Raw genomic sequence first — 136,921 nt, forward strand, 5'->3', positions numbered from 1 at the left:
AAAATCACCGCTCATCTTCCTGAGTCAACTTTCTTTTTTTTGAAGCTGCTGTTTGTCCCTTTCTGAGATTTGGGAAGGGAGGTTTCCCTGGTTTATCAGAACATATCAGAATGCATCTCTCACTTTGGGTGTTTCTTGGCCGATGGCTAATCTTTCTGCTTTGTGTTGATTTCTGTTGGCACCAGTCTTGCCAAATGACATCTTCCATCCTTGGAACCTCCATCCTGGCAAGTGGTACAAACCTGCCCCTCAGAGCTGGGTGTTTGCTGAGCCAGCAGCCAATCTCCAGGCAGAGTGAGGCTGTGAGGAAACTGCAGGCAGGGGTGTGGGGGTAGTGTCTCAGCTCCTGAGTCGGGAGCTACAGGCCTCTGTACACTGACTTTCTGCAAGGACTTGTGGATAGGGCAAACAAGTCCCCAAACCTGAGGTCCAGCAGTATGGGGGAATGGCCTGCCTCCTTCATGAGGACATAGATACTGGTGGGGGTGGCTGGAGGTTGAGGGCACAAGGTGTGGTTTGTTCCTGACCAGATTCCCTGAGGATTGATTCTCCTTAATGGTATGTTTTCCTCTCCTGCTGCCTCTGAAGCTGACCTTTCACACTTATGGAAAGCAGCTGCCCACCTGTAACCCTGTCCCTGGGGTGTGGGCCCATTGGGGAGGTGAGGAGGGTGCAGCCAGCTGGTTGAGAAAGAGAGCCAGAGTGTGGAGTCTTACCTCTTGCTTGTGGACAGAGAGAGGAATGAAAGGGCTCTGTCCCCTAGAAGCCCTCCTGGGGAGTGGGGTATTGAATTGCCTCCTCCCCAAAGCACTGGCATGGGCAAGCAAGCAGCATCTAGTGGATGCCATGGTAGCAAGTCAGCTTCTGGAAGGTTTGGGGTGGTCTGGAAACGTGGTTTATTTATTTATTTATTTATTTATTTATTTATTTATTTATTTATTTATTTATTTTATTTATGATAGTCGCACAGAGAGAGAGAGAGAGAGAGAGAGAGAGACACACACACAGGCAGAGGGAGAAGCAGGCTCCATGCACTGGGAGCCCGACGTGGGACTCGATCCCAGGTCTCCAGGATCGCGCCCTGGGCCAAAGGCAGGCGCTAAACTGCTGCACCACCCAGGGATCCCCTGGAAATGTGGTGTTGAAGGGAGTGGGGGGATGGTGGCGATAAGGGACAGCACTAGCCATTGGCCAAATACCTGCTCTGTGTCAGGTGCTGGGGACACTGAGAATGAGCCTAGTCTAGTGGGGGAGACACATAAAGAATAGTCTCATAAAAGTTGCTGTTATAGGGCAGGGGGCTCCGTAGGAGGAACACCTAACTATGTGCGCGTGTGTGTCTAGCAGGTATGGGGGCTGTGAAGTAAATTTGGGGTGTTTGCAGAGGAGTTGATCTTTGAGCTAAGTTTTTTTTTTTTAATTTTAAAAAGATTTTATTTGTTTATTTAAGAGAGAGAGAAAGCGAGAGACAGAGCATGAGCAGGGGGCAGGGGCAGCAGAGGGAGAGGGACAAGCAGAGCAGGGAGCCCAATGCAGAGCCCTATCCCAGGACCCTGAGATCATGACCTGAGCTGAAAGCAGACCCTTGACTGACTGAGCTGCCTAGGCGTCTCTTGAGCAGACTTTAAATTGTGATTAGGAGATGGACTGGACACACTGAGGATGGGCTCTTGGAGAGAATGAATGGGCTTTGAGGTGTGAGAGGCCAAGGCCTGTGCACCAGCGAGATTGGTGTCTGAGCAGGTGTGTTGTACTTGGTAGTTTTCTCCTCAAAGTTATGAGACATCACTGGGGTTTCACCTGAGGGGTGACATGCTGAGATTTGAATTTAAGATCACTCTGGTGGCAGAGCTGAGATGGAGTCGGAATGGCGGCAAGGTTAGTGTGGCAGGAGAGTCCAGCCATCCAGGAGCACAGGGATGGGGCCACAGCTCAGGCAGTGAGACAGAGATGTGCAGTATTGAGGATGCAGGTGGCCTAATTAGCACCTGGAGGGCAGTGAGGGGAAACAGGAGCCTAGGAGGACAGCCATGTTTCTGGTTTGGGTTAGGTCAATGATGGTGTTATTTGTGGCACAGAGGGATACTGAGGGAGGTGGGAGGTCCAGGTAAGGTTTCTTTTAAGTCTGCTTTAAATGCAGACTGGAGTGCACTGGGAGGCAAGAGGAAAGGGTGGTGGTTGAGGATGCCAGAGCAGTGCAGGTGGAGGAGATGCTCCCCTGGGCACCGGTGAGGTTGAGAGATGAGTCCAGGGATCCCTGGATGGCTCAGCGGTTTGGCACCTGCCTTTGGCCCAGGGTGCAATCCTGGAGTCCCAGGATCGAGTCCCGCGTCGGGCTCCTGGCGTGGAGCCTGCTTCTCCCTCTGCCTGTGTCTCTGCCTCTCTCTCTCTTTCTCTGTCTATCATAAATAAATAAATAAATAAAAATCTTTAAAAAAAAAAAAAGAGAGAGATGAGTCCAAGGGGCCTGGTGTAGATGTGAGGAGAGAATGGCAGAGTCACGGTCTGAGTGGGAATAGGAAGGTTAGAGCTCTCAGGGATTTGCAGGGATTGGGGTTTATCGAGATTTACCATTATGACTACCCATGTTTAAACCATACCTCGGTTACTATGTGAGCTCTGGCAAACTTGCCTGAGCCTCATTTTCCTCCTCTGTAAAGTGGGGTGAGATTGTATCAACTTTCTGGGATTGTTGTGTAAATTAAGTGGAATAACCTCCAGAGATCGCCCAGAGCACAGTGGGTGCCCTGTCGCTGGCCAGCACTGGGCCTGCACTAGCTCATCACCTGGTGAGATCAGCAGGATTTCTTGTGATCATGCTCTTAGGGGATAGTTAGATAAATTATTTAATGCAGTTTGTTCTGAGAAAACATTTCAAACTATATTTTGGGGCAGAGGAATAATAAAAGGGATCCTTATGGTGAAAAGGTCGAAGCTCAAAGTTGTGGTGCGACCAGCCAGAATCTCCAGGTGAGCTAGAGGGAACGCCAGGGCTTCTGCCGAACTGCCCTGGGGTGGGGTGTGTGGGCAGAACCTGGCAGTACTCAGCCCCCCTTCTGCTACCTCGGTCCCTCCGCCCCGTCCTTGGCTGTTAACAGCTTCTAGACCTGTGGCTTCCCTCTCACAGGTCCGCCTGTGCGGCCCGCCTGGGATCATCCAGGAAACGCCTTGTAAGTCGGGCAGGTGTGAGGCTGTGGGTGTGGGAAGGCCCCTTGGACGTGAGTCAGCGGCCTCCTCCCTGGTGAGTCAGGGGTGGGGGCCGGCGGGCAGGGCGGAGGCGGAGCAGGCAGGGGCCGGCCAGCACGGGTCCCCACCACCAGGGGGCAGGAACCAGGCAGGGAAAAGCAGCCCCAGTGCTGGAGGCCTCTGGCCCCAGGGCCGCTGGACGCGGAGGTGGGGCCGAGACAGCTCGGCGGGCTGGGCGTGGGCGGAGTCGCTGCCGGGGACGTGCCCATGGCCCAAGCGTGCCCCGGTTTCTCTGCCTTCGTGGGCAAGTGGAGACTGAACTGGGATTGGTCGCTGGGTCATTCTCCCCAGCCCTCCTGTCTGCTGCCTGGGAGGGAGCTGCTCCGCTCGCTGTGAGTCAGCGGCATGTGATTCTCGCCAGTGTCAGGCCTCTGGCCCCTTGATGGGCACCATGGGGCCTCAGTTCCCGAGCAACAGGCCTCCCGGTGCCGCCCTGGCAGTCGGTGGCTCTCTGGCATACCCCTCACTGTGCCCCCCACCCCCCACCCCGTTCCTGTGGCCTTCTGGACTGTTCTCCCTGGCTCCAGGGTCTCCAGCCCGCCACTGGGGCGATTGCGCAGCAGCTTCCCTCCCTGGGCCCCAGGGCTGGAGCTAGCAGTTCCTCAGGGGGGTTCCTCAGGGATTTATAGCTTCCGGAAGCTGTTTTCCAGTGTCTAAGTGTCACTCCTGGGATCTGAGAAATCATGATTTGGTAGCAGAGCCAATGGTGTGATTTAGGAGGTGAGAAAGTCCCCTGGCTCCTAAATACCATCCCTAGTGCCCCCACTGTGTTCAGTAACCACAGACACGGTTGGCACCGGGTGTGCGTGACCCTTTGCTCATGCAGAACTGAACGAGACCCAGTCCTCGCCCAGTGAGCTCACCATGTGGGAGTGAGGGCAAGAGAAGACAAGCCCTCGGCTGACTCAACCCAGAGCAGATGCTCTAGTCCTTGTATGGGACAGAGCAGGTAGAGATGGAATCTGGCTGGGCCTGGAGAAGTAGGTGGCCTTTAACTGACCTTTGGGGGGTAGCTGAGATTTCAGCAGGAAAGAGGGCTATGGGGTGCAGGGGCCAGCATCCGCGACAGGTCTCATGGTGAAGGCAGAGCTGTGCTCGAGGCAGGTAGGCTGTGTGCAGAAGAGGCCCCAAAGCAGGTGGGGCCAGAGTCCCAGCACCTCAGGGCCAGGCTGTGTATGGGGTCCACGGGCCGCAGTGCCCTCTGAGCTTGAGAGGCCTTCTCTCAAGAGCACTCCACTCACTGGGCTTTACCTGTGGGGTGCAGTAGGGTTTGATGGGGAGGGTCAGCCAGGGAGGGGTCCACCAGCATTGGGAAGGAGGGGACATGGGGGTTAGGGGGGCTCCAAGGCCTGAGTCCATCTGCATGGGTCAGTCTGCCACAGGTCCCATGGTGACCCTAGGCAGGAGCAGCCCAGCATCTATGTGACCCTGTCACATCTGTCCCAGCTCCTCTGCACTCACTCAAAGCCCCCAGGGGTGCCCCACGAAGGGCCCTGTGCCCCGGCTTTCCGGCCTTCTGAGAGGAGGCGGGTGCCGCTGAGTCACTGCCTGGGTATCTGGGGCTGGAGCCATGGCTGAGTCACCTGGGACCAGGGCCCGGGGGATGGGAAAGGAGCTGCTGGACATCTGGAAGGGGGAGGGGGGCTGGGCGGAGGCAGGAAGGGCAGTGCCAGCACTGGGGGGGGGGAACCAGGGGCAGTGGACAAAGAGCCGGGAGCCCGCTCATCCCTGGCAACCCCTCCCCTGGGCTGGGCCCTGAGTGGCTGCTGGGTTTGGGGAGGAGCCTGGCAGGATGGGGTGACCGAGGGCGGTGGCTGTGCCCTGCCCCAGGCCTGGCCTCCACTGGGGAAGCTGCCTGCCCTGCTCACTTGCCCACCCCCCACACTGCAGAGAGGATCCTGGCCTTCCCAGCTCCCTGCAAACCTCCGGGGTCTCCCTCACAGTCTCGCACAGAATGCTCACCCCACCAACCGTAGACCGCACCCTGACAGCGCCCAGACCAACAGGGCGAGCAGAGCGTCCGCCTCCTGTCTCCCATACGAGCCTCCTGCCCACAGGGCCTCTCAGCGTGTTCTCTGCACAGGCTTCCCTCATTACCTTACCAAGAGGAATTCCCAGGCCAACCATGAGGCTCCCCTAGCTCTTTTTTTTTTTTTTTTTTTAAGATTTTATTTATTCATGAGACACACAGGGAGAGGCAGAGACACAGGCAGGGGGAGAAGCAGGCTCCATGCAAGGAGCCTGATGTGGGACTTGATCCCAGGACCCCAGGATCATGCCCTGGGCCAAAGGCAGGTGCCAAACCGCTGAGCCACCCAGGGATCCCCACTCCCCTAGCTCCTTAAGTCAGCTTGCACACATACACACATACACACACTCACACACTCACGGGCACATACGCTCACATACATACACACTTACATGCCTGCCCGGGAAGTCCCTGGGAGCCTGTATCCTTTGACTCACAGATGAGCTGTGACTTGCAGGCATGTGTCAGAAGAGGCCTGGCATGAGACGCTCAGCCCACCAACGGGGGCCACTACCCCTCACCCTGGGCCTGGGCTGCCCCTTCCCCAGGCACCTCCCATTCCTCTCTGCGACCTGGGTGAGGCCTTCCTTTCCAGCTGGTGGTGGAGCTCAAGGTGTCTGGGAGGGAGGGGGCTAGCCAGGAGTGGGTGGGGGTGGCAGGAGGCCAGACTCTGGCGGGATCAGGTTAGGGCAGGTTTGGGGGCCAGGCATATAAACCCCACTGTGCACACCTGGCCCTCTGCTTTCCTTGCAGAGTGTGTCTGTCATCATCAGGTCTGGTGAGTACCTCCATCCTGCTGAGAGCTGGTTGGGGGGGCCCCCTGGGTCTCTGCCTTATTCCTGTGTCTTGACCCTTGTCTCCATACTTTCCTCATTCTGGATCTCTCCCTCTAGGGGACCTTGTTTGAAGTGTGGGAATGAGGGCTTTTCCCAGGCTTCTCTGTGAGGTCTCAGTGTGGGGGTAGCTCTGAGGCCTTCTCTTGGGTCTTATTCTGGGCATCTCAGTCTAGAGACCCTTCTTGCGGGTCTAGGCCCAGGAATATGAGGTGTGGAGGGTGGTGCTGTAATGAGAGTCTTGACTGTGGTTTTTGTTTTTGTAAAGTCCTGGGTTCTAGCAGGACTGAGGGAAAGAGCCAGGGATCTCAAGTACCTGGGTCCTGCCCTGAGTGGCTGCACGGTGCCCTGCCCTCCCCCTTCTCAACTCCTCCCCTTGGAGAAGGCAGTGCTAGCGGGGTGGGCCCAGGGCACTCCTTGGCCCCGGGGCCCTCACCCCAGGACCCCCAGGCTTCCCAAGGCTGCTCAGAGCATTCTCAGGGGCAGAGCCGTGGAAAAGATGGCCTCTGCGTTCTGCCTGCTGTTCCCAGGGCACAGGACATGCAGTTCCTTTAGTACCAATTGTAATAGGATCCTTCTTGGTGGGGAGGGTTGTTCAGTGGCCTCCACCAGTTCCCTGTCTGATTGAGACAATGCCCCCTCCCCTGGGGGCTCAGAGGTTTCCAGTGTGAGTGAAGATCCATCCCCGTCCTCTGAGAGTCCTTAGTCCAGTGGACAAAACACACTTGCCCAAGGGCACTGTCTCCGGCCTTACGGCCCCTCATATATGAGGGAGAGATGACTCCTCGGGGACTCTCATACCCTGGGCTGCAGCTGTGACTGACTAGCCTGTGGAGAGGCCACCTTCCCGGTGCTGGCACAGAGCCCACTGGTCTGTGGAAGAGGCTCCATAGAGAGGACAGTAGGTGGGACTCTGGCCACCTGCTCATTTCCCTTTCCACAGACACTCAAAGTGGGGAGCCCTGCCCTCAGGGCTGTGCCGCAGGTGCAATCGGAGGAGACAAGAAGCCCTGCCCTTGGTGATTTCCAAACACAGGGAAGAGTTTAGCATCTGCCTGCAGCAGGCAGTGGATGTATAGCTTCTACCCAGGGAGGCACAGTGTCCGGACAGACGCAGAGAGGAGCACAAGGGCTGAAGTGTCTTCATCACTTGCCACCCCTGTGCCCCAGATCCAAGATGTCCAGTCCCCTGGAGCAGGCGCTGGCTGTGATGGTCTCCACCTTCCACAAGTACTCTGGCCAAGAGGGTGACAAGTTCAAGCTGAGCAAGGCGGAGATGAAGACACTTTTGCAGAATGAGCTGCCCAGCTTTGTTGGGGTGAGTGGGGCTGGCTGGGATGAGAGGGTCCTGATGTATGTGTGGGGGGGTTGCTGCTGCAGGGGGCTGAGGCCCCAGTGGGAGTACCCTATCACTGCTGTTCCCACGGCTCTCCAGAGGATGGATGGCTGTCAGGGCCCTCAGCGGCCATCTGTCCAGTCCCCTCACTGAGTTGAGCAAGCCAGAGCCCCGAGAGGGGAAGTGACTGGCCCAGGAGCACACAGCTCTCTTGCTCTTAGTTTCCATGTTCTATGCCAGACTAAGAAGGGACACCGGGAGAGAAAAGTGCAGCTAGCACATGCAGCCTGGGGTTGTTTGCAGACAGATGCAGTCAACTTTCAGTTTGCCCCTTGCCTTCCCCATACTGACTACTGAATAATTTTAAGTCAGGCCTCAGGCTGTGGACTTATGCAGCATGTCCTTTATTCTTTTAAAATGTTTTTTGGTTAAGCCTTTCTAATTTGGTTTCCTTTTGGCTGGTATTAAAAACTTCGCCTTTTCTGAATTCAGGAATTTCTTCATCAGCAACGTGAGGTAGCGATGCCCACTTTGCTGGTCTGGGGAGGGTGGTGGTTACCTGGGGGCCCCTCACTCCCAGCACAGGCAGCTGGAGACCTTTCTCACGGAAGGCCGACCTGTCATGTGGTCTCCTCATAGCTCCCCGGAGCTCCCGGCCCACTTACCTACTGCCCAGTGCAGACAGAGGGCTGGGCTCTGGTCAGTGGGTGTGGGTTTGGTGTGGGGGTGGGTGGAGAGCAGCCTGCTGAACTATTCTCTCTCCCTTCAGGAGAAGGTGGATGAGGAGGGCCTGAAGAAGCTGATGGGAAATCTGGATGAGAACAGTGACCAACAGGTGGATTTCCAGGAGTACGCGGTTTTTCTGGCCCTGGTCACTATCATGTGCAATGACTTCTTCCAGGACTCCCCAGACCGGCCCTGAAGCAGAGCTCTTACTCTGCCAAGGGCCTCCTGGCCTACGAGGACTCTAGCTTTCCCTTTTGTATTCAATAAACTTTTCTGTTGATGGTATTCCAATTGCTCAGTGATGCCCCATACCCTGGTCAGCACAATTGGGGTGCTGGAAAACCAGAGCCTCCTTAGATCCTACCTCCCCTGGGCCCTGACTCTTTTCTGGAAATCTCCTCAAGGCCAGAGCTATGCCTTAGGTCCCAGACTTTGTGATTTCAAATACCATTAAAAAATTGAGATAGTTTGCTAATTTTTTTCTTTTTTTGCCAAATAAAGATATTAAAAAAGGCAAATCCCATTCACCATCACCATCATTTCATAAAAAGATAAAATTCCAACAAAGGAGGAAGGATATACTCAGAACAAAGGACAGGCCTTGACATTCAATGCTGTGAACAGTTGTACTCAGAACTGCTCAAGAGGTATACATTGGTCTGAATGACTCGGCACACCTCCTCATGAAGGACTTCTTGCCAGGTTGCAGGCCATCAGCAGTGGCCCTGTTTTAGCAAAGTTTTTTTTTTTTTTTTGATATCTGCTCTCAGATTGGCTTTCGTGTGAATTCATCCTTCTCTGGTCTCTGTTGGAGGCTACCAAGCTCATTCCTATCAGCATCCTGATTGTTTTCTACCATGTTCCCTAAGCTTGTATAGTGAGGTTGCCATCTGTTCTGCACCCTATGTCCAATCAGGTGACAGCCTAACCAAGTGCTTTGTCACTGCCTAACAGGGTCACCGACTTTCTAACTAGCAAAGTTGAGGTCTGCATATATTTTTTTAAGATTTTATTTATTTATTTATTCGAGAGAGAGAGAGAGAGAGAGAAAGAGAGAGAGAGAGAGAATGAGAGAGGCAGAGACACAGGCAGAGAGAGACACAGGCTCCATGCAGAGAGCCCAACGTGGGACTCCATCCAGGGTCTCCAGGATCAAGCCCTGGGCTGAAGGTGGCGCTAAACCGCTGAGCCACCTGGGCTGCCCGAGGTCTGCATATTTTATTCTGTCCTCTCTTCAATTAATTACATACATTAGGTTTTCTCTCTCTCTCTTTCTCTTTATTTTTAATGGGTCCCACTCCTCGTTACCAAATTCTCTACAGTTAGGAATGTATTCAGTTGTAAGGCACAGGAAACCTGACTAACAATGGGATAAATAAATTGGTATTTAAGTGCCTCATTAAATAAGTCTGAGATATGCAATTCAGGTTTGGTTCAGTGACTCAGAGATGCTGTTTGGTTACCTGTCACTGCATTAAAGTCACCCAACACTTGGTGAATTAAGACAGATTCATTTTCCCTCCAGGTTCTGTAAGGAGACCACAATCAGTCAGTAGGGTTCTCATTTGGAATTCCTCATGTGGTTTCAGATGGATGTTGGAGCTGGAGTCATCATAAAGTTCCAATCAATTCAACTTCTGAGGTAGCTCACTTAATACGTCTGGCAACTGGTACTGGTTGTAAGCTGGGAGCTCAGCTGAAACTGTCATCTGGACCTCTCTATGTAGCTTGGACTTCTCAGAGCATGGCAGCTAGGTTCTGATAAGGAGTGTCCCTTGAGTGAGTATCCCAAGAGGTCCCAATGGGGGCTATGAGACTTTCAAGATTTATCTCAGAAACCCAAGAATATCACTTCTGCTGCATTCTATTCATCAAGCAAGTCAGTAGTCTGGCCCAGATTTAAGGTTCCATCTTTTCATGTGAAGAGCAGTAGCACAAAATCGACACTGGCCACCTTTGGAGACTGTATACCATAGACTGACTTCTAGCAACCATGTGTAGAATGCACATGACCTACCATGTCTTACCCTATTAAGGCATCCTTCCTTAGACCTACCAAGTCTCACCCCATTAAGGCATCAATGTGAGGTCCAGGGTCTTGCCATTATGTCAGCCCCAAGTTTGGGTGTTGCTGAGTACAGCTCCTTGAGAACAATTCCCCTGGACCTGAAGACCTATGAACAACACATTCAACGCACAAGGGTGAGATAGACAGGTAATAAACACACCTAGTCTAAAAGGAGTGGTGGTGGACTGAGGGCACGAAGTGTCATTGGCCCATAGCAATTCTGAATTTGAGTTGGACGTGTGCCACCAGAATCTTGATTAGGGCCAGTTTTGCTTCCTATAACTGATTCTTCATGGGTCCACTTTCTAAGCTCTTGATTTCATTCTCTTTTAACTCTTTATTTTTCCATAAGAAATGTTTGTGTTGGGCCCCTGGGTGGTTCAGTCTGTGAAGTATCTGCCTTTGGCTCAGGTCATGATCCCAGGGTCCTGGGATCGAGCCCCATATCAGGCTCCCTGGTCAATGGGGAGTCTGCTTCTCCCTCTGCTTCTCCCCCTGCTTGTCTCTCTCTAAAACAAATAAATAAAATCTAAAAAAAAAAAAAAAAAAAAAAAAAAAGAAATGTCTGTTTGTAGCTTTCTTAGCTGTCTCCTGCCCAAAGGAAGTTGACAACCCAAAGCTTCTTTTGTTTGCACTGTCTCTATGATTTTCAGCCCAAGATTACGTAATTCCTTTAAAAATGTTGTGGGGGGCATCCCCAGTGGCTCAGTAGTTTAGTGCCACCTTCATCCCGGGGTGTGATCCTGGGGACCTGGGATCGAGTCCCACGTTGGGCTCCCTGTATGGAGCCTGCTTCTCTCTCTGCCTGTGTCTCTGCCTCTCTCTCTCTCTGTGTCTCTCATGAATAAATAAAATAAAATCTTAAAAAAAATGTTGTGGGCTTTCTGTGTATCAACTTATAATTCATTTGATTAGACAAAAGCCACACTAGCTAACCTCCCAGAGACCAGCCCCTCCCTCCCTTAGATGGACAGCCAGGGAGCTCTTATCTGAAAGGTACACTTGTGAATTATTAGAAGCCAACTTGTTTATCCAAGATCTGTGAGACTTGCCTTTAAATCTTTCCAAGTCTATACCTTTGACTTCGTTTTTACCTGGTGTCCTTCTCTATTGGTGAGGCCCTGCATTTGACTTTGCCCTGAGGCCATTTATCACTTTGAGAGCCATGCTGGCCATAAAGACTGTTCTGGGCCCTCTATACTTCTTCTGAAAAACCTGAGCTGTTCCTTCTTAGGTCATTTCTTTCTTCTCATATTTTATCATGGGTGTCAGAATAAGTAGGCCCTTTCAGCATTCTGTCTAAACATCTCCTTAGCTGGATCATGAGTTCATTAGGTACTCTTTCTATTTTCCTGTTACCATAGAATTCCCAGACATTCCACGACTACCTACTAGGGGTCACCCTTTCTTCAGCCTTCAGTAATAATTTCCTCGCTACCCTCTAAATTATTCCTGTGAACCTCTTTGAGGTGTTCCTAGCTTTCACTTATTGCCTGCTCCCAAAGCCAATGGCACCTGCTTCAGGTTTGTGTAACAGCATCATCCCTTCTTGCAAGGAACCAGCTCATATTAACTTACTAAGCTTTTCCTACCACTTCCTCTATCACTATGTGTAGTTTCCATTTGGCCTGCATCCCCAAGATACATCAATGAACAGTTCAATGAAATATTTTGTCATTTCATAGCAAGGGTCCCTGGCTTTCCAGCCTGGACTAATTGGGCTCTTGTATCTCTCTATCTTCCCTCCTCCACATAGCCAATTCTACATTTTATTCTTTTATTTGAGGACTGCACTTTCAGATGTAAAATTCTCTACCAGTTTGGAATGTATTCAGCTCTGAGTTGCAATAACCTGATGAATAAGTGACTTAAATTATCTTATATAACAAGTCTGGGGTGGGCAGTTCAGGGTTGGTTCAGGGGTGCAGAGATGCCACATGACACCAAGTGTCTTTTCAGTTTTTTTGCTCTGTAACCTATATATGCTTTCTGCCTCGTGCATGCTGTTTCATGATCACAAGATGGCTGCTGTACCTCCAGGTCTGTGTTCCAGTCTGGAAGATAGAGGAAGGGTAAGGTGCAAAACCTTTTCCTTAGACTTTGCCTTTTTATTATGCAAAAACTAGTCTCTCCAAGGATTTCCACTTGCATCTCTTTGATCTTAAGGATATATTATGGCTAGTCCTAGCTGCAACCAAGTATTTTCACCAGGGCATGTGAAAGAAAAAAATTGTTTTTTAAAGATTCTATCTATCTATCATCTATCTATCTATCTATCTATCTATCTATCTATCTATCTGTCTATCATCTATCATTTGATAAATAAAATGTGAGAGTGAGCACACATATGTGGGAGCAGAGGGTGGAACAGAGGTGGAGGGAGAGGGACAAGCTGACTCTGTGCTCAGCACAGAGCTCAATGCAGGGCTTTGCGATCTGGTCTCAGGACTTTGCGATCACAACCTGAGCCAAGACCAAGAGTTGGCCACTCAACCAACTAGCCATCCAGGTGCCCCCAAACTGGGTTTTAATAATAAGGAGAGACAAGAATGGACAGTGGACAAGAAATCGACAATATTTTCCTGAACTGTCTGGGAGCTGGGAGAGGCTGAATAAGGAACAGTGTTGGGACTTTACCCAGGTCTGTAAGAAAAGGCCTCACTTCTATGGGACATGGGATACGGAGCAGGGGTCTGGGCCTTCCTCCTTTTCCCCTGCCCCTGTCCTTTGGCTTTGTGATGCCTGGGTGACTCAGTGGTTGAGTGTCTGCCTTTGGCTCAGAGCATGATCCTAGAGTCCCAGGATCAAGTCCCACATTGGGCTCCCTGCATGGAGCCTGCTTCTTCTCCCTCTTCCTGTGTCTCTGCCTCTCTCTCTCTGTGTCTCTCATGAATAAATGAATAAAGATGGTATTTTAAAAAAATAAATGAAGCTTAGGCTTTGTGGGAAGGGAAGGGGACCTGGGTAAGCAGAGTCCAGACGTTCTTGGACTCTTTTTTTTTTTTTCATTCTTGGACTCTTGATGAATCAAGGGGAAATACGGCTTATTTGCTGGTGGTCTGGATGCTCACAGTGGACCCTGGCTTTTGCTGGGGCTCAGTTCCCCATTCTTGGGCTGTTTTGTCTTGTGGAGACTGGCCTCAGCTGGCTGGGCACTGAATGGGGCTAATTTCTTTTCCTTATGCACATCTGAGAGACTTACAAACACTAGACTTAGCTAGCTGGTTGCAACAGTCTTCCTAGAAAATCTGTGCTGAGGCAGAGGGCAGAAGAGTCCAGAAATGGCAGGTTCAAAGGGGTTGGCCAGCTCTCTCCCTCCCTCCTCCTAGAGCCGCAGCTGGGAGGAGGGCCTGTTGTTCCCTTGGCTTTCGGCTCTTTGGGATCTACCTTTGGCAGCCTATTAACCCTTGCAGAAAAGATAGTGACGTCAAGTGTGGCTCTTGAGATGAAATGACTGAACTAGAGCTCCCCGTGCTCCTGTCTTCAGGTCACATGAGCTCTCCGATGACTCACCGCTCCCACCCGGCTTGGCCATCAAAAGAAGTGGTGTCCTAAGCTGTACAGGATCTCCTTGGCCTCCGTTCTTCCTAGCAAAGGCTCCCTGGCTGGAGCCCAGTAATCAAATATTCCCTGCTCACCTCTTCTTCAGGGGCTTAGATGATGAGGAAGAAGGTGGATCAGTCTGACAACACTTCATTGGCCCCACGGGGCTATGGCATTGGGGGTGCTCACCCTGCCCCTAGGCCCATGTCCTTTTGGAACAAGCATGTGAATGTCCAGATGCTCTAGGACACTTCATCTTATTTCTCCCTGAGGTGTAGAACCAGACACTGAGCTTCAGAGGGCAATGCAGTTTCCCAGGAACCTTTCAAAGACCATGTGGATATGGTGGGGGCAGCAGAGAGAGAGGAGGGAGAGAGGCAGGGGAAGGGAGGGCCAGTGCTAGGGGAAGTCCTCCCCGATCAGATTGTGTCTATTCCTACCAGCACACCCACAGGCCAAGGAGGGACCCTCACCTTCCAAATGTGCTGGACACTTGCACAGGGCAGCTCTGGGGAGAGCCCAAGTATAGAGAATCGAGGGTAGGTCGCCACCGGCAGTGGACAAGGAGGAGGGTGGCCACTGACTGGCCTGGGGTGTGTGCGTGAGGTACCTTAGGGACCATTGCAACTCTGCAGAAGAGAGTCCAGGCCAGCTGGTTGGAAAGGCAGGTGGATTCTCAACACTGCAAGGACCCAGGAAAGCAAGGGTTTGCAGCTTACCCGTGCTCTGTGTGGAGGCAGAAGTCTGCACCAAGTGGCCAATGACAAGGGCCTTGCACTCTCCTTCCACCTCCCCACTCTTGACACCTCCGTGGAGGGGTTTCAGTGGGCTGGAAGGCTGGAACGGAGAATGACATCAAGCCCCTTCACATGGGAGTCTTAGGGTAGGAATCTTCCAAACCCACTTTGGAGGGCCAGACAAGGCCAGGGTTAAGTTCCAGGTGGCAGGAGGGTGCTGGAGTCTGTGGCCGAATCCAGTGAAGGGATCTTTTCATGCCTGCCCTTGACCCCAAAGTCCCAGGTGAGCTCCTGCCTCTCCCTGTAGCAGGCAAACAAAGGTGGAGCATCCTTCCAGAAAGTGTGACTGACTGAGGATTGCAAAGGACCTCTGAGTACCAGGCTGCGGCTCTCCAGACCACCCTGTAGGGGATTAGCCTGCCACCACTGTCTTCCCCCTCGGCCCTGCTCTGTGGGTCTTGCTAGCATGGACTCCACCAGCCCACCATACGTTTATTTGTCCCATCTGTGTCATTTCCACAGAGCCCAGGACTGACCTGTCTTCCTTATGACTATGCTCACCAAGCCTTGGACAGGTGTCTTTAAATATCTACATGAGTAATGAGTGGCTCCTAGGCTTGCCACTTAGCTGTGTGACCTCACTTAACATTTATGCCCTTCCTATGCACTTCCTATGCACAGACACTATTTATCTGTGAACTTGTGTATCTGAACTCGTAAATGGCCCACAGCAATCCTATGAAGTGTCACCATTATGATCCTTGGTAATGGACAGAAGACGGAAGTGAGGCCCAGAAGGCGGGCTGCCCTGTGGCAGGGAGGCGTCTGGCGGCAGAGCCCAGAAATCACAGGCCCCCACTTCTGTGCCCTCCTTCTTGTAACCTTGCCTATAAAACAGGGCTAATCACAGTTCTCCTTTCCCTACCTGCCCCTGCTGGCTCCCCTCACCCACAGGGGCAAAGTTTGGGTGCTGGGAAAGGCTGGGGTCCAGGCACTGTGGGCTCTCTGACTGCCTCCACCAGCAGGGCCTTCCACGGAGGCCTGGGTGTGACCTTGTCTCCCCTTCCTGCACACTCTGGCAGGTCTTGGGTTCTCTTGCTATGAAATGGGGAGGGTCTCTCAGGCTGGGGGTGGGAGAGAGGGAATAGAGTCAATGATACGGAGGGGTTTCCACTTTAGGTAATACAGTGGTCTGTGCCCACTGCATCTAAAAAACAATAAAAAATGCTGGACAGGATTTAAAAAAATGTGTTTCTAGCAATGAGGAGCTCACGGGGCAGTAAGGAATGAGGAGACCAAAATCTAAGAGAAAGCCAACTCTGAGAGGTGAGCCGGCACCGGGAGCCCTCATGTCCCGAGAGCATTGGCCAAGCTGAGCCAAAACCACCTTTGGCTTTCATAGTGTGTGGAACGAGGAAGACAGATGCTGAAGCCAGGGCTCATTGAGGAGGGCAGACAAAGGGCAGCCCCCATCATGTCGGGACCCCAAAGGGCTACCTACGTACCCCTGCTAGCAGCCTGAAGGATCCCAGCCCCATCACATCAAGTCTCAAGAAAGGGAGGACAGGACATACCTCGGGACCCTGTGCATAGGGTCTGTAGCCCCTCACAGCTCTTAGGGCAGTTGTGGATGGGGAGCAGTCAGCCTGAATATGGAAGGGCCTCAGAGCAGCCACCTCCTCCTGTTCCTCCAACACCCTGCAGGTGGTCCTCAGGAGACAGAGCAGCCCCTGCCTGAAGCCACTGAGGACCATCGATCTCGTCAGGCAGGGAGGTTATGTCAGGCCTCAGTTTCTCACCCGCAGATGAGGAGCAAAGCAGATGCTCCCCAAGATCCCCTCTGGCACAGGGGTCTTCTGAGGAGGCTATGTGTGCCTGTACTTGGCACCCCTCTAGAGTTAGGAGGTAGTGGTGGATGTGACAGATTGGCTTGTCTCCTCCAAGTGCTCTGCCAGGGGATGGGGGCATGAGGGTGTGGTGGTGTCCGTGGCCCAGACTGGGCCTTTGATGTACTCACAGGTAGGTGGGCTGGCGGGGCCTGTAATAAGGGCCGCCAGGGCAAGAGGCAGGGGAGCCCCTAGGGGCATCCGCAGCTTGACCTGCTTGGGTCCCCATAATTGCTTCCTCCCCTCCTTGGGAGGGTACAAATAGAGATGCCCCGTCTCTAGCCTCCTACAGCTGAAACCAGCAGCAGTGGTGAGTGCCAGCTGCTGGGGTCCTACCCTGCAGTGGGTGTCAGGTAGTTCAGGGTCTGCGGATGGGAGCGGGGCTGGGAAGGGATATCAGGTATAGGGGGCTCAGGGGGCCTCTGTACGGTGAAGGGTTGCCCGGAGTTTGGGTTAGGGGTGTGCAGAGCTGAGGGCTGGTGGGGGCGGGGGCCTCGGTGGGGAGAGAGGATTCCTTCAGGTCTCCAGACACCCAGCTTCTGAAAAAGCAACTTGGTGCCAGCCAGGCCAGAGGAGCCCAGAAGGGCCACGGAGCACCTCTTAGGTTCTACATTCCTTGGGCTGTGGCCCTTTTCTATGCTAGAAACCCAGACACCCTGTTCCAATGCTGGCTGTCACAAGGACCCTACAGGCAGTTCTTAGCCCCTCACTCCTGCCCCTTGCCTGGCCAGCCTTCTACCCCACAGGTTCGCAAAGGGGAGGCAGGGACAGAGCCTTGGCCTTGGCTGCAGTGCTGCTGATTCCTGTCCCCTGGGTCATGGGGAGCAGCCTGCCTCCCCGGCTGCCTCGGTAGTTTCCGAGCAGGTGATGGGATTGGGGGAAGCAGGCATTTCCAGGAAAGGCTGCCCCTCCAACAGAACAGGGTATTCCTCTGCAGAGCTTGTAGCTCAAGACCCCCAGGGAAGTGGGAGACTGCTTCAGGTGGGGCAAATCCCCAAACTGGCTCTCTGCACACCACCTGGCTCAGGTCCCTGAGTCTGCCTGAGAGGTGAAACAAACCCCAGTTTACAGATAAGGCCCCTGACACCCAGTGTCAATGACTCATCTGAGGAGGCATGGCTACTTGGATGCAGAGTTCAGGGGAGGAGGGGTGGGTGAGGGTGGTGGTGATAAGCTGGTGGGGGTGCCTCTCAGTCCTCACCCCTCCCCGAGAATGTCCAGCTCCTCTGAGAGCTCGTGCTGTTTCCTACAGAAGGAGCTTGGGTCCTAAAGTTTGGATGACTGCATTTTATGGTGCTACAGAGTGGGACTGGGTGTCAGGGATGATCAGGGAATCCTCACGGGTCCCCAGTGTGGGGGTGTTGTTGGTGGGTGGGGCACACTCCCTGAGGAGTTCACAATGATGGTGGAGAAAGAAGACCTCTGTCCAGGAGAGTAACAATGGGGTAGTTGGGAAATGTCTTAGAAGAGGCTGGAGTGGTCAGGGAAGGCCACTCAGAGGAGGTAGAGCGTGTGGGCCAGAAGCCTTGGGGAGACAAAGGTCTGGGAGTGGTCCCTGGGAGACACCTGGGCAAAGGCTCTCTGAGTCTCTGGCATGAGGCTCACATCCTTGTTCTCTGACAGTGAGGATGGCCAGGCCTCTGGAGCAGGCGGTGGCTGCCATCGTGTGCACCTTCCAGGAATATTCAGGCCGTTGCGGGGACAAGCACAAGCTCTGTCAGGCAGAGCTCAAGGAGCTGCTGCAGAAGGAGCTGCCTACCTGGACCCCGGTGAGCACCCAGGGATGCACTCTGAGCCGGTGGGGTGCAGGCGGAGCTGCGAGGAAGGGACACCAGGACGGGATCCCTGTGGGCGCCACTGCTGCTGCTTTGCAGGGCTGCTGGGAGGCTGGAGCGAGAGCACCGTGCAGAATTCCCAACACACAGTGGGCCCTGAGCAGCATACAGTGGGACCTGGGGAGGGCGCTCAGGGGGCACGGCCAGGGGCTGGCTGAGGTTGGCCTTGGAAGGGGTACGCGTGGGGTGGGGTGTGTGTGTGGGGGGGAGGGGTGGCCCACGAGGGGAGGGTGGGACGTGGCATGCTCACTCCTCACCCTGCCCCCCCACCTCCCCTGCACAGACGGAGCTTCGAGAGTGTGACTACAATAAATTCATGAGTGTGCTGGACGCCAACCAGGACTGCGAGGTGGACTTTGTGGAGTACATGCGCTCCCTCGCCTGCCTCTGCACCTACTGCCACGAGTATTTCAAGGGCTGCGCCCCCGACCCTCCCTGCTCCCAGTAGGCCCTGCTTCCCCCAGCCCCGTCCTGTACCCTCCGCATGGTTACCCTGGGTTGTTGGCCCTGTGCCCGTGAGGCCTGAGTCATGAGGGGACCTCCTCAGCATCATGGCTGTCATGGCTAGAGACAGAGCAGGCTGCTGCTGCCTCCCGACTGAGGCCGCGGTGGTGGGAGGCGGCCAGCGCTCAGAGCCTGTGTGCACACGGGAGACCACGACAGGGAAAGGCCCACTTAACTCCTAATAAAGAACTGGCGTCACTTGGTTTGGCTTCCTTCTTTTGAGAGGGTAGCCTGGGGTTTGGGGCAGTCTTCACTCCTCCCTGGGGAGCAGGAGGCTGAGGCCAAAGTCAGCCCAGCAACAACACACGGTCTCAACCTCCTGCAGGAGGGCTGGGCTCAGTACCAGGAGAGTCTAGGGGCTTCGGGGTGTCTGTTTCTCTTTCTCTCTCTGGGGTCTCTGAAGAAGCGGTGGCCCTGGGCTGTGAAGGAAGTTGCGGGGGCAGCCAGAGGCTCCCTGGGGTGGGAGCTCAGTTCTCACGAGCTGTTCCTGTTCTGAGGAGGAGGGTGGGGTGTAGGGGTGGGGCGGGCTTGTTTGCCTGGCTGTGGGAGCCCAGAGAGCAGAACTAATAGGATTAGGGTGTCTGAGGTCTGACGAGGGGATTGCTCCTGGCCAGAGAGGGGTGCCCTGCATCGGAGGGGAAGGGGACACCTTGGCCAGTGCCCATCGCTGGAGCCAGGGCCAGCCGAGTGCCTTAGGCTCTACTCCTGGTTCTCAGTCACCCTGAGTTCATACCCCACTCTGGGAAGGTGACCCCGATCCCTGCCTTCCCCCTTTTGCGCCATTTCTCCTCTAACTATCCACCCCAACCTGCATTCTTCATCCTAATACCACTCCAACTCTAGATACCCCCTCTTGAGATCCTCCCACTGCCCAGCCCTCTGGGTACCTGCCGTCCATCCCTGAGCCCCATGTCTGATTCCTGCTCCCTACTTCATTACCACCTCACCTGGACCTCTGTCCACTGACATGCCTGGGCTGGTCCTAGCATCACCTCTGGGTGTTGTTCTGTTCTTCCGACAGACCCCCAGCCCCTGCCCTGGGCCTCATCAGTGTGGCGGAGTGCTCTCTATGGAGGGGAAGGACAGTGAGATCAGTGCCACTGAGCCTGGGGTCTGTTCCTTAGTTCCTGGGCAGCTACATTTCCAGGGTAATTTCTTTCTTTTATTTCCCCAATATTCAATTTTTTTCATCTTATTTATTTATTTATTTATTTATTTATTTATTTATTTATTTATTTTAAAACAACAGAAGTTTTTATTTTATTTTTTATGATAGTCACACACAGAGAGAGAGAGAGAGAGGCAGAGACACAGGCAGAGGGAGAAGCAGGCTCCATGCACCGGGAGCCCGACGTGGGATTCGATCCCGGGTCTCCAGGATCGCGCCCTGGGCCAAAGGCAGGCGCCAAACCGCTGCGCCACCCAGGGATCCCCATCTTATTTATTTTTTTAAGTAGGCTTCACACCCCACACGGGGCTTAAACTTACTAACTCCTCCAAGATCAAGAGTCACACACTCTACCCACTGAGTCAGCCAGGTGGTTTCCCGGGCCTCACTCAGCATGCCTGTGTCCTCTTTCCTTGCTGCCTGTGGGATGCTGTGCCCTGACCCCCATGGCCCTGAAGTCAGGTTGAGCTGTGCCCACCACATTGACACCCCTGCCCGTGCGGGCTCTCCCACTGTCCTGTGTGCCTGCCCTGGGCAGGAAGCTGCAGGCCCACGGGAGGACTGGCTCTCCCTCATCCCCAACCCCTGCTATGGGCAGGGCCTGGCCAGGGTATAAATAGGACAGAGCGCTGGGCTTCCCCCACTCTTCCTCTCTTCGCACCCTCTCTCCTCATCTCTTCTCCTTCTTGGTCTGGTGAGTCGAGTCTCCTGATTAGCACACACGGGGTGTTGGGCCCAGGCTGGGGTCAGGCTCTGGGCAGAGGAAGGAGTGGCTGGTGAGAGCCAGATGCACTAACTGGGTCCAGTGTGAGATCATGATGTGGAGGCCTTGGTGTGGGGTGGTGCATGTGTGTGTGCGTGCTCCTACATGCATGCATGTGAAAGAGATAAAACAACAACACAAGCAGTGTGCCTGTGGCTGGATCTGACTAGCTGGGTGGTCCTGAGATGCTGGGCTTTGCACGTGTATTGCTGTAGTGTGTGTTGGTGTGTGTGTGAGCCATGCGTGTGTGCATACTCGGGTATGGGATGCTAACTCAAGGCCACTGTAGCCTTTTGTCTGGTTGTGTCTTTGGAGCCTCTGCTCTGCACCAGCCGCCTGGAGCCTGCCTCCCCCCCAACCCCTGCTTCTGCCACCGCACCCTGCCCCTCCCTACTCTAGGGCTAGGCCACTGTTTTTTTCCGATGCAGGCCCCTGGGCAGGCCTCCAGCAGCCCTGGGAGGGGGAGGATGGGGCAGGGTGGGGCTGCTGTGGTCGCCGGGAGTACTGGGGGGGCAGTCGGTGAGGCCCAGCCTGAGGGATGCTGCCTGACCCACACAGCCTGTGCAACGGTCCTGGTCAGTGTTGGAGGCCTGAAGCACACGCTTCTCAGCAGGGCTGAGCCCACCTTTCTGGGGTCCCCCTCTGGTGGGAGCAGAGTCTCACCCGGTGCTCCCTAAGGGATGGAAATGGGGTGGGGCATGCTGCATGCAGACCTGAAGTTGGGGCTGGGGGAGTTAAGGGTGTCTCTGGGCTTGTCCTCAGGTCCTGACAGCCACCATGACGTTCCCCCTGGAGAAGGCTCTGGATGTGATGGTGTCTACTTTCCACAAGTACTCTGGCAAGGAGGGTGACAAGTTCAAGCTCAACAGATCAGAGTTAAAGGAGCTGCTGATGCGGGAGCTGCCCAGCTTCTTGGGGGTGAGTGGCTCCTGCCTGAGAGTATGCCTCTGAGTGCCCCCTTCCCCACAGAGGAGGGGCTGGGGCCAGGGTGTGTGGGGGGGCAGGGTTTGCAGCCGGCATCTCACTGAGATGGGGAAGTCGGGCACAGAGCTTGCTGTGGAAACGCAGTTGGAAACACGGTGAGCACTCGCCACTCATTTCTTGGAGCCTGGCAAGAAGAGGGCCGGGACCCAATGGGTAAGGTGCAGGCCAGACGTGCCAGGCATTGCACAAGTTAACCGAAGAGGAAGAAAAGTTCAGACCTAAGTTACTCCCTCAGGTAGTGGAAGGGCAAAGCTGAGACCCACACACTGGGACGGTCTTCCGGTTGCCACCAGCCCAGCAATGAGCAAGGTTTGAGTCTCCGTGGACAAGAAGACACAGTTACGGAGACACCTGCCCACACCCCTGAGCACTCACGGCTCTCGTCTATATCAAACTTTATGCAGTTTATGTTATTCTCGGGACAACCCTGGGGGAAGGCACTGTGGTCCCTGGTCTAGCCGAGAGCAGAGTGCAGGTGCTCAGCCGAGAGCAGGGTTCCCAGGCAGGGCCCCCAGGGCAGGCCCAGGGAGACGCTGTGCCTCCCTGAGCTCCCACCTGCAGGTGGAAACCTGCTTTAGTCTTGGCTCCATCCCCAGAGCTTGCGGTCCTACCTGTAGCCTCTTCCCTGCAGAAAAGGACGGATGAAGCCGCCTTCCAAAAGCTGATGAGCAACTTGGACAGCAACAGAGACAACGAGGTTGACTTCCAGGAGTACTGTGTCTTCCTGTCCTGCGTCGCCATGATGTGCAATGAATTCTTCGAAGGCTTCCCTGATAAGCAGCCCCGGAAGAAGTAAAGGCCTCTGTGCGGGAGGGGTTGGGTCCACCAGCTGAGGTCTTACCTGTTGGCAGCAGGCACAGGACCTCACCCTGGCTCCCCAGATGTGTGCAAGTTGTAGACCATGTTTAATAAAGATTCTTGGAAGCTTTGAGGCTGATGGTCTGGGAGACTCTGGGTCTGGGTGGGGGCTCAGGCTGGTGGGGGCAGTTCTGTGGGGAGCAGACTGGTGAAGGTCAGGGAGTGGTGAGCAGAAGACTGTCCGCAGTGCGCCTGCTGGGGTCTGGAATGGGGTTTGGGTGCCTTGGGACAGGGGGCTGAATCAGTGCCTGGCTTCCAACCCAGGGATGGGTGAGTCCAGCCTGTCTATGGTGAGGTTCTGGAGGCCACACCGTTGCAGCAGCCCCAGGATATCACCCCTTTGACCTTTGTTCCTGCCCCAGAGATCCTGGGATGAGGGTTGTTAGCAGTTAGGGTCATGGTCCTCCAGAGAAGGACAAAGGACCTCAAAGGGATGAGTGGAGGATCGTGGCTGTGGTGAGAGCGAGGGAGGTGGTGGGAGGTGGCCATAACTTTGGAGCTGAAAATGGCCATAAATTTGGAGATGAAATTCCAGACACCGGATCTGATAAATGAAATTGACATTGTTCTTCCCCCAGAAAATATCAGGCATGATGTTGTGTCCCTTCTGGTCCCAGGCAGGTGATTGAGGTCAGCCCACCAGGCCAGGCTGGGGTGGGGTGGGGGCCTCCGAAGGTCATGTCTTCAGCAGGGGGCTTGGTCCCCTTGACCTTTCAAGCTCTCCTCCTTCCTTCTCATTCCATCCTGTTTTTCTCTCAAGTGTCAGAGCAGAGGGCAGGTGACTCAGATATTCCTGCAGATGTGACTTGCAGAGGCCTGGGGAGGATTTGGGTCCAGGAAGCAGCCGCCTCCTCCCCTTCTGTGGTCGGAGGGAGCCCTCCCCTGGGCCTGCAGCACTCTGCCTTGGAAAGTCCTGTTGCTGGGCAACCAGTCCCTGCTGCCTCTGCAGCCCTGCAGGGGCGGGGGTGTGGGGGGTGTGTGGGGGTGAGACACAGAGCACAGCGGGGCAGGGAGAGCCCAGACAGGCCAGGTGGGGCCATGGCACCACAGCAAACCCCAAGTTGGCTCTGTTCTCAGACCTGAACTGGTTGGTGGTAGAGCTATGTGTTTCCTGGGATTCAGGGGACTCGTCCTGACCCTGTCCCCTTCCTTCACACACCCTGAACCTGCTTCCAACCCACCCCCACCGCATCGCTTGGCCTCCCCATTCTGTGTGCCTTCCCCGGACCCTGATCCTAGGCTTTCATTCCAATTCTGACAAATCTTTCCCATGAAGACCACTGAGGCTGAGAGAAATCATTTATTTAAAAACTCTGCAAACACCATAGGCTCTATCCTCACTAATGACCTTGACAGTGCCCTTGGCAGGATACATCTTCCCTCATGGATTTCCATCTCCAGGTGAGCTTGCTTTGCTCTTGGTGTGGACAGTGGCCTCGGGCATGAGCACAGTCCCTATATTTGGCCCACACTCCTGGGTCGTGTTTCCAGAGCAGCTGGTTTCTTTTCCATCCCCTTGTCCCAACAGATTGAGTGCTGGTTTTTGGTTGGCCCCGAAGCTGTGTGTGGCACAATGAACTCTAGGTGTCCCTTCCCCTTGGGAAAGGAGGGAGGCAAGACTGGCAGAGGGGTTTTTCCTCAGCCCCATCCCAGGAGGCTCTGGCGGGGGGGGGGGGGGGGGGGGGGGGGGGGGGGCCTCCTCGGGTCCCCACCCGTTCTCATTGGCTCTTTCCCTGCCCTGGTTTCCTGGGGATTAGAGCAAGGAAACAAAGGCAGGGAGTGTGGAAGGGACTGTGTTTCTGCTGTGTGCTCTGTCTTCCCAGGTGAGTCCTTCCCAGGTGAGTCCTTCCTTCTCACCTCCTGGCTCCTCTCTGTGGTGGGACAAGTGGGTGATGACAAGGCTTGGGGACCTCCACCAAGGAAGGCCAGGCATGATGAGTGGGCACTTGCTCAGAAAGGACGGCCAAGTGTGAAGCTGTGCTTCTCAGAATTTCTTGAGAAGGGGCTCTGTTGCAGATGTCCGGAAGCCCTTCCTTCCCTGTGATCCTGGCTGAGTCTCCTGGGGGAGGCTAAGCTGAGGTTTTGGGGTGCTGAGAGGTCACTGATGGATCCAGTTCAAGAATCACTAGGTGGGCTTCAGGCTGAGGGAGGGAACCAGCTGCTCTTTCCTCCTTGCTCTGACTCCACACAGATTAACCTGGAACCCCCATGTGTCGGAGGTATAGTCCCTTCCAAAGAGGGAGTGGTTTTTGAGTCTGAGTCTGCCTTCCATGGTGGATGGATATGGATTGGGTGGATGTGGCTGTGTTGATGGACGAGGAGGACCACATCCAACCCAATCTTTGGGTCCAATCTCAGATTCCGGAGATTTCCATGCGCCCAACCCACTTGGTGCCAGTCGTGTGTGCACTTCTCTGGGCCAGAGATGGAGACCAGCTGGACAAGTCCAGTAACCTCTCCCCTGTTTCCTGCTGAGACCATATCTCCCAGTTCCAACCCCAGCCCCCTCCAAGCCCTGGACTCTCTCTTTGCCTGGTCCTCCCCTTGTACAAGAGGACACACTCTGTCATCCAGTGATTCAGGCACCGGGGCAAAGGAGGGTGCTTAGGAAATGAGTGCCCATGCTCGGGGGGCCAGGGGCCCTTACCACCAGTTCATCTTTTGGGGAGGTCCTCTTGTCATCTGCACCTAGAGCCCTTTCCAGCATTTTTGGAGCATGCAGCTCCTTTGGGGCTGGCTGGTCTCATGACTCTAGCTGCTCCACATTTGCTTCAGGTCTTACTATACAACCTGTTCTGGGACATTTGAGTCCACTTGTTGGTAAGTTCTGTTTCAACCTGGGTTCTAGTTTCTGGTCCTTGAGAGAGAGCCTCAGGGCTGGGCTAGTGATGGGGAAAGCAGAAGGTCTGGCTTCCCGGGGAGGTAATCCTTCCCTCTCCCTTCACCCTCCAGAGGCACCCACTGATGGAGACTCCTCTTGAGAAGGCCCTGACCACTATGGTCAGCACTTTCCATAAATATTCTGGGAGAGAAGGCAGCAAACTGACCCTGAGCAGGAAGGAACTAAAGGAGCTGATCAAGAAGGAGTTGTGTCTTGGAGAGGTAGGTGACTGTCACCTGCAGCTGAAGACCTGAGTTCTCCCTGTGCACAGCATGGGGGAGGAGGAAAAAAGTGGAATTACATTCCACTGTCAGGGGCTCCCCTCCTGCGAGGGAGGAAGCCTCAGTTCTGCATCTGTAGAGACCCAGCCGAAAGGACCCACACCCATTCTCTGAGTGCTCTAGTCTCAGCCAGGAGAAGGGTGGCCAAAGGGAACCCCTGTGGTGAAGAAGGTGCCAATCTTGGGCCAACAGATGCAAGACCTCTGTGTGTGTGGGAGGAACTGGGTTTCACTGAGAAGGAGGGAGGTCAGTGTCAGAGGCTGAATTATAGCCTGTGTGAGGGGTTAGCGGTCAAGGAGCCCATCAGCCATGGGAGAGCCTGTGTGAGGAGCCATGGGGCGTGAGGCACCAGGGCACCCAGCTCGAGCAAGGGCTGGCACTGACATGGGAACAAAAAGGATCATTCTGCTGGAGTGGAACACAAGGTTGGAAGGAAACAGATTGCTTCTTGCCAGATGGAGAAGCTGGGAGGTGGCCGACGGAGGGGAGGGCCTATGAGGAAGTTATATTATTTTTATGGGTAAAAAAAAAAAAAAAAATAGAGGCTCAGAAACATTATCTAGCTTGTCTAAGGACACTCACCAAGTAAGAGGCTGAGTCCTTCCTTTTCCCCTGAAAATCCAGTCTTGAGGCCTCTCCAGTCACATGGTCAACCTTGGTGGCCTCCTCAGAGAGAGAGCCTTCCTTTGGGGACTGGAGCAGGTGTGGGTCTCACCAGGCCTGCCCTCTGGCTTGCCTGCCAGGCTCCCTGCATTCTGGAGTTAATGAGGGCGAGGGGAGGGGCCGCGGGTCCCCTAGGGGTTAATTACGGGGGACAGAGGCCCTGGGGTAGGCCTGAGTTTAACAGGAGCCCAGTCTGGGGGCAAGGACCACGGCACAGAGATGTTGTTTCCATCTCCATCTGTCCTGACGCCCGTCTCCTGTGGAAAAGTGGGAGCTGAGGGCAGTAAAGAGAGGAGGGCAGAACGTGTCTGTCTGTCTTCCTGTCCCACCCAAGGGCCCTGTCTCCATCCTCCTAGTGGAGCAGGACTGGGAGAGCAGGGGACAGACGGAGTGTGGCTGAGCCAGGGATTCATCTCCATATGGCTGTGCCCCCCAGAAAGGGAGGTGGCAGTGGCTGCTAGGCCCCAACATTGCTCTCCTGGAGTGTTGTCGGGGTCAGTTCTCAGCTACCCACTGTGGGGACAGAAGTCTGGATCATGCTCAGTGCCACATAGTCACCAAAGCATTTCTGTTAGACATTGTATAAAATCCAGATGATTCTTTCTTTGGATGATGGGAAGTGCTGAGGAAAGGGGAGGGTGGACCAGCTTTCCTCTGGATATTTGCTCAGACTAAGAGTCAGGTCACCACATGGTGCCAGGCCTTGTGCTGGGTGTGGGCTGGGGACACTGTGGGGGTTGAGACGTTCAGTGTTGCTGACCTAGCCGAGGGTCACCCTGAGGCTATCCTCCCAGGGGTGGGTGGCACCGTGCACTGGGGGGCAGGGCTGAATGGGGTGGCTGACCTGTCCCTCTCCCTGTGCTCTTGAAGAAGATGAAAGAGAGCGGCATCGATGATCTGATGAGGACCTTGGACAAGAACAGTGACCAGGAGATCGACTTCAAGGAGTACACGGTGTTCCTGACCACACTGTGCATGGCCTACAACGACTTCTTCCTGGAGGAAGATAAATGACCAGGGCTCAGCCCCTTGCCCCTGGCCTCTTCAGCTGTCTCCCAGACACTCCCTGGCCCCTGGCCCTGCTCTCCCTTCTGGACGGACCCTGCTTCTGCCTTCCCTTCCAGCAGAAGAAATAAAGATTTTTCCATTCCTGGCTGGTTTTGCAGATGTCTTGGACACCTTGGCTGGGGGTGGGTCGGGCGAGGCAGGACTTCTCCCTGAGCTGAGTCTCCGGGCATTAGGGTCACCTACCTCCTGCCCTTCCCAGTGTGGATGCCAGCCGGCTTCCTGGGCTTAGTTCTGCCCTTCAGGGAGATGGGGAAGTTTGGGGCAGGCTTTCACTTGCCTTTCAGAGAAAGCTAAGAGGAAGTGCTTTGAGGAGTACAGGTACTGGGGAGGGTCCTGAGGGTAGTGGTGGACAAGCCAGCCTGAGGCTACCCCATGCCAGCTTCCCCCAGCAAGCCCACCCCACCCCACCCCACCCCACCCCATCATCTGTGCTTTCTGTTGTCTCCACTCCCCGCTGTGAAAATCCTTTCACTGGAGAGCAGCTAAGTAAGGCCAGGGCTGGTCAGCAAGTGCTGCCCCGCAAGAGGCTTGCAGGTGGGATTCCAGGCTGGGCTGTGGGGGTGCGGGCGGCGCGGAGGAAGGGCTATGGGGGTGAGGGTGGGGGTGCAGGCGGGGACGGAGGGCTGTGGGGTGTGGGCAGGAACTTGCTTCTGTTGAGGGGTGGGTGCTGTAGATGCCCTTTGAATCATATCCTATAGACCTGGCTGCTCCCTCTCCTTCAGCTAGGGTTGACCCCGACACCCTCTGGGGACCCCCGCCCCCCTCCCCCCCCCGTGGGCTGTGGTGTTGGCCGGGACCTCGGTGTCACGGACCTGCAGCGGTCTCGCCTGCGATCCCCGCTCCACCCTGGGAACGCGGAACCCGGAACAGCCCCGAGCGGGAGGCGCGGAGGGCTGACCCCCCTCCCCCCCCCCCCCCCCCCCCCCGCCCCGGCCCGCCCCGGGGTGTGTCCTGTAGACGCGGGCGCCCTGCGGGCTTGGGTGGGGGCGCGGGAGGGGCCGGGGGCGGGGCTGGGGGGGACATCGGCGAGGGGGGGCAGGGCGGGGTTGGGGGCCTGGGGGCGGGAGGAGTGGGCTCCGGCCGCCTGCCCTCGCTCCCGGCCGCTAAAAGGCGCGCAGGCCACCGCCCGTCGGTCCCTGGACGCTCTCCCGGCCGAGCGGTGAGTCCCTGCGCGCCCAGCAGGCGCCCACCCCGGCCCCAGGGGCCCCGGGCTGCCGGGGCGTGTGCGGCTCCCCTCAGGCTCCCCAGCTTCTCCCGGGCCGCTCTCGCTGCCGTCCGGTTGGTTCCTTGGCCACCTCCCTCCTGCGGGCCTCCAGGAGCGCCTCTCCCTCCCCTCAAGCCCTGGGCTGACTCCTGATGGGGACCCCGGCGACACAGCTGTTGGGGAATGTGGGTGGGCGGGGGGGGGGGGGCTCTGGCACTGAGCAGCCTCTGCACCCCCAGCTCCCAGCCCAGTGCCCAGCCATGGCGTGCCCCCTGGATCAGGCCATTGGCCTCCTCGTGGCCATCTTCCATAAGTACTCGGGCAAGGAAGGCGACAAGAACACTCTGAGCAAGAAGGAGCTGAAGGAGCTGATCCAGAAGGAGCTGACCATTGGCCCGGTGAGTTAAGTCTCCCCTAGGCCCTAGAAGCAGGGTGAGGAGAGGGAGAGGTGCCAGGTGCATCTGACTCACAGTTACTACGTTCTGGGGACCCAGCCCACATCGTTTACTGAGACCGTTGGTCACTTCCCGATACTCGATACTCTCAGCCTGGTACCTGCCCCCAGTGAGGAGCAGGTGTGGAGAACCAGCCCAAGGTGGACTCGCATCTTTGGTGACAGGGAGAGTGCAGAGCTACTTGCATGAGTGAGGGCTGCCTGGAGGAGGAGAGGAAGAGAACCTCAGGCTCTCCTCACATTGAGTCTGGATTTCCCATTCTGTCCCGTTAGAAGCTGCAGGATGCTGACATTGCAAAGCTGATGGACGACCTGGACCGAAACAAGGACCAGGTGGTGAACTTCCAGGAGTACGTCACCTTCCTGGGGGCCTTGGCTCTGATCTATAATGATGCCCTCAAGGGCTGAGCATACAGCAGGAAGGTGGAGACACCACCCTCCATCGGGCCTGCCTAATTCAGATCCAGTGCTGGGTAACTGTTCAATAAATACCTTTCTTTGGTCAAGTCTTCCTCTGTGTCCTGGTAGCCTAGTGATTTATGTCCTGCTCTGCTTGGTTGCTGCACCAGCCATCAGAGTTTGCTCACAGTCACCTCTGGGGGTGACTTGCAAGGCCCCACACTTGGGGCCACCCTGATGAGGCCACTGCTAGGTCATAAGATGCCTTTACATGGATTCGAAAAGAGTCCCACTCTGGGCGAAGGCTCACGTGGTTCCCAGGAAAGAGGTTTCTGGGATGGGAGTGGAGAAGGAAATGGTGCCTGAACCTGGCTCTGATGGGTCTAGATTGGGGCAGAGAAAGTCCGGGTGCTGTACTTTTGGGATGTTGGTGAGGTTGGCGAGGTCTGGAGCCAAGAAAGAATTCTTGAGATTTCTTTGGTGCAAAAAGGTGGTTTTGTTAATGCACAGTGACGGGACAGTGCAATTGATTATTGAGGTTGGGGGAAGTAAAGAGAAGTTCCAGAAGGATCTTTATCAGCTAAAGTAGATTCACAGGATCCTGGGGGCATTGTTTTTGTCCAGCTAAGGCTGTTTTTCCCTCTAGCAGGGCATTGAGACAGCCGGGAGCTTCCTAGAGGAAGGTTCTGCTCTGCTGGCCTCAAGGCACTGCAGATAACAAGGGTTTTTTACATTTCCTTCTGCCTGTTCCCCTGCGTGGCTAGCCGGGGCCCTGAACCCCTGAAGACGATCGAGTTGCCTGTTTGGCCCTGGCTGTGCCGCAGTGAAGCGCAGGCAGAGAGGCCGCATCTGGCAGGCCCAGAGCCTGGCTGGAGAGGCCACCCGGGACACTGGATGGCTGCGTCCATGGCAGCTGCCCACCACCCAGTTGAAGGGGGGGCCTACTGTCTCCGTATTCAGTGTGTAAGTGTTCTTTGCATTGGGGGTGGAGGTCTGACTAGCTGGCAGCTGCAGGGGGTGCTTGGGATGGGGGGGGCAGGCTAGCCACGGCTTCTGGCCTCTGGATCAGTATTCAGTGAGCCCATCCCTGTAGCCTCAGAATGAATCACCCCAGTCATTTCATGGGAACCAAGCCTGGCTCTCAGCCCCTATCAGGGAGGATGACTAATTGAATTATTGTGTGAATCCATTGTTTGCATTTGTGGTTTCAGGGCATGGGGTGTGGGGGTAAACTGTATCTCAGGGCAATGGGGCATTTGTCACTGTTCTCTGCCCTCCAGGCCTAGTCGGAGCCAGACAAGTTCCTCTGTAAGTTCTGGGCACCTCGGAGGGAGACCACATCCTCCTTCCCCTCTTCCTCCCCCACTTCCTGGGGGCCCAACTTGGTGGAATTGTTGTCCTTCTGTACGGGCTACAATGAGTGAACAGGGGAGAAAGGGCAACGGGCTACGATGGGGAGAAAGGGCAACAAGTCCTCTAGTAACCCCTCCTGCCCCTCAGGGAGTCAGAATCACCAGCCAGGGACTCAGCCCCCACAGGCTGAAAAGCCTCATCTCAGCCTTGGCGGGGTCCTTCCAACTCCATCTGGAAAAGTACCCTCCCTGCCTGTGGGGGTGGCCCCTGGAGCATGGGGCGTTCACCCTCACCATCCTGTGGGCAGACAGCAGGGTGCTGGGGATACCGGTATGGGTTCTCTTGAACCCCAGGGGAGGAGCCTGGGGGATGGAAGCTGCCACAGCTCTGGTGCTCAGGGAGTTCCTCTCATGAAGAGGGAGACAGTATCTGGCCACCCAGGGGATGTCAGCGGCTCCAGCATCGATTCCTACATAAACAACTCAACTTTGTCTACGAGGCACCTGTGTGAGTGAGTCAGTGAAAGGAAGGCCGTTTGCAAAGTCAGAATTTGAACCTCTTCCCCTCTTTTAGGGGTGAAAAGACCTTGGTGCAAAGTGAGAGGGGGAGCTGTCTCAGCAGGTAAAGACCCCTCCCCAGGGAGGAGCTGCTCTGGCCAGGCTCAGCCCTGTGTTTCTGGGGCGCTCTGCTGGCTGGAGGACCAAGAGGCTGAAGTGAGACTACAAACATGCACAGTCCGCCTGCTGAATAAACAGGATTATTCTTTGGCTTCTGCTTCTCCACAGTAGTGGAGGGAATGGGAAAGAGGATTTAAAAATGAAAACAAACCCTGAATAAATAGCAAATCTTTTTGTTTGCTTTGGGAGTATGACAATTTTTAAAAGATTTTATTTTTCAATTATCCATAAATACAATGTGGGTCTCAAACTCACGATCCCAAGACCGAGAGTCCTATGCTCTACTGACTGGGCCAGCTAGGCAGCCCAGGGTATGATTTTAAAGGTTTTGTTTTGGAGGTGATGGTGGTGGGAGGAAGCAACATTTCCAATGCTATCTGGTGGGTGCAGTCATGTTCTTAGGGGTAGTGGATGCATGAACTATTCATTTTTATTGTATTTGACTCTGATGTAAAGTTGAAGTGAACGCTTGGAGCTCACTCTGTGAAGCGGTCTGGGCTAACAGGAGGGGAGAGGTTCCTTTTTTTTTTTTTTAAATATTTTATTTATTTATTCATGAGAGGCACAGAGAGAGAGAGAGGCAGAGACACAGGTAGAGGGAGAAACAGGCTTCATGCAGGGACCCCGATGTGGGACTCGAACCGGGTCACCAGGATCACACCCTGGGCTGAAGGTGGCGCTAAACTGCTGAGCCACCGGAGCTGCCCAAGGGGAGAGGTTCTGATGGGAGTCTAGGTCACCCATGGGTGGGACAGTGGAAGTGGCAGTGTGACCTCATTCACCTAGCTCAGGGTCCTTTCCCGTTTGCTGTGTATAATTGATGTTAATTCTTCTACCTCATGGCCCTGCATGAAGCTGCTGTGTTTGTGAGCTGGGGTGGGCCCAGGAAGGGGAGAGGACTGAGTCACAGAATGGAGCTCTCTGTTCCTTGCCCAGCAAATCTGGAATTAGTAAGAATAAGGCCACCTTACTTTGGTGTAGCACTTTTGTTTTTACCAGACACTTTAACATCCATTGTCTTTTGTAATCCTCAGAAGACCTGCATGTGCTATGGGTTATCAGCCCCATTTGAGTGAAAAGGGAGGTAAGAGCCTCTACTTGGGCATGGGATCAGAGCTGGGCCTTCCCCAGCCCCTCGTCAGTGCACAAGTGTGCCTTTAAAAAAATTTTTTTTTCTTTATTTAAGCCATCTCTATCCCCCACAGGGGGCTCAAATGCACGACCCAGAGGACAAGAGTTGCGTACTGTTCCAACTGAGCCAGCCAGGTGCCCCTAGTGTGCATCTTATCATGACATAGTTTGGCCATTCTTTCTTCATCTTTTTTTCTACATGTCTTAATTACATATTGAGAGTATACGAAATGATTTGTAGAACACATCTAAGATGTAAGAATCATGGCACAAAACCCTTGACTGTTACCTTTACCTTTCAACCTCTTGGATGGCCTTCCCCATCCTATCTCCTTCCCTCCAAGTGGAATCACTGTCTGGTCTCTGTGTTCATCCTTTCTTTCTTTTTCTTTCTTTCTTTCTTTCTTTCTTTCTTTCTTTCTTCTTTCTTTCTTTCTTTTCTTTCTTTCTTTTCCTTCCTTTCCCTTTTTTTTTCTTAAGGTTTTACCCATTTATTTGACGAGAGAGGGAGAGAGAGAGAGAGAAAGAGAGAGAGCACAAGCAGGGGGAGCAGCAGAGGGAGAGGGAGAAACAGGTTTCCCACTGAGCAAGGAGGCCAACATGGGGGCTCGATCTCAGGATCCTGAGATCATGACCTGAGGCAAGGCAGATGCTCAACCACTGAACCATTACTATTCTGATCCAAATAAGTATATAAAATTAGTCCCAGGGTGGCTCAGTCTGTGAAGCATCTGCCTTCAGCTCAGGTCATGATCCTGGGGTCCTGGGACCAAGCCCCAGGTTGGGCTCCCTGGTCAATGAGGAGTCTGCTTCTCCCTCTGCCCCTCCCCCTGCTTGTGCTCTCTCTCTTTCTTTCTCTCAGATAAATAAATGAAATCTTAAAAAAATAAATTGATCAAATTAATAAAAATCATACAAAAAGTAAATGCTTTACAAAAATAAAGAAAATTAACTTTGAAAGTGAAGGTGAAATGATATCTTAAAGAAAGCACCATCTTCATCACTGGAGCTGTTTTTGGGCTGTGGTGTGTCCTCTGCTGCTGGAAACACTGATTCTACACTCAGGTCAACAGGTGGGGGTGGCTGACACCATCTTCACATAATCCCATTTCTTTTCTTTTCTTTTTTTTTTTTTTAAGATTTTATTTATTTATTCATGAGAGACACAGAGAGAGGCAGAGACACAGGCAGCGGGAGAAGCAGGCTTCATGCGGGAAGCCTGATGTGGGACTCGATCCCAGATCCCAGGATCAAGACCTGAGTCGAAGGCAGATGCTCAACCGCTGAACTGCCGAGGTGTCCCACATAATCCCATTTCTTGTTTGATCAATGAGATGCTTTTGAATTTTTTTCGAGGCATGTAGTCTGTTGTTAATCATAAGCTATATAGTTTCTGTATTGAAAAATATCTATTTGCTTTGTCTCCCTTAATTACTTCATTTATGGATAGAGATTCCAATTCAGAGTAACTAGTATTAGTTTCAGCGCTGAAATGTCCATCCATCATCACCTGCTCAGAGATAAGAATAATTCTTGAGGTGGGGACTTTGCTTGTTGATTGGCATTTTCTTTCTCCTCTTATAGATTATGAAGGTGTAGAAGAATGCTTTCTAATAGAGTGATCTTTGATTTGAAGTTTTATTTTTTTTAATTTTTATTTTATTTATTTATTTATTTTTAAAGATCTCATTTATTTATTCATGAAAGACACAGAGAGAGAGGCAGAGACACAGGCAGAGGGAGAAGCAGGCTCCATGCTGGGAGCCCGACGCGGGACTCAATCCCGGGTCTCCAGGATCGTGCCCTGGGCCAAAGGCAGGCGCCAAATGGCGGAGCCACCCAGGGATCCCCTGATTTGAAGTTTTAATATCATCTATAATTCTTAGGAACATCTCAATATATAAAGGATTAAAATTTCAGACTTTAAAAAATACTGAAGTAGCATTGCTATACCAACAAAGATGCTAATGTTTGATCCCTAAAAATTGTACAATATAGCAGAATTCTGAAATACAGAAAACAGTCATTGTAATCATTTATTCCCTAAAACAAGCAACAGTCACATTCCCAACTAAGCAAGATGCCTGCATCCACTCTCAGTCTCTTGGGGGAGGGAAGATGTTTACAGTCTGCCCTGAGCAAACTGCCTCCAGAAATGGGTCAAATTCCTTAATGCATCCCCCGCAAAGATAAACAAATATTTCTGTTTTCTTACCAAATCTTCCTAAGTGTATAATTACCTTTTCAGTGACAGCACACAGCTCCTTCCTGTTGACGTCCCTTTATTTCAGACATCTAGATCATTTCTGGGTGTCCATTTCTCCAACCAGTCACAGATTACGTGGGCGTAAATAAATATTCTCATAAACACAGTGTTTACTTGGGAGTTAGTCTCAAGAGTATGAGTCATTACCAGAAAAAGTCAGTTCTGTGGCATAAGTCCAGCTCCAGTTTATTATTGTATGTTCTGAGAAGTGTCCTTATGCACAGCTCAGAGCCACAGCTTTAGTTTAGGAACACACAAATGTGTGATCCAGAGCTCGATCAGGAAATTACTGACTTTGGTAAGTAAAACTTCTCCAAGAAACTGGGAAAAGCCTCTAAAACAAACTGTGTGTGTGCATGTGCATATGTTTGTGTGTGTGTGTTTCCCCATCCTTTGTCCCCAGTTTGGGGAAAAATTGTACGCACTCCTCCTTCTGTGCTCCCATTCAAGGGTTAGAGCACAGGGTTGGGAATGAGTGACCTGGGGGATCAGGCTGCACTGGGGCCTGGAACCCAGGCGCTTCCACGGGAGAGAGGCTCTGAGCAACCTGGTGATGGTCTCGTTGCCAGTCCTTTGGCTGCTCCGCTCAGTGCCATCTGTCCCCTGGGAGTGCCCTGAGAGGCCTGAGGTAGCATGATTGCCATGGACAGCCTGGCAGATGGCCAGATCTTTGGACACTGGCTGGCTGGAGCAGAAACCAGAGCATTCTGCTCCTCTTTAGGGATGTGCCACACAATGCTAGTGACTGCAGCCCCACAGGGTAAGGAAAAAGTTGAATTAGACATCTTGGCCTTAGTTCTCCTACATTGCTGTCAAATTTGTCTTTGTTTAAAATCATACCAGCTTCTACTATGGATTGAATGCAGTTCCCTCCTCCCCCATTCCTATACTGAAGTCCTAATCTCCAATGTGATGGTACCTAGAGAGGTGGAGCCTGTGGGATGTGATCAGGTTTGGGAGAGGTCATCAGAGTGGAGCCCTTGGAGCCCCTGTGGGACGCCTGGGTGGCTCAGTGGTTGAGTGTCTGCCTTTGGCTCAGGGCATGATCCTGGAGTTCCGGGATCGAGTCTTGCATCGGGCTCCCCGCAGGGAAACTGCTTCTTTCTCTGCCTATATCTCTGCCTCTCTTTCTATGTCTCTCATGAATAAATAAATAAAATCTTATAAAAAGAGAGAGAGGGAGAGAGAATGGAGCCCTTGTGATAGACTTGCTGCTCTCTGCAAGTAGAAAGGAGGGGAGGGCTGCTCACATACCAGACACTTGTGTGGTCTGATCTTGCCAAGTTCATGCAATCCCCTGTGTTTCCTGGTAGCCCACTCAGGTTATCCTTTATGATATATCGGATCCCAGGCACAGGTAAGAGCTCCCACAGTCCTCTATGCCCGTCCTTATCACATGAGAGTGTGACAATCCTTCTGCAAGCCTGACCACTTCCAGCTCCAGCCCCTCTCCTGATACCCACTGTGAGCTATTCAGGGCCACGGACCATGTCATCCTCATGTTTGTTGAGCACAGGGCCTACTACACAATAGGTGTTTGATGAATCTTTGTTGAAGGGATGAACTCCTTTCCACCCTGGAGAGTGTGGTGGGTTGGAGGCAGGACCTAGGGGTGGGGTTTTCACGTGGGACTGCAGTCCCACAAAGCCCCACAAACCCATCAGTCATCATTTCAGGAACACAGTGAGGGTTCATTCTTGCTGCTGAGGGGTTGGTGGGCAGGCCCAGCTCTGGTGGGCACACAGGGTGCTCTGTGCCTTTACCCGACATGGTGCTTGCCTTAATGCAGGCACTTACTATTATAATCAGCTCAATGAGTGCATGGGACTTGTGAGGTGCAGTGGACCAGCCTGTCCCCTCCAAGTGTTCTCCAATAACCCCTTCTTGGCCACCGTTTTTCTCTACCCCTGAATGAAATCCTTCTGGTCTCATAGCCTTTCCGTCTTCAGATGGGAAAAGCCCCAGTCAGAGGTTCCCCCACCCCTGGTCTTGGGGAAGCTGCCATGGGAGAGGGTGAGGGCAGCATCTTCACGGGTGCCTCCTTCCTGCTCCCTGGGAGCTTTGGCCCTCCAGGCAGGTGAGAGGAGAAAGTGAGACCACAAAGTTCTCTCTTCCCAATGTATTTATAATCTGGCCTTGGCATCCTCATTGGGTGGTGGGAGTAATTCTTGTGGGTTTCTCAGAGCTGCCCCTGGTTTCCAACAAAAGTCTCCACAGACTCTTCACTGGGGCCACCCTGTCTGGTAGGCCATCCCCCTTCTGTGGGGGTGCACATGTGGCTGCATGTCCTGAGCAGCCACCCGGCTACTGGGGTTGCAGCCACACCTGGAGACACTTCTCCCCATCTGCTGCTGCGCAGGACACTTCTTCCCTGTAGGTCTTGGCTGTGAGTCAGGAATCACTGCTGGTGGGTGCCAGTTCCGTAGGACACAGCCCGAGCTCTCTGAGTGGCTCTCGCCTGGGTTAGGGAGAGGGGAAGCACCCTGCCCTCACCCTCCATGGGGTGTGCGGTGGGGAACGAGGACACACCCTGCCAGCATCCCAGTTTACTCGTCTCTCTGAGCACCTCAGCCTTCCCTACCCTTGAGGTGAGGGATGGATCAAGTCACCTCCTGCCTTGAAGGTGGTTGTGTAGACATATAACAGCCTTGTTCTCAGCTTTGAGGTCACAGTGAGGGAGACAGCACCCTGTTAGTTTAGGTTTGTGGAATGAACACATGCACAGCTGAACTTAGTGTCCAGAGTGACAGGCCTGTCACCAGCAGAACTGTGGCTGTGCAGGTGGAGACGTGAGCCCTAGCTCTCGCCTTGCCTGGCATGTGTTTTTGGGAACACCACTTCCTCTCTTTCACAGTTGTCTCCTCTCTAAAATCAGGATAATTGCGGAGCCCACCATACGGTGGTGAGGTAGACCAGGGCTGCCCACAGGGATGTCCCAACTCTGGCAGAGCTTTTGGTGCTGGTGTCACTTGTCCTCGGTGGGAGGGGGGTAGGTAGCAGATGAGAGTGAGGCGGGCGGCTCAGGTTTCTTGGTTTGGCTGGAATCCTCAGGAGGAGGATGTCTGGGAGGTGGGTTCATGGTGAGGGATTCAGAGGAGGGTGAGGCTGGTTTCTGGCCCCTGGGCAGGAGGCTGTTGGAGAAGACAGGTCCCTGCCGAGGTTGCTCCTACCTACCTGTCCTTGAGGATGCTCGCTCAGTCTGCTTGGGGACAACTTGCCCTGTGGGCTTTCACCAGTGTATGTGTGTGTGTGTGTGTGTGTGTGTGTGTGCAGGGAGGGGAGTCCTGCATCCCTGAGAACTAGTCCAGTTCTTTTCTCCCCATGGGGTCACCTCTCCTCTCTGGCTGGGCGGTGCAGTGACCCGGGCTTTGGCCTGGGCAGCTGACGCATGTGCTCTTGTGGTTTTCTTGCAAACATTTCTGCAACCCCCTTCCTTGTCTTGGAAGTGGACACTTTATTTCATGATAGCTGCACAGAGCTAGTGAGTCAACGGGGACCAGGTTATTGGTATGGAAGGGCTCGGGAAGTTCAGAGTTCCCCGCGAAGGCCCATGGAGGCCAGTCGGTCCTTGGTGTTACTGCCGCCTTCACGTCCAGCCACACCGTCTGACCACTGCCCCTTCCCCACCGCCACCTCAACCCAGTGGTGCTCCAAGACATACTGCCTTACTCTTGCCTGCCCCACCGTGGGCATGGCTGCTCCCTCAGCACTGCTCCTGGTGCCGATGGCCTTGGCCAGCCTGCTGTGCCCAGTCCTTCCTGGCACGGTCACAGAGGAGGCACTTGATGGACAGTGGCCGACTGGCCATCCTGACCCAGCTACAGTGTGGCTCCACCTGGGTGAGTGATGCAGCAAGACAGGGCTCATCGTCAGGAAGAAATTATATCTGGATGCTGGAGTTAGATCCAGGTGATGTGGTTTCCTAAAGGCAGTTTCTGAAACTGTGCTGGAGTTTCAGTACGACAAGTTTGAGAACATGAGGGAGAAGTGAGGAAACTATTTGGAGGACATCCTCAGCCTGACATTCTCTGGAATGTTCTGTGGAAGTGGAGTTCTCTGGGTCTTTTTTTTTTTTTTTTTTTTTTTAATTTATTTATGATAGGCACACAGTGAGAGAGAGAGGCAGAGACACAGGCAGAGGGAGAAGCAGGCTCCATGCACCGGGAGCCTGACGTGGGATTCGATCCCGGGTCTCCAGGATAGCGCCCTGGGCCAAAGGCAGGCGCTAAACCGCTGCGCCACCCAGGGATCCCTTCTCTGGGTCTTTTGCTATAAATATAAACTTTACATCAGTGAGGTGTCAGAATGCTCTTTTTTTCTAAGCTTCAAACCCAGCTTTTTTTTTTTTTTTTTTAAGATTTTATTTATTCGGGATCCCTGGGTGGCTCAGTGGTTGAGCGTCTGCCTTTGGCTCAGGGCAAATCCCAGTTTGGGGATCGAGTCCCACATCGGGCTCCCTGCATGGAGCCTGCTTCTCCCTCTGCCTGTGTTTCTGCCTCTCTCTGTGTATCTCATGAATAAATAAATAAAATCTTAAAAAAAGAGATTTTGTTTATTCATTTGGGAGAGAGAGAGAGAGAAAGAGGAGAGAGAGAGAGAAAGAGGAGAGAGAGAGAGAAAGAGAGAGAGAGAGAAAGAGAGTGCACAAGCAGGGGAAGCCAGAGGAAAAGATGGAGAAGCAGATTCCCTGCTGAGCAGGGAGACAGACCTATGTGGGACTCAATCCCAGGACCCTGAGACCATGACCCAAGCCGAAGGCAGATGCTTCACTGACTGAGCCACCCAGGTACCACAAATATTTTTTAAATAAATGAAATAGTATCAAGAATATGCTTGCAGCTTGTATGTATAGTGACTTGATTTTTTTTGTTAAATTGCTTCTCATATGAAAATATATAGAAAATAACTCTGCAAGGAGATACCTCTGGATGCTGAAACTATGTTAGGCCACCATGTTTTATGATCTCATTTTCAATGAATAGGCATTACTTTTTAAACCAGTGATATAAAACTAGTTTTATTTTGAAAAGCAAAAGTTAGAGAGATAGGGCACAGAAATCATGGAAGCAGTGGGGTTGATGGAGGCAAGCAGGATTTCATGTGTTTCTGGGGAAGATCAGGAGTTTCCTGGTAAGGCTGGAGTAAGGTCCCAGGATGGAAGAAGATGCCAGATAGTCCCAGGGACAATGACTGGGACAGAACCCAAATCTGAGGAAGTTTGGGGGTGGAACTGAGGCAGATATAAGAGTGGGCTTATGACCTGGCAGTCCTGTGGCCACTCTCCCAGGGCAGTGAGTGAACTAGGTGAGGCTGAGGGTGAACACCCTCCCCTCAACCGTTGTCTGATTCAAGGCTCATTTTTCTTTAGTATTGCTCATATTTATTCCTGCAAGTTTTAGTGCTGATCTTCAGTTCTTCAGAGACCCATTGGTAATTAATTCATGAATGAAGGCCTCTCCAGGACAATTTAATCCATTGTCATTGCTAACACAAGTTTTCCTTATCTCCAATTCAGAGAGAAATGGAAGGTATATCAACTAAAATAATATTAAAAAGTATAAAACTGGGCCAGAAGATAGATGAGGTAAGCTTGGACATGTTGGTGAACCATAAATCAAGAATTCTGTCAAGGGCTCATGAGGTTATATAATAAGGTAAAAGAGTCAGCTATTTATAAAGACAAATGAATATGTGAAAATCCATGTATTCCTAAGGATGAGAAAAAAGGAAGGAGGAAGGGATAGACAGATGATGGGGGGTGGGGGTGGGGACACAGCCTTAATGAATGCCAGGATGTCATTGGTGGTCGTCAGCGTCCTCAACTCACTTCTCTGGAAATTGTGATTAAAGAGAAGGAATTAAGCATTTCTTCTGCTTCTCTGCTATGAGCTGCTGTGTTTCAGAATAACCAAATAGCCCACTTGTGGAGGGAAAGTTCTTCCATTCAAAGAATTAAAGATAGGGGATCCCTGGGTGGCGCAGCGGTTTAGCGCCTGCCTTTGGCCCAGGGCGTGATCCTGGAGACCCGGGATCGAATCCCACGTTGGGCTTCCGGTGCATGGAGCCTGCTTCTCCCTCTGCCTATGTCTCTGCCTCTCTCTCTGTGACTATCATAAATAAATAAAAATTAAAAACAACAACAACAACAACAAAAAAAAACAAAGAATTCAAGATAGTAAATAGAACGGTTGCCCAGAGCTGTTTTCAGTACATCTGTTGCCTCCTTGGTGGGCTTCTATAGTCTACTCCCTCAGCAACAAATCAACCTGCAATTCTGTTATCACCTCATACTTGTATTGAATACAATGTGTTCATCTCCATCATTTCTGGCTGTTCCTGGACCTGAGACTATGAGTGGCTCTCCAGGGCCACATGGAGATCTGATAATGGATCTTGACGCGGAGGCCCTAGTACCTCCAACTCATGGGTCAGTTCTTTCACGTGGGTCTTTCTCTCTGTGATTCATTACTCCTCATCTGTGCCAGGTACTGTGTCTGGTTGTGAGGGTTTAAGGAGGGAGCTGCCTGCGGTGGAACCAGTGAGAATAAGATAGAGACCCTTGCATTCAGTACAATGTGGGAATTGAGAAATACGGATGTGGGTCCTGGGGAGTCTGGACAGAAGGGGAACTCTGTTGGGTGAAGCAGGAGGGTTTGTAAAGCAGTCAGAGAATGGGGGGAAGAGAATCACAGGCAAGGCTGAGAGAGTGGACGGAGGTTGGGAGGGGTCCCCGCAGGACTTGGTATGGTCAGGGGTCCAGAGGGGCTCGTGTGGTGGGGGGTGGGGTGCATGCAGGTGAACCTGGAGTCCTGTTCCTAGTGGAGAGTAGCCCCCTTGAAGTAGCCCCATGGCCTTTGTCTCTGGTTCTTTTGCATGTCCCTGAGGTGACAGAGTCATGGACATATCTGTATTTTTTTAAATGAATTTTTAAAGTTTTTTTTAAAATCTAAAAGTATTTATTTATTCATGAGAGACACAGAGAAAGAGAGAGAGAGAGAGAGAGAGGCAGAGGCACAGGGAGAAGCAGGCTCTACGCAGGGAGCCCAATGCGGGACTCGATCCCGGGTCCCCAGGATCAGGCCCTGGGCTGAAGGCGGCGCTAAACTGCTGAGCCACCTGAGCTGCCCACATATCTGTATTGATGATGCCTCCGGAAACCCAGTCCCTGCCCCCAGGGAACTTAGACTACAATCAGCGGTTCTCAGATTTTCTCTAGGACACAGTAAGAAAAATTCCAGCCCAACTCAAAGCAAAGCAAGAGAGAGTAAACCAAACAACCTTGGGACACTCCTTTATTTTTATTTTTATTTTTATTTTTATTTTTATTTTTATTTTTATTTTTATTTTTATTTTTAGGACACTCCTTTAAATGCAGCTTCTGGGGGACCTGGGTGGCTCAGCTGGTGAAGCACCTGCCTTGGGCGCAGGTCATGATCTCAGGGTCCTGGGATTGAGCCTCCTCCTTCAACTTCTGGCTCTGTCTCTCTCCTTTATCAGAGCAGTTCTGTTGTTGGCTATAAGTATCTGCTTTCTTCACACGATTGTTTGAAGAAAGTATTTTTGAGGGATGCCTGGGTGGCTCAGGTTGAGTATCTGCCTCCAGCTCAGGACATAATCCTTGGGTCCTGGGATTGAGTCCTGTATCAGGTCCCCCAAAGGGAGCCTGCTTCTCCCTCTGTCTGTATCTGCCTCTCTCTCCGTGTCTCTCATGAATAAATACATAAGGTCTTAAAAAAAAAAAGAAAAGATTTTTGGGATAAGAAGTTTTGGGCTTTCAGAGCCTTAATTTCAATTAAGGTTTGTTTTTTTTTTTTTTTTTAAAGATGTATTTATTTCAGAGAAAGAGCCCTCGAATGCAGGGAGGGGCAGAGGGAGAAGCAGACTTCTTGCTGAGCATGGAGCTCACCCCAGGATCTTGAGATCTTGAAATCAAGAGTGGGCTACTTAACCTACTGAGCCTCCCAGGTACCCCAATTACAGGCTTTGAACAAGAGAGTGAGCAGTGGAGACAGTTAAAATAGAGAAATACAGTATGTGGAGAAGAGGGCCTAGGACGGGCACCCCTATTTCTGACCTGTCTGGGGGCCGCAGGCAGGTCGCTGTGTGGAAGGACAGACAGAGAAAAGGAGGTGCCGTTGGAACCTGGGGTCCTGGCAAAGACTCTACTTGAAATAGTGGAATATTCCATGGCAGAGGTGAGTGTGGATGTCTGAGGTATGAACCAGAGTTTTCTAAGTGAACGGGAGGTAGAGGGCATGGTGTGGGCAAGGGCATGGAGAGTTCAGGAAACCCTGCAGGGTGCAGTGGGCCTCCTCCTTCGAGGCCTGGTCTCTCCGGTATGGAGATGGTACTCTGCTTCCAGGTTGTTCTGGATATTTGATGAGGGAATCTGAGCCCTGCTCTCAGGGACCTTGAAGTCAAGACCAGAGGTCAAACTCAAAATATTTTCAGAAACAAGTAGCAAAATTTGTGGCAGTGAAGGACAATGCAATCTAAAGTGTAATTTACTCTATTCTCAGTGGAGGGCCCCATGCCCCGGAGAAGGAAAGCCGAGTGTCCGAGGGCAGGACCGCTGTGGTGTGGAGCTAGCGGAGTGCTGACCAGGGAGCAGCAGAGTCTCGCTGTGAGTGGGATGACCTGTGGAGTCCTCAGGCCCAGGGGGCAGTCTGTAGGGGGGTGTTGAGGGTGGTGACAGAAAGGCAATGCCTGGGTCCAGGCATTCCCTAAGCACCTGTGGAAGCTGTCAGGCTCTCTTGGCAGTGGCCCGAGACTGTCCTGAAGTGACAAAGTGAGTGGGGTTCATTCTGCTTCCCTCAAGGGAGCCTACTTTATCTATCGGCATGTAGAGAAAAGGTTTGAGGCCTCTGCTGCTGGTCCCAGAAGGCTTCAGACACCTCTGAGCCAAGGAGTGACCATGAGGAAGCAGCAACTGAAGAGATGGGAGCCTATGGAGAGGCTGGGGCATCGGTGAGAAAGAGGAGCGACCAGGAACCAGGCCCTGCCTTGGGGAGGTGGGGAGGAGCATGAAGAGATCCTTTCAAGGAAGCACGTGTCAGATTTGTTGTTTCTCGGAAAAGTGGCTGCAGGAGAAACCCAGATGACTTTGGGTCATCCCAGTAAACACATGGAAGGCTAAAGATATCATTTCCTTCAGAACAAACTGTGAGGAGCAGATAATGCTCTAAGGGACACAGGTGCCTGTATGGAGGTGGCTGCCTGAGGATCCTGCATCCATATGGGAAAGCCCATCTGGGGAATGTGGCAGATGGAATTAGGAAACCCAAAGAGTGTCAGCTGGACCGTTCTTCATGAGTCCAAGGGATCCCCCTCCTAGGCCCCTGCCGTCTGAAATCCTATCTGCTCTTTGGTGGGGGAGGCTCTGTGGAGAAGCTCAGCTCTAGAGCTTTTCACCCTTTCCTGGCTTCTTTAAGTCAAGTCTCATAACCCTGGAGTCATTGGCCTTGTCCCTAGTGTCTGAATTCTGGGGTCACCATCTCATTGGGTCTAGATAGTGGTTCTCTCTCTCTGTATGGCCTAGGCTTCCCTTGGCGTTTTATGGGGAAGTGGCAGAGTCAGGGGTCCTGGGTTCTAGTTCTATGTCTGTCATTCCACTGCCTCTGTGCAATAATCTGTCTTTCCCCCAGGGTTTCTTTGAGAGTCTAGTAAGATGATGTCACTGAAAGTGCCTTGACTGGCCCAGGGAGCCTCATTGTTGGAAAAAGTCCCTTGTTCAAAGTGTCAGTGTTCTCTACACAGCTATCCCTGTCAGAGCGGCAGGAGGGTAAAACCAGGGCTCTGGAAACCCCTCAGTGCTGCTGGGACCTGGAGCCTACATGGCTCCCTGGACGGAGGTCCCCATGCCCCCATTACAGTCCTGGTGACTTTGCTGTGCAGATGTTCGTGTTCATGGCTATCTGCATTCCAGATCATCGATGGTGTTGCACAGGCCCTGGGGTTCACGGCTATCTGCATTCCAGATCATCGATGGTGTTGCACAGGCCCTTACCTGCCCCAGAGGCTGACACAAGTGTCCCATAGAGCGTGGAACACAGGTGCCTGGGAGCTGGGCTGACTTGGGTTCGAGTCCTGGATTTGCATGTAGTAGATGCACATCCTGCCTGTGTTACTGAGCTGCTCAAATCCTCAATTTCCTATCTGTGTAATGGGGACAGCAATACTCAGCTTAGAGGTTGGAAAGGTGTATGTAAATCATCAGCACAGAACTTCTGGTTCCCAGTCCAGTGTGCAAACAGTGTGGACCTTGTCGTTCCCATTCTTGCAACAAGAAAAGAGCTGAAAAAACTGAAAGCCAACAACTCTCCTTGGGTTCCTCAGAGAATCGAGGTCACAGGGCAAACCATTGTCCTGAAGATGAGAGAGAAAGACAGGAAATCCCAGCTGATGGGAGCAGAGGCCACTGCTGGAGCCTGGTGGGAGCACTTGGAGGGTCAGTGTGAAGAAGGCGAGTGACTAAAGCTCCTGGGGCCCGGCCTTCCGGGAGCCTTCGCACCTCCCTGAGTTTTACCTCTGGGAGTCGCGTTGGCTTCTCAAGGTGAAGATCACAGAAGAACCTCCTTGGGCTTCTAGCAAGGAGGAAAATCATAACCATTTGGAATAAGCTAGAGCTCTGTGCTCTCCTTTCCCGTTTGAAGGTAAATATTTTACCAGAGCCTATCTGACTGGGGTTTTATCAGGGCCTAGACAGCCCAGGAGATGAGAGATGCCCAATTCAGCCCCGAGGCTTTCCTGTGCCTTGTATGAGGAGGAGCTGCAAAGCTTGTGAAGGTCCCAGCCCTGGGCCAGGCCCCACTAAAAGACTGAGACCTAACCATGGGATTTCTGAAGGCTTTCTCTGTCCCCACAGCTCACCAGCACAGCAGTAGGGTCTCCTGCATGGCAATGACATTTACTGCTAAGTGTTTCCCCACTTATTCATGGGGGACATGGCCCAAGACCCACGGTGGATGCCTGAAACCCAGACTCACTGTAGCACCCTGTAGGCACAACATTTCCCAACACCTACCTATGGTAAAGCTTAATTTTTAAATTAGGCACTAATTTTTACTAATGTATAAATTAGTAAGATGTTAAAAGAATTACCGACAGCGATAGATAGAACAAGCATGACAATATGCTGTAATGAAAGTGATGTGAATGGTTGACAGTAACAAACTAGGGAAAGCAGAACTGTAGACCCAGGGGTTTGTATATTATTCCAAATAGGCTCACATCGCCTATCCCCCTTTTATTTTTTTAAAGATTTTATTTATTTATTCATGAGAGACACACAGAGAGAGGCAGAGACACAGGCAGAGGGAGAAGCAGGCTCCATGCAGGGAGCCTGATGTGGGACTCCATGCCCGGATCCTTGGATCCCTGGGGATCACGCCCTGAGCTGAAGGCAGGTGCTCAACCACTGAGCCATTCAGGTGTCCCACATCACTTACCCCTTGAGCCTGTTACCTTTGATGTAAAATAGGTGAGCCTCCTTAAGGGAGGCGACGTATGTGAGCATGCTTTGGAAAGTGGAAGGAGGGGTAGAGATGTTAAGAATCATTATTAGACAGTAATCCATGCTGGTTTGTGGGTCAGGGAAAGGTCTGTTGGTCAAACATGTGTCTTTTGTCTGCAATAAAAATCTCCCCCCATTAGACTCACCTCTTTGGATTCAACTGCTGCTTCTGGTAGTTTCTCCTCATGTACCCCTAAGAGTGGAAGTAACACAGTAGAGATCATAATACCAAGTGAAATGCATCCCTAAAACTCTAGAGAGTTTTTTTTATTTTCCTGGCATTTCTTCTCAGGTGTGCTAAATTGGTAAAACCCACAATCCTTCCTCCTGAGCCAGAAATCCCAGTTCTTTTTTTACCGTGGTCTTCTTTCCTGCTCATCTTCTTTACTCTCTCATGACTACCACACTCACACAGAACACTGCACTTCTTCTTTTTTTTTTTTTTAAAGATTTTATTTATTTATTCATGAGAGACCCAGAGAGAGGCAGAGACACAGGCAGAGGGAGAAGCAGGCTCCATGCAGGGAGCCCGATGTAGGACTCCATCCCAGGGCTCCAGGACCACGCCCTGAACTGAAGGCAGATGCTCAACCGCTGAGCCACCCAGGTGTCCCAGAATATTGCACTTCTGACACTTCTGGTCACCAGTGTGTGGGGTTTTACCCTACACCAAGCAATTCTCTGTGATACTGGTTGGGTGTCTTACAATTTAATTCAGTTCTGACACCGCACCATCCACCTGGAGACAGTGTCAGATCCCACAGGTTAAGGGCTCAGTCCCACCGGACTATGCCCATACCTCCATTTGAGATGCCAATCACAAGTAGTAGGCCCCTGGGTCACTCACAATTTCTGTTCAACTCGGCTACAAATTGGAGTTTCTTCTGAACTCCTACACCTTTGGATTTGATTAATTTGCTAGAGCAGGTCACAAAATTCAGGGAAACACTTAGCAGTTTATTAAAGGGAATGATAAAGATACAGGCGAACATCAAGGTGGAAGAGAGGTATAGGGAGAGGTATGTGGGAAAGGTCATGGAGTTTCCATGCTCTGTCTGGGTGCGCCCCTCTCCAATACCTCCAACTGTTCACCAACCTGGAAGCTCCTGCACCCCACATTTTTGGATTTTATGAAACCTTCTTCACATAGGCATGATGGATCATTAACTCCATTTCTAGCCCCTCTCCCGCCTCTGGAGGGTGGGGAGGGGGGAGTGAAAGTTTCAATTCCTAATCAGGGCTTGCTCTTACCAGTGACCAGCCCCAACCTGGGAGCCATCCAAGTGCCCACCCAGATTCACCTCATTAGAACAAAAGATACTCCTAGTGTTCTTATCACATAGGAGGTTACAAGGGTTTCAGGAGCCCTGTGTTAGGAACTGGAGTAAATGACCAATTATTAGAACCCAAGATGTTCTCAGTGCTTTCATCACCCAGGAAATCCCAAGGGTTTCAGGAGCTTGTGCCAAACATTCGGAGCAGAAACCAATGATCTATTTTCTCCTAGCTCCAAAGAACACAGACCTCTGAATCATTCACCCTGGCAGTTGGGAATGGGGTGACATGGGAGAGAGTAAAAGCTAATTGGTTCTGGGCCTTTTGTGTGTGTGTGTGTGTGTTTTATTCTGTCTTTTGAAAAAAAATTCTTTTTAAAGGTTTTATTGATTTATTCATGAGAGACACAGAGAGGGAGGCAGAGACACAGGCGGAGGGAGAAGCAAGCTCCACACAGGGAGCCTGACGTGTGACTCGATCCTGGGTCTCCAGGATCACGCCCTGGGCCGAAGGCAGGCACTAAACCACTGAGCCACCCGGGCTGCCCTCAACCTATGAGCCACCTAGGTGTTCCCTGTTTTTTGAAATTTTAATTTAATTTAAATTCCAGTATAGTTAACCTACAGTGTTCTATTAGTCTCAGGTGTATAACGTAGTGATTCAGCACTTCCACACATCACCCATCATAACCCATCATCATGCTGCATCATGCCATAGTCCCCGTCACCTGTTTCCCTCTCCTTCCACCCTTCTCACTGTGTTCTCTGTAGTTAAGAGTCGATTTCTTGGTCGTCTCTCTCTCTCTTTTACCCTACAAATATGATATTTGTCTTTCTCAGACGGACTTATTTCGTTTAGCATGATACTCTTTAAATCCATCCACGTCAATGTAAATGGTAGGTATTCATTCTTTCTGATGGCCGAGTAATATTTCATTGTATATATACCACACCTTCTTTACCTGTTCATCAGTTGACGGACTCTTGGGCTGCTTCCGTAACTTGGCTATTGTAGATAATGCTGCCATAAACACCAGGGTGTATGCATCCCTCTGAATTAGTGTCTTTGTATTCTTTGGGTAAATACCCAATGGTGTGACTATTAGATCCTAGGGTAGTTCTATTTTTAACTTTTTGAGGACCCTCTGTGCTGTTTTCCTCCGTGGCTGCGCTAGTTTGCATTCCCACCAACAGTGCAAGAGGGTTCCTTTTTCCTCCACATCCTTGCCAACACTAGCTGTTTCTTCTGTTTTTGAATTTAGCTGTTCTGAAAGGTGTGAGATGATATCTCATTGTGGTTTTGATTTGCATTTCCCCGATGATGAGTGATGCTGAGTGTGTTTGCATGTCTGTTGGCCATCTGGATACCATCTTTGGAGAAATGTCTGTACATGTCTTCTGCCAGTTTTTAAATTTATTATTATTTTTTTTGGTGTTGAGTTATAGTTCTTTATATATTTTGGATACTAACCCTTTATTGGATATGTTATTTGCAAATATCTTCTCCCATTCTGTAAGTTGCCTTTTTTATTCTGTGTTTTGATTTAAGTCCCCAAACTGAAGGCCAGCTGTCCTGTCCAAGTACTTTTGCTCAGGCTGATTATAATAACATCCTGTGCCAAAGCCCCTTTGCTTTCACCTCATTTACTGAGAGAGTCCAGAAGCAAACTCCATCTGCTGCCAGAGCCTTTGTTCTCCAACCAACGATTCTCTCTCTCTCTTCCATCTTAAAATGTTGTATCCAGGGATTGAAACAAGGGGAGGGTGCTGCTGCCTGTTTGCTTTCGTTAAAAGCAGTGCAGTCCAGTGACTTCTTCATATGGAGGTCTGGGCAGAGAAGGTCCCTGACATTACATCCATTTTGTAATGGAGCCTTGGTTGCCGCCTCAGCCTTGATATCAGCCCCTGAGTGGGGAGGTGAGGTCTCCCAGGGTTCTGGTTCTGTTCTGGCCAGAACTTGGGCCATCCACTGCAGACCAGAGACTTGAGCACTTCGTTTAGTGGGTGGCGGGATGCCAAGTTGTGTAAAGATTGGCAGGTTCTGGCTCCGGAGTGTCACTCTTGCCTCTGTGGCTTCTCCTCAGTCCCTGGGGTAGCTGTTGTAATAAACCCTAACATCTAGTACTGTGACTCATCCGATTTTTCTTCATAATCGCCTGTGCTATTCTTAGCCTTTAGCATTCCATATACTTTTTAGAATTAGCAGGTCAATTTCTGCAAAAATCCTGGATGGATTTTGATAGGGATTGTACTGAATCTTCGGGTAACTTTTGGGAGAATTGACAGCTTTGCAATAGCAGAATCTTTTGGTCCATGAACATGGTGTATCTTTTAATAGCTTTCCATCCCATTTAGGGATGGAATAAACTCCAAATTTGCAAAGTCTTCCTTGGTCTGGCCTCTGCATCCCTCACAGATGTAACCTCACCTCCTTTCTCTCTCTGTCTCTCTGCTCTTCGTTTACATTATTTTACATGGCTGTTTTCCTTCTGTCTCTCCCACCTGCATGTGTGCTTGGATCAGCCATTTTCTCAAACTACAGGATTCTTCTCTCAGCAGGATCGTCTGTTATTCAGAGGCACGATAACATGGTTAATGTACAATATGGTGATGATAGTTAGCAAAACTGTATTGCATACTTGTCATCTGAAAGGATAAATCTTAAATCTTCCCAACACACATACACACAATGGTAATAGTGGAGAGTTATGAATATGTTTGTTAGCTCGATTATGGTAATCATTTCACAATGTACACATGTATCAAAACTTCGAGTTGTACATCTTAAATATATATAATTTTTATATGTCAGTGATATCTCAATAAAGCTGTTAAAAAAAGAGAAAAGAAAAATAGGTGCCATGGAGCCAGTCTAGGTTTGAATTGTGCCTTTGCATTTAGTAACTATGTTGCTTTGAGCATGTTCCTTGACTGATTCCTTGGGTTCTTTATCAGCAATCCTTGGGTTCTTTATCAGCAATCCTTTTTTTTTTTTTTTTTTAAATTTTATTTACTCATGAGAGATACAGAGTGAGAGAGAGAGGCAGAGACACAGGCAGAGGGAGAAGCAGGCTCCATGCAGGGAGCCTGACGTGGGACTCGATCCCAGATCTCCAGCGGCGCTAAACCTCTGCGCCACTGGGGCTGCCCTTTATCACCAATCCTTATGCAGGTGAGACGAATGGGTAGGTGTGGAGTCTGTGCTCAGGCCAGAGGAAGTGCTCATTTAGTTATTTCTATATATTTAGTAATATTCTCTGTTTCCAGAAGCCTCCTGATTCTACAGAAGCAGCCCCGTCACTCTTCATACCCTGATACCATTCTAATTTTCTACATGGCAAAGAAACGAAGTTACCCAGAAAATGCAATAATGTCACACTTTGTCTTTCATCTCAAAGATTCTCCCTAATGATTCTAAAGCATCTAATAACCCCTCTCAGGCATAGACCATCACTGGGTAGTTCCAGATACGACCAGGGAGGCCATTGAGTATGATATTAGTTGGTTCTAACTATAAAGATAAAAATAGGTCTGTAAAATAGAAAGTAGATAAACACTGATGAGAACTGGTAAAAATCCCAAATGGAGCTTCATTTAACCATTATAACCTGGTTCATTATCTTTGGTGTCAAAGTGGCCGTATTTCTTTACTTTTTAAAGTATTGTTTGAAATCTACCCTCCCGCCTCCCGGAACCTAATATTCTCTAGAGGTGTTGGGCTTCAGGGCCAATTTTGAGCTAGCTTTCTCAAGCTAATTAGAGAGCTAGTCCTTTGCTGCAGCGGCTTGTGGCCTGTCTTTACAATCGGACGGAGGTGAGGTGAGGACTATGCCCTGGCTACCGCAGGGATGTCTGTCTGGCACAAAGCTTGTGGATGCCTTCTAAGCACACATGACCTTCAGCTGTTGTGTAGGTGTCTGCTTCCACCTCCAGACTATAATCTTCTAGAAGATAGGGTGTTGTTCTTTTTTTGAGTTGAGAAATATTTGACAGTTAATAACTGTATACATTTAAGGTGTACTATTTGATGATTTGATATACATGATACATTGTGAAATAATTACCATAATCAAGCTAATTAACATATTAGTCACCTTATATAATTACATTTTTTATGTGGTGAGAAAACTTATGATCTACTCTCTTAGCAAATGTCAAGTATACAATGAAGTATTAACTATGGTCACATTGTTTTACATTATCTTCAGAACTTACTCATTTTGCATAACTGAAGTTTTATATCCCTTGACCAATATTTCGCCATTTCCCCCTCCCTCCAGCCCCTGGGAACCACTTTTCTATTGTTTCTATGAGTTCAACTTCTTTGGACTCCACATATAGTGAGATCATGCAGTATTTGTCTTTCTGTGTCTGCCTTATTTCACTTAGCATAATGTCCTCCAGGTTCACCCATGTTGAAAATGGCAGGATTTCCTTCTGTTTATGACTAATAATATTCCATTGTATGTATATGCTGCATTTTCTTTATTCATTCATCGTTCAATGGGCATTTATGTTGTTCCCGTATCTTGGCTATTACTAAATAATGTTGAAATGAACATAGGAGTGCAGATTATTTCTTTGAGATCCTGATTTCATTTATTTTCTTCTATTATTTTTTAAAAGATTTCATTTAGTCATGCGAGACACAGAGAGAGAGGCAGAGACACAGGCAGAGGGAGAAGCAGGCTCCCTGCGGGGAGCCCGATGTGGGACTCAATCCCAGGACCTAGGATCACGACCTGAACCAAAGGCAGACACTCAACCACTGAGCCACCCAGGTGCCCCCGATTCCATTTCTTTTGGATGTATACCCAGAAGTAGGATTGCTGGATTCATAAGGTAGCTCTATTTTCAATTTTTTTTTTTTGAGGAAACTCCATACTATTTTCCACAATGCTTTACTAATTTACATTCCCACCAACTGTATACAAGTATTCTCTTTTCTCCACATCCTTGCCAACATTTGTTATTTATTGTCTTTCTGAATATAGCCATTCTAACAGGTATGAGATGATATATCCTTATGGTTTTGATTTATATTTCTCTGATGATTAGTGAAGTTGAACATGTTTTCACATACCTGTTGGCTAGTTGTATGTCTTCTTGTTTATTAAAAGATTTTATTTATTTATTTGAGAGAGAGAGCACGAGCAGGAAGGAGGAGCAGCAGAAGGCAGAGGGACAAGCAGACTCCCTATTGACCAGGGAGCCCAAGTGGGAGCTCTAACCCACGACTCTGGGATCATGGCCTGAGCAGAATAGCAGATGTTTAACTGACTGACCCACCCAGGTGCCTCTGTGTCTTCTTTTGAGAAATGTCTGTTCAGATTCTTTGCCCATTAAGAATATTTTCTGTTAAAAAAAGACAAGCAAAAAAATTTTTTTTGTTGGGGAGGCCTGGATGGCTCAGTGGTTGAGCATCTGCCTTGGGCTCAGGGTGTGATCCTGGGGTTCTGGGATCGAGTTCCACATTGGGTTCCTGTGTTGAGCCTGCTTCTCCTCTGCCTGTATCCCTGTCTCTCTTTGTGTCTCTCATGAATAAATAAATACAATCTTAAAAAAAATTTTTGTTGGATTGTAAAAAATAAAAAAAATTAATTTAAAAATATTTTTTGTTTTGTTATTAAGTTGTATGACTTCCTTATATATTTTGGATATCAAATATATGGTTTGCAAATATTTTCTCCCATTCTGTTGGTTGCCTTTTCACTTTGGTGATTGTTTCCTTTGCTGGGCAGAGCTTCTAATTTAATGTAATCCCATTTGTTTAATTTTGCTTTTATTGGCTATGATTTTGGTCTCTACATCCAAAAAAATTGTTGCCCAGACCAATGTCAAGAAGCTATTTCCTATGTTCTTCTCTAGTAGTTTTATGGTTTTAGGTCCTATATTTAAGCCTTTACTCCATTTTGAGTTGATTTTTGTATATGATGTGAGATCAGGATCCAACTTCATTCTTCAGCTTTCAGTTTTCCCAGCACCATTTACTGAAGAGACTACCCTTTCCCCATTTCAGTATTCTTGTCAAAGATCAGTTGACCAATGTGTGGACTTATTTCTGGGTTATCTGTTCTGTTGGTCTTCATTTCTGTTTTTATGCCAATACCATCCTGCTTTGGTGATGATAGTTTTGTAATGAATTGTGAAATCAGCAAGTGTGATTTTTGCCCAAGATTGCTTTGGTTACTCAGGATCTTTTGTGGTTCCATATGAATTTTAGGATTGTTTTCTATTTCCATAAAAAATGCCATTGGGATTTTAATATGGATTGCATTAAATCTGTAGATAACTTTGGGTAGAATGGATACTTTAACAATATTAATTCTTCCAGTCTATGAAGATAGGATGTCTTTCCATTTATTTGTGTCTTTTAAAAATCCATTCATCAATATTTTCATAATTTTCAGTGTGTAGGTCTTTCAACTCTTTAAGTAAGCTATTTCTTATGCATTTTGTTCTTTTTGTTGCAATTGTGAATGAGATTGTTTTTTAAATTTCTCTTTTGGATAGTTTGTGTAAATAATATATTGATTTTTTATGTTAATTTCATACCCTGCAACCTTGTTGAATTTATTATTTATAACAGGTTTATTGTTGTTTAGTCTTTAGAATTTTCTATGTATGATCATATCATCTGCAAATAGAGATAATTTTATTTCTCCTTCTCATATATGGATGCCCTTTATTTCTTTTTCTTGTCTAATTTCTCTACTAGGACTTCCAGTACGATGTTTAAAAGAAGTGGTAAGAGTAGATGTCTTTGCCTTCTGCTAGATCCTGGAAGAAAGCTTTTAGTTTGTTTCTCCCATTAATTATGAAGTTGCTTGTAAGTTTTTCATATATGGTGTTAAGATCCTTCTGTACCTATTTTATTAGGCTTTAATCATGAAGAGGTGTTAAACTCTGTCAATTGCTTTTTCTGCATCTATTCAGGTAATTATGTATTTTTTTTTTCATTTTGTTAACTTGTTATAATACCTTGGCTGATTTGCATGTGTCAAACCATCCTTGTATTCCTGAGATAAATCCCACTTGGTCATGGTGCATGATTCTTTTAATGTGCTGCTGAATTCACTTCGCTAGGATTTGATTAAGGATTTTTGCATGTGTGTTCAACAAGGATATTGGCCTGTGGTTTTTTCTTGCAGTGTCTTTGTTACTTTTGGTATCTGGTGATATTGGCCTCATTAAATGAGTTTGGAAGTGTTCCTTCTTCCATTTTTTGAAAGAGTTTAAGAAGCATTAGCCTTAATTCTTTGAATGTTTGGTAGAACTCACCCATAAATCCATGGGTCCTGGGTTTTACTCTTTTGTTTTCCAGACAAACAAAACAGGGAGCTCATCACTATACTTACAAGAAATCCTTAATACAATTCTTAAAATTGAAATGAAAACTCATTAAACAGCAACATGAAAGCATAGGAAAGCATAAATCTCACAGGTAAAGGTCAATATGTGGAGATATACAGATTAATGTAATCCTGTAAAGGTGTCTATTGACTTTTATATTAAAGCAGGGAAGTCTTTGGGGGGTACTCCTGTTCTTTTCCCCCACAGAAGGAAGTCATGGCCAATAGGATCTCTCATGGGTCTGCTTATGGGTGTACTTGCTGCAGCAGTGACACCTGTGTCTAGATGTGGGTGTGTGGGAAACAGCTATGGAGCTATGGAGCTCAGGCGCTTCCATCTGGGAGTTGGGTGGCAGCTCTGGTCTGGGAGGTGGGGTTCAGTGCACACTAGGGCAGATCTGGCTGGGGAAGGGGGTATAAAGCCATTTCTGTCCCCCTGCCCCCCAGCACCTAACACACATGGTAAAATTCTTAAGAAACATCAATATTAAGGAAGAGTTAGTTGAAATGTATAAATTTAAAGTAATTTAAATGTCTACCAATAATCGATTAATTAAAAAAATTTTGATACATGCAAAGAAATAATCATTAGGCATTCATTAAAATCAGGGAGCATTGATTAAGTGGGTAGGAAGATGTCCACAGTCTAGCATTAAGTGAAAAGAGTGGTTATAGTTGTGGAAGGAGGTCATCACTATGCACTGGGATGGTGTGGGGAGTCGTTGTGTCCAGGTTGAGCAAAAGGCAGGGTAAAGAGGGGTGCAGTATGATCTCCTCCTCACAAACCAGTTATGGGTTAGCAGCGGAGCTCCTTTTGAGTGACAGACTATTACCCAGTGATGGTCCAAGGACATATTGGCATACCAAATTTGTTAATTAGGTGGTTTCAAAGTTTTTATTTTTATTTTTGTTTCTTAGCTCCAGACAATGCAAAGGTGAACATTTTACTACCTATTGCTTTTTTTTTTTTTTAAAGATTTTATTTATTTATTCATGAGAGACTCAAAGAGAGAGGCAGAGACACAGCCAGAGGGAGAAGCAGGCTCCCTTTAGGGAGCCCGATGCGGGACACCATCCCAGGACCCCGGGATCATGCCCTGAGCTGAAGGCAGACACTCAACTGCTGAGCCACCCAGATGCCCCATCTATTGCTTTTTAATATCTGTTTAATTACTTTCTTGGGATAAATTCCCAGGACAGTGATGGCTAAATTAAAGGTATTCAATAAATATCTCTTGACAATAGGTTACCATTGCCAATTGTTTTACTAGAAATTTGAGCCCTGTTTTTACTTTGGAAACATAAATGTGTATTGGTGAGCCACTTACTTGCTGGAGAAATCACTGTTGGGTAGAAGAAAGCTCACTCTGCAAACTGAAAAAGTTTTGGCTTCGGTCTTTTCCTACTCTCTCAAAACCTTCAGGGACTCAATTACCTGTCCTTTGGCGCCGCCTTCTGGGAGAGGCACTCACCAGCCGGTGTGGCCCCTCCCAGGGAAATCGAGGGGCTGAGATGGGCTGAGAGAGGGGCACTTGTACCGAGCCCCCTTAGGGTAGGGTCACTCCCATATCACCGTTGGTAATTTTCTTACAACAAACCTGTTCCTACCACTTCTTTCTCATCTCCTCATCACCCAACCCATTAAAAATCCTTTCAGCTTCTTTCTGGGCATAGGATATAACGCAGCCCTGGCTTGGCACCAAGGCCGGCCCCCCCGCCCCCCGTGCTCGGTCTTCGCCCTGTCTCTCCTGCAGTTAAATGTTTTCCTCAAGGCCCAACTCAAATATTGTCTCTTTAAGGAATCTTCCTCAACTCTTCTCTAGGCAGCAAGTGTTCCTTCCTGGGCACCAAGGTACCTTGTTCATGCCATGAAACTGTACTCTTCAGTGGATCATACCAGTGTGTGACTCTGTGCTCTCCCCACACTGTGAGCTGGCCTCATGTTGTACGCACGTTCCCTAACCAGGTCCTGGAACACTGTGGGGACTCCAGAAATGTTTGTTGGATGAATTAATATGCTTTATGACTCTAGCGTCCGGGGGCTCAGTAATTGAGGGAGGACATCTGAGGAGGATGTATTTAATTTATGTGTCTGACCCTACCTAAGGCCTGGAGCTGGGAGGGTGAACTCTGAGGTAGAGAGACTGACATTATGACCTCCCGTGGTTCTGAGATGTTTCAGATCAGGCTCTGAGGGAAGGTGGGTCCCTGAAACTGGCTGAGTTAATTGTAGGAAGCAAGTGTCATGTGACATCATCTCACGAATGCAATTATGGCTTAGTGGTGTTGCTGAAGAACCTGTGAAAGGTCAGGACACTGGCTGCCATAACTAGAAGCACCAAAGATGGGTAGGATGTAGGACTCGGTGCTTGGGCCCCTGCTTGCACTGATGCCTCCTGCCTGAGCGCTGGGAAATCTCTAGGACAAACCACAGGCTGGCACGGTGGTTTTGGAGCAACCCCATCCTGACAGCACAGGTCAGCACTTCTTGTGAGAATGGTGGAGGTGGGTGGACGGGCCTGGGTCCGTGCAGGTCTGAGAAAGCAGAAGTGGGCAGCTCACCTGTTTTGGAGACTGTGTGCAGTGGATGGATGTCCTAACAAGGAAGTCATGGTTCTCCAATTGATTTTAATCTCCAGCTGGATCAGTTGTGTGATTTTTGGGAAATTTACTTAACCTCTCTGGATATCATTTCTTCATCAGGAAAATGGTGGGAATGATGTCTACCTCATAAGGTCACTATGAAGATTACATGTGATTCTCTGTATACAAGGCTTTATCCAGTGCTTGGCTGGCTCCCTAAGAGTTAGCCAAGGTGCTGCTCTCCTCTCAGTTTCTCCACCGTTCCCAGGTGCTCCGGGTTCTGGCCAGGGTCTCGCCGCCATGACACACAAGCCAATGGAGGAATCCCTCTTCCAAATCGTCCACTGCTACCACCAGTACGCGGCCCGGGAGGGGGACGTGGAGACTCTGTCCCTGGAGGAGTTGAAGGCTCTGCTTATGGACAATGTGCCCTGCTTCATGGAGAGCTTGGTGTGTGGGGTCTGGGGTCAGGTGGGGATGAAGTACAGGATTGGTTGTGGGGTTGGAAGTGAGTAGTGATGGTATAGGTGCAGGGAATTATCTCCCCTACTTGGGACAGGGTTGGGAGGGCAGGGTCTGACAGAGGGAGGGTGGATCGGCCCAGCTTTGTTTCTCCTCCTCTTTCCTAAAACTCCCTGCTGGTCCTTACTGCAGCTAATCCCTGAGACTTTGTCCTTATCCCAGCCTGTGTATCCCTCTGCTCACCCTGTTTCTTAAGAGAAGAGGTCCTGCAGCCCCATTCAGCCAGGGGCCCTGCCCCAAACCTGCCCTTTTAGCTTCCCTCCCAGGGACTAGCACAAGCTTCCTTGTCACCACACCAGGGTGAGGACAGTTTGGGCAGAAGCCAGGTGGGGAAAGAAAATGTAGTGTCCCATTCCAGCTGCTGTCTGAAGGGCTAATAGAGGCTCTTGGGCCAGCTTGGGGGCTCAGAAACCCTCTCAGGCCTGCACGGCTTCTCCATTCTCAGGCCCTATAATTACCAGGTGTTGTGGGGACTGGCAGGAACGTCTGGGGTGCTGTCTTCTGCCCTCAGGGCCTGCCTGGGGGGGGGGATCTCTGGACCACCATCTCTAGAGGATTTCAGATCTGTACACTGACCAGAGGCCACTGCCTTCCAGAAGGAGCGCCGCCTCATTCACTTGGCATGTCCCCTTACTTACCTTTGGGAAACATCAGAGAGAGTCTTGCCCTCAGTTTATTGGAGTATAACCGTGAGGGTCACAGAGGGGACTAGGGCGACTGTCATCCAGGGCCAAGTGCCTAGACTGTGTGGCTGGGTATGGGACTGCCAGACACTGCCACGTGGGGCTCACAGACCTGCCCAGGTACAGGGCCCTCAGGGACAGACAGTGGGCAGCCTGGGCCAGGGGGGTTGAGCTGAGGGGAGCCAGGGAGAGCCTGCTCATGCAGGAAGCCCCAGGGTCCAGAACCAACCAGTTTTGCAGAGGACATGAGATGAGGTGAATTATGCTGGTGGGCTATAGGGGGAAGCAGGAGGTGCAGACCTGCCCCCAGGGATGAGGGTCACCCTCCAGACCCCTGGCTGCTGACAGATGATGCCATTTCCTTCCTGGGAGTCTTTCCAAAGACTTCACTCTGGGTCCCCACATCTACCAGCCAAATCCTGCTGAAACCAGCTCAAGGCCTTGCCTGGGGCTCCTGCCCGCTGACCCTGGCCTTCCTTCTTGTTGTCTCTTTCCACCTCAAGTGCTTTTGCTCCTCCCCTATAGCATCCCCGATCCTCAGCCCTCCTGGCCACCTGCTCTGGGCCGTGCTGGACAGCCTCAAGGCCCACAACATTGTCTTTCTCCTCATTTTGCACTATCCAAAGGTGACGTAGGCTCAGTGTCATAAACAACTCCTGGGCAGATGCCACAGCATGCAGACATCTGATCCTGCTCTTCGGGGGCCCCGTAATAGCACTGGACATGCAGACATGAGGGGCAGGTGGGCTGTGCCTGAGGAGCTCTCTGTGTGAAGGAGGGGGCACAGCCTTCCACCCTGAAGCCCCTGGCCTGGCTGTCCCTGCAGGGCAGCTCCCAGGGCCACTGGGAAGATAAGCTTAGCAGCCACCGACGGTGGACAGATGTATCAGGACACCCCAGGCCACTCAGCACAGCTCAGCAGCTGGTGGGGGTGCCCAGGCCGTGCAGTCCACCACATAGCCCCAGGTCTAGTGGGCAGAGGGCCTGCCACATGTCCCCTTGGAGCCTGATTCTGCCCCACATGGTGACCTGGCCTCTGCCTGAGGGAGGGGCTGTGTCCTGTAAGGTGGTGGAGGCCCCAGTGGCTGTGAGGCGGGGGGCCTGGGCAGGTGGTTGACCCTCTGCCCCTCCTCAGGGCCGGAAGGAGCCCTACTACATCTCAGAGTTGTTCCGGGCTGCCGACAAGAACAAGGACAACCAGATCTGCTTCGACGAATTCCTGTTCATCCTGGGCCGGCTCCTGAAGGATTACCACCTGCTGTACCACCGGCAACTGTGCGCCTGCTACTGCGCCCGGCACAGCCTGCACTAGGCAGGGACGCCCCGGAGAGCCCGTACTGGACAGGGATGCTCCCGGACACCTCGCACAAGACAGGGGCGCCCCTGAGCAGCCCGCACTGGACACGGACACCCCAGAAAGCCCACACTGGATAGGGACGCTCCTAAACAGCCCGCACAGGACAGGGACGCCCCCGGACACCCCACACAAGACAGGGATGCCCCTGAACAGCCCGCACTGGACGGGGATACCCCAGAAAGCCCGCACTGGATAGGGACACCCCGGACAGCCCACACTGGACAGGGACACTCCAGACAGCCCGCACTGGACGGGGACAGCCCTGAGCAGCCCTCACTGGGTAGGGACACCCCAGACAGCCCACACTGAACAGGGACACCCCAGACAGCCTGCACTGGATGAGGACACCCTGGAAAGCTCACACTGGATAGGGATGCCCTTGGACAACCTGCACTGGACAGGGATGCCCCTGGACACCCTGCACAAGACAGGGATGCCCCTGAGCAGCCCACACGGGACAGGGACACCCCGGACAGCCCACACTGGATAGGGACGCCCCTAAACAGCTCGCACAGGACGGGGACGCCCCTGAACAGCCCGCACTGGACAGGGACGCCTTGCACAGCCTCTGCCCACAGGTGTCTATCTAGGAGCAGGAGCAGGAGCCTGAGCTGCTGCAGAGCTCTGCCCTGCTTGTCAGCGTGTGCCTGCATGTACCTGTACCTGTGCACAGGCATGTGCAATGCATACCTGTGAGAGAAGAGAATAGAGCAACACCACAAATGTGCTGGGAATTCTTTGTTTATGGTTCTGGGCATCTGCTATGAGTCCAGAGAGGAGGCTTGCTGCTCCCTTGGGGATCATCCATTCCAGCCCCAGTCTGAGGAGGGAGCCCTGGACTGAGAGGGGAGACATGGTCTCACATCCAGAAGGCCCAGTCTGAGGGGGGAGGGAGGAACGCCCCTGCTTCCAATTGCCCCTGTCTGAGGGAGGAGTCTCTTCTCTTGGGGAGCTGGCTGTCTGACACGGAAGATAGGCCTTACTGGTGATGTTTTGACCACTCATGCTCTATGCGTACACTATGGGACAGGAGCCAAGAAGGCACATGTACACTGGACCAGGACCCACTTGAGGGTCTCCTTGCTTTGGAGGAGAGCCAAGGAATCAGTGTACAAAGCAGGAGTAGCTTGGGCCTGAGTAGGGGCTGGAACAAGACCAGGAGGTGCTGTGGGTAATTGTCCTGGGCTGGCTGGATCAGGCAGGGCCAGTCTGAGAGCAGATTGTGAGCTGGATTTTGCACATGCTGAGTCAGAGACAGGGATTAGGGCAAAGGGAACACTCCAGCCTATTATGGTGAAGAGGGATGAGTGGAACCTGGGCTACGGTCAATCAGGGAAGTCTTCCTGGAGGAGGGAAGGGTGGGGTCTGGGTTTTACTAATTGAGGCTGATGTGGGCATTACTGTACTTGGGGCTCATGTGACTTACCATCTAAGTCCTCCTATGGTCTCTGACCCCTCCCAGGAGGGATCTGCCCCTGCCCATCTTTGTGTTTATTTTTCTCTCTCTCTCCCCGGGAGCCCAGGAATCTGACGCAGAATCTGTCTGGGTCAGTCTTCTCTGCCTAGGCCCTGCTGGGGCCCATCATGGTGGCTTAGTTCTCAGAGGATGGTCTGGGAATCCATGTCCTGAGTGTGTTGTGGTAAAAATGAGGAGTTTACCAAGAACGACGGGCAATCATCATGGCCACTATGCCAATGACTGAGGAATCATTTATGGGACTTGGTTAGGTTCCCTCTCCCAGTTGTGCCACAGGAGGGGCAGAGCCCTGTGGGCTGAGCAGGGGCCCTTGTTTCTGACCAGTCGAGCTCTAAAGCATGGTGTTGCCCCCACTGTTCCCTGGACCTGGCCTGCCACGGGACGTCCCTTGTACATTTGCCAATCCACCAGTGCTTGCTGTTCAGGACTAGGCTGGGTCCCAGCGCTCTTCCTCTGGACTTTCCTGCATGCTCCATGGGGTCTGTGGAGGTGCATGTGCTGCTGTACCTTGGGTGTGTTTTGCCATGTGTGCCCTCTACCGTTGTGAGCATGGCTGCAGTAAGGAATGCAGAAATAGGGCCTGTGGTTGGGAATCTCTAGTCATGACCAGAAGCATGGATGGCCAAGTGAGCCAGGCCTAGGGCCAGATACTTCCTGCCTGTCTGACCTAAGACTGCTGGTTTCCACAGACCTTCGAGGGCTAAGGGTCCGGCTCACACTAGACCTCCTGCCCTTTCCTGTAGTAGGGGTTGGGGGAGCGTGCAGTGGTTTCTACACTGGCCGCTGTGTCCTCATTTCCTCAGCCGTGGGCACAGGCTTGGTTGAGTTGGGACACATGCCCAGGACTGAACTCTTTCCTGTAAGTAGGAGCAGGTTCCGCTCCTGGGGTTTCCCCATGTCCGCTGGTTTGATTACAGACTGTGCCTTTTCCCTGATGTGCTTACCCAGTTCCTGACACATTCTTCTAGCAAGTCACTCAGCCTGCTGCCAGCCTGGCTCCTGCTCCCCCTCAGGCCCCGGGACTGTCGGTCCAGGTGGAGCATCTCTGCGGCAACTTTCAAGGCCTCACTACTCAGCAAGTTCCATGAATAAGCATGTGATGCTGGAAGGAGGTCATGGCTTATGTCTGCCTTGGTCTTCTCCCTGGACCTGGAGCCTGGTTTCCTTAATTTCTGGATGAAGAAAGCTGTCTCCACTGGGACTGTTCTCAGGGGACTGCCTCCAAAGGAAGCATCCCTTGAAGGGCCAGGGATATGGGATGACATCATCTGCATCAACCTCATCCTCACCCTCACTGAGACAGGTCACTGTGGGCTCCATCCCAAGCTTGTGAACAGATCCTAAGGAGAGTCTCAGAAAAGCCACTTTTTTGGGTTCTAATGTGTACTTTTTGGCACCTAAGCAGATACATGCCACGGGAAGAAAATTGAGTAACTCCCCGTGCTTCTGTTTCCTCATCGGTCACATAGGGATGATTGTACCTGTAATGTCCACTTCAAAGGGTTATCAGATGAGGCAGTGTTATAGAAATATTTCAGAAGTATATTGTACTATTTGGGATAAGTAAGGTGCTATTATGCCAGGTCCATGCAGGAGAGGCCTGGTGACAATAGGTGTGCACTAAGTGCTTATTCACTAGTTGAAACTTGTTATTGTATATGTCAGGAGCAGCCCCATTTTTCTATCAAAAGGTTGACTCACCTCTCATCAAGGAAATTAAATTGCATTTGGTTGATACATTTACATCCTGCCATGTTCCAAAAATGATTTACACAAGAGGGATGTGATAAAGGGAATTTCTGCATTGGATAAGGGATAGATCCAATGTTTAATTTTGTGTTCATTTATCCCCTCAATTACCATTAATCGAACACCTACTATATACCAGGCCCCAGGAATGTGAAGTGATTTCTACTCTAAAGGGGCTCCCTGTCCCAAAGAAAAGGCAGATAAGAAACAGATGAATCATAACAAAGCAGGAAAAATGCTGTGATGTATGAAGATTTGGTGGAGTGGGGAGAAGAATTAACTCAGTGTTGATAGGAGTGTGGGGAGGAGGATCAGGGATGGATGTGGAGCAGATGGTACCCGTGCTGGATGAGGAAGACAAGGAGGGCTTGACTGGCAAAGAGGCATTCCAGGCAAAGGCAGGAAGTGGATGATACCACATCATGTCACCTAAGTAATTTGATGACAAATTACTCGTCTGTAAAATGGGGATTATGATAGTACCTACTTCATAGGTTATCATGAGGATTCAATGGATTGATGTAGATAAAGCACTTACAACAGTTCCTGGAACATGGTGGAAACCCAATCAATGTTATTTTGCTGTTATTTGTTCTTATTATTGGTTGTTGTTGCTGTTACTGTGTCTGCTAGGCACTGTGTGGGGTCCTGTGTGGGGTTCTGGGGAGGCAGGGATGGGTGGGCCAGTCTGGGTCCTCGAGGGCTCATAGTCTAGCTGGGCAGTCAGTCAGGCACTTGCAGTGCAGTTGTCATGGTGCACGCTCACCCAGCACTCACTTGCTCACTTATTCTGCACACCCTAAGTACTTCACATGTTCTTTGTGTAAACTTTTTATTAAAGTGCAATACATATTAAGAAAAGCCTACAAATTGGGACACCTGAATGGGTCAGTGGTTGAGTATCTGCCTTTGGCTGAGGTCTTGATCCTGGGATCCTGTGATTGAGTCCTGCATCAGGCTCCCTACAGGGAGCCTGCTTTTCCCTCCACCTGTGTCTCTGCCTCCCTCTGTGTGTCTCTCATGAGTAAATAAATAAAATCTTTAAAAAAGACAGAGAAGTCTACAAATCATAAATATTTTTCATCTATTATTAATCCTTACCATAGCATATGAGGTATATTCTATTTATTTTTTAGGTGGAAGCATTTAAGAAATTTAAAATTTTAATTGTGGCAAAATACATATAACATAAAATTTCCCATCTAAGGGTTCAGTTGTATTAAGCACATTCACATTGTTGTGCATACAGTCCCCAGAACTCTTTTCATGTTGTCATTGAAACCCAGAAAATACTATCTGTTATCCCTCCCCAGGCCCTGTCCCACACTATTCTTTCTGTCTTTATGAATTTTACTATCTTAGAAACCTCATATAAGTGGGAACCAACAATATTTTTCTCTAGGACTGGTCTATTTCATAAGCGTGATGTCCTCAAGGTTCATCCGTGTTGTAGCAAGTGTTAGACTTTCCATCCTTTTTATTTTTTATTTTTTTATTTTTTTAAACATCTTGTTACTTTGTGCCTTTTATTTATTTATTTATTATTTTTTTTAAAATTTTTTTTATTTATTTATGATAGTCACAGAGAGAGAGAGAGAGAGGCAGAGACACAGGCAGAGGGAGAAACAGGCTCCATGCACCGGAAGCCCGACGTGGGATTCGATCCCGGGTCTCCAGGATCGCGCCCTGGGCCAAAGGCAGGCGCCAAACCGCTGCGCCACCCAGGGATCCCCTCCATCCTTTTTAAAAGTTGAAAATACTGCATTATGTGAATATACCACATTTTATATATTAATTCATCCTTGAATGGGCAGTTGGATAGTTTCTACATTTCAGCTACTGTGAATAATGCTGACGTGAATGAACATGGATGTACAAATATCTATTTGAGACCCTGCTTTCAATTACTTTGGATATAGATCTAGAAGTGGAATTACTAGATCATATAGGAATTCTGTTTCTAACTTTTTTGAGAAACCATCACACTGTTTTCCACAGCAAATGCACCATTTTGCATTCCCACCAACAGTGTACAAGGGTCCCAATTTCTGCACATTCCTACTAACACTTGTTATTCTGCTTTTGTGGAAGTAGCCAATCTCATGGGTGTGAGGTGATATCTCATTGTGGTTTTGATTTGATATCCTTAATGATTAGTGATGTGGAGCATCTTTTCATGGGCTTATTTGTATATCCTCTTTGGAGAAATGTCTATTGAAGTCCTTTGCCCATTTTTCAATCTGGGTAATTTTGTTGTTATTGAGTTGTAGGAGTTCTTTATGTATTCTGGATACTAACCCCTTATCAGATGTATGATTTGCAAATATCTTCTCCCATTGTGTGGGTTGCAGATAGACTCTATTTTTAATCCCTGTTTAATAATTGAGGTCACTGAGGCACAGAGACAGTAATTGGCCCAAAGTCACACAGCTATAAAGTTAATGATATAATGAAGCCCAAAGGACTATGGAGACATGAAGGAGAGGGAAGCTAATCCCATCTACTTCCCCCAGGAGGCGATCATGGCCTGTGTCCTGGAGAGGCATGGGGTAAATATCTGTTGAATGCCAGGAAGGAAACAGAGAGGAGAGTTTTCTCAGCAGAGTCATGTTCTTGTCTGGTCAGGTTCTGGCACATGAATCTCTGGGCCCTCCCATCTTTGCACTGTTCAAAACTCTGGGTGAACTGCTTTACCTTTCTGGATGTCAGTTGTCTGCAGACTGGGTGGGTTCTGTGTACGGCTTTCCTGGTAGACATGTTCTGAGGCTCTCTGTGCTTTGTAACAAGAGAGATGCCCCACAATCTTCAGCACTGGAAGCCAGTTAATCCAAGTGGCATCTCGTTGGAGGACAGGAGTACTTGTTCCTCCTGAAATCCTGGGGGATTGGCCACCTCCTCTTCTCCCCTTGGGCATAAAGCACTTCTGGCTTCCCCAAAGAACCCCTTCTCACCCTCACCCCACCCCCATGCAGTTGGGTTCCTCTTCAGCCTAGGCTCCTGGGGTCAGAGGCACACAATCTTCCCAGAGAGGGCTGAAGGGTCCCTCCTGTGTTTATACAGCAACTCAGTGCCTCCTGCATGCAGAGGGATCCCACTCCAGCCTCCTTGTTCAGGGGCACAGTGCACCCCTAGCTTCCAGAGCGAGAGAGCTGGGAAGAGGTGTGGGTGGCAGGAGAGAGCCTGATATAGCAGCGCATGTCCCACAGAGTCCAACCACGCACAAGCAACAGCTTTTGTAGAAATAGTCCAGCTTTCACAACGAAAATCGAACAGCTAGGACAAGACCCCTTTTAGGAGTCTTAGGACCCTTTCAAGAATCTGATGAAAGCCATGGAGAAATGTGCTTATTTGCGCAAATACTCAAAATGATACTTTGAACTCCAGCTCCATTTCAGAGATGCACAGTCTACAGTGCTCGGGATTAGCAGCAGCAAGAGAGGAGGACTTGAGAGTGGGCATCCAGGCTGGCTGAGCCAAATGATGCCAGTGGCCCAGCAAAGGAGTCCTCACCATGGCCTCTTCCTGATTTATCCTGCTGGGCACTACTGCCTAGCAAATACCTTCCTCTTTCCATTTTTCCTACTTCCCCACCTCCCATCAAAATTTTTCATTCTGTGCAGTGATTGCCCCATTCACCTGGTTGAGAAACCAGAGGCTGTGGCAACCTGGGGAGGGAGGGGCTATCTCTGCATGGCCTAGGGCCCTGGCAGCTGGCCACAGCCTGGCTGCTATAAAGGGGAGCTGCCACTGAGCCCTGCATATCCTCTGTCAACTCTGTTTCGGGAAACCTGGTAAGTAAGACTGCCTCAGTCTGCTCCATGCTTTGGGGCTGCCCCCCCACCCCGGGAGGGCCAGAGGTGGAGCAGAGAGGGGAGAGAAAGCTAAGGGAGGTCTGGAGCAAGATCCAGAGCTCTTGGAGGAAGTCAGTGAGACAGGGATGAAGACAGAGCTGGGTCCTCTGTGCTGTTGGTTGGCTGAGGGCACAGGGAGAGTCAGCAGGCACTGTATGTTTGTGTGGACCTTCCCCGTCCCCCCCTTCCCATCACAGCCACAGCCACCTGCTGGGTTTAGTTATTTGAATGGTGCAGGCCTGGATGAAGCCATTACTTGGAGTAAGGAGTATTCCCCTAGTTTTCACTCTGCTGGGGGCAGAGGAACCATCCCCATCCTGGGATTCCCCATGTGTTTCGTGTTGCAGGTGGGGCAGATCCTTGGGCACCATGCTGACGGAACTGGAGAGTGCCATAAACTCCCTCATTGAGGTTTACCACAAGTACTCCCTGGTGAAGGGGAATTACCACGCCCTCTACAGAGATGACTTGAAGAAATTGTTAGAGACAGAGTGTCCTCAGTACATGAAGGTGAGGAGGGGCTGGGTGTGGCAGGGGTCTCTGTCTGGCCAATGAAGCCCTGGGTCCCTGGTCCCCTACGCCACCCTATGCAGACAGCCATGGCTCAGCTCTTGCCAAGGTCTTTACGCACTGGCTTCTTTCTCCTCCATCTTGACAGAAAAAGGATGCAGACACCTGGTTCCAAGAGTTGGATGTCAATAGCGATGGTGCAATTAACTTCGAGGAGTTCCTCATATTGGTGATAAAGGTGGGCGTGGCCTCCCACAAAGACATCCACAAGGAGTAGCAGAGCCCTGGGCCCCGGGGCTGTCCCTGCCGAATAATAAAGTAGTTGATACCTCAGGCCTCTTTTGGTGTCTTGCCTTTCTCTTGTGTAATGAGGTTCCAAGGGGGTGGAAGGAGGGGTGGAAAACCCAAAAAAACTAAAACAAACCTCTGTTGCCCTGCTCTCCTCTCACATACCTTCAGTGCTTATTGCTCACCTGGTTTCCTCCCACTTTCTCCTCCAGCTAATCCTGTCTTTTCAGTCCCATTGTCTAGAGGTATTGGTTCTATTTAGTTAGGATTCCAAAAAGTCCATGATACTGGAGCTGGTGATTTTCCTATCTGTTCCCAAATGAGTGATATGGGAACAGAGTGATGTAGGGAAAACTTATATTTCTTTCTTTCTTTCAGATTTTATTTATTTATTTATTTATTTATTTATTTATTTATTTATGAGAGAGAGAGAGAATGCGGGGGGGGGGGGGGACCCTGAGATCATGACCTGAGCTGAAACCGAGTCAGACACTTAACTGACTGCACCATCCAAGTGCCCCTCATACTGGTTTCTAAGTTAAATTTTAGTGTCAAACCAAATGTTTTAGATGTGACTCTCGGGAAATTAGGGAGATAACTAAGTAGGCATGTGTGTATGTGAGAGAGAGGGAGAGAGATGGATTCTGTTAGTGTTATGGCTGTAGATGGTGTTCAGAGTCCTATATTAAGTAACCCTAACAACCCCCTCAGTCCTACATTTGTAATTTCTCCTTGGAGATTTTGGAAGATTTCCTTCTCGCTCTGTTTTCAGCCTCCCAACATGATGAAACAATAAAGGAATAGGTAAATAGGCTAATGTATTCCTAAAACTGAAGTCACAGAATACGGCACTCAAATGCTGCCCTTGCAGGGTGGGGTGTGATGCTCTGCTGCTCAGTGAATATCTACAACAACTTCCTGATCATCACCAGTAAAATGGGAAAGCCAGTGATGGATAGGTGCCTCTCACCAGAACCCAGCCCCAAGCTGTGTTTCCAGGCTGTGCATTGGGAAATTTTCTGTTGTGCCCACTTAGGTGATGGGGCAGTGGTGCTAGTGACGGAGACGGAGGTAGGGAGCTATCACTAGCATCTGTAAACCAGAGTTCTTAACTTGGTTTACTGTACATCACTGAAATGGAGCTGGAGTACAAAGTATCATTTTGAGTATTTGCGCAAATAAGCACATTTCTCCATGGCTTTCATCAGATTCTTGAAAGGGTCCTAAGACTCCTAAAAGGGGTCTTGTCCTAGCTGTTCGATTTTCGTTGTGAAAGCTGGACTATTTCTACAAAAGCTGTTGCTTGTGCGTGGTTGGACTCTGTGGGACATGCGCTGCTATATCAGGCTCTCTCCTGCCACCCACACCTCTTCCCAGCTCTCTCGCTCTGGAAGCTAGGGGTGCACTGTGCCCCTGAACAAGGAGGCTGGAGTGGGATCCCTCTGCATGCAGGAGGCACTGAGTTGCTGCATAAACACAGGAGGGACCCTTCAGCCCTCTCTGGGAAGATTGTGTGCCTCTGACCCCAGGAGCCTAGGCTGAAGAGGAACCCAACTGCATGGGGGTGGGGTGAGGGTGAGAAGGGGTTCTTTGGGGAAGCCAGAAGTGCTTTATGCCCAAGGGGAGAAGAGGAGGTGGCCAATCCCCCAGGATTTCAGGAGGAACAAGTACTCCTGTCCTCCAACGAGATGCCACTTGGATTAACTGGCTTCCAGTGCTGAAGATTACTTACTGCAGATTATTGGGTTTTTGTTTGCAGTAGACTTTATTCACACAACAATGAGAACAAGTGAGAAAGGGTAACAGCTTAAACCCTTATCCATCTACCAAAGCTTTAATTACTAGCCAATTTTATTATCAGCTAACATATTGGTGAAAATGGTTGGCAGCCAGCAGAGAATCAAGATTGGGGCCTATGGAGCCTTTGTGTACTTGTTGGTGGGAATGCAAACTGTGGAAACAGTATGGCAGTTCCTCTAAAATTAACAATAGAAATACCATATGATCCAGTAATTTCACTACTGAGTATTTATCCAAAGACAACTAAAACATTAATTCAAAAAGATGTATGCACCCCTATGTTTATTACAGCATTATTTACAATAGACAAGATATGGGAGCAACCCAAGTGTCCATCGATAGATCAGTGGGTAAGGAAGATGTGGTATATATAGACAATGGAATATTCCTCAGCCATAAAAAGCAGTGAGATCTTAACATTTGCAACAACATGAATGGACACAGACGGTATTATGCTGAGTGAAATAAATAAGACACAGACATATACCATCTGATTTCACTTACATGTGGAATCTAAAAAACAAAACAAATGAACAAACAAACAAAAAGCAGAAACAGATCCATAAATACAGATAGAGAACAAACTGATGGTTGCCAGAGGGGAGGGGGGCTGGGGGAGGGCTGGGCAAAATGCGTAAAGTGGAGTGGGGATACAGGCTTCTAGTCATGGAATGAGTAAGTCATTGGAATAGCAGGCACAGCATAGGGAATATAGTCAATGATGTTGTAATAGCATCGTATGGTGACAGATGGTAGCTACACTTGTTAGTACAGTATAATGTATAGAAGATATCCAATCTCTATGTTGTACGTGTGAACTGATGTAGCATTGTGTGTCAACTATACTTCAGAATACATTTAATTAATTAAAAAAATAAAAGATTGGGACCTAGAATGGGATAGGGAAATCTATTATCAAATATGGAGATGGGCTTCTGCTGAGCAAGTGGGAGGCTCAGGGCCAAGCTTGCTTCCTCCTCAGTTTTCCTGAAGGACAGCTTTATCCATCCTCCAAAGCAGTGCTTCCACCTTGTTGGGAGTATGAACACTCTCTGCATTGCAGAAATGGAGATAATGCAGTTCTGAGAGGTAATTTAAAGGTGAGCTATTGGCCCAAATGTGGCCCAAACAAAAGAAGATGGGAAAGTTTTACAGGGTTCACCAAGCCGTACCCCAGGCCTCACTCAGCATTTAAGAAATGTGATGGGAGAGTGCACAAAAGGGGAGAGCAGCTAGTTTGCCTCTCGGTAATCCACAGTGGTGGTGGTGGTGGTTGATGGTGGTGTGCATGCATGTATATGCCTGGGTCAGGTGGAGGCAATATATCCCAGTGCCTTTGATTCTCCTTGACAATGCACTCAATGCTGTTAATGGGTTCTTTAGGCAGAGATTTACCATTATTAACCATTTGCCTTCAGTTGAAAACCCAGTGAGTGCTTTCTCTGAGCCAGCTTGGAGATACCATGGAGAAGGTGACCCAGAGTACCCTTTGCAGTTTCACCATGAGTAACAGGCCCACTGGTTGTGAAGAATCACATTGGTACAAGGCTGTCAACAGTTGATACGTGAACTCATGGTTGGGCAGGGGAGGTGGCCCAGCTGGTACTGGCAGCCTGGAGAAAGAGGTGGAGATGAGGGAGGTAGTCCTTGGAAGCTTGTAACTTGTAAATAGACTGTGCCCGTTACAGGAACCATTGGGCAGAGCCAGACTGGGCTTGTAGCCCAGAGCAAGGTGATTTGGTTTCCTGTTTCCCCAGCTACAAAAGAAGAACAGGCAGTGGGAAGTTGAGAAACAAGTTGTTTAGCAGGAAATGTCACGCAATGTTTGAATCCACCAAGGAGACCTTGGCTCACCAGTTGAGGCAGATCCGGCCGCTGAGATTTCCGGGGCTGTAAGGATGACCTGTCTGAAATCTGCTTCTCCACCCAGGTTCTCCACCCAAGGCTCCTGACTTTAGCCAAGTTCCTCATGTTTTTGACAAAAGTCCTAAAGGGCATGGAGAGGATCTGGAATTGGGCAGCTCGTATCTAGCACCTGAACAAAAGAGCTTATTTCAATGGAAGAGACTTTCCCATGCTTCCCTCCACTTGAGAACCATGACACTTGGGTTGGATTCAGATACTAGTCTATTCTCTGGCTGCCTGGCCTGGGGAATGCAGCCTAAATTCAGATGGGCTGAAGAGGGCAGGGAAAGCTACCAACACTCACCAGGTTCCTGCTGAGTGTTAGTATGAAAGGAAGAAAATCATCTTGAGCCCAGAAAAAGATAAAATGGTGGTTGCCTAAATCTTTGATCTCATGCTAGAGTCTGTCTGAATAGAAACAGGTCCTGACTCATTAATCTTCCAACAACATACACTTTTGGGAAATGTAAAATGCTTGTATTTCATTAGCGAGTCAGAATGGTACAGCTTGATGTGGTGATAGGATTTCATAGCCTCGTAGAGATGTTAAACCTCTAACTGTCATGATATTTTCACCCTGTTGGAAGTTGAGTCTTGCATCTCACTTAAGAGACTTACTTAGGCATTCCTTTCCTGACCGTATATATCCTTGAATACTCTTCAAATCAGCTTTTAAAGTCTTTGCCGATTCTCTCATTAATGAATTAAAACAAGAAATTTGACACGTGCCCGCTATATTTGTTGATAATTTTGTTTTTTAGCACTAGACTTTATGATAGTTTATCTCATTCATTTCTCGTTACAACCTTATGAGAGAGGTAATTACTATTTCCTTTTTACATATGAGGAGATTCAGAGAAGTTAAGAACCTTGACAAAATTTGTTAATCTGGCAAGTGGCAGAGCTAGGGTTGGATCCCTGACTGTCTCCAGGAGAGAAACTCTGGCTAAGACCCCAAAGTGTAGTCTTTTAGTGGGCTTCCATCCTGAGTGTGCACAGAGCAGCCCTTCCTCTGTGTTTTCTGGCCTCTTTGTCCTCATCTGCTGCAGGGTCTCTGCCACCCAGGGCTGTGGAGCAAGGCACAGCAGGTGCCAGAATAAGCTTCTCACTTGGGCCCCTCCCCTCTGTCCAGGACATCATCAGGCGTGCCTCAGAACCTGAATTACTGTGGGTTTTTTTTTTTTTTTTCCTGGTGTGAGCAATCCTCCAGACATCACCAGTAGAATAAGAAGATTAGCATTTTGATTTCCCTAAGCTTTTAGGTGTTGTCCCAGTGACAGTTTTCCCTTCTTCCTGAGTTGGGGAGCTTCCTTCCAGTTTTCAGAGTTGTGTAAGTTCCCATGTGAAAAATTCCCTGATTTGCAAAATTGTGGTCTGAACAAACTACTGAGGTCTGGGTGTAGGCCTTTAGTAACTCTTTCCAATCATCTGTAGCCATCCTTCTTTCGGCAGACGGGAGCCTTCTCCTCTTCCTCCTGAACAGCCTAGTTCACAGCTGAAGCATGGAGCTATCCTGTGGCCAAAGCCCATGCAGAGGTTCCTCATCAACCTATCCCCAGCAAAGGCTCCATCCAGTCCAGCTTCCTCAGCATCGTGTTTTGCTTTGGCACATTTTAAAACCCTGTGCTTTCTAGAGTAAAATATCTAATTAAAATAGTAGGCTCTGGTTTTCTTTTCTTCTTTGGTCCTAAAACCCTTCATAATAGTGTATCTGTTAAGACCAAATAATTAATATGAGACTTAATGGAAAAACATTAGACATTTCTCTTTAAGGAGAGGAGGAAGATAGGATGCCCCCATTACCATTTGTATGGAGTAATTGTATTGGAGGCCCTAGCCAGAGTTATAAGACAAGAAAACATAAAGGAGAAGTAATGTGAACTCTGGAGGCACTGGCCACAAGAAGTAAATGCAACCCTTACAGAGCACTCCTGTTTCTGCATTTCATTGCCTCCATCATTTCTCCTTCTGAATAACCGCTGCTCTTGTAGAATTTTTAGGCATGTGCCCCTGCCAACTTAGTTCTTTCCTGATGCTGTCCATGTCACTACTGGAAAACACACTCACTTGCTGATATGTCTTGGTTTTCTCTGCAGGCTTGATAGCCTTTCCCCAGCCTGCCCCTGGAGCTCCCAGGTTAGGAGCGGGATAGATGGTGCTGTACTCTTGGACTCTGGAGACATCATGACTCTTGAGTCTCCTCCTCTAGGAAAAGGCTCAGAAATTTAGAAATTCTCAGATTAAGACTTCAAAATTAATTAATTCTGATGCACTTCCCTTTTCTGTTATCTCTGTTATCACAGAGGACTAACTTTTGAACAAATTCAAAAACACTTTGTTTGCCTTCTTTCTCCTCGAGTATTTTACCAACCTTGCTATGCTGTCCAAGGGTTTGATTAAAAAAAGAAGAAAGAAAGAAAAAAAGAAATGGTGTGCCTTACTGAAAACCAGTTCACAATAAAGGTATGGAACCCCCAGGAGCCCTGCAGGGGAACCTGAGTGAGGAGTGGGTTTCCTGCCATCTCCTGCAGCACAGTAATTGCCAGCGCTGATACACAAACCCCGACATCTGCTCTGTCTGGGCTCTTACTCAGGCTGGTGGAGTCTCTGATGGGCCTGGCAGACCCAGGGGATGGACATCTCCTGCTTCAGACTCTGAACCGGTGCTGTGGGATTCCTGTACAGTGCAAGTCTTCACCTACACCATCTTGTCTGCAGGGTCATGGACTTCCCTAGTGTTGGGGCTCCTACAGGTGATCCCTGCTGAGGGATCCTTCGCTGTCCTTCTTGTTCTCTGCAGTAGGATATCAGCTGGGGGGAGTGGATAGTCTACAGACTTCCTTCTGGTTGGTCATGGAGAGCTGTCTAGCCGCCTGTCCCCTGACTGAGTCTTTATCGTCTTCACATAGTGTTTATGCAGGTGGGGGCAGGAAGCCCTCATATTAACTACGTTGAGTCCTCATGTGGGGGGAGTTCTGCACTCTCATCTCCTGTGCACATGAGCCTTGGTCTCTGGAACACTAAAGGCAGATTCACAGAATGAGGTAAGGGTACCAGAAAATGGCCACCTTCTCTGCAGGTAAAGTGAAAGGATGGTCGTTTCATTTTTCCAAGGCCCTTAGGGATTGTCTCATAAATAGTGCCTTCTCAGACGTTCTGAGCTGTAGAAGTTCTGACAAGATTGATGTTCCGAGTGGACCTCAAGCCCCAGCTTGGTGCCCTGGCCTGTGTAGGGCCTGAAGCTGTTTCCTCGAGTGAGGTATGTCCCTCTGCCTTTTCCCTCTTGCAGTAGGCCTTCTGGAATTAGCCCTTAATACTGAGCCCTTTTGAAGGGTTGGTACCCCATGACTGGGCCTGGTTGAGCCTGCCTTGTGTTCTTTTGGGCTTTTTCCACATGAAACCCTTGAAGAGCCTGCCAGGTGTCTCACAACCTCCTTCATTTCTCCTTTTCTCTGAAGTCTGCCACTCTTACAAATTTCAGCCTAGTTCCCATTCCTGTGTGGAACACCTGCTCCTGGGGCAGTAATGGGAAGACCTGTCAACCACACTGGTTCCTGGCACCTCAATGGCACCACCACTGGCCCTGGGACGTTTGCTTGGAGTCATAGGTGGCTTTGTTCCTGGTACCCCGCCCAGGCACTCTGGGTCAGCCCTCCTCCAGGAAGAGATTTAGGATCTTAAAAAATTCAGTCTAAGGTGTAGGTGGTAAAAAATTGCTCTTAAAGCACAACTGATCACTCTGCTATCCCCTCTGGGGCTTTCAGAGAATTAGCTAATGTAGCAAACAAAAATTCCTCATTTTCCTTCTCTGCTCTCTGGGATACTTTGTCAGTCACCAGGTGCTTGTCCAGAGGACTAAAAACCTCCTATAGATTCACAGGTATTTGTGTTTTATTTTGGTTTACGATGAACTCAGATGCTTCATGTAGTCTTTTGTCTGTTTCAAAATGATATGGAATGTAGTAGCAAAGAGAAGGAAAGTAAACCAAATAAAAGCAAGCATCCCATGGTCCTTGTAGGGAAGAGTTGCCACCCTTGTTCATGTGTGTTAAGTTATAGTACAGAAGATGAAGAAGCTCTGGATATCTGCTGGCCTATTAACGACGTGATATTGTACACTAGAACATTTCTTAAGAGAAATGTTAATTACATTTAATTAACATTTAATTAACATCAAATGTCAATGTTAAGTGTTCTTACCACAAAAACCAAAAATAAAACAAAGGGACACAGGAAAACTTTGAGGTGATGGATGTGTCTGTTACTATGACTGTGGTCACCGTGTCATGGGTGTGTGCATGTGTCTAACTCATCAATCTCTACACATTAAATAGGTGCAGGTTTGGGATATTAATTATACCTCAGTCAAGGTGTAAAATAATAGAGTTAAATTCACCTGAAAAAGAAAACAGAAAGGCAGCATGGACCTTCAACAGATGCCCCCCGCCCTCAGATTTCCTACCAGGATCGCTGCCTTGTCCCAACATCGGTCATTTCATTCTGGGGAAGCAAGTAGCTGTGATGCCTATCAGGCCTTACGCTAAATGAACCGACTGAGAAGGATAAATACCATGAAATTTCACTTGTATGTGGAATCTAAAAAAACAAAATAAATGAACAAACAAACAAAAACAGAAACAGTCTCATAAACAGAGAACAAACTGGTGTTACCAGGTGGGAGGGGAGGATGAGTGAACTAGGTGATGGGAACAAGAGGTAAAAACTTCCAGTTACAGAATAAATAAGTCACAAGGATGAAAGTACAGCATAGGGAATAGAGTCAACAATATTGTAGTAATGTCATGGGGTCATAAGGGGTAACTACACTTACTCTGGTGAACACTGAGGAATGTATAGAATTGTGGGTTCACCATGTCTATGCCTGAAATGAATCTATTGTATGACAATCACACTTCAATTAAAATTTAAAATTTACAAACCACCCTCCCCTGACGTCCAGTAGACAACTATGCAAAAGGTATGATGAGACAAATCCCCAAAGTAGAAATGTAAGGAAGAATCTATCATATAATAAAAATAATATCAAATCAAAAACAGAAAAGGAGCAACAGCTCTGCTTCCCCGGTGCCCTTGCCTCTCTCTTACCGGGGAGTCTGCTCTGACTCTGGCTCCCCCCAGGGTGAGCTCAGGGAGGGCTGGCCTGGCAGCCCAGCCAGCGGCTAGCAGGGACCAAAGCAAGGGAAATGTCTGCCAGGTTCCCCTTCTGCCATTGCCTTGCTCAGAGGCTCGCCCTCATGTGTGGTCCCCATCTCCAGGGAGTCCCCACCGGTTCAAGCAATGGCACTCCTCCCCACTCCCCCCATCCCCCCATTGCTCGCATGGGAGTTCATTTCCCTCTTAGATGGCAGCTGTATAGAAAGTGCCTCATGAGGGCAGGACTTTCTATTTATTGTCTCTGCTCAGAGCCAGCCTCTGGGCTGACCTGGGCTTTAAACCCAGCTTGGTGGCCATCACCCTGCCCTTTCTGCTCACCCCACTCTGGGTGTGCCTCTCCCCACTTCTTGTGTGTGACTAAAAGAGTCATTTGGGTTGTCATGAGTACTTTCTTGGGTAATTTTATTTTTAGAAATTTTTTAGCCCTTGCAAAAATTGTAATTATAAAAAAGGTGTTTTACTTGGGGAAACTAGACTTGTTTGGGGGATGCTCCTGAACCTAATATGTATAATTCTAAATTTTTATATGATTTCAATTGATGTAATTTGATAATTCCAAACTTACAGAAAAACTGCAAGTATTTTACAAGAAAATCCTATAAACCCTTTCCTCAGATTTACCAGCTTAATCTCTCATCTCTTTATATCACACAAACATGGATTTGTCATGATGTGTATTTATGTATGTATGAATGTATGTATGTATTTATTAATTCATGAGAGACACAGAGACAGAGGCAGAGACACAGGCGGAGGGAGAAGCAGGTTCCCTGTAGGAAGCCAGACGTGGAACTCAATCCCGGATCTCGGGATCACGCTTTGAGCCTAAGGCAGATGCTCAACTGCTGAGCCACTCAGGTGCCCCTGAATTCATGTTTTTATTAGTAGTTAAAATTTTCTCGCATTGTGCAAGGCTTTCCAATAGTGTGAAAGCACTTTGACTAACTTTACAGAGGGAGTTGAGAAAGTGAATCTGTATCAATTTGGCTCAATATTACTTTGAGAAGTTTATTTTTTGTTGTGTAGTATGTTATTATTACTCTTTGTACATAAGTGACTCTAGATGCTCTAGATGTATTAGTTTTTTTTTTTTTTTAAATTAATAGACTCTACACTTTAGGGGAAGCTTTATGTTTATAGAAAAATGAGCAGGAAGTACAGAGAGTCCCCATATACTCCAGTTCCCAGTGATTGACATCTTGCATTAGTGTGGCACTTTTGTTACAATCAAGGAACCAATGGTGACACACTAACTAAAGTACATAGTTGATTAGGGCTCACTTTGTGTACACTCTATCGGTTTGGACGATGTATGATGACGTCCCTGCCATTGCAGTGTCCACATCAAACTATGGACAGAATACTTTTCATGTTTTTCACCTTCCTTGGCTGCCCTGAGCGTCAGCCTTCCTGCCCAGTCCTGACCTGGACGGGTTCCTGTCCAGTGGGGGAGGCACCAGCAGCCCAAGTGATGGCCAGGAGGCCACAAGTCTCAGGCACAGCCTTGGGGGCCCCTGGGACAGCAGGACACCCCAGAGCCAGAGGCCAGAGGAAGTATCACAGGCTTGGCCCTTCCCCTTGGGGCTAATTTTGCCTTTTCCCCAGGGGCCCAGGTGGGAGGAGGGAGGAAGTTGCCGACAGGTGACTTTATGCTGCACGCTGGGTACCTGCTTATGCTGGTGGCACACAGGGCGGGTGAGGGGGCTTCCCTGGCGGGGGCCGTCTCTGCCACAGCTGCTGGCTCAGCTGCTGGCAGGCTCTGCTCCTCCCGAAGCCCTGAAGCCCCAGTGGCCTGTGGCCAGACTCCCCCAGAAGGCTGGCTGCCCTGAATGATCTACGTCAGAGGGTAGAAAGGAAACAGCTTTAAAGACCACCTTTTACTGTTTTCAAGCACATTCTCACATTCTCCCAGTTGAGCCTCATAACAACTCTGGGAACTGAAGGACAGCCAGGAGAGCCCAGGAACAATGAAACAGTCTTGCAGAGGTCAGTGGCTTGTTGGAGGGTACAGAGCCCCTAGCACCCTTCCTCAGCCTACTTTGTTCCAAATTCCAGGAGGGCAGCCATGGAAGTTGTGGGCTTGCACCTGGTCCAGCATGGTGCCATCCACACAGTGATCTGGGGCTGGGGTGGGGTGGGGGGGGTGCATGGAGGAGAGCTTATTGAGGATTAACTATATTAGGCAAAAAACTGAAAGGGAAAGATTGGGGTCTTATATAAGATTGTCTAAATTTACCCCAACTTATATTTTTTACAAAAAGTTTGAGAATCTGTTATGCTTTTTAAAAAGATTTTATTTATTTGAGAGAGAGAGTACGTGTGAGAGAGAGAGGGGAAGAGAAAGTGGGGGAGAGAGAGAGGGAGAGAGAGGGAGAGAGAAAGGGAGGGAGAGAGGAAGATGAGAGAGGGAGAGGGAAGGTGGGAGGGGGGGAGAGAGGGAGAGAGGGAGAGAGGGAGAGAGAGGAAGGGAGGGAGGGAGAGAGGGAAAGGGGGAGAGGGAGAGAGAGAGGGAGAGAGAGGGAGAGAGGAAGATGAGAGAGGGAGAGGGAAGGTGGGGGGGGGGAGAGAGGGAGAGAGGGAGAGAGGGAGAGAGAGGAAGGGAGGGAGGGAGAGAGGGAAAGGGGGAGAGGGAGAGAGAGAGCAAGTACAAGCAAGGGGAGGGGCAGAAGGAGGGGGAGAAGCAGAGTCCCACAGATCAGGGATCCTGACGTGGGGCTCCATCCCAGGACCCTGAGATCATGACTTGATCTGCAGGCAGATGCTCTATGACTGAGCCACCAGGCACCCCAAGCATGTATTATGTCTTTATAACCAAAACCAAACCAAAACAAACCAAACCAAAACAAAACCCCACCTATTCTGATTTAGGGAAAAAAGTACATCAATGACAAAGGTTTTGAAAGCAGACAAATTTGGATTTGATACCTCAGTTCTTCAAACTCATTTTCTTCATCTGCATGATGGACACTCATCCCATGGGGCTGTTTGGAGAATTAAGTGAGGATTCTTCAGTTTTTTTTTTAATTTATTTTTATTTATTTATGATAGACATAGAGAGAGAGAGAGGCAGAGACACAGGCAGAGGGAGAAGGCAGAAGGGAGCCCGATGCAGGACTTGATCCCAGGACTCCAGGATTGTGCCCTGGGCCAAAGGCAGGCGCAAAACTGCTGAGCCACCCAGGGATCCCCAAGATTCTTCAGTTTTTTAGCACAGTTTTTGATTTATGGAAAGGCCAAGAAGACACAAGACAGTGCAGACAGCTCCCAAAAACCTGCACCCAGTTTCCTCCTGATAAGTTATCCTATAGAAATATGATACATTTGTTACAATTGATGAACATTTATTGATACATTATTATTAACTAAATTCCATGCTTTACTAAGATTCCTAGTGCCCTTTCTCTGTTCTGGGAGTACATGTCTACTCTGATGGTTTTTAGTCTCATTATTGTTTTTGTTGTAGTTGACACTCAGCAAACACTTCTTCCAAGTCCTTCCCTTTCCAGGTAGGTGCCACCCAGGCAGCAAAACCTGTTCCTGTGACTTTTTACTAGAAAACCCTGATAAAACTCAGGAAGTCAGCCTAAAGCCTGGATCCTGCCCCAGAGCTGAGGGCCCCTTCGGTGGGGTGGTGGCGTAGGGGATTCTGTGTCAGGCCGAGCAGCGGTGCTGTGTGCCATGGAAGCAACCAGGCTCATGTTGCAGTCAAAGCCAGAGGTTTGAAGTCTCCGTTGAGCAACACAGCATCGTCTAGCAATTGCCTCAAGATGAATCAGAGAGATTTCTTCACTTGAGGTTGAAGGTGAAGCCTGGGGTGCCTTATAAAAACCTCCCTGCTCAGTAGTCCTCACCAGTGCAGGCTCCTTGCTACATTTCCACTCTCCTGAACATTGAAGGGTAAGTGTCCTGTCCTTGCTGTGCCCTCGGGGGGCACACAGGGTAGGGACTGATGGCTGTTGGAAGCCACAAGCTTCTGCTTGCCAAAGCATATCTGGACTGAGTGCAGGTTGGACTCAGGAGACCAGCCCTTGCTGTGCTAGGTAGACTCAGTCACAGGACCCAGGGACGTGAAGGTGGAAGAGACCTGTGGACAAAGTGCCATCACCCGGGGAAAGGAAAGAGCCTAGCTAGCCACCAAATCCTTCCTGGGTGTGCTTGAGTGAACATCACCCTCTGAATTATACTCTCTAGGAGACAAGGGGACATGGAACATTGTGGCAATGGGGTTGATTCTTTTAGACTTTAGATGGCATGATATGCCCCCCAGGCCCCCAAGCCTATCTACAATTGAAAAATTTGCTAGTGATCAAACAGAGAATGCAAAGCAGATGTGGGGGAAGTCATCCATTGTCTGAACCAGAAAGAAGAGAGCGGAGATGTGGGGATGGGTGGGGGAGGAGCTGCCCTAGACCTTCCTTGTCTCCTGAAGGGTGAGAAGATGACTAAGCTGGAGGACCACCTGGAGGGGATCGTTGATGTCTTCCACCGGTACTCAGCCCGGGTGGGGCATCCTGACACCCTTTCAAAGGGTGAGATGAAGCAGCTGATCATAAGGGAACTTCCAAACACCCTCAAGGTAGGTGATGGCCTCTCAACCAAACTTGCCCTCTGAAGGGCTGGGCAGAGGTCGGCCTGGGGGGGGTCTGCCTCCCTCTCTCTCCATAACTTACTCTGTCACCTCCAGCAATATTTGCCTCTCTCTCTGGGATTGTTCCCTCACCTGTGGGGATTAGTGAGCTACAGAGACCTTCCAGGTTGAGACTTGAGTGGCTCTAGGGTGACTCACGACAGTTGCTTCCCTCTGCCTTCTGTTTTGTCACAGTGGATTCCCCAACACAGTTTTGGCGAATGACTTAATGTCCCTGGGCCTCCCTGAGCTGAGCTCTGAGAGATGAGAGGCTTGGAGAAGGGGAGAAAGAGTCTGAGCTCATTGTCTTTCATGTCCCTTTCTAGAACACCAAAGATCAAGCTACGGTTGACAAATTATTTCAAGATCTGGATGCTGATAAAGACGGACAGGTCAACTTCAATGAATTCATATCCCTGGTTTCTGTTGTGCTAGACACTTCTCATAAGAATACCCACAAAGAGTAGAAAGCTCTGAGCAAAGTCCCCAAGAAGACCAATCCTTGTAATCACTGAAGAAAGTGACAATAATAAATGTATTCTCAAAAAGTTCATAACAGTGTGCACTTCTTTCTTTCTGTGTCCACAGTCCCCAGACTGGAGCACGTCTCACCCCTGCAATTCTGACAGACCTCATGTAGAGCCTGTAGATCCCCTTCTTTGTTTGTTCATTTGTTCACCAACTATTAAATGTCCACTGTTTGTTCCTTATTCATTCATTCAACAAATATTCACTGAACATCTGTGGTAGCCAGAAACCAGAGACATAGAGCCCTGTGCACATGGGGCTATGTTCTTTCACAGAGGGAGGGGTAGTGAACCAACAGACCAAAGCGCATCATATGATACCCGGGAAGGCAGGAGAGGGAAGTACCATTAGGGTGGAAGGGAAGGGGAGGCATGCTGGCTACGTGTGATGCTCAAGGAACGCATTTGGGCAGAAATCCAAGAGAGGAATGAGCATGGCTCACAGATATCTGGGCCAAGAGTTCTGGGCAGAGAGAGGCCAGGGCCCTAAGGTGGGCACACACCTGACCTGCTCAAAAATACAGCACAGAGGACAAGGTGCAGGAACTGAGTAGGGAGTGGTGGGTGGTGTGCATCTGCAGGGAGCGAGGAGCAGGGACTCCCAGACCTTGGGGCAAGCTTTGGGTTGTAAGTGTGTTAAGGAGCCACTGGGTAGATTTGAGCAAGAGAGCAAGATGATTTCATTTATGTGTCAAAAGGATCACTCTGCCTGCCTTTGTGGAGAGGAAATTGTTGGGGGCAGACCCCAGAGGGCAAGCAAAGAGAACAGTGAGGAGGGTTTCCCCAGAGCAGTGCTGGCCATGAGAAACAGTATGGGCCATGCTTAGGATTTTAAGTTTAGTTGTAGCCACAACTAAAAAGGTGAAAATAAAGAGGAAATTAATTTTAATAATAAATTTTTATAAACCCAATAGATCAAAAATAGTATCACTTCAACAAGTTGAAACAACAAGTTACTTTTTACTTATTTTTATTTTTTTAGAGGCATTCAGAGAGACAGAGTGCCAGAGTCCCAGTGGGTGGGGAGGGCAGAGAAGAAGAGAGACTCTCAGGCTGACTCCATGCTGAGCAGGAAGCCTGATGCAGGGCTGGATCTCATGTCTGTGAGATCACAACCTGAGTGGAAATTAAGAGTTGGGCGCATAACCAACTAAGCCACTCAGGGGCCCCAACAACATACAGGTTATTACTGAGATATTTTGCCTTCTTTTCTTTTTTTCTAAACCTTTGAAATCCAGCATGCTTCATGCTGACAATCACTGTTCACGAGGCCAGTGGTCACATGTAGCTCACAATGACCACGTTGGAAGTGCAGCTCTAGCCTATTCAAGGGAGGAGGCAGTTGGACGAGGGTGGCAGACATGCTGCTGGTAAGGGGTAGTCAGGCTCTGCATACCTTGGAAGGTGGCAATGAGACATCAAGGATTACTCCAAAGACTTTTCCCTGAGATGGGCTTGATGTCCTTGCCAGGGGAAAACCTGAGCAGCAAAAATCACCATACTGTATCGTGTTTGTTTGGGCAGAAGTAAGCACAGGGTGCGGTGGGGAACAGGTGAGTGGCCCAGCCTTGGCTGTTGGTTGAGGTCAGTTAGGTATCCTGGAGGAGGAGAACCTTGGATGTGAAATTTGGGGTAGAACTTTGAAAGATGAGAAGATGCAGAATTTCCATGAACCTTCCTTTGGTTCTGTCAAGGGTGTGGGTAGGGGGGCAGGAAGGTGTCGGGAGCAGCCGGGGACACAGAAGCAGGAAAAGAGGGTTAGCTCTACCCAACATAGGGCACAGTGAGGGAACACTTCGCAGGCCAGCCTCCCTCCTTACTGTGGTCTATGCAGGTTCTTTGTTAAATGGAATCCTCCTAGGACTGTGCTGCTCTCCTGCTGTGCTCTCTCCTGCTGCGATTCTGTATCCACTGATGTGGTTTTTTGTTTCACGTCCATCTTTTCATGGACTGGAGTGAGCAGGTGCTGTATCACTGTGCCTGACGCACGATAGGGTTTCATGCACACATCCTACATGAATGAATGAATAGAAATCAGCATGGCTATTGGTTTGATTCTGTATAAATGGTCCCAGAGGAAAGAGGAAGGAGCATAGCCTCTGAGGGCTGGGTCGGTGAGCCCTGGTGAGAAGTGCATTCAGTCTGATTCAGCAAAGCCACTGGGGGTGTCCCTGCCCCAAACCTCAGTCTGGTGAAGATGGGGTATCCCTTTGGCGTCACACTCCACGTAGTCAGTTGTCAGCATACATAAAGATTACAGGCTGAATGTCCGCCAATGTGATGGTATTTGGAGACGGAGCCTTCAAGAGGTTTATTAGGTTTATTTTTATTTTTTAAAAAAGATTTGATTAAAAAAAGATTTTATTTATTTATTCATGAGAGATAAAGAGAGAGGGAGGCAGAGGGAGAAGCAAACTTCTCATTGAGCAGGGAGCCCGATGCAGGACTCTATCCCAGGACTCTGGGATCACGACCTGAGCTGAAGGCAGACGCTCAACCACTAAACCACCTGGGTACCCCGGTAATTAGGTTCAGATCAGGTTGTGAAGGTGGGATCCTCACAGTGGGATCAGTGCCCTTACAAGAAGAGACAGTTCTGCTTCTCTCCGTGAGCACACATTGAGAGAAGGGCATGTGAGCACACAGCAGAAGATGCTGTCTGGAAGCTAGGAGGAGAGACCTCACCACCACCTGACCATGCTGACACCCTGACCTCAGGTTCTAGCCTCGAGAACAGTCTGTGGTTAAAGCCACTCTAGCAGCTGAGTAGACAAAGATGCCATAGAAGTGGCAGGTAGGGCACAGCTCTGGCATATCCTACAGTGGCTGCTCCTGCTGGGTCCTCTTCAGCAGGAGGGACAGGCCAGAGGGTAGAGTCTGTGACAAAATTTGAGAAAGATTAGGTAATTTTCTGGAGCCCAGGTATGACAGATAAGAGGAGTTTTATATTGTGGAAGGAGTAGGTCTGTCTTTCAGTTTATTTGATGCCAAGCCCCGTCAAGGCAACATCTAGGATGCTGAGATTGAGAATGGAGTCCAGGAAGTGACAAGTCCTGACCACTGAGGCCTGGGGGTGGAGGTTTGCTGGGCCACTGGCCACATCTCGGGGATGTGGACCTGAGGTAAAGCTGAGGCAGAAGAAAGTATGAAAGGCTGAGGGTGGGGTGAAGTGGGATTGGCAGAGAAGGGGGTCTTGCAATGGCCCAAGCCTAGATGACTGAATGGGGAAACATTCAGGAAAGCCCTCACTTGCTGGGTGAGTGTCTTCCCTACAGACCTTGCCACTGTTGGAGCAGGACCAGCCTGTTCTGCAAACCGGAGCACTCACCTGTCTGTGACCAGTTCTGAGATACAGAGGCCTATCAGAATGTGGTAGAAAACAGCAACCAGTCTCTAAGAACAAAACCCAGCATATTTGCTCTTATGAAAAATTCACCATCCATGATTTACTTTCAAAATAGCCAACTGAACCACTGATTAAACTTAAATCCTTTTTAGAGAAATTTGAAGGGCCCCCAAACTTGGTAAAAATTCATTAGCCAGAGGCACCCAAGGGCAATGAACAGCGCTCCCAGCCTGGAATCCAAGGTGCCTGGTTAGCTTCCCAGCTCCACTGCTTCTTGGCTCTGCGAGTTTGAGTGAGTGGCTTTCCTTGTCTGAACCTCTGTGTTTCCACCTGAAAAGTGCAATTTGGACTTTTTAGATGGAACTGCAGAGGCTAGTCTCTGGATGATGTCCGCGCCTGGAAACAAGCAGACGGACATGAGGACCATTAGAACCACAGGACCACAGAGGCGGGACCTGTTCTCTCCAGCACCATGCCATCAACCCCCTGCCTGCTACGCTGGGTTCCAGAACATTCTCCAGTTTCCCTGAGAACTTTTGGACTCTTTGAATTCTGCAAGTGCTGTGTTATTGTCCATTTTGTCTGGAGTGCCCTCTTCTTCCATTACAGCGTCTACTCTGTTTTAGGCACCAGATCACTGAGGTCTAGATATTTTGCTTATCCACCAAGACCCAACCCAATTGTTGCATCCACTGGGGAGCTCACCCCTTCACATTCCTCACACATGTCCACTCCTCTCATCCACAGTAGATTCCATGGAACTCTGGGGGCTTGCCTACCCATCAAGGTTAGTCTGACAGAGTGCTCTGGACAAAGGTGTTTATATTCAGGAATAAGATCACCTCTGTGATCTTGAGCAGAACCCTTAACGTCTGGGAGTCTTGTTTGCTCATCTATAAAATGAGGACACTGATGCCACTTTTTGGGTGTGACACCTTGCTTTTCAGAAAGACATCTCAGGTGGGCTACGGGTATACTGCATGCCAAGCTATGCCAAGGTGCATATCGGGATTTTGGAAATCAGGAAAAGATCTGGACTCAATGGGATGGCTACCAGGAGCCTAGGGCAAAAGTGAGTAGGACTCAACATTTTAATTTGGCCGGTATAAAAAGTCATCCAAGTCAAAAGAAAGCAAACCATGCTTCTCTGATTTCTCTGATTATCTAACACAGTACGGGGCATGCAGTAGCTCAACCATTTCCATTTCAAAACTCACTTTGGCATTTATCTGTGAGCGCTTACCCCGGCCTTCTTTCTCTCCCCTCCAGCCACACAAGAAGACAGACAAGAGGCAGCTCCTCTATGCTTCCAGGTTAGAAGTGACCACCCACCTTGCTTTTCTTTTCCACACATCCTGATATTGAAAATACCTATTTGGGTGTTCCTCACCCCCATCATATTGAAGGCTCCTCAAGGGCAGGGCCCTAATGCTGTGTTTGATATGAAGGCTAGGCAGGGTGCCACAGCCTCCCGGCGGCTCCTCATGCTTCCACTCTGGACCCTGACCCTCTTACATGGGGCGGCCAGATGGCCTCCCAACACAAACATACTGCATCACTTAGCTGATTAAAACCCACCAGAAGTTTTCCAGTGCTTGCCACCTGCCCCATGTCCATCGCCGCTCCCCACGGAGGCTCTGCCTCGTTCTCCGCCCCACCCACTGTTCCCTCACATCTCCCTCCTTTATTTTCTTCCTGGAGCTCATCACCTCTGAAATGATTTATTCTTTATTCCTTGTCTGACTCTCTTCTAGATGGAAACTCCCGTGAGCAGGGACTTGCCTCCTTTGTAGGCCCGGGATGCTTTTCACACTCAGCTGCTCAATCAAGGAAGAATCAAAGCACGTTGGTTTAGTGGAATCCAGTTAGTGTTTTCTAATGAGGGAATGAGCAGCTGGTCCAAATCAGCAAGTGAGATGCTGCTGCTGCTGCTGCTGCTGCTGCTGCTGCTGCTGGTGGAGGGGAGGATGGGCCACTCACAGCAGGCTGGGAGGTCTTGCTGGGGGTGGACTGCTCTTCTCTGACCTCAGCAATGTCGGAAGGCTCGCTTCCTGGGCCCACCTTGCTTCTCTTGTGCAGACCGTCAGCCCTTATTATTTCCCCTCATGATTCTCACCTTTCACTATTAACAGGTGCTTCTGAGGCTGCACGTGTTCTGCTTTGGAGGCATCATCCCTAGCTACAGATGACCCTGAGTTTCACTCAAAGGCATTGCCCTTCCTGAAAACATCCCAGTTCCTTGGCACCACATGTTACCACGAAGACTGGGAGGCCAGGTGGAGCAGGAGAGGAGAAGACTCAGGGAGAGAATATAGATGGATGGAGGCAGCAGGAGGAGAGGAGGGGTGGATGGATCTGAGCCCTGAGCTGCACCCTCAGGCCTTGGCAACAGACCTGTGTCTCGCTGATCCGCACAGGATAGTTCTGGGTACCTGGGCCAAAATGGGAGAGCTCTTAGCAAAAAAGGGAAAACATGAGGGCGCTCATGGGAGGAGGCCAGCTGGCCTCCCAGGTGCTTGTGTTCCTTGTCTCTTGTGTATGTGAGGGTCTCTGGAGAGAGGCTTTGGGGCCCAATCAGGCCATGGAGCCAACTGGAGTCTCAGGGTTGAGGGATGGTCCCAGGCCCGAGCCTCAACAGGAAACAGGACTTGAGCAACCATCTGTTTCAGCTCTGCTGTCATTTTGGTAATGGGGATGTCAACACCTGTGACACAGAGCTTTCTATGGCAACTTCAGGGAGGGGGTGCAAGGGCGTGGAGGTGGGATTCTGGAGCTTTCCTCAGACCAGGATTTGTGTCAGTGTTGTGTAAAATTGCCTCACCAGTCTGGTGAAAGCTGAGGCCTTTCTTCCTGGCAAGGTCTTGGGAAATAGCACAGAATCACCTTCTTTGTCCTGTAGGGTGTGGGGGGACCTGGGTAGCTTGAGATCCTGGCTGGACTTGTCTTTTCTGAGAATGCCATCTTGGGTTCTCTTAGGTCTCACCAGACCTTCCGGCAGCCTTCTCACTGGCTTGGGCCTGCTAGCTCATTCCCACCCCAAATTCATCCCATACACCGCAGATAGACACTTTAAAATATAAGTATGGTTAAATCGTATCCTTCCCTAAAACCCCCACTGCTCCTGCCCTCCCTTCTCCTGCTGAGAGTGCAAACTCCAGGCCGAGATTCTGACCTGCTCACCTCTGCCTCTCCCACCCTTGGCTCCTCAGTCCTGATCAGACCCCACACCCGCCTACTTCCAGGCCTCATTCGGAGCACCTGCATGTTAACCCAGGGGTGCCCACAGTCTTGATAGGGGTCTAATGTTTGCCCTTCTAGCACCTGCTGAAAGATCATGCGGATACCTCAAAGTCCCACCAAACCACCCTCTACAGCCTTTCATTTTCCACTTTGAGAGCACTTGAGGAGCTGTGTGGTTTGCTCGCAGGCCTGGGCTCCTTCATGACAAGGCGGGGCTTTCTTCATCATTCCCGTCAGTGTGTGCTGAGTGAATGAATGAATGCATGCACAAGTGGATAATGAGAGACTTCACCTCTTCTCCCAGTTGTAGGGCACCCTGCATCTGCCAGCCTCAGAGCACATCAGAGCACCATGAAGCGTCTGCACAGCCACTGTCCCTTCCTCATTGCTCCCAGACAGCCATCCTGAAACTCAGGTTCTCCTGCTTGGGAACCAGGGGCAGGCATCTCATGATGGGGCCACTATAAGGAGGGGAAGCCCCCAAAAGTTCATCTTTCCCAGAAGGACCCCTTAATCACAGAGAGATGATTCTCAGGTGGAGTGGGAATCTGATCGCTCACACTGAGGAAGAAAGCCAGTTCCTCTCTACTCAACAGGACTAGCTTTTTCATTTTTCATTTTTAGTTGTAGTTGACGTGTAATATGATATTGGTTTTAGGTGTACAACATAGTGCTATTACATGATGCTCGTCAGGGTAAGTGTAGCTACCATTGGTCACCACGCAACACTATTACCATATTACTGGCCATATTCTCCATTCTGTCTTTTTATCCCTGTGACTTATTTATTTTATAACTGGAAATTTATTACATTCAAATTTACCTATTCCTCTTCACTTATTTTGTCCACCCCTCCTCCCTCTGCCCCGGTGACCACAAGTTTGTTCTCTGTATCTGTATTTTACAGTTTTTTATTTTTGTTTGTTTTGTTTTTTAGATTCTACATATATGTGAAATCCTATGGTATTTGTTGTTCTCTGTCTGACTTATTTCACCTAGCATAATACACTCTGGGTCCATCCATGTTGTTACAATCAGAAGATTTCATTCTTTTTTATGACTAAGAGATAGTCCATCGTGTATACATGCCACATAGTCCTCATCTATTCATCTATGGATGGACACTTAAGTTGTTTCCATACCTTGTCTATTGTAAATTATATTACAGAAAACATAGGGGTGCATGTATCTTTTTGAATTAATATTTTTGTATTCTTCAGGTAAACACCTAGAAGTGGAATCACTGGGTCATACGTTGATTCTACTTCTAGTTGTTGAGAAACCTCCGCACTGTTTTCCAGAGTGGCTGCACCAGTTTACATTCCTGCCAACAGTACACAGGGATTCTTTTTTCTCCACACCCTCACCAACACTTGCTGATTCTTCTCTTTTTCATTTTAGTCATTCTGACGGGTGTGAGGTGATCTCCCACTGTGGTTTTGATTTGCATTTCCCTGATGATGAATGATGTTGAGCATCTTTTCATGTGTCTGTTGGCCATCTGTATGTCTTAGGAAAAATGTCTATTCAGATTCTTGGCCATTTTGAAAATTTGTTTTATTGGTGTTGAGTTGTATGAGTTATTAAATATAGTTTGGATATTAATCCCTCATTAGATGTGTCACTTGCAATATCTTCGTTCATTCAGTAGACGGCCTTTGTTTTGTTGATTGTTTCCTTTACTGTGCAAAATCTTCTTAGTTTGATGTTGTTCCAGCAGTTTATCTTTGTTTTTATTTTCCTTGCCTAGGGAGACATATCCAGAAAAATATTGCTTAGGGTGACATCAAAAATTTACTGCCTATGTTTTACGAATTTTGTGGTTTTGGGTCTCACATCTAGGTCTTTAATCCATCTTGTATTTATTTTCGTGTATGGTATTAGAAAGTGGTCCAGTTTCATTCATTTGCATGCAGCTGTCCAGTTTTCCCAGAGCCATTTATTGAAGAGACTATCTTTTCCCCACTGTGTAGTCTTGCCTTCTTTGTCAAAGACTAATTGACCATATAACCATGGGTTTGTTTTGGAGATCTCTAGTCTGTTCCATTGATGTATGTCTCTATTTGTGTGTCAGTACCATCCTGTTTGGATTACTACAACTTTGTAGTATAGTCTGCCATCTGGGATTGTGATACCTGCAGCTTTGTTCTTCTTTCTCAAGATTACTTTGGCTATTCAGGGTCTTTTGTGGTTCTATACAACTTTTATAATTATCTATAGAACCAGCTTTTTTGGAAGAGGCTAAATCCCCTTCACCAGTTCTCCTAAACGATGCTTAAGGAAAATCCCACAGGGCTCTGTACAGTGGCTTACTGTCAGACCTTCCCCTGGAGTCTAGAACTACGTCCTACTCTCAGACTGAGCTAGGAGAGAGAGAACAGAAAAGGGAGAACTCTTGGCATCTATGAAGCCCTGTCCCCCTGTCTTGCTTCTTAGCAAATCCTCCAGCTCCACAGGATCCTAGGACCAACCTACTTTCACTTGCTCATCTATAATGCTTCATTCTGGACCCTGTGGATTTGAGGCAAATCAGCCATAATTTCTGCCTTCAGGGCCATTATCACCTCTTGATATGAGGTTCCAAGTCTGTATCAGAAGTGCAATGGTAGACGTCTCAGAGAGTTCCCTGGGCTGGGAGGGGTAAGCCCCTAGGTGTTTGCAGAAGATGGTGGTCAGGGATGTCTTCATGGCAGCAGCAACAGGTGCTCTGGGCTCTCAGGACAGGGCTGAGAGACTTGCTAGGACCCCAGGGTGGTGAGACCACTCCTGGTGCAAAAGTGTCGAGGCTGGAGAAAGCCTGGATGTCATTTAGGGAAAATGCTTTGAAGGAGTGGCTGCGTGGCTGTGTTGATGGAAGGGGTTAGATTTACTCTGTGTCCCCAAGGATGTGGGAAGGGAAACCAGGATTAATGCCCGGCAGCACAAGGACACAGATTTGAGCTTGGCATGATTTGAGCTTGGCATGAAGGGAACTCTCTAAGTGTCTGTGCCACGTTAGGAAGCTCTCTTTCATGGGGGAATTCAGGCTGGCCACCACTTGTCAGGGATGTTGGGGAGAATCAATCAAACACTGGGGTGGGGCAGGTTAGGTCTAATCAAAAAATTTCAAGCTATTTTCAAGACAAATCCCTTTTTTCAAAGGGAAGTTTCTAGTATGCAATGGATAAAGGCTGGTATGACTAAATAAAGCAAGGGTGGGGGGGTGGGGGTGGGGCTTCAGATTCCCGTCACCTTGCTGCCCCCTACCTTCCAGTTTGAGATTCATGATATCCAGAAGGCTTCCGTCTACCAGTATTAACTCCCCCCCCCCCCCGCCCCCGCTACCCCCCTACCTCCTCTCTCTTTTCTCCACACCACCCGTGAGAAAGGAGCGCGTGGGAAATGCTAGAGCATCTGTACAGTCAGTATTTGTTAAGAAGCTGCCATGTATTTGCCACTACTCTGCATGCTGGGGAGAAAGCAGAGGTAAGCAGATGCCGCAGACTTGGCCCTCACTGCGTTCACAGTCTAGTAAGGGGCAGAGTCATAAATATGTTTATGGCACGTTGTGAAAAGGGGGGGCAGTGGCTGGGATACCCACCCTTTCTGGGGCATCCCCAGGCCTCCCACCTCCCAGGCTGGTTCTCTTTCTCCTAACAAGCTGCATCTAGGAGGTGACTCCTCTGTGGGCATGAGGGTCAGGAAGAAGGGCTATCAGAAGGTGAGTCTCCCCAGCTCTCGGCTCTCTAAGTTAGGCAGGGAAGGGGCTGGGGGCTTCTAAATTCTGCTTCTCAACCTCACAGCCTGGAAGAGTTCCTGGAAACACCCTATGTGCTTGAGTGGGAGCCATCAAATCCTTGTACCCACAGCAGAGCCCCACGGGCCTTTAGACCAGAGGCCTTTGCAGTTGGCTTGCAGACAGCCTGGGACCCAGCTACAGGCAGCCAGTGTGGGGCAGCGGAAACCTGACTGGCTCTTTCTTCCTGCTCAGTAGTGGGAAAGGAGCTGGGACATCCAGCCCATAGAAAAGATAGATTCAAGGCCCTTCCCTCTCTGCACTTTTTTGTTTTATTTTAGATTTTACTTATTTATCTGAGAGAGAGAGAGCATGAACAAGAGGGAGGGATAGAGGGAGAAGCAGGTTCCCCACTGAGTAGGGAGCCCAATGTAGGGCTTGATCCCAGGACCCCAAGATCATAACCTGAGCCCCCGGCACCCCTCTGCACTACTTTGAACAATTCTTCCACTTTATGGCCTTGGGCTGGTTCCTTCTCCACTCTGTTTCACTTTCTTCATTTCCAGGGAGGCCTGAACCCAAAGTCCAACCTCCTCATGGTAGTGGTCGAGCCTTATAGCAGCAGGGACATGATTGGAGCTCTTCTCTCTCTCCATCCTGCTGGCACTGGGTGGGCATGGGGTCAGACTCCCCCACTTTCATCCCTGCCCGCACCTGCCCCAGTGTCCATCCATGATGACATTGCTCGGTCTGTGAAGAGACATCAATTTGCTCAACGTGGATTCAGAACTCAGTTTATGGGTAAACATCTCCAGTATAGTGTCCTCAGACACAGTCCATCTAGGATCACCTCTGGACAACTTCCAGAGGAATAAGGTCTCTTAGGAGACACCCAGCTGTGGAAGGTGGTAGACAGCACTGGGGGAAGGGGCCAGGGCTTGGGTGGGGGTGGCCTGAATGTTGAGGGAGGTATCTGCCTTTTGCTTTCTATGGTATCGACTGGCAGTATGGCAGTACGAGGAAGTCCTGAGCTGGAGTGAGGTGACTGGGGCCTGAGTGAGAGGTGAGGAAATAGTCAGGGAAGCGAGCCCAAGGGGCTTAGAACAGACCCACATTTTGTGGCTTCTCACTCTGTTCTTACCATGTGAAGGGGTTGGGCAGTTAGGGGGCAGGGCTGCATGGCACCCTGGCCCCTGGAGGGACAGGCTAGAGGCGGGCGGTGGAAGAAGCAGGCAAAGTGCTGGCTTGGAGGAAGACTTTATTTTGCCCCCCAGCTAAGGCCGTTCAGCCTCTCTGTGGCCCTAGGTGGGCAGCCTCCTGATTAGTGGCTGTGGCCGTGGCCATGGCCACCGTGGCTGTGGCAGTGGCCCTGGCTGCCCTCCCCAAAGCCTGGCCCATGGCTGTGGCCCTCTCCCTCCGGGGCATTCTTGTGCATCTCCTCATGCGAGGCCACCGTCAGCCTGGCCACCAGGATGGAGAACTCTTCAAAGTTCAGTTCCTTGTCTCCGTTCGTGTCCAGGTCTTCCATGATCTTGTTTATGGCGTTGTCATTCTTCTTCTGCTTCTGTGGGTGCAGGTGACAAGGGCAGTTAGGGCCGGCATGGCCAGCTCTACAGAAGGGGAGCTCTGCACTGACCCCAGGCAAAGGCACAGGGAACCTGACTCCCAGGCCTCAGTTAAAAAATTAGAAATGACCATTGAACTGATGCGCACAGACTAGCAGATGTTGAACATGTGTTAGACACTTGCTGATTTTTCTGCATCCAACCTGGGCACTACGATTCTCTCCATTTTACAGGAGAGGAACTGAGATCACGGGACTTCCTTGAGGTCACGCAATTAGTATGTGCAGAAAAGTCACCTCATTTGGCCTTTATAACAAGCTTCACAGGGCATCTTCCTGGAGGAAGCTGTCTTAGAAAAGGGGAAGTAGTTTGTGCAGATCCATGAGGCTTGGGAGGGGGAGAGTGGGTGTGAGCCCCACCTGTCCCAGTCCCTCTACCAGTGTGGGCTCCCTCCCGTTGCCTACCTGTTCCTTCCCTCTCTAGGTTACTTATTACTGACACTCATTTCAACCTACTTGGGGTGGGGAACATCTGATGAAAACAAGATGGTTTGTATGTTGTGTGGGGCTGGAGAGCGGTGCATGCTCTGCATTGACCCCAGGCTGTGAGAGTTTGGGGGTGGGGAGGACCCAGGCTGCAGTGGGTGGGCCCATAGGCTAGGCAGGCTCAGCTGAGGCCCCTCCCAGTGCCCCCCTTGCAGGTGCCCTGCTCAACCCCCAGGCCAGTCCACATCGCCTGGTCTTCTGTGCTTTCTCTGCCAGCCTGGGCTGAGCCCTCACTGTGCCACAGCTGCTGGGCAGGGCCTCAGTTTTCCCTCCTGGACACGGGAGGTGGGTGGTGGGGTCGGTGGAGGAGTTCCACGGAGGAGAACCTGGTCCCACCAGCTCCTGGATGTCCTGACCCGGCTTCCCCTTGCACCTGTGCGGAGCTGTGAGCATCCCATCTGCTTCCTGAGGGGTGCAGGCCTGGCCTTGGGGAGGGTGGGAGGGCGCCAGCCGCCCCGGGGGTGTGGAAGGGAACCTGGGGGCAGGCATCTCACCCTTCTTACTCCTGCCTGTTTCCCCATAGTTGTAAAGTACACTGGAAGATGGGGGGGGGGGGTTGGGGCAGGGGGAGGAACGAAGGAACAAATCCTCCGTTTTTTCTAGAACTGCCTAGAAATGTTCCCATTAGGAAAATACACTAATCATGTTACTAAGTGTGTTTTGTTCCTGGGTGCATCTCCCCACGCTCTGTGCTCCCTGCTCCGGACCCTCCCACTTAGGGAGATCCCACAGCTCTCACACTCAGACCTCTCTGGGTTCAGGTTCTGGTCTGCTCCCGGGCTGTCAAGGCTCATCCTCAGGTGGTTCCCTCCCCAGGTCAGGTGTCATCTCTGCTCCCCCCACCCCATCACCTGCAGCGCTCTCTCTCATGTCCTTTGGAGCACTAACGGGATTGGATTCATCCGTATTCTTTGTGAGACAACATCTTTCCTGTGTGTCCCAACCATGGGGCCCTATGTGCCACTACATACCCGCACACAGCACACACGGTCTGCTTCTACCTGGGAGCAGCTCCAGGGACAGAGCACCTGCTGCCCCTGGAGGGTGGGTGAAGGAGCTGGGATTTCCTCCTTGGCCACTGCAGAGTGCACCCCACGCCCCAGGCTTGCCTGGAACCCCTGCCTACCTTGAGGAAGTTTGGCAGCTCCTTTTTCACCAGCTGTTTCATTTCTTTCTGGTTGAGTTTGTCCGGATGCTCCAGTCGCACAGAGTACTGGTGGAAGATGTTGATGATGGTCTCGATGCTACATTCTAGCTGCGACATCTGGTCTGCCATTTTCCTGCACTCTGTCTGAGGAGTGGACAAGTGAGGGTTCAGGAGCTTAGAAGAAAAGGTTGCTGAGCTCCCCTGACATCTCTCAGGCTGCTCGTAGAAACAATGGGGGTGATACAGAAGGAAAAGAAACTGCAAGTGCTCTGGGAGGAGATCCTGCCCCATGTGGCAGGGGTGGCTTTAGAATATCTGGAGAATGCTAAAGAGAAGAGCATTTGAAGACAAGAGGCTCCCGCAGAATACGATCCAAGAAAATGTGAGGAAATTTTCAAGTGGGTGGATCAGTCGCGGAGGGCTTTCAGGAGGAGGCCTTGGAGGAGGCCTGTCATGGCGGGAGGTTAAGAAGAAGTCAGAGTGGAAGGTTAGAACTCACTTACCCAAGCCAGGGAGCCACACAGAGGGGTTTGATAGCTCGGTGTGTGTCTCACATTTATAGGCAGCTCCCGGCTGGACGCTCGGCCCTCTTGGGAAGATTGCTTCACAGGTGAGCAGTGTGGTAATGCTGAGCTGGGCTGTCAGTGCCAGGAAGGGTGCTGGGGTGGGACAGGAAATGTTCACAAAGCTCCTTCAGCCTTTTTGTGAAATGCCCAGCCCCAGGCCTGGAGCCGGTTTGGGAGGAAGCTGGCTGGGCAGCTCACTTCCCCTCAACCTCCACCCTCTGCCCTACCTGAGCAAGCCAGCAGCCTCTCCCTGTCTCCCCCTGCTCCCACCGAGGTTGGGTCAGTCAATGGCTGCTGGCTCTGCATCTCCTGTGCGTGCCAGTCGCCCAGCAAGCCCTCCTTTTCTCCCACCTGGCTCTGAGATAAACACTCCTTGACGGCTGAGGTTCTTGCACTCAGGATGAGCTGGAGATTGGAGGGTCATTGGAGGCACTGCACCCCCTTGTATTGCAGATGAGGAAGCTGATGCCAGAGAGCGGCCTGCTTGGTGACATAGCAGGAACTGGGCCCAGACATTCTGGTTTTTGGTTAAGGGCGATTCTGATCACACCTCCCTCTTGCAGTCTGAGTGACAGATCCTCAGGGTGAATGTGTTTCTAGAGCCATGCCTTCAGGAACTCACATAGCAGAAGGCAAATATTTTTATGTAGCTTCTCGTTGGGCAAGATCTGTCCCTCCCAGGCTACAAACCTCCCCTGCCCAGGGCAGCAAACTGAGCTGCTTAGCACAGCACATAGAGCTCCCCAGAAACACCTGTCCTTCAATAAGCCTACAAATTATCAGCTTCCACTTGCAGCCATTTCTAGATAAAAAAGAAACCTGAACTCTCTAAAGGGGCCACTAAGGTCCCCCCAAGTCTACAGCTGAAAGGACTTTTCATGGAATTGTGTTTCTTCTGTACCTCTGAAAGGGTAACACTTTAAAGCTCAATCATCTTTAAGCTGAGAGGCTTATTGATGGTGTGTACAAGCTCATTGAAAGAGATTTTTTTTAGACAGATTTTCATGACCTGTTTCCACCCACTCCATCACCTCTTTTACACCAAAAGTAGTCTGCAGGGCGTGATAGCTGTTTCTTTTGTGCCATTTTGGGGTGGAGAAGGTGGATGTGATTAAGCCAATAATTCAGGACTTAATTCCCTCTCATGTTGTGGTTTTCTACCCTTGCACCAGAGTATGAAATAGCTTCTAAGAGTCCCAGCTCTAAGCTGGGAAGAGTCTCTGTGACTGTAATCACGTTGTGACAACACTCGGAATAAAAATTGGACTTGTTATATTCTCACTACTCAGTTTATTTTTTAGCAGTTTAATGGGTACATTTTAGAGTCTTCCATTTTGTGTGGAATTAGATCATCCCCTTCAAATGCTGTAATTAACATCACTTAAAGTAAAACTTGAATAAAATATTGAAACCTAAAAAAAAAAAAAAAAAAAAAAAAGAAACACCTGTCCTGCCCTGCTCTGCCCATCAGCTTCCCCTCCTGCCCCCATCCAGCTCCTCCCTTGGGCCCATAGGCTCCCCTGCCACATGCACCCCAGGCCTTCATCTTTGATGCTCTCACCCCTTCACTCATGACATGGTGCAGTCCTACTGACCCCTCGTGGCTCGGTTCAAATGCCACCTCATCCAGAAGCCTGCTGGTCTTCCCAATTGGAAACCATTGTTCCTCTTCAACGCCACTCCCACACCACTGCCAGCTCTCAATACTTGCTCTCCTTGATTTGTGTGTATATTTTGCCTGACAATTGCCTGTAGATCCTCAAGGGAACTACTTCATGCTCCCACCCTCCTGAGCACACGACCCAGGGCTTGGCAGATGGGAGATCTCACATTTGCTAAAGGATCATGTCTTGACTGGCAGCCTCTCCTCGAGACCCAGGAAGCATGTCTGGAGGACTTTGCTCTGGCCAAGCTCTCCTGTATCTGGGAAGATGTCCTCTTCCACCCCTACCAGTGACTCTGTCCAGTCTTTGTGAATCCTCCCCTCACTTCTCAGCCCCTGTTCACTGCTTGGCTTTCTGAGACCTCAGGCACCCCTGTGTGCTGTGCCTTGGCCCTGAGCACATCCTGCCTTGTACTGCTGAGATGGCACACGGAATTGTGGTTAAGAGTTCAGACTGGCTGTGTGACCTTAGGCAGTTTACTTAACCTCTCTGGGCCTCACTTCTTTGTCATTAAAACAGGAAAATAACAACCTGTCTTGAGAATCGAGACCATATGTATAAAGGTGGAAGAGCTCAGTAAATAAGAGGCAATCTTATTAGTTATCGTTTCATTTGTTAATACAAGTATTGGTTGATCACCTACTATGTGCCAGGCAGTAGGGCTAGATGTTGGAGGAACTTGATGAAGGAGTCCTAATACACGGAGGGGATGTAATATAATGTCTCGCATTCCTAATCACATCTTAAACCCTTGGGAGCTAAGGACAGGGCCTAGCACAGTGCCAAGTACACAGCAAATTTTTAATAAACAGTTGCTTGAATCAATGAGTAAATCACCCTGATGGAATGAACAGTGCAGGACCAGGTCTGCCCTCCGTGTTTGCCCTGGTGGAGGAAGCGCAGGCTGTGCGCAGGCTGTTAAGGAATCTCTCTTCTAGGCACTGCAGCAGGTGCCTGGGGCTCCTCTCCCCTGCACTCCACAGCGCCCTCTGCTGGCTGTGATTTCGCTCTGCACCACTGGGCCCAGACCCCGGCTTGCAGGGAGAAGGCGGTGGAGCTCCCTGGGGGACTCCCGTGGGGCTGGCAATCCCCGTGGGGCCTCCGCCAGGAGACAGTACGGACTGGTGGAGACTGTGGTGAATGGACTGTTCTTACCTCCAAGGAGCAGCAGTACTTACCCTTGGGCTGAGGGGGGCAAGTAGACCAGGTGTTGTCACATCTCCTGAAGGCCTAGAAAATAGGAATTTTTATGTGAAAACTCCTGCTTATACAATTGTTCAGCTAATTTTACAGAAAAGTGAAAACATTAGCAATGAGGCATGACGTGTGCCAAAGAAAGCACGCCTACAGGCAGATGCTGCGCCCCTGCTTCTGACCGGCAGGCCTGCCTCATCTGCTCTGCTGCGGCTCCTCAACGCAGAGCCTAGGTAGGAACAAGGGCCTGACTCTGTAGGCGCTGGATGAACATGTGGCGAAAGAATAAATGCAGGAGTGCACGAATAAGCAAAGAAATGAGAAAGCATGAAGATGAACACTGGTCTGTTGCCCTTTGACTTTCCGCAGAGCCCTTGCCTGTGCCGGTAGAGTGTCACAGGATTTCAGTAAAATGGGGGATGTGGAGAATAGGACCAGCAACTGGGGGGAGTGAGCAGCGGGGCAGGCCTCCAAATAGATGGGGGTCTGCACCTGTGGGTCCCCTGTTGGTAGTGGTTCTCTTGCATCAGAAGGCCATAATGCTCCAGGCTCCAGGCTGGCCTCTGGTCAGGGGAGGCCGGCACTGAGCTGTGGAGGTCCTGACCCAAGCAGCTTATTTCTGGTTCCATCCAGTCGCTGCCCCAATGCCACCTATCCTCACTGCCAACCAAGGCCACAGGTTGGGATGTGGGGTGGTAGGGAGTGGGATCTTCTCCTTGGGGAAGCTCAGAGCCTCCTGCTATGGCATGATTTGGGGCCATTCTCCTAGTTCCAGACAGGGATTCTGGAGGCTGCCATTGAAAGAAAAGGTTTCCTCAGCTGTGGTCAAAACAATGAAACAACCATGAAAGCATGTGTTCCTTCCCAGTGTCCAGAACCGAGAGTGGGCCTGTGTCCCCTTCTCTGCAGCCATCCTGCTGTTGTCCCTTCTAAGTTGTTGGTATCAAACCAGGTATTATAATGGGGCTGTGTGTCCTTCAGCCTGCAGGATCCTGGTGAGAGTTCAGGCTCAGTGAGGCGCTGAGCGCTGGATGCTGGTCCTTGCTTCTCCAGACTTGCTGGATGGGCTCTGGAAAAAAATATCCGTGTCTAGGACTCCCTTTTCTTATTCATTAAGTGAGGAGGTTGGATCAGCTGGCCTTCAGGTCATTTCTAGCATTGACTCCAGGTTTTGAAGCAATCTTGGTGGGCTCCACGGACACCACAAGCTTCATGGCCCCAGGGCCATCTGACCCCTGGTTTTCTGCTGCTTCTCTGCAGATAAAGTCAGATTCCTCTTCTCAACAAAGCAGCTTGAGCCTGGGCCCAGCCCTTTCCAGGCTACCACCTGCTAGCCTCTCCCCTTCATACCCCCTCTCCTCTCTGCCATCCCCTGCACATCCTTCCCCCTACATGCTTTCCCTCCCTTCATACCCTGCCTTCCTCCTTGCCTCTATCCCAGCCCAAGACTTCCAGACACTCTCCCATGGGGATCTCTCCTGGACATCCCGTGGCCCCCACTGCTCATCCTGTGTGGACACAGGTAAGTTCAACCACTTCCTGCATCTTTGGGCTCACTGTACATCTTTGGGCTCCCATTGCTCCTTGTGCCCGTGCGGCCTTCTCACAGGCCTGTCCTGAGGTCCCGAGGCCCCGAGGCAGTGGCGAGGCCCATTCCTGCCCACCGACTCCACCTCAGCTGTCCTCCCTCCTAACTGTCCTCTCCTATCTCTTGTAGATCATGGTTGTTGTCCTCATTATGTCCTTAGGTTCTAGATCTTTCCTCAAACTCCTGGCCAGTATTTCAGGATCTCCCTGCTGGCTTCCTCTGCCTGTCAGGAATGCCTTGGAAGTATGCAGCCCTTTATAGAAAGGAGAGGACTTTCACATCCATTCCGGGGTTGGCCTAGGACCAGCCTGTGGGGCCACCACAGTCATGCTTGGCTCCTGGAGAGAAGGTGTTCACATGTTGGCTCATTCCTGGATGATAAGTTTGTATGGGAGAGACGTCTGATAACCACTTGCAGAATAATATGATTTCGGGGGAACCTATTCTTACAGGTTCTTTCTTGTAATTAAGAAACTGCAGCAGGGAGAATGTAGAGAAGAAAACAAAGGTGGTGGGAGCCAGTGATGGAGGCTGAGACCGGGAGATAATGGGAAAGGCCCTTGGGGAATGGCAGTGGTGTGCTGCCCCCTTGTGGTGGGCTGTGTCAGGACAGCCTGAGGCTAGGGTTCTGATTAGGGTTCTGGTGAGAAAGAGGGTTCTGCTTCAGGTTTGGTTAAGGCCCAGGAGCTTGGAGGGTCCCATCTGCTGGCATGGGGGAGAAGTGCCCCGAGAGATGAGTTGAGGGTGATGGTCAGTGTGAGGCACAAGCTTAGGGCTGGTATTCAGTGGGGCGCTGATGGTGGGGTTTGTCTCTGGTTGACTTTCAGATTTTTCATGCTTAAGCTATTTATGGGAAAATCAAATGGTAGGATTTCCTTCTGGGTTGCTAGGTGAGTCTTCTGGTGTCACTCAGGTGTCTGAATCCCTCTGGGTTCGGAACCAGGCTTTGGGGCTGCTCATTTCAAAACCCAACGTAGGGTTAGGGTTAGAGCCCAGGTGCTTGGAGGCTCCTATCTGGGGGTCCTTTTGAGATCCGGCGAAGGTAAGGATGAGGCTCAGGCTCATTGTTCGTGTGGAGGGGTATGCAGAATGTGGGGCTAGGCTCAGGGGGTACTTGGGTTTCTCCTACATTATCTATCTGCCATACTTTTGAATGACATGACTTTCTCTTTTTGTTGCTGGAGGCTTCTGGTATTGCTGATGAGCCCCAAATTCCTTGGTTTTCAGAGCCAGGCTTCGGGGCTGAGTGGGTTCATAACTGAACCTAGAGTTAGGGTTAGGGTGAGGGCACAGGAGCTTGGGGGGTTCTATTCAATGGCAGTGTGAAGACTTGTCCAGACGGATGAGTTGAGGACATGGTAAGCGTGAGGCTCAGGTGCTTGGCTGGTGTGCAGGGGGGTGCTGAACATTTGCCTGGGCTCAGAGGGCCCTTTGTCTATCTCAGACTCCTGCTATCTGCCCCTCATAAATGGTACTTTATCCTCCTGGTGGGGGGTTGGCTGAGCTTTCCGGTGTCACTCACTAGTCCCCCATCCTTCGAAGTTCAGAGCCAGGCTCTGGGGCGGGGATTATTAGAACCCAAATTAAGGTTAGGGTTAGGGCTCAGGAACCAGAACATCCCTATCTGCCATCATGGGGGGAGACCTGCCTGGAGGGCTGAGTTGAGGGCAAGGCTCAGCGTGAGGCTCAGGTGCACAACTAGTGTGCAGCAGGGCACTGAACATGGCACTGGGCTTAGTGAGCCCTTCAGATTTCAGGCTCTAGCTATGTGCTGTTCTCCCAAATGGCACCGTGTCAGTCTGGGTGGGTGGCTGAGCTTTCTAGTGTCACTCATTTGTCCTCAATCCCTTGCGGTTCAGAGCCAGGCTCCAGGGCTGGGTTTGGGTCAGAACCCAAACTAAAGTTAAGGTTAAGACCCAGGAGCTTGGACAGTCCTATCTGCCTACATGGCTGAGTTTAAGGTGAGGCACAGTGTGAGGCTCAGGTGCTCGGCTGGTGTGCAGGGGGGCACTGAACATTTGCCTGGGTTCAGGGGGCCCTTTGTCTATCTTGGGCTCCTGCTATCTGCCCCTCATACAAATGGCACTTTTTCCTCCTGGGGGCGTTGTCCTAGCTCTCTGGCGTCACTCACTAGTCCCCCTCCTTAGAAGACAGGATCCTGGCTCTGGGACAACAAATCTAGGGTTAGGGTTAGGACCCAGGAGTTTGGAGGGTTCTATCTGCCCATATGGTGGAGACCTCTGGGAGGCCTGAGAGCGATGCCCAGGGAGAGGCTCAGCCTCGGGGATGTTATGCAGGGGGACATTGAACGTGTGGTTGGGCTCTGGTGGCCCTTTGGTTTTTTGGGCTGTAAGCATCTGCTGGAATTCCAAATGGCAGCATTTCATCCTGGGTGCATGGCCGAACTTTCTGGTGTCTCTCACATGTCCTCAACCCTCAACCCTTGGAGACATGCTCTGGGCATGGGTTGGGTCAGAACTCAATCTAGGGTTAGGGCTAAGGATCAGGAGCTTGGACAGTCCATCTGCCCACATGGTGGAGACCTCCCCAGAGGCCTGAGGTGAGGGCGAGGCAAGGTGTGAGGCTCAGGTGCTCGCCTGCCATGCAGGGGTCGTTGAACATTTGCCTGAGCTCAAGGTGTCCTTTGGATATCTCAGGCTCCTCTTATCTACCCCTCCTATGAATGGCACTTTTTCCTTCTGGGGCATTGGCCAAGCTCTTTGGTGTCACTCACTAGTCCCCCATCAATCATAGTTGGGAGCCAGGCTCTGGGGCAGGGTTGGGTCAGAACCCTATCTAGGGTTAGGGTTAGGGCAGGAGCTTGGAGGTCCCATCTGCTGGCACTTGGGTCGGTCTTGGAGTTTCTGTCCAAGGGGAAGGAGGAGGTGATGTCTGGGCACTAGTGTCTGTTTGAGGTGGGTTGGTGGAGAGCTTGCAGGACAGGGCTGCCATCTGTCTCACTCCACAGGGAAGGGTTTGGCTGGCAGTGCTGGGGCCTGTCCTCCAGGGACCCACCTGACTTTATTCCCATCCATGTACCATGGGTCAGAGCCCATCACCTCCTAGCCCTGCCTGTGATCCCTTCTCCTGGAATCATTCTCAGGGAACTTCCCTGTCAGAGTGTCAGCTGCTAGATCCTAATCTTGCCCCGAGACAGCCACTGTGGGCTCCAAGCCATCACTTGGGGCTGGATTTTTCACCTGCCTCAAAGACATCTTAAGGATAAACTGCCATTGGTCTGCCCCAGAGCTGGGTCAGGGCCCCAGTCCCTGGCTCCTCTTTACCAGGTGAGTCTGGAGGGCCAAGTTCCGTGAGGGCCATGAAGGTGGGATCCCCATGATGGCAGCAGCAAGGGCTGAGCTGGTGCAGTGGGCCCTTGGTGTCAGCATACTCCCTTTCCAGCAACCACGCGCTGGGCAGCAAGCATAGATGTGTCTTCCGGGCCAGTGAGTGCACCGTGGTGCTGCCGCCCAAGGAGGTGCTGGTGCCTTCTGACAACCTCACCCTCACTCTCCACCATTATGTGTGTGGGAAGGAGCAGGTCAGCCTGGTGGACCCACAGTACCTGCCCTGGAGACATGGTGAGGCCTGGGTTGGGGTGCCTTGACAGGGAACAACCTGGCTTTGTGGGAATCGGGAGGCAGGATTCCATTGCCCTTAACCTCCCTGGCCCAGTGAATGTTCTCCATCCCTGCTAAGAGAGACCCAGGACTAGGAGCAGGTTGGGCCCCTGGGAAGGTAGAGCCCACTGCTTACTGGAGAGGCAGGGCTTTGGAGAAGATGAAGATTTAGTGCTTCAGGTTGGGGCAAGGGTACAACTTGAGTTACTTGAAATGCACTTCAGTCATAGCAGGAAGGATTCCAGTAAGACACCGGCAGGCACTTCCAGCAGCAGCTTGTGAAGGAAGATGCAAGCAAGATTTGAAAATTACCTTGTCTGGCTGCAGGGGCTGGAGGAACTCACTGTCCTCTTGTTGCACCTGGGCCCTCCCTAGGAGACCTGCCTCCCAGTGAGGCCCTTGGTCTGGGAGGGGAGGGCTTTGACCATGCCCTCCCCATCCCCCCGCATCTTTCAGACCCCAGTCCTGGGCATCCCAACAGACATGCCCTCATGTAGCCACTCTGTTTCAGTGAAGTTGGACCCTCCCTCGGACTTACAGAGCAATGTCAGCTCTGGCTACTGTGTCCTGACTTGGGGTGTCAGTCCTGCCTTGGAGCCTCTGACCGCCATCCTCAGCTACAAGCTGGCCTTCAAGAAACAGGAGGAGGCCTGGGAGGTAATTCTGGGCTGACTACTCCAGGGGCCTCTCTCTCCTGGGAGCAGCAGCTCAGGGCCACATCTCATCCCACGTAGGGAGATATTGGAATAATGAGGAGGGGAGGTGACCAGAGCCAGGAGTGTGATTGTGCACATGTGTATTTGTATGTGAGTGTACTGATGTGTGCATAAATATGTGTGTTTACCTATGTGAGTGTGCACAGGGTATGTCTACGTGTGTGTGAGTGTTGTGAGCATGTCGGTGTGTACACCTGCGTTAAGTGCATGCTTATGGGCCCGTGTGGTGTGCATGTATACCTGTGCCCATGTGCGTGCGAGTGGTCATGTATATGTGTGCATGCAGGTTCTTGAGGCTCAGTGGACCCTGTCTCACCCGCAGCACCTGCCTCACAGCAGGTGTCCTCTGCCTCACAGCAGGCCCAGCACAGGGATCACATCGTCGGGGTGACCCAGCTCACCCTTAAAGCTATTGAATTGGACCCTGGTTCCAGCTATGAGGCCAGGCTGTGTGTCCAGATGGCTACACTGGAGGATGAAATAGTGCAGGAGCAGCACCATGAGGGCCAGTGAAGCACGAATGGAGCCAGTCTGTGTGCTTCCCGTCTCCCTAGAGCCCTGTCTGAGGAAGGGGTCTCCCTCCCAGAGGGCTTCCCCTCCTTGTGCATCATACCATCCCACTCTTTCATCCTCTTGGAAGGCAGTCATACCCCAGCTGAACACCCTCCCCTGGAGCTAGGAGAGTTTTAGGGAGGAAACAACCACTTGCCAAGCATTGGGCCTCTTAGAAACCTGTAGTTGTTGTCTGTCACTGGGTGTGAGTGTGGCCCCAGGTGGCATGGTGGGCCTGTGCTTCTGTCTCTGGAGCCTGGACATTGTCTCATCTCCCAAGGGAGGGCAGGGCTGACCCTTGTGAACTGGTGGGAAGGGGTGAGCCATCACTGATGACCTTGCAGACGGTGGAGGTGAGGGTCTGCGGCGGGCGGTTCGTTAGCAGGCATGACACAACCCCTGTGGCCTATGAGAAAATTTCCACTGTGGCCCATGGCACTCCTAGGGCTACTTTGCAATGTGGATTTGGAGGAGCATCCTGGTGCCAGAGAGGCTCACAGCCCTGGGTCCTTCTTTTCCATAGGTTCTCACCTGTTCTCACCTCAGGGACAGCTGACAGCAGTACCCTTGTAGCTGTGCCCGTCTTTTCTGCTGCTGACCAGCCTGACCTACCTTGTGTTCAAGCTTTCACCCAGTTCGGTAGCCAAGGTGCGTGTGTCTGTGTACACATGTGTGATTGTGTTAGTGTGTCTCTGCATGAGATTCTGTATGAGTGTCAATGTGTATGTATGCGAGTCAGTGTGTGCATGTGTAGGTGTGCGGTAGGTGGGGTATCTTGGGCCACACTGGTCATCCCTCCTCACCATCTGGTCCTCGATGGGGCGGGGGTTTTGAAGCCTCTGCCCTGGACCCGTGGAGAGTTCCCCAGTTACCAGGTGTGTTGGGGGCCGTCTGGCTTCAAAGAGGCTCAGAGGGATCCAAATTCATTGGACCCAAGCCACTCAGGATCCTCATCTCCTGCCTCTGGAGGTGCTCTGTGGTTTGCTAATTTTTAAATGCATTCCATGAAAATAGAATCTTGGGAATCTGCTGTGCTCAGAGCCCTGTTGAATGCCACAGAGAACAAAACAGACACAACCCCATGGACAATCATCACCCCTTTCAGGTTATAGGAGGAGATAGACCAGGTGCAGACTGGCAGCAGAAAGGATGTGAGGAAGTCAGAACAAGAGAGTGGGGTGTTGGGGGGTATTGGGGAGGGAGTTGGGGTTGGGGGGTGAGGGAGGAGATGCTGGACAGGGCCGTGAATGCCAGACTTGACCTTGGGGCACAAGAAAGCTCTTGAAGCATGTGAAACAGTGTGCGACAAGACCTGGTTTGTATTTTGCAAATAGATTTTGGGGGTATGAGGGGAGAGGGAGGATCAACCGGGAGGCCATTGGTGGTGTCCAGAGGGTGGCGATTTGACTGGAGCCAGTGGGAGAAGCAGAGAGGGAACAACGTGGAGGGAATTGGCAGGCCTTAGGAAGAGAAGCCAAGGGGGCAGATGAGCTGTGAACCGTGGATCCCTGAGGTGGGGAACTGAGGCTGGGGAGGCTGATTTGGACTTGTTGTGTTGGAGTCCTGTGCCACATCTTTGTGGGAGGGCCAGTGGGTCTGTTGCTCAGGGAGGAGTCAGGTGGGGCAGGGAGCTGCCTCCTACCTGCTGGTGGCACACGTGTGGTTCCTGGAGGCGCCACTCCCGCTGTGGGATGAGGACACAAGTGGTCTCCCTGTGGCCTTAAACCCACCATCGCAACTCACCCTGTAAAGGACATGTGTCTTGGTATAAGTGAGTCCTACGGGGTCATTAGCTCGGGAGGCCACACGGGCAAGTGTCAGGTTTGCTCCCAACAAGAGGCAAGAGAGCAGCAGCCAAGGCAGGGTTGCCTCTGGCTGGAAGGGAGTGAAGCTCCCACAGGGACCTCATGCCTCCTGGAGCTGGGGCCTCGGAGAACCATCCCCCAACCCCTTGGGTGTGCGTAGGCCTCCAGCTGGCCTCAGGGTATAGAGAAGCTTCTACCAGAACATACCCTCTCCAGCGGCATTCTTCCAATCCCTCTACAGTGTGCACAGTGGGGACTTCCAGGTGCGTGCACAGCCCATGGCAGGGGTGGGGGCGGGGCTGGGGCCACCCACAGGTCTGGCCTGCCCAGGATGTGGGCTTCGGTGAGAGTTGGGGGCTAGTGTGGGGGCCTTTGTCAGTGCTTTGAGCTTTGTTGCATACGTAATGGGTTTAAATTTACACACTGTGTCTCAAATGCATCAAAACAATTAGCTGTATTTTCTATTGTGGGTTTCTTTTTGTTTTGGGGGAGCAGCCCCCGTGAGGTATATGGTCATTTTATGGTGCAAACTATGGTAGTGTCTGCAGCTGCCATGTGTCTTGTCCTGCATCTTTTCTGAAGGTGTCTGTGGGGAGGGTCTGGTGCTGGTGCTGTCCTTCTGGCCCTTGGGGGTCTGTGGGCTACTGCTCCGGTGGCCGCTGTGGAGCGCCTGGTCCTTCCTTGTTCCCCTGGGTAGTATGCTGGACACTTACACTCCACATTTCCCCCTTTGTGGTGCCCCGGTGAGGAAGACCACCAGGGGGTCTTCACATCAGACCCCTCCAGTTCCCTCTGGCCTGGGGGTTCTTGCCATCTGGGCTCCAGCAGGTGGTTTCAAGTTCCCCACTACGGGCAGAGGATGGGATGTGATGCTTCCTGGAGTGCTTGGACCTGTTCTTCCCTGATCCCCCTGCCATTGCTGGGCTTCTCTCTGCCTCGTCATTGTGTCTCAAAAGGGAGCCTAGAAAAAAAAATTTAGAAAGGGAGTCCAGTTTTCAAGATTGTTGTCCAAAAGTATAACTTGAAGCTTAAAGTGGAGCATTTTGTCTTTGGTGGAGGCCACCTCCTTCTCTCAGGCAGTGGCCGTCACTGTCCAGACTTCTGAAGTGATGGTTCTAGAATGGGTCATCTGGGCTGTACATATCCAGCCCTCCTCTGGAGACCCATGTCACCCACCAAGTTCTTTAGATTTCTCAGGGGTGGGGGTGGGGGTGGTCTGGAGCCATGGGTTGGCTCTCTAGGGAGCAGGGCAGTACCAGAGGGTGAGGTATGTGTGGTCCATTTGGTTGTGGTTCCTGGTCCCACCTAGGAAATACTTTCTTTTGGGAGGTGGGAGCCTCTTGTGGCTCCACGGAAGGGTCCAGGTCTGCTGCCCTCAGCCCAAAGGTGCGGTTCCCAACAGTATCTCGGTGTGTGTGTGTGTGTGTGTGTGTGTGTGTGTGTGTGTGAGTGGGGGGGGGGTCCAGGGGAAGGGGCCCAGTCTCTGTAGCTGATGGAAGCACCTGGAGCAGCAGCCAGGGATTTTCTCTGTCGTTGGCACCTGTCACTACCTGTATCCTATTTCGGGTTGTTGTGAGCACCGCGCAGTGAGGTGGGGGATTCCTGAGGGTCCTGGGCTATGGATAGGCTGGCACATGGGAGTAAGATAGACTGTTCCGAGCACAGTCGTTGCTTGGACTCTGGGCGAGGATTTCAGGAGAGTTTCTTGGAGGAGGGGAAGCTGCTTCCAGGGAGAGTCCTGAACATGCGGTGTGAGCCCTTCCCACCACCCCTACGCCATTCTCTCTTTTCTAGACCTGGATTGGGGCCCACGGAATTGGTCTGCTGCTGAACCAGGACCCTGTCGGTTCCCCACAAGGAGCCTTGGAGTCTAGTGTCCAGGAGTCCATTGTGTGGCTGACCTATGACCCAGTGGATCCCTGGCAGTCAGTGGTCCCAGAGGACGAGGGGGAAGGCCCTGGCGCTGGCCTCCCAGAGGCTGGGCTGCTAGCAGGGCATGTGGTACAGGAAGGGCAGCCACCTGCCTACCTGCCACAGGGGGACTCACCCGATGAGCCCCCCAGGCCAACGCCCCCCCCCCCACAGTCAGAGGGCAGCAGTGGTGATACTGTGCCCTGGGCTGCTCCGGGGGTGCCACCCCACTACCTTCCCAGGAAACATGCAGAGCTTTGGTCCCAGCCTGGCTTTGGCCCGTGGCCTTTCCAGTGACCAGCAGAGCCTGGATGCCTGGTGAGGAAGAACCTGTGTGGAAGTTGGTCACAGTGAGAGGCAAGAGCTTGGTGAAAGGGTCACATGAGGACCTCAGGGCATTGTCTTTGCTCCTACCCTTTGCAGTCACTGGGTTTGATCTAGACCCCTGACTCAGCCAGCTGCATAATGTCCATTTTGTGGAAAATGGACCAAAGTCTCTCTGAGAATGGAGCCCCTGCACAGAGATCCTGTCCGGATGGAGGCCAGTGGGCGACTCCTCCTCCCTCCCTTCCCCTCAGCATCCTGCCACCCAGCCCCCACTCCCCTCCCTGCTTTCTGGCTCCACTCAAGCCCCTCAGAAAAGAGGGGTGCTGGCTCCATAGCCTGTTCTGCCCTCACCCTCTTAAAGGGCCCACCTGCTCCCAGCAGACCCAAAGGTGGTGTTATGACCTCTTTCTGTGCCTTCCTGAAGTCCCTCTTCTCCAGAGATTAGAAAGGATTCAGTGGTTCCTTCAAACTGCTGCTGGCTGGGAGAGGGGCCAGAGGAGTACAAGGAGTCTGTCTATTCTCGGGCTTTCTGGGGTTGGAGGTGCTGATGTTTAACAGATAGGATCGAATGCAGGCTGAGGTGCCTGTCCCTGGGGCTCTGGTGATCCCTGTGGTCTGCAGAGAAGAAAGCACTTGTAGCCCCAGGCTCCCAAAAGCAAAGGCCCCCTCTGCTTCAGACAGGCATCCCCCTCCCCTCTGCATGCCAGTGGCACCCCTTAGGTTTTGTGGGGAGCCTCAGAGGAGCCAGATTATGGTCAGCAGGGGTGAGGCAGGACCCAGAATGTATTTTTAGCATGTAGAGAGTGGGAAGGGTGTGGATGGAAGTGAGATGCAGGCATCTTTAGTTCTAACCAAGGTTTAAAAAAAACCAGCTTGAATCTACTTCTTGGAGCCAACCCCTGGGGAGCCCTGGGCTGGGGTGTTATAGCAGCATCTGTGTCACATTTTCTCTCAACGGCACCCAGAGACCTGGCTTTGGGCTGGAGCTTGAGAGTGCATCCCCTTGGAGGCCGTGTGAAGGTTGGTAAGCCATGCCTGCCCCTTCAGCCACATTACTCTGAGTTCCCCTGAGCAAGTTGCCTGCACACCTCCATGCCTAGAAAATGCTGGCTTCTCCCTTTGGAGATGAGACAACCCTTGGACATTGTGTGCCCTGAGATCCAGTTCACAGCAGAGCAAGGTTGGGAGATCTTGGGAAGAGGAAGTTGCTGAGCACCGGGTCTGAAGGAGTCAGAGAGCTGGTGACTGGGAACTCCAGTCCTGATGTGGCTGGTGTTTCCAGGGAGTTGGGTGCATGGCACCACTGGAGCTTGAGGGCCCCACCCATGGCCAGCTGGACCTTGGAAGGTCTGGAAGGCCAGACTGAGGGCAGCGAGGGAAGGAGAGTTTCCCTGGTGAGGGAGGCTGTGCAATGGTTTCTCTTGGCTTGTTTGTTTTTAATATTTTTTATTTTTAAGTAATCTCTACACCCAACATGAGGCTTGAACACACATTCCCATGATCAAGACGTGTGCTCCACCAACTGAGCCAGCCAGGCCCCTCCTCTTTCTTTGTTTTTCAATGTGGTGAAATCCACATAATTTAACCCTAACTCTTTCAAAGTATACAATTCAGTGACATTCAGCACATGTGTGTAATATTATCCGACCATCATCACTCCCACAGGAAATCCCCTTCCAGGTAGGCAGTCGTTCCCCACTGGGCCCTCCCGGTGCCCTGTGCAGTCCCTTGCCTGCTTCCCATCTCCATGGATTCACCTCTTCTGAGCATTTGTTAGAAATGAAGTCATACGATATGTGACTTTCCCCACAGCCTTTTTCCTCAGCGTAGCGTTTTCGAGGTTCATCCACTTTGCAGTGTTGGTGCATCAACCCTTACTGTGACTGAACATTATTCCATTGTATGGAGGGACCGCATCTAGCCATTCTGCTCGACACTTGGGCTGTTCCCAATTTTTCCCTGTTGTGAGAAGCACTGCTGTGAACATTCATGTAAAAGTTGTTTCAGTACCTGTTTTCTATGTTTTTGTGTATATTCCTAGGAGTGGAATTGCTAGATCATATGGTAACTCTATTTTTAGAATTTTTGAGGAACTGACAAACTGTTCTCCACAGTGACTTCAGCATTTTACATCAGTGATGTACTGAGGTTACAATTTCTCCACATCCTCACCAACTGTTGTTAGCATCCTTAAAACATTTAAGTTTCTTTATTTAAATAATCTCTACATCTAATGTGGGGCTTGAACTCATGACTCTGAGATCAAGAGTTTCATGCTTGGGGTGCCTGGGTGGTGCATTCAGTTAAGTGTCTGACTCTTGGTTTCTGCTCAAGTCATGATCTTGGGGTCATGCAATTGAGCCCCCATAGGAGTCAGACCTTGGTGTGGCATCTGCTTGGGATTCTCTATCCCTCTCCCTCTGTGCCTCCCGCTTATTCTATCCCTCCCTAAAATAAATAAATAAATCCTAAAAAAACAAACAAACCCAGAGTCACATGCTATTCTAACTAAACCAGCCAGGGATCTCTTAAATCACCAATCTCAGTGTGATTTTGATTTGCATTTCCCTGATAATTGGTGATGTTGAACATCTTTTCATGTGCTCCTTGTGTATCTTCTTTGGAGAAAATCCTGTTCAAGTCCTTTGCCTATTTTTTAATTGGGTTGCTTGTCCTTGTGTTATTGAGTTGTAGGAGCTCTTTATATATTCTGATACTAAACTCATATCAGATATTCCATTTCCAAACATTTTCTGAAATTCTGCATGCTACTTGGTGTCATATACAATAAATCATTGCCTAATCCAAACCCAACAAACACATGAAAAGATGCTTAACATTCTTAGACATCAGGGAAATGAAAATGAAAACCACAGTGAGATGCCATTTCACACCCAGGGAATGGCTGTTATTTAAAAAATGGAAGCTAGTTTTAGCAAAAATGTGAAGAAATTGGAATTCTCATGCCCTGTGAATGGAGATGAGAAACAACAGTGGTGGTGGTTACACAGGAATGTGAATATGCACTTAAAATTGTTGAAAATGGGACGTTTGGGTGGTTCAGTGGTTGACCATCTGCCTTCAGCTCAGGGCGTGATCCCGGGGTCCTGGGATCAAGTCCTACATTCTCTGCAGGAAGTCAGCTTCTCCCTCTGCCTATGTCTCTGCCTTTCTCTGTGTGTCTCTTTTGAATAAATAAATAAAATCTTAAAAAAATAAAAATGTTGAAAATGGTAAATTTTATGTTGTGTATATTTTACCATAATTAAAAATAAAAGTTAATGAGAGGAAAATTTTATGTTATGTATGTTATCACACCCTCAAAAAAATCTTCCTAAGCACTGGTCCTGACACATGTGACATATATGATGGAGGAAGACCCTTGTGCCCTAGAGTGAGAAGGACTTTTCTCAGTAGACACTGCTACTTCAGACTGGACTTATGCACACACACCTAGCAGATCTCCCCCAGCAGAGGTGAACACTCCCCTCCTGGCCCATTGGCATCTCTTTTTAGCATCCTCTTCCAGTCAACTGACCCCACAAACCATCCTCAATCATTGCTGTTTATCATCTCTATAATTTTTCCTTTCCCAAATGTCGTACAAATGAGATTGTGCAGCATGTAGTTTATTCAGATTGTCTTCTGTCACACAGTGACATGCATGTAAGAGTCATCCATGTCTCGGTGTGGCTCGATAGATCATTCCTTTCTGTTGATGAATAGCGTTCCATTGCATGCATGCATCTCACTTGGTTATTCACTTACCTATTAAAGGATATCCTGATTTGTTAAAGTATTTGGCCATTTTGGAGAGAGATGCTGTACATAACTGCAGGCTGGTTTTTGCTTGGACATAAGTTTTCAGAGCAGTTGTCCAAATACCCAGGAATGTGATCATTGGCTTATATGGTGAGACCATGTTTAGTTTCAGAAGGAATTGCCAAAGTGTCTTCCAGAATGGCCACAGCATTACACATCCCACTGGCAATGAATGCAAGTTCTTGCTGCTATGGCTGTTTTTCTGAAGACATTAGCCACTTTTATAGAAATGCAGTGCTCATTGTTTTAATTTGCTTTTCCCTCATGACACGTGACGTCGAGCATTATTCTGTATGTTTGTCATCTGTCTATCTTGTTTGGTGGGGTGTGTGTTCAGATCTTTACTCATATTTATTTGGGTTGTTGGTTCTCTTTTTCACTTTTGAACTTTGTATATTTTGCATAGAAATCCTTTTTCAGATGTGTTTTCGAAACATTTTTCTCCCTTTCTGTGGCTTTTGTGTTCTCTTTTCTCATTGTTCTATCACCATTTGTGGAACAGACTTTCTTTCCATTATTGAGGTGCCTTGTCCCTTTGACAAATGAAGTTACTCTATTGGCATGGTTCTATTTTTGTGCTGTCTGTGCTGTTCCTTTCATCTGTCACTTCAGCGTGACCACATTCTTTTCTTTACTGCAGCTTTATGCTAAGTCTTTGGATCTATATAAGAGTTCTTGAGTCTTATGTCAGCTAGATTTGGTTTAGAAATAGTTTGTCAATATCTTTGATGGGAATTTGATTGGGATTCCACTGAATCTGTAGATCGAGTTAAAAAGAATTGCCATCTTAACAATATTGAGTACAGGGCACCTGGGTAGCTCAGTCAGTTAAGCATCTGCCTTTGGCTCAGGTCACTATCCTGGTATCCCAGGATCAAGTTCCAGGATCCAGCCCCGCATTAAACTCTGCATTGGGCTCCCAGTTCAGTGGAGAGTCTGTTTCTCCCTCTGACCCTTCCCCTTCTCATGCTCTCTCTCTCTCTCCAATAAATACAATCTTTGAGAAAAAAAAAAAGCAATATTGAGTGTATTGCTCCTGAACAAGGAATATCTGCAGTTATCTGTGTTTTTTTCATAATTGAATTATTTTTATTTTAGTACAGTTAGTTGGCATTAAGTGGGTATCTTGAATATCTGCATTGAGGCAGATGGGATGGGGATCTTGAATGGGATGACCCATTCAAGGAGATTCACTTAATCCGATTTACTGAAGCTGGTATCCTTTGCGGACCCATGGAAACACTGGCAGCGCCTATTGAGGCATCATTTCCGGATCAGACTTGGTGGGTTTGAGCAGGGGTGGAAGAAGGGAACCGTGGCCAAAATTCCTCGGATGGCTCCAGTACAGACACTGGTGACTCATCCTGCTCTCTCTCGGATGCACCGAGGCAAAAAGCGCATTTATTTATATGTTATTTGATTTCTCTCATCTGTGTTTTAATGTTTTGTGAATATTTTTTATGTACATTGTTAGATTTATACCTAAGAACCTTAATTTTTGTACTGTAATTTTTTTTTCATTTCACATCCCAGTTTGTCCTGTACATCATTGCTGATCACCTCAGTCAATTTAGGCTGCTACCAAAATATCACAGACCAAGTGGCTTACAAACAATGGAAATTTATTTATCACAGTTCTGGAGGGTGCATGTCTGAGATTAGGGTATTTTTTGGTAGCAGACTTCTTGTTGTATCTTCACTTGGAGGAAAGGAGCTGGGGTCTCTTTTACAAGGAGACCACATCCTTATAACTAATCACCTGTTCTAACACCATCACACTTTTCGTTTGGATTCTAACACATGAATTTGGAGGAGCACAAACATTCACACCATAGTCCTGATGTCAACTGACTTGTACATCAACCTTCTAGTTTGCTTTTGTCTTCTTTACATTTTCTTATCAAGGGACAGGAATGGTGGGCTCTATTTCAGTTGGAATTTCTAAATTATGACACTAAATACTCAGAACTCTAAATTTCAGAGATTCCCCGGGCTTTTCCTAAGTGGGTGAACTGGCCACATTTAAACTGTGAGCTGGTGGTGGGGATGTCCAGACAGTTTGGGGTTGGGAGGACAAAATAGAGAGATGGTCATCAGGGTGGCTTCCCCAGAAATGTGTCATCAGTAGGTAAGCACAGAAACCCCTGTTTCTGACTTTCTCATGGGTTTATTTTTACTTTCTTCTGTAGCATTTTAGCAGGACATATCTTACAGAAGTGTCCCTTCATCAGGGCTTTGGCCCTTCATAGCCATGGCACACCATAGTACTTTTCACAGATTCTGCTTCTCACAGAGGAGGACCTCTGAGAACATCTGGCTGCGAGTATGTGTGGGGCCTGAGTAGGTGTGCATGGGGCTGGCCGCCTGGCTACCCTGGGCCCCATGTGAGGCCCTCTCTGTTCCGATATTGACAGTTGGATGCACATTGAAAAGTAGGTGTGTTACAAACCGCAGTGTTATTTAAGGTTAAATGTATTATTTATTCCAAACCTGAATTTCTTAAAAATTAACTTTTCTGGTTTTAATGGAAGTAAACTTTCTTTTTCTTTTTTTTTGAGAAAGTCACAGTTGAATTGGCAGCACCTTTGTGGTGGTACATAAAGTAATGTTTACTTTGGAATCTCTGGACTCGTACATTAGATAAACTATATAAATATATCAAGCTTTTATACTACAACCAGAACATTTGGGTGTTTACTATGAACTCTTTTGTTTCTGGGGATTTTTCCAATGGGAGATTTCTAAGCCTTACTGTGACCTTTTCCTGTTCATTGGTCTGCTTCTATTTTCATCATATCAGGATCCATTTTGTTAATGTGCGTTTTTACTTGGAAATTGCCCATTTCTTCTATACTCCCAGTGTTCTCTTACTAGATTTTAAAAAATGTTTTAAAATTTTATTTGAAGTAGGCTTCATGCCCAGCGTGGAGCAAAATGCAGGGCTTAAATTCACAACCCTCAGATTAAGACCCGAGCTGAGATTAAGAGTCAGATGCTTAAGCAGCTGAGCCACCCAGTTGCCCCTCTCTTATTTGACTTAATTCATACTCTGTTTCTATTTTTTCCCCAGAATTGTCACAGTTAATGAACCAATATTGATATCTTATTATTAGCTGAAGTTCATATTGTGTCCAGTTTCCCTCTGTTCTACCTTTGCTGCTCCAGGGTCCCATGTGGGGCACCACATGACATGTGGTCATCTCGTCTCCTCAGGCTCTTCTTAGCTCTGACAATTTCTGAGATTTTCCTTGTTTCAGTGACCTTGACAGTGTTGAAGAGAAAATGGTCAGATGTTTTGTAGATTTAGCTCCACATCTGTGATGGATGGCTGAGTGTCCGCATCAGGCATTTGGAATTCTTGTGCATTGCTTTCTACTCATTACAAAAAAAAAAAAAGTCTATGTATTACGTTATTTTTACCGGTGTAAACACCTGAGTAGTTATTTTAGGCTTTGGTTTCATTCCACCAGTAGAGTGGTTGATCAATTTATTCCTGCTGTGGTGCTTTCTGTTGTCTCCTGTTTCCTTTGACATAATTTCAACTTGGTGGGATTTTCATTACTGGTATTCACTCACTTTCTGATACTTCAGAATTATTTTGGCTCCTGTATTCACTATCTCAGCGCCTAGTGCCAGCCATCTCTTCCAAAAGCCCTTTTTATAGAGAATGGTATAAAAAACTTACATACGATGGGAACTAAATCTGCTCAGATGACAACGTAAGGAAACATACGCCTGTATTCCAGCCTATGTCTACACTCCTAATTTTAAAGATTTTGTAAAAGTTAAATAAAGGAAACCTTGCTAGAAGTGGAGCCAGGAACCCCAAAGGGGGAGCTCTCACACATGTACCACCCGTTGGGCCACAACCAGCAGAAAGAACTTGGTCTAAGTGGTGCCATATTTTTAACAGTTCTCAACAATACTCCCTAATTTCCTATTTAAACCCAACATAAACTGACCTTTCCTTTGTCTTTTTGGAGTTGCCTGTGGTTTGCTGTAGTTTTGTTGTCCCGAATTACAGTTCTTCAGCTATTCCCAAAGCAACTCATTTTGCTGGTAAAATAACTGGCAATTCTATCTTTAAGGTTGACAGTTTCTCTGTCGATTGTCTGTATCCGTATTAAGCTAAGGATGAGTTTATACTGAGGTCTTCAACCGCATCCACCATCTCATGGATGTTGTTACCTTTTCCTCTTGCTTATTTGTAACTCCAAGAGTGATAAACTGTTGTTATGAAACAAAATCCACCTGAGTAATTTGACAGATCCAGCTGGCTTTACTCAATGATTCATGAATCTGGCAGCATCCTATCTAGCAAATAGATGGCATGTCCATGGAGTTGTAGAAAAGGAAAGGCTCTTTAAGGCAGAGAGAGAATGGAAAAAAAGACAGTATTAGCAACGAATGTGTCATTTTAGGCAGCCTATAACTTCTTTGTGCAGATGTGTGTTCAGCTATTTACCCACTGTCAATTAGGTTGTTTTCTTATTGTTGAGTTCTGAAAGTTTTTTGTATGCTTTGAATGCAAATCCTCTATCAGACTGCAAATATTTCCCTGCACTCTGTAGGTTGTCTTTTAGTTCTCTGAGCAAGGTCTTTCACAAAGAAGTGTTAATTTTATAAAGTTCACATTAACAATTTTTTTACTTTTGTGAATTGGCTTTTGGTGTTTTATGTCAAAACTCATCACCAACCCCAAGGTCACGTAGATTTCTTTTTTGATAATTTGATAGTTGTGTATTTATTTTTAAAAAATATTTTATTTATTTGAGAGAGAGAGACAGAGACAGAACATGAGTGGGGGGGGGAGAGGGCAGAGGCAGAGGGAGAAACAGACTCCCCACTGAGTGGGGAGCCCCATGACAGGCTGGGCCCCAGGACCTTGGGATCATGACCCAGAGGTAGGCAGACGGTTAACCGACTAAGCCACCCAGGTGCCCCGTGCTTGTATATTTTAAATTTATGTACAATCTTGTGTGAATTTTGGTGTCAGTTATAAAGTTTTTGTTCATATTTCATTCTATATCCTTTCCTTTTTTAAAAAGATTTTATTTATTTATTTGACGGAGAGCGAGCACAAGCAGGGGGAGCAGCAGGCAGAGGGACAGGCTCCCCGCTGAGCAAGGTGCCCCATGTGGGGCTGGACCCCAGGATCCTGAGATAAAGGTCAGAGCAGAAGGAAGACGCTTAACCGACTGAGCCACCCAGCCGCCCCCATTCTAGATGCTTTCCAGTTAATTGTTCCTTAAGTATTTCTGGAGAGGCGGGGATATTGTACTCCATTTCAGTTCTAAAATTTATTCCGCTGGGCCTTGGGAGGGGTCGGTGCTTCCCCTGAGCTGAGTGCATCTGAGTCCTGCACGGTCCCCACCGCCCGCGGGGGCGCCCCAGCCCAGCTGCCCTACCTGCCAGGGCGTGCGCGCTCCGCCTCTTCAGGACCCGCTGTGGAGGACGTGGGGCCGGGTCCACACCGACAGGAGTCTCCTCAGGACCCGCTGTGGAGGACGTGGTTCCGTGTCCACACCGACAGGAGTCTCCTCAGAACCCTCTGTGGAGGATGTGGGCCCGCGTCCACACCGACAGGAGCCTCCTCAGGACCCGCTGTGGAGGATGTGGGCCCGCGTCCACACCGACAGGAGCCTCCTCAGGACCCGCTGTGGAGGACGTGGTTCCGTGTCCACACCGACAGGAGTCTCCTCAGGACCCTCTGTGGAGGACGTGGTTCCACGTCCACACTGACAGCAGCCTCCTCAGGACCCGCTGTGGAGGACGTGGGCCCGCGTCCACACTGACAGCAGCCTCCTCAGGACCCGCTGTGGAGGACTTGGGCCGCGTCCACACCGACAGGAGCCTCCTCAGGACCCGCCGGGGGAGGAGCAGCTGAGGAGACGCCGGCCGAGCGGGGCTGCGGAGGGCTCTGTGCTCACAGGACCCCGCGGGTTAGGGCGCGCTGCGGAGACGCTGGCGCTTCCGTGGCTGAGTGTGCGTGACCTGGGGCACCGCTCGGGGCTGTGCCCGGGGCTGCGGGGGGCTCTCCCCTTTCTAGGCTCGGGATCCCCTGGCCGGACCCGCCCGTCTGTGTTTATGCACCACGAGGATTGGGTTCCTGCGGCTCCTCAGGCATCTGCAGTCAGGCAGCTCCCGTCGCCTCTGCCCTGCAGGGTCCCCCCGCGCCCACGTCCACGCGCCTTGGGGGTTGTTGGTTCTGTGTGTGTGAAAACGCCGCTGGGAATTTGGAAGGACTGCGCTGTGTAGACGACTTCGGGGAGAGCAGGTATTTTCACAGCATCGGTTCTTCCAGTCGCTGAGCCGGGAAGGTCTTCCGTGTCCGCGTGTCTCCCTGGATTTCTGTCCTCGGTGTCTACAGGTTGCAGGCACAGGCCTGTCACCTGATCATTACTTCGTGGAGAAGGAGGAAGTTGGGCAGGTTGTTTTGAAGGAACATCCCCGGGAGAGAAACAGGGGTTCAGGTGATGGAGGTTTCTCACGGCCGGGCTGAGGGGGGCAGCGGCTTGTAGGAGATCCCCTGAACATCCGCCTGTTGGGGCCTGTCACTGAGGCGTCTCTCCTGTGGGGGTCCTGAGGTTGGGGTCTGTACTTGACACGGAGCGCTGGGCTCCCCCTTCCAGCCTCCCCTCCTAGAATCCCCAGTGCACTTTACTGAGAATTCCCTTCACTCACTGTCACACTTTAACCATTTTTTGGTGGAGTTTTGGGGAAAATTGGAATTCCAAGTCCCACTGTGCCCCAGACACAGGGGCCTCTGGTATAATCCTCCCACCAGCCTCTTGCTGCCGTGTGGCCTCCTGCGGGGTGAGCGAGCTCTCCCGCTGTGGGTGAGCTGGGTCTGGGTAGGGCTCGGCCTCCACCGCAGAGTTTGATGTCACCTCTGCTTCTCTGGTGAGGTGCTGACATGGGTGGAAGAGTAACTTACACGGCGGTGATTTCAGACCTGCAGTTAAGTTGTCCCAGCAGCACAAATAGTCTTTATCTCCAGCCTCAGACTCTCCAGCTGTCATCGCTTTACCATATTTGCCACTTCACATAGAAAATACTTCAGTGTGTTTTACCCAAACAGGGATGCTCTCACACGGGACCACCCCATACCCCAAGTGAGGAAATCAGTGTGGTTTCCACGTTGTTACCCAGACCACAGACTCCCTTCCAGTGTTGCCACCTGTCCCACTGTCTGAAATGTCTGTTTCCATTCTGACCCAGCTTTCTTTTTCTGGAACTGCTCCTGAGACTTTCCCTTCTTTGTGTAACGGTGATGGATGTAAAGAGCACAGATCCATGATGAATCTTCTGGATGGCTTGTCACTGGGGTTGTTTTCACTGTCTATCCATGTTGTGATATATATCAGACCTTTATTACTCTTTCACCGTGACTCAGTTCCATTCACTGGTGACTCATCCGTTTCCCCAAGGGAGGTGCTGTGAGCATTCTCCTTTTCCCTCGGCCCCTGCAGCCACATTCTACTTTGTGCCTCTAGATATGTCATGCAAGTAGAATCAATCATACAGTATGTGTCCTTCTGTGACGGTCTGATTTCACTCAGCATCATGACTTCCAGGTTCAATCCATGTTGTAGTGTGTGTCAGAACTCCCTTAGTTTTTAAGGCTGAATCCTGTTCCATTGTTACAGGATCACAGGGTTCTTATGGAGTCAAAGAATGAATTTCCTGGACACAAAAAGATGAAGTGAAGTGAAAGCTTATTAAGTGAAGGTGAGGGCAGAAAGGAAAGAAGAAGCTCTCTAGAGTAAGGGAAGTCCCAAATGGGTTGCCACTGATGGCTCTTCATGGTCGTCTTTTATGGAGAACTGCTTGGGAAACTCGTGGCCTTGAGACTCTTGTGCCATCTGGGTTTGAGCAAGGACTATATCCATAGCCCTTAAGGGCTTACTTGTTTGAGATTTGGTCATTTTCTGTGGTCCCACTGTAGCTGCCAAAGAAAAATACTCCCCAACATCTGGGGCCCAGTGGTCTGGTCCAGTCGCTTACCTCATGTTCACTCTGGTTTAGTGCTTTTGCCGGCCAGGAATAGTTTCAGAGCCTAGCCAGGGGCCCACTATTTCTCCCTGCCTAGACCTTAACTCTTTCCTTACTCACCATTGTGTATATACCACATTTTGTTGATCCATTCATCTGTCAATAGACACTTGGGTTGCTTCCACCTTTGGCTGTTGTGAAAAACACTGCTCTGAATAAGGGTATGTGAATATCTGCTCAAGTCTGCTTTCAATTCCTTTGAGTACGTACACTGAAGCAGAATTCTGTGTTAAATTTTTTGAAGATCCATTATATTGTTTTCCACAGATGCATCATTTTACTTCATTCCTTTATGTGGCAGAGCAATATTGCCATTTATGGATCTACCTCATTTTGTGTATCCATTCATTTGTTGATGAACACCTGGGTTGCATCCATCTTTTGGTTATTGTGAAAAACGCCACACTGAATATTTGTGTCCATGCTGTTGGTTTTCTTTAAACAAGTGTTTTCAGTTCTTTGGGGGTATATATCCAGGAGTAGAATGGTTGAACCATATGACAATTCTATTTTTATCTTTTTGAGGAAATGCAAACTATTTTACACATAAGCTGTGGCACCATTGCACCTTTCCACAAGCAAGGTTAAAGGTCAACATCCTTGCCAACATTTGTTATTTTCAGTTTTCTTGATTGTGATGATTCTAGTGTGTGTGAAAGGGTATGTCAGTGCATTTTATTTATTTATTTAATGTATTTATTTATTCATGGGGTGGGGCAGAGACAAGGCAGAAGGAGAAGCAGGCTCCATGCAGGGAGCCTGATGTGGGACTCAATCCCGGAACTCCAGGATCATGCCCTGGGCCAAAGGCAGGTGCCAAACCACTGAGTCACCCAGGGATCCCCTGTCAGTACATTTAAAATCTGCATTTCATAATGATTAATGATGTTGAACATCTTTTCATATGTTATTGATTATTTTTATGTCTTCTCTGGAGAAGGGTCTATCCAAATCTTTCACCCATTTTTTAAATTAGGTTGTTTTTTATTGATGAGTTATAAAATCTCTTTATATATTCTGGATAACAGACTGTTATCAGACAAACAAGGTGCAACTATTTTTCTTCCATTCTGTGGGCTGTCTTTTCACTGTCAGGACAGCATCTTTTGATGCACACAGGTTTCTAATATTGAGGAAATTAAATTCCTCCATTTTTTTTCTCTCCTTGCTTGTGTTTTGATATCAGATGTAAGAGCGTTGCTAAATCCAAGATTATGAGTCTTTATCCTCATTTATTTCTTTCAGCGCTTATAATTTTTACCTCTTATATTTAATTTATTTTGAGTTATCAATTGTGCGTCGTGTGAGATCAGGGTCTAATTTCATTCCATTGCATTTGGATAGCCATTGTCTGGTACCATTGTTGAAAAGACCATACTTTCCCCAATAATGTTGTCAACCCTTGTCAAAATTTTGTGGATCATAGAAAAAGGGGGTTATTTCTGAGCTCTTAGTTAATCGCACTGATCTGTATGGATAAATTTATGGTAGTATTACAATGTTTTATGGACTGTTGCTTGGTATTAAGATTTGAAATTGGGAAGTATGAGCATCCAATTTTGATTTTCTCAAGATAGTTTTGACATTTTTGGTCCCTATATTTTCAGTGTGATAGCTTGGATTAACTTGTGTATTTTCTACAAGAGGAGAGTTAGGGTTATGATTTGGGTTCAGGTTTGGGGAGGCTTAGGGTTCAAGTTTGGGTTTGGATTTGGGTTGGGGATTGGAATTCAAGGTTCGGGTTTGGGGTTTGGGATTGAAGTTGGCGTTAGGGCTGGGACTAAGGTTCGGGTTGGGGTTAGGGATCTGGGATTGGGTTCAGGATTGGGTAGAGGGTTAGGGGTTAGGGTTGGGATTCAGGTTCTGAGTTAGGATTTGGGATGTGGGTTTGGATTAAGGGTTAGGGTTTGGGTTCAGGCTTGTGTTTGTGTTTGTGTTTGGGGTTAGGGCTAGGGCTAGGGTTAGGGTTAGGATTAAGGTTAGGTCTAGGGCTTAGGCTAGAGCTAGGGCTAAGGCTAGGGTTAAGTGTTAGAGTCAAGGTTAGCGTTAGGGTTAGAGTTAGGGGTAGTTGTAGGTTTTTTAAGGGTAGGGTTGATTCATGTAGATGTAGGTGAATGTGTAGGGATAGGAGTCAGGGTAGGGTTGGGAGTAGGGGTGGGGTTCGGGTGAGGGTTAAATGTAGTTTTAGTGTTGGGCTAGGGCTTGGGTTAGTGATAGGGTTAGTGTTAAGTTTAGGTTGAGGTTTAGGGGTGATGGTTAGGGTTAGGGTTTAGTGTTAGGGTTAGTTTTAGTGGTTAGGAGTTAAGGGTTAGGGTTAGGGGTTAGTTTGGGGTAGGGTTAAGGTTAGGGTTTAGGTTTAGGGTTATGTGTAGTTATGATTAGGGATATGGTTAGGGTTAGGGATTTGGGTAGGACTAGATTCAGTAGTAGGTGTAGGGTTAGCAGTAAGGGTAGTGGTAGAAGTAGGGTATATGGAGGTATAGGTATAGGGGTAGACTTAGGGATAGGGATCCATGTAGGGTTAAGGGAAGGTTAGGTGTAGGGTTAGGTGTAGAGGTAGGGGTTGGGGAAGATTTGGGGTAGGGATAGGAGTAGGGTTAGTGGTAGGGTTGGGGTAGGTGTAGGGTTAGAGGAAAGTGTAGGGGTAGAGGTAGGGATACGTGTAGGGGTAGATTATGGATAGGAGTAAGTTAGTGTTAAGGTAGGTTTAGGGGTCATTTTAGGCATAGAGTTACAGGTAGGGATATGAGTGGGGGGAGGTGTGGGGCTGTGGATTTATGGTTATATAAGGTGTAGGTGTAGGGATAGGAGTAATTTTAGTGGTGGGGTGGGGTTAGGTTTAGAGGTAGGGTAGTTTTAGTGATATGGATATGATTATGAGTAGGGATAGGGTACAGTAGGGTTTTGGGTAGGAATAGGTATATAGGGAGGTATACAGGTAGTAATAGGGTTAGGGATAGATTTAGGGGTAGGGAAGGTGTAAGGTTAGGGGTAGGTGTAGTTTTAGGGGTTGGTTTGGGGTAGGTTTAGAGTAGTGGTTGTGTTAGGGGCAGGGTAGGGTTAGGTTTAGGGTTAAAGGTAGGGTTATGAATAAGAGTAGGCTTAGGGTTAGGGGTAGGAGTTGGACTAGGTGAAGGGGTTGGGAAAGGGTAGGGATTGGGGTAGGGTAGAGTTAGTGTTAGAGGTGGGGTTAGGATTAGAGGTATGGGTATAGTTAGTGATCAGGTAGAGGTACCCCCCACTCATATCCCTACCTGTAACACTATGCCTAAAATGACCCCTAACCCTACCTTAACACTAACTTACTCCTATCTATAATCTACCCCTACACGTATCCCTACCTCTACCCCTACTCTAAGGGTAGAGTAGAGTTGGTGTTAGTGTTAGGTGTAGGGATAAGGATCATGGTAGTATTAGAGTTAGAGTTAGGGGTAAAGGTAGGGGTAAGGGTAGGGGTTGAGATTGTGGTATGGGTAGGAGTATGGTAGAGGTTCCAGTAGGGGTAGGTGTAGGTTTAGGGGTAGAGGTAAGGGTAGTTGTAGGAGTAGGGTTAGGGGTACTGGTAGTAGTAGGCTTTGAGGTAGGAATGGTTAGTGGTAGGAGTAGGAGTAGTTGTGAGTGTAATGGTAGGGGTATGGATAGGTGGTGTAGGGGTTGGTAGGAATAGGGGAGTTGTATGGGAAGGAGTAGGAGTAAGTGTAGGGGTTGGATGGGGGTAGGGGTAGAGTTAGTGACAGGAGTAGTGTAGGAGTACAGTTAAATGTAGCTATTTTGGTGGGTGTAGGGATAGGTATAGGGAGAGGGGTAGGTGTAGAGGGTGGTTTAGCGGTAGTTGTAGTGGCAGTTGTAGGGGTAGGATTTAGGAGTAGATTTAGGGGTGAGGTAGGGGTAGGGTTACAGTTAGGTTTAGGGGTAGGGGTAGGCATCGTGGTAGGTGTAGGAGTAAGGTTAGTGATAGGTGTAGGGGTAGGGGAGGGAGTAGGGTAGTGGAGGAGTAGGGGGAGATGTAGGGTTAGGGTTAGGAGTAGGGTAGTGGTAGGGTGGGGTAGGGGTAGGAGAAGTGGTAGTGATAGAGTTATACTAGGTGTAGGCGTAGGTTTAGGGATAGCATTATGGTTAAGGGTTGGGGTAGGGGTAGGGATAGGGGTAGGTGTAGTGGTAGGTTTAAGGTTGGTGTTAGGGGTAGGCTTATGGTTAGGGGTATGGGTAGGAAATGGTTGGGGTTAGGTATAGGCTTAGAGGTAGGTGTATGGTTAGGGGTAAGGGTAGGGATGAGGGTAGTGGTAGGTGTATGCGCATGGCTGGGTGTAGGGTTAGGGGTAGGGGTAGGATAAGGTAGATGGTTAGGAGTATAGGGGTACAAGGTACAAGGGTCTCTGGCCCTTTGAAAGATGAGAATGTGGCAAGGCAGAAAGGCTTTCACTCTGGGGAGGCCTCCTGAGCACTTTCCCCAGTCGGATTGCTCAGGGAAGGCAAGGGCCCTTGGTGATGGAAGAGGTTAGGAGGAGGCAAGGAGTACTTCCTGCCAGTGCCTGGTGCCTCTAGGCCCCATTCAGGGCACATACTCTGTGCAGGGTACTTCTCACCCCTCCCTTCCCACTGGATTTCTATGCCTTCCCAGCATAGAAACCTCCAGAAGATAAATGTATATGAATCCCCAAAGCTCTTCCCATTGGGGCTTGAGGCTTTCAGGTTTCGTTTTTTTTTTTTTTTTTTTTTTTCCAGGTTTCGTTTTTTAACTTTTATTTTCTCTCCACTATAATTGCACCAGGGTAAGGGCCAGGCCTTTCCTAGGATTTATGCATGGGCCACAATCAAGTTTTGCCCTAAGTAGAAGGGGCTTCTGTGCCATGGCATAAAAATCAAGGTGGCTTTTTGCCCAGGTTGAAAGGCTGACTTGAGCTTTGAGTCTTACTCTCTGAAGAGAGGTGATACCTGGTGTCCTCCTTTTTCCGTCCTAGTCTTTATTACTGGCCACATTTCATTTTTAATATATAACGCTAAAGCATCTCTCAGAAGAGGCTTTTCCCTTCAGGGGATGCGGTTTCCTGAGGGTAATAGAACCTGGACATGATGCGTTAGCTAACAACGTAGCAGACGGTAACACAGACTTTAAATGTCTATCTATACAGCTCACAGATCTACACCTAGAGGAGGTCAGTACATAAGAGAAAAAAAAAAAAAAAAAAAAAAGGCCAAGATCTGTAAAAGAAGAGAAACTTCATCAATTAAGATGAAGCCAGAAGCAAGGTCAGAAGGCAAAACATATGCCCTATGGAATCCTCGCTGAAAACGGGTGTCCAGATTGTCTCAGGATTCCTAGTAGCTGCTGTAGCAGAGCACCTCAGCCCGGGCAGCTCAAGCAACACAGATGCTCAAGCATCTCTTTCCTCAGAGTTCTGCAGGCTGGAAGTCCGAGGTTGAGGTGTCCGCGGGTTTGGTTTCTTCTGAGGCTTCCCTCCTAGACTCGGTCTTCCGGCTGGATCTCCTCCGCCGGTATCCGTAGCCGACTTGCCTCTTACAAGGATTCCAGTCATTCTGGACTAGGGCTCGCTTGTATGGCCTCACTGTAGTATTGATCACCCCTGAAAGGCCTTACCTCCAAACACAGACCCAATCTGAGATACTGAGGGTTCAGACTTCAGCATGTGAACGGCGCGGGTGGTTGGGGAGGGGGTGGTGCGGTGACCGGGGCTCTGCAGCTCGGTTGGTATCAGGGGCCAACAGGAAGAAAACGTCCATACATTACATGAGCCAGAGGCTTTGTGAAAAGAAAAACCCAGAGCAGAGCATTTGCCCCACAGGAGCGCCAAGTGGTGAGAGGACATACCCCCCGTGGCCCTTGACCCATGGGTGTCATGTGAGGGGGGCGCCCCCATCCCTGTAGCATGTGGGCAGTAAAGGGCCACATGGCCATCCGTTCTAGCTTTCCCAGCTGCAAGTTGGCGGAGTGGAATTCAGGGAAACCATGCCCTCGAGAAGCTTCCAGAGCCTTGGCTGCGTGGCGGGGGTCAGCTGCTCAGTGAGAGGCTTCACCCCAACGGCCTTTGGGGTCCTGGGCTTGGGACGGTGAAGGACCTGGCCGGGCTGGGATGTGCAGGCGGGGGTGAGGAGGGCCGGCCTTCTAGCAGAGGGGGAAGCCCCAGCCGAGTTAGGGGTGCTGAAGCCAGCAAGAAGCTGCCATGACACATGAGGACCCACACTCAGGAGAAGCCATACATGTGCAACATCTGTGAGGTCCACTTCACCAGGTATATATCTCAGGGGGGCCAGGGGAGGGTCAGGGGCCTGGGTGAGGACAGCACAGCAGAGCACAGAGCGCTGGGACAGAGACACCCAGTTCAGGGGAGGCCCTACTGGGTCCTAGATGATGCATGTCAAGTTTAATCGCTAGAAGGCATACTAGGCACTACTTGGTGCAGTGATTTCCATACGTCGGTTAATGAGCCAAAATATCTTCTAAAATATAACATTTGGTGGAAGGCCAAGATAGATAGATAGATGAGAGTGGAGCTGTTTGGGGGGGGGGTCAGAAGTGAGGGTCCTTGGCTCCTTGCTTGCTTGACCTCCCTTCCCCATCCCCACTGTGGATCCAAGGAGGCCAGTTTGAAGCTCCACAGTGGAGCGCCACCTCTCCATTTTATTCGGAGCATGCTCAGCATGCCAGGGGCTGTCCCAAGTGGACTGCGCACACTGTCACCACAGCCCTGCCCCAGGAGGATGGGGAGGTGCTGTGGCCTTTGTTTACAGATGAGCAATCCACCTCTCAGTGGCCAGTTGGGCACCTGCTTGTAAGCACGTGGAGAGCATTAATGTCAGAGCTGGGACTTGATGACAGCAAAATTGGTGACCAGGAGACTACAGAGACTCCTGCAGTGCTCTTGATCCCCTCTTGGATCGGATCCTTTAGATCCAATCCTCTTTTTATGTTCTTCTCCTTGAATGTCTGTGTTAGGAAGAGGGTGGACTCGGTGTGGTGTGGTGATAACATTTGAGATTTGAACTCGGTATATCGCAAACCTTTCATCTTTCACAGACTCCTTGCCCATCAGCAAGCGTGTGTTATGGGCCTTCCCTGCACTGCAGCTCTTGGGTTCCAGACTGATTAGTGGGACAATGTGGGCTCCGCTTTGTTTCCCTGCTCGGTTTTGTTGGGCCTTATTTTGGGAAAATACGGTCTGTTGGTACTGTTTATGGTCGCTGGTGTGAGGCCGAGCCTCCCAGCCACTCCGACAGAGGAGAAAGCTCTGGTGAGTGGTGTTGCATCAGGGCTCGGTCATTTCTGTGTAGACGGAGCCTGGTGGACACCTGCCCTGAGACCATGACTTGCCAGGCCAGGTTCCTTCCCCCACATTGCCACCGGCCCTGGCAAAGAACTTGGTTCGAGACCCACACTTGTGCCAGTGACGCTGCCAGGACTTCACATCCTCTTGGAAAGTTCTCTTTGGGAATTGCTGCGAACTCATTCTTTTGATTTTCCTTGGTGGGCCCAAGCTTTGGCCTTTGAGGATGGAGTGACACTTTTTTTGAGTCAAGCTGAATAGCAAATCAGGGACAGTACTTTTTTTGGGGGGGAAAAACATAAGATGAGTCTATACTATGAAGTAATGAGACCCACAATCTTGGGTGGCTTCAAAGCTCTATTTGAAGTTTCCAGAGAAGGGTATCAGAGATCTGTTCCAGTGACAGTGGCATTGCTAGAGTAGCTCTGCAGGCTCCCCTGAAACTGATGGTTTCAAAGGTGGCCTTGGGGCCACAGCTCTTTCTGAGAGGGGAAACCCCAAACAGAGTATCCCCCAGATGCTTTGGGCTGACAGCAGAGGGAGTCTCCAGGTACAGGGGGGCAGGGCCCCCCACAACCCAGGTTTGTCCCCTTCTTTCCCACAGTGCTGACCTCAGGGCACTCTGCTCCTGTTATTGCCTCATAGCAGCCAGACCCTAGGTTCTGGGATTCACCTCCACTGGGACATGAGGTGGCCCTGCCACGCCAATGACCCCCCACCACTACCACCGGCACCGCCTTCTCCTGAATTCACCTGAGCCCCGCAGGCCAGGCCAGAAAACTGAACAGGGTGTGACAGAAGCACAGTGATGATATTAGGGAGATAAACGAGGGCATGAGCCACGTTTGAGTACCGTTCACCCATCTCCAGCCTGTGACTCCCAGCCCTGTCCCCCGGGAATGACTGCAAAGACAAGGAACACTCTGCACAGGCCAGATCCAGCAAAGCCAGGCCCCAGGTCAGCCAGAGCACCCCCTCCTCCTACCAGCCGGGGTCCACGCCCCTAATTTCCCATACCTGTTCCCTCCCCAGATGGCCGACTCCGGGACACCTCTGCCTTCAGAGGGTTCCAGGCCTGCCTGGGGCTTCAGGGGGATGCCCAGCACCCTGGATCCCTTCCCTTCAGGGCTTTCCCACCAACAGCCTTCTGTGCAGGCTACCCTAGTCCGTGGGCCCTGCCTTCCCTAGGGAGAGTGCTCAAAACAGACTTCTCCTGACACAAGAACGTCCTGTGAGCAGACCTCCTGGATTGGGCAGACCTCCCAGCACATTCCCTTTTTTTTTTTTTTTTTTTTTTAAGGATTTTGTTTATTTATTCATGAGAGACACACAGAGAGAGGCAGAGCCACAAGCAGAGGGAGAAGCAGGCTCCCTATGGGGAGTCCAATGTGGGACTCATCCAGGGACTCCAGGATCACGCCCTGAGCCAAAGGCAGGTGCTAAACCGCTGAGCCCCAGCACATTCCTGATGATAATGTAGGGGGAGCGCCTCTGTGCCTGCAGCCTCCCAGCCCTCCCTCCAGATCAGCCTGTGGGGTAGTTCAGGCGGCATCTGCCCTCCCTCTCCTGGTTGCTCCTGCTCATGTCAGTGACAGCCATCTGCCCCTCACCCCTGCCTGAAGCAGCTGTATTCCCGCCCCCTTCAGTGCCTCCCCTCACCCAGTTCCCACTGGACCCTGACCCAGCTGAGAGAAATCAGAGTTGCTCTTGCCCCCCCCACCTGTTTCCCAGAAGCATAGGCACCCCAAAGTGGGGGGAGGCTGGACCTTCTTCTGGCCTCCTCACACAAGGGACTCTGGGAACTTGATCCCAGTACCGACACTGGCACCGGCACCATGGGCTGCTGCGACTGTCTGCCTCCAGCCCTCCCTGTCACATTCTGCAGGGCAGCCAGCCCCATGCTTCCCTCTTGCCTCCTCCGAGAGCCGCCCTGCAAGGATTCTTTCTGTCCCCTGGCCTGTCCTTGTTGGGTTTCTCATACCTCACCCCCAGGGGTTGAGTCCCCTTGCACCTTTCCATGGGGACCTTCTGGGTGGCTGACTTCCTGCACCACCACCCAGAACACCTCCCCGCCCTCCCTGCTGCCTCCTTGACTCTGAACTCCCAGCCTCCCTTGAGAGGCCCACACCGCTCCTGGGGACCTGCCCCCCCAGAGGCTCAGGGAGATGGGACCCGCTGCCCTCAATGCCTCTTCTTGGACACTAGTTTCCCTTTCTTTCCTTAAACACAGCTGAGCTTCTGCTCTCGGGTCAGGCCTGTCTTCCCCTCTCCTTGATGCTGACCCCACCTGCCATCACCCCGGGGGAAGTCAGAGCAGCCCACCCTTCTCCTGTGAAGTGGCCTTTTGGCTCAGGCTCTGAGTTAGGGCCTCAGATGCCAACTCCCTGCATGTCCATGCCCGGTGGGGCCATCCTGGCTGACCACTTTGGCAGCAGTGGTGGAGGGGTTGGGGGTCCTCCCTACAGAGCCCATTCTGCCCCAAAAGCCCTGCCTGTAGCTCTCATTCCATGGTTCTCTAAGAAGAGAGAGGAGGGCCTTCTCCACCATGGTGCTGCTCCCTCTTTGGCATCAGACCCTCACCTCTGAGATGGCACTGGACATCACTCAGCCCTGGGGACCATTGTCCTACCGCTGACTGTTCCAGGTAGAGAACACCCCTGGACTGAGGCAGGCCCTCAAAGACCTCAGCCAGACTGCATTTCTGTGGCCCCATGCTGTCCCCTCCTAGCTCTGGTCACCCCACAATGGCTTGGAGTCCTCTGGCATCCTGGGCCTCCCTCTCTGGGACCTTACCATTCTCCAGTGGGCCTCCACCCCATTAAGTCTTAAGGCTTCGCCTCCAACACCTGCTACCAGTGTGAGCCCCGTGCTGGTTGCTCCAGGAGCCCGCAGTGGTCTGCTGTCTAGACCAGCCCAAGAGCCCAGCTGCTGCCTGTTGCCTGTGTTTTCCTGTTGGCCCTCCCACTCCTGGCAGCCCCAGGGACTTTATTAAGATAATGCAATGTCATTAGCAGTGGCACCTGGGAGAGGGTTTGTCTCAGACCATCAGGTTATCCCAAGGAGTGTGGGCAGATGGTGCTAGGAAGGTGTTCGCAGGATTGGGAGCCCTAGTGGAAGCTGGGGACCCCAGGCAGGACCCCGCAGCCCTCTCCTTTACTCGGGGTGGGGGGGCGGGGATGAGCTCACACGGACTGGCACATCTTTCCCACAATGAGCTCCCTGGGCCAGAAGGGGGAATGCAGATCCAGGCTTGGGCATGTGCAGCCTGGGCTCGTCCCTAGTGCAGAGTCGAGGCGAATGGCAGACAAGGGAACCAGGGTAAATCAGAGCGCACTGGGGAGTTCTGAGAACTGATCCTGCACTGTGGGTCATTGGTCAGTTGACCAAGGTGCTGTGTGCCCCCACTGCACGCTCTGTGTGGCGCACTAATCATGGGGAATGCAGAAGCATCTAACAGGCTCTCATCCAAGCAGGTCTGGTACTTTTGGAGCCGCAGACTGAGTGAGGGCTGAGTAAGCCAGTGGCCGGCTCGGTGGACATTGGCACCTTGGAAGGAGCACCAGAGGGTTAATCAGGACACCCAGGTTTGGGGCCTGGTGTGACGTTGGCCTCCTTACCTCTCTGAACCTCAGGTCCCCACCTGTAATGTGCAGGGCTTGGAGGAGGTGCCTCTTTTTTTTTTTTAATTTTTTATTTTTATTTATGATAGTCACACAGAGAGAGAGAGAGAGAGAGAGAGAGAGAGAGAGGCAGAGACATAGGCAGAGGGAGAAGCAGGCTCCATGCACCGGGAGCCCGACGTGGGATTCGATCCCGGGTCTCCAGGATCGCGCCCTGGGCCAAAGGCAGGCGCCAAACCGCTGCGCCACCCAGGGATCCCGAGGAGGTACTTCTTATGGCTGTTCCCAGGCCCATGACTCCATCCATATATTGCCCAAGGTCAAGAGAAGCTTTGGACACATTATGCAGCCTCTCTGTCCCCATTTCCTCATGACAATGATGGGCCAACTCCATGGGCTCAGGTGAGATAAGGTGTGACTGCCTGGGGGACAGCCAGCGCCTCACCCCACTCATGATTAGTACTGAGAGCCGTGGCTCCTTATCTGCGGCAGTTGGGGCCGGTCTCCTCCTACATTGCCCTGCTGCCCAGGCTTCCAAGGAGACAGGGCTGCAGGAACCAGGGGCAGGGCAGTGGCTCTGCAGGGACTCGGGGCAGCTAAGGGGAACAGCATGTGTGATGGCCCCTGCCCTGGAAATAGCATGCACGGGAAATAAGAGTGGCAGAGGCAGCCTCTGTGCAATATCCCCAGCCACCAAGAGTGCCCATGGGCTGGAGCAGGGGCCACAGACGATGCCGCTGCAGAGGCTTGGCTCCCAGAGCTCATGCCCAATGGGGGGGGGTGGGACAATGCCGACACCCCCGGGGTCCTTTGGGGACAGGAGAAGGGGATGCTGTGACACATTGTCTTCTGTTGCTCCCTCCTTGCCCCCCAGTAACCTAGCTTAGGGGGCAGTATTCAGGACCTGGGTGCTCTGGAAGGTGAGAGCAAAAGATAAGATGCGGGCAGACAGGGAAAGGTCTATAGAGGAGTGCCCTTGAATTTGACCTTGAAGGGTAAGGGGTGGAGGATGAGGAGTGGGAGACATTTCAGGCAGTGCAGTTGGCAAAAGTAAACTGAGAAAGAGGTGCAGGGAGGAGGCGGGGGTGGAACAGGGGTTCACAGCTGGGGAGGAAGGAGCACACATGCTGGCACCTGGGCTTGGGCCCTTGTGGGACCCCAGAGATGGAGCACTGGAGTCCAAACACAAGATCTGCACAGACCGGGACGGAGGCATCTGCTTCATAACATGGCAGGCTCTGCCCTGGAGGAAGGAAGTTCTGGAAGCCCAGCTCAGGTCAGCAAGTGTTCAGAGACAGAGCTGTGACTGGAGCATGGCCCACGAGGGGAACAGCGGACCCATGCTGGGCTCAGGGGCAGTACTGTGGGGGTGTGGGCTAGCAAGGGGGGGGGGGTGACCTTTTTTTTCCAGCTTCATTGAGCTATAATTCACAAAGCACATAGAAGTTTAAGGTGTAGAAGTCATGATGCCACGCTAACGAGGTGGTGCACCATTCACACATCTATCACCTCAGATACTTAACTCCAAGAACTGGTGTGTGGGGCAAGAACACGCGGATCTACTTTCCTGGCCGCTTTCAAGTAATGCAGTAGTGTTGACTACAGTCCCCGGAGGTCCCCTCAACTTACTCATTTAGTCACTGGAAGGGTTAGCTTGTAAGGGCCTTCCAACCACGCCAATGACGAAGTTAGCACATCACACAGGGGGCAGCCTTGGAGACTTTTTGTGGGACCAGTGGATGTCCAGTCCCGAATGGAAGTGACGAAAGATTCAGCTCCTGAGATTCAAGCTAGGACATTTTCCATCTAAACTCATGCCTCCTCCACACACCAGGCAGATTCGTGAGGAAGTGGGGGGTAGAATGGCCATAATACATGAAGACAACTAGCCAGAAGGAGACTCAGTGGAAGCCCATTACCCCGACACAAACACTCACAGAACACTGCTGGTCAAAGCGGCGCAGCCCAGCCCCCCAATTTACAGGTCAGGAAACTGAGGCCCAGGGCACCCAGGGATCTGGCCCAGTTCTTGGAGTATGCCTGGCCTCCAGGCCAGACTCTCCTAATGCACTTGTGCATTATATCCACATGCCCAGGTCATGACAGGAGTGAGAAGGAGGTGAGACCTGAGACAGCCCCTCCCTCTCTGTCCTTCCTTTTCTCATCTGGAGAGTTTTAAGGAGTTGAATGAAATCAGGATTTTCAAGGTCCTGGTAAGGGTATTGCTAACAATGCAGGTGACTAGGCCCTTGGCCCAGACTGTGAATCGGAGCATATTAATGTGATCCCGGTAGACTCGATGATCTCTACGGTTTTTTCGCAGGACTGACTTACCATGGGCTTTGTAGCTCTACTAACCCTCCAGGCTGCTCCCACCAAAGACCCTAATGTCTCTGTTAGGGACAGCAGGCTCCTGCCCAGGGCTGAGCTCCTCCCACAGTATGCCCCAGTCTTCTGGCCCCAGACGCTGAAAGCTCCTCCTGCAAACGCGCTGTTTTGATGGTTCTGGTCTGCACTTTCTGAGGCAGCCCTCATAGGCCACAGGCAGGGGATCCCTGGTTTGAATATCTACCTTTCTCAGCCTCAGAATAGTTTGCGAATAAACCACACTCCAGATTGCTCCCCAGGCCCCATTGCCCCTTGTGGGTATCCCTTGGATACCTCTGGGAAAGCTGCTTGATTGCTCTGAGCCTCAACATTTCCTCTAAGTGAGGAAATTATTCTAAGGATGTGGAATCTAACTCATCTGAATCTAGATTCTCTCGTCAAGTCCTGGAAATAGGAACTGATGTCTGGCCCTAGGTTCAGTTCTGCACAGAGAAATTAAGTACCTTGCCTAAGGTTACCCAGGAAGTTAGAGGTGGGTCTGCAGCTACAGTAAGGGCTCCCAGACTCCCAGTGGTGGCCCCACCCCTACACCATAACTTGCCTCTGAGTAACAACCTTTCCAGGGTCATTGAAGCAGTGTATTTATCTGCCCATAGCAGATGCTCAATAAAAGGAAGTGATAGCCACCTTCTCAGCACTTCTTACACACTTCAGTTAAGTGCTGCTAAAATGTGACTTATTTTGCATGTTCTCATGAAAAGCTTGGGAGGAGTGCCAGATATTTATAGTAGGCCTGTAAGATCTGAAGCTTTACCATTTGCATTGTCCATTAGTTGAGGGTGGCCCTCAACAGCAATATTACTAATTGTGTGCAATAGTGATTTTGAAAAAATATCCATCTTATTAGGTCATGGGAGGATTGAATGAGGTGATATACTTAATGTCCACTGATGCCTCCACACTGAACCCTCCACCAGGCCCTAGGGAGGATGCAAGTCCCACAGCCAGCAAGTGCCCCCAGCTGACCACTTAGCATCAGCATTTCCCCAAGAGCCTTGAAGATCCCTCACGACTAAGCAGCACTGCTCTTGAGCTACAAATGGCACTACACATCCCTCTTCTACAGTGTTACAGAATGAGGCCCGAGTTCTAGTCTCAGCTCTGCCTTGACTCCCCTTGGGTGACCTTGGCCAGTTCCCCTCCCGGGACCCTGGTTTGCCTGCCAGCAAAGGTGGTTCTTAGAGTGGTGCATGATCGACGTGTTAGGAATGCAGGTTCTCTTCCCTCTCCCACCTGCACCTCCCACCACCTGAGTCAGGGTCTCTGGGAGTGGGGCCCAGCGTGCTGCTTCATCAGGCCCTTCTCATGCCCGCTCAAGTTTGGGACCCACCCGCCCGGATGCTCTCTAAGGCTGCCTCCCGTTCAAACCCCCCATCACTGGGATGGAATGGGGGTTATAGATACCACAAGGACTGTATGCTGGCTGGGGAAGGGAGCATGGGGTGTCACAGCAGGGCACTGCGCAGCCTAGGCGCAGCTGGGGGGTTGTGGGAGGAGCGGGGACAGGGAGTGTGGACCAGAGGAGGGGGGTCTGGTGTGTGGGGACACCCACTGGCTTCAGACAGCAGCATTCACTTCCTCCTCCTTGCCCGTCCTACTTCCCACCCTATCTCCATCTTCCAGTGCCCTTGTGCCTTCCTGGGAGCCCAGGAGGAAGGAGTGCCTCCCCCCACCGCCCCACCAGTGTATAGGAGAACCTCCTTTTCCCTCCAGCCGGCCCTAGGGAACCGTCCAGGAATGAGAGCCAGTGAGACCTCTAGCGGCTGGGAGATGCCAGAAGAGCAGGAACTGCTCCTCAGCCCCAGGCCCCAGGATTATATGGGAGCACGGATTAAATCTGGCCATTTTAGGGCAGATGCCTGGGCTCCTCATCCTCTCCGACCTCAAATCCCAGCAGAAAATGACAGGCAGATGCTCTACCTGCGGGGAGGAGGTGGGAGACGGGACACAGAGCTTGCTGGCCTGCGAGGCCTGGTTTGGGAGGGCTGCAGAGGGAGCCCTGAGAGGAGGGTTTTGTGGCAGGTGTGACTCCACCTCAGCCAGCCTGGAAGGCTCCTTTACCCGGCATGTATAGTGCTCAGTCTTTAGGAAGGCAACCCTGTGATGTCAGTTTTCCTTTCAGGATCACCAGGAAGCGTGTTGAATCTAGTTTGACACGAACCCACCA

At 50.2% G+C, this 136,921-nt stretch overlaps 9 protein-coding genes across 24 annotated transcripts; 8 read left to right on the top strand and 1 right to left on the bottom strand.

Annotated features, from left to right (window-relative positions):
* The first annotated feature begins 358 nt into the window (after window positions 1–358).
* Window positions 359–8,455, top strand: S100A2 (S100 calcium binding protein A2). Of its 7 annotated transcripts, none has more exons than XM_025428928.3 (3): window positions 359–558; window positions 7,279–7,426; window positions 8,214–8,455. In XM_025428928.3, exons 2-3 carry the CDS (start codon window positions 7,286–7,288, stop codon window positions 8,364–8,366), a joined length of 294 nt encoding a protein of 97 aa, XP_025284713.1. In that variant the 5' UTR covers window positions 359–558; window positions 7,279–7,285; the 3' UTR covers window positions 8,367–8,455. The 7 variants fall into 7 exon arrangements, with proteins under 7 accessions (XP_025284713.1, XP_048968610.1, XP_025284714.1 ...); XM_049112653.1 differs by lacking the exon at window positions 359–558 and adding an exon at window positions 2,903–2,970; XM_025428929.3 differs by lacking the exon at window positions 359–558 and adding an exon at window positions 3,148–3,170.
* An 8,250-nt stretch (window positions 8,456–16,705) lies between these two features.
* S100A3 (S100 calcium binding protein A3) lies at window positions 16,706–18,931 on the top strand. Its single transcript, XM_035719160.2, has 3 exons — window positions 16,706–16,714; window positions 18,028–18,173; window positions 18,523–18,931. Exons 2-3 carry the CDS (start codon window positions 18,033–18,035, stop codon window positions 18,685–18,687), a joined length of 306 nt encoding a protein of 101 aa, XP_035575053.1. The 5' UTR covers window positions 16,706–16,714; window positions 18,028–18,032; the 3' UTR covers window positions 18,688–18,931.
* A 1,516-nt stretch (window positions 18,932–20,447) lies between these two features.
* S100A4 (S100 calcium binding protein A4) lies at window positions 20,448–22,587 on the top strand. 3 transcript variants are annotated; one of them, XM_025428931.3, is made up of 3 exons: window positions 20,448–20,605; window positions 21,437–21,592; window positions 22,290–22,587. In XM_025428931.3, the coding sequence occupies exons 2-3, from the start codon at window positions 21,452–21,454 to the stop codon at window positions 22,452–22,454; spliced, it is 306 nt and encodes a 101-aa protein (XP_025284716.1). In that variant the 5' UTR covers window positions 20,448–20,605; window positions 21,437–21,451; the 3' UTR covers window positions 22,455–22,587. The 3 variants fall into 3 exon arrangements, with proteins under 3 accessions (XP_025284716.1, XP_025284715.1, XP_025284717.1); XM_025428930.3 differs by lacking the exon at window positions 20,448–20,605 and adding an exon at window positions 21,103–21,249; XM_025428932.3 differs by lacking the exon at window positions 20,448–20,605 and adding an exon at window positions 21,202–21,319.
* A 984-nt stretch (window positions 22,588–23,571) lies between these two features.
* Window positions 23,572–27,494, top strand: S100A5 (S100 calcium binding protein A5). The gene is made up of 3 exons (XM_025428936.3): window positions 23,572–23,917; window positions 25,469–25,618; window positions 27,212–27,494. The coding sequence occupies exons 1-3, from the start codon at window positions 23,900–23,902 to the stop codon at window positions 27,353–27,355; spliced, it is 312 nt and encodes a 103-aa protein (XP_025284721.1). The 5' UTR covers window positions 23,572–23,899; the 3' UTR covers window positions 27,356–27,494.
* Window positions 27,495–27,710: 216 nt separating this feature from the next.
* Window positions 27,711–29,578, top strand: S100A6 (S100 calcium binding protein A6). Of its 3 annotated transcripts, none has more exons than XM_049112656.1 (3): window positions 27,711–27,943; window positions 28,853–29,011; window positions 29,341–29,578. In XM_049112656.1, the coding sequence occupies exons 2-3, from the start codon at window positions 28,874–28,876 to the stop codon at window positions 29,473–29,475; spliced, it is 273 nt and encodes a 90-aa protein (XP_048968613.1). In that variant the 5' UTR covers window positions 27,711–27,943; window positions 28,853–28,873; the 3' UTR covers window positions 29,476–29,578. The 3 variants fall into 3 exon arrangements, with proteins under 3 accessions (XP_048968613.1, XP_025284722.1, XP_048968612.1); XM_025428937.2 differs by lacking the exon at window positions 27,711–27,943 and adding an exon at window positions 28,347–28,568; XM_049112655.1 differs by lacking the exon at window positions 27,711–27,943 and adding an exon at window positions 28,499–28,687.
* Window positions 29,579–29,634: 56 nt separating this feature from the next.
* On the top strand, window positions 29,635–63,970 carry LOC112647766 (protein S100-A15A-like). Of its 4 annotated transcripts, XM_035719162.2 has the most exons (4): window positions 42,653–43,088; window positions 43,413–43,516; window positions 57,883–58,064; window positions 59,955–63,970. In XM_035719162.2, exons 3-4 carry the CDS (start codon window positions 57,915–57,917, stop codon window positions 60,129–60,131), a joined length of 327 nt encoding a protein of 108 aa, XP_035575055.1. In that variant the 5' UTR covers window positions 42,653–43,088; window positions 43,413–43,516; window positions 57,883–57,914; the 3' UTR covers window positions 60,132–63,970. The 4 variants fall into 4 exon arrangements, with proteins under 4 accessions (XP_025284720.1, XP_025284719.1, XP_035575055.1 ...); XM_025428935.3 differs by lacking the exons at window positions 42,653–43,088; window positions 43,413–43,516 and adding an exon at window positions 29,635–30,429; XM_025428934.3 differs by lacking the exons at window positions 42,653–43,088; window positions 43,413–43,516 and adding an exon at window positions 30,494–35,191.
* Window positions 63,971–67,036: 3,066 nt separating this feature from the next.
* Window positions 67,037–68,096, top strand: S100A8 (S100 calcium binding protein A8). Of its 2 annotated transcripts, none has more exons than XM_025428939.3 (3): window positions 67,037–67,193; window positions 67,601–67,763; window positions 67,912–68,096. In XM_025428939.3, the coding sequence occupies exons 2-3, from the start codon at window positions 67,623–67,625 to the stop codon at window positions 68,038–68,040; spliced, it is 270 nt and encodes an 89-aa protein (XP_025284724.1). In that variant the 5' UTR covers window positions 67,037–67,193; window positions 67,601–67,622; the 3' UTR covers window positions 68,041–68,096. The 2 variants fall into 2 exon arrangements, with proteins under 2 accessions (XP_025284724.1, XP_025284725.1); XM_025428940.3 differs by lacking the exon at window positions 67,037–67,193 and adding an exon at window positions 67,451–67,514.
* Window positions 68,097–80,670: 12,574 nt separating this feature from the next.
* S100A12 (S100 calcium binding protein A12) lies at window positions 80,671–82,114 on the top strand. The gene is made up of 3 exons (XM_025428941.3): window positions 80,671–80,828; window positions 81,361–81,507; window positions 81,885–82,114. The coding sequence occupies exons 2-3, from the start codon at window positions 81,370–81,372 to the stop codon at window positions 82,023–82,025; spliced, it is 279 nt and encodes a 92-aa protein (XP_025284726.1). The 5' UTR covers window positions 80,671–80,828; window positions 81,361–81,369; the 3' UTR covers window positions 82,026–82,114.
* Window positions 82,115–93,627: 11,513 nt separating this feature from the next.
* S100A9 (S100 calcium binding protein A9) lies at window positions 93,628–96,305 on the bottom strand. 2 transcript variants are annotated; one of them, XM_025428943.3, is made up of 3 exons: window positions 96,147–96,305; window positions 95,623–95,787; window positions 93,628–93,950 (listed from the first exon to the last, which is right to left on the bottom strand). In XM_025428943.3, exons 2-3 carry the CDS (start codon window positions 95,770–95,772, stop codon window positions 93,708–93,710), a joined length of 393 nt encoding a protein of 130 aa, XP_025284728.1. In that variant the 5' UTR covers window positions 95,773–95,787; window positions 96,147–96,305; the 3' UTR covers window positions 93,628–93,707. The 2 variants fall into 2 exon arrangements, with proteins under 2 accessions (XP_025284728.1, XP_025284727.1); XM_025428942.3 differs by having other exon boundaries at window positions 95,623–95,783; window positions 96,147–96,298.
* Window positions 96,306–136,921: the final 40,616 nt, after the last annotated feature.

This window comes from Canis lupus, chromosome 7 (assembly GCF_003254725.2).
Source record: "Canis lupus dingo isolate Sandy chromosome 7, ASM325472v2, whole genome shotgun sequence".
Classification (NCBI taxonomy): domain Eukaryota; kingdom Metazoa; phylum Chordata; class Mammalia; order Carnivora; family Canidae; genus Canis; species Canis lupus.

What these genes read in the sequence shown, in the direction of transcription:
- S100A2 (XM_025428925.3), top strand. Translation starts at nt 3,454, where the DNA reads ATGGCCCAAGCGTGCCCCGGTTTCTCTGCCTTCGTGGGCAAGTGGAGA. An exon ending in AGGGAGCTGCTCCGCTCGCT is followed by an intron (nt 3,579 to 7,278) that starts GTGAGTCAGCGG and finishes CCTGTGCCCCAG; the next exon opens with ATCCAAGATGTCCAGTCCCC. An exon ending in AGCTGCCCAGCTTTGTTGGG is followed by an intron (nt 7,427 to 8,213) that starts GTGAGTGGGGCT and finishes CTCTCCCTTCAG; the next exon opens with GAGAAGGTGGATGAGGAGGG.
- S100A3 (XM_035719160.2), top strand. Translation starts at nt 18,033, where the DNA reads ATGGCCAGGCCTCTGGAGCAGGCGGTGGCTGCCATCGTGTGCACCTTC. An exon ending in AGCTGCCTACCTGGACCCCG is followed by an intron (nt 18,174 to 18,522) that starts GTGAGCACCCAG and finishes TCCCCTGCACAG; the next exon opens with ACGGAGCTTCGAGAGTGTGA.
- S100A4 (XM_025428930.3), top strand. Translation starts at nt 21,142, where the DNA reads ATGGGGCAGGGTGGGGCTGCTGTGGTCGCCGGGAGTACTGGGGGGGCA. An exon ending in CAGCCTGTGCAACGGTCCTG is followed by an intron (nt 21,250 to 21,436) that starts GTCAGTGTTGGA and finishes GCTTGTCCTCAG; the next exon opens with GTCCTGACAGCCACCATGAC. An exon ending in AGCTGCCCAGCTTCTTGGGG is followed by an intron (nt 21,593 to 22,289) that starts GTGAGTGGCTCC and finishes TCTTCCCTGCAG; the next exon opens with AAAAGGACGGATGAAGCCGC.
- S100A5 (XM_025428936.3), top strand. An exon ending in AGGAGTTGTGTCTTGGAGAG is followed by an intron (nt 25,619 to 27,211) that starts GTAGGTGACTGT and finishes GTGCTCTTGAAG; the next exon opens with AAGATGAAAGAGAGCGGCAT.
- S100A6 (XM_049112656.1), top strand. Translation starts at nt 28,874, where the DNA reads ATGGCGTGCCCCCTGGATCAGGCCATTGGCCTCCTCGTGGCCATCTTC. An exon ending in AGGAGCTGACCATTGGCCCG is followed by an intron (nt 29,012 to 29,340) that starts GTGAGTTAAGTC and finishes CTGTCCCGTTAG; the next exon opens with AAGCTGCAGGATGCTGACAT.
- LOC112647766 (XM_025428934.3), top strand. Translation starts at nt 35,152, where the DNA reads ATGTGTGATCCAGAGCTCGATCAGGAAATTACTGACTTTG. An exon ending in TCAGGAAATTACTGACTTTG is followed by an intron (nt 35,192 to 57,882) that starts GTAAGTAAAACT and finishes CACCGTTCCCAG; the next exon opens with GTGCTCCGGGTTCTGGCCAG. An exon ending in CCTGCTTCATGGAGAGCTTG is followed by an intron (nt 58,065 to 59,954) that starts GTGTGTGGGGTC and finishes GCCCCTCCTCAG; the next exon opens with GGCCGGAAGGAGCCCTACTA.
- S100A8 (XM_025428939.3), top strand. Translation starts at nt 67,623, where the DNA reads ATGCTGACGGAACTGGAGAGTGCCATAAACTCCCTCATTGAGGTTTAC. An exon ending in AGTGTCCTCAGTACATGAAG is followed by an intron (nt 67,764 to 67,911) that starts GTGAGGAGGGGC and finishes CCATCTTGACAG; the next exon opens with AAAAAGGATGCAGACACCTG.
- S100A12 (XM_025428941.3), top strand. Translation starts at nt 81,370, where the DNA reads ATGACTAAGCTGGAGGACCACCTGGAGGGGATCGTTGATGTCTTCCAC. An exon ending in AACTTCCAAACACCCTCAAG is followed by an intron (nt 81,508 to 81,884) that starts GTAGGTGATGGC and finishes GTCCCTTTCTAG; the next exon opens with AACACCAAAGATCAAGCTAC.
- S100A9 (XM_025428943.3), bottom strand. Translation starts at nt 95,772, where the DNA reads ATGGCAGACCAGATGTCGCAGCTAGAATGTAGCATCGAGACCATCATC. An exon ending in AGCTGCCAAACTTCCTCAAG is followed by an intron (nt 93,951 to 95,622) that starts GTAGGCAGGGGT and finishes CTGCACCCACAG; the next exon opens with AAGCAGAAGAAGAATGACAA.